This window comes from Apteryx mantelli, chromosome 4 (genome assembly GCF_036417845.1).
Source record: "Apteryx mantelli isolate bAptMan1 chromosome 4, bAptMan1.hap1, whole genome shotgun sequence".
NCBI classification, from domain to species: Eukaryota; Metazoa; Chordata; class Aves; order Apterygiformes; family Apterygidae; genus Apteryx; species Apteryx mantelli.
The window spans coordinates 85,723,122-85,841,927 of NC_089981.1; the positions used below are offsets into that span (position 1 = coordinate 85,723,122).

Sequence of the window (118,806 nt, forward strand, 5' to 3'; positions counted from 1 at the left end):
GAAAGAAAGAACTGGCTGCAAAATGTACTCGTGTGGATATAATCCTAGAAAGCCAGAGTTAATTAAGCCTCTCACTTAGCTAAGCTTTTAATTGCAGAGTGGCTCGCTCAGGCGCTAGCAGCTCGATGCAGAACAGTCACGGGTGGGAAATGCAGAGATTTCCCCAGCAACAACCTGCCGCCGTTCGGTCCTCGCTTCCCGGCTTGCCCACCGCAGCACGAGAGCAGCAGGCCTGGCCAGCAGCTGGGGGATTTGCACATTGCTCCAGAAAGATTTACCATAATCACACTGCCTAGACCCAAACCCCTCCTCACCAGCGAGCCCAAAGCAGCAAAGGCAGCAGTTTCCGTACAGTGGCCAAGTGGAGCTGGACCCAGAACCAGGGTTTTTGGCCCCATAGCCCAACGAAACCCTCTTTGCCAGCCCCCTGGTTCAGGTGAAACCCTGAAATTGGTTTGCAACTCTGACTTCTTGCAGTGGCTCCTGCTGGCCTCGCTCAGACATGGGAAATCAAGGTCATGGGCCCACCACCTCTCCTTCCCTTGGTCCTCCTTGGACAGCCCTTCCCCAACCAGGCCCAGAAGAGACCTACAGCAAAGGCGGTGGAGACACACCAAGGTCAGACCATGTTTATGGCACAGCTGCTAGTCATGCAACAGGTCGAGCTCGCAGGAGCAAGGAACAGCAGGACAGGGAAGCGGGCAGCCAGGACAGGTGCTGGGTTATGGGTGCATGGGAAGACACCAACCACAGACGGACAAAGCAGGAGAGAAGTCCTGGGTGCTCCCTTAGGGTGTGGAGAGGGTTGCTCTGCTGCGCCCTTCCTTGCGGGGCTAGATGCAAATCAAGGTGAGGGAGATGTCCCCTCCGCTATGTGGTTATGAAGACAACCACCTGCGGAAGGCCACCCCAGATCCCATCTCTGCCCGGGGCAAAGGGGAGCCCAGGGGCCCCGAGTGGGTGGTATCCAACCCATGCTCTTCCTTTCTTGGACATTTAGGGCCAGATCCACAGAAAGGTTTACGTCCACCAGAGACAGAAGTGCTGGGTGAGACCAAAGGTCTGTGTAGGCACAGATCCGACCTCTGCCAGTGCCCGAAAACTTGGCCCCAAAGGAAGAACGAGAAGCTGATGGCTATATTCCCCCAAATGCTTTCCCACCTGCACCATAAATCACTGCCCCACACTCTCTGCTGTGCCCAAATCCCCCGTTTTTGCCCCCAGGCTGAGCTCTGCGCTCCTCCCCTCCCCTGCAGGGATGCTGCACAGCAAGCAAGGGCACGCGCTCCTCGGGCTGCGTTACGCCAAACGGAGACGCTTGGGCCCCGTCCTTTCACCCTCTCGTTTCCAAGAGCTGGTTCATGCTCCAATGTGCCATTAAGCCACTCTAACCCCCGACCGGGCGACCTCCCCAGCTCCTTCACCCCACTGCCTTCTAACTGCTTCCCAGCACCTGGACTGGTTTTGCTCAGTCCCCGTGGTGGCAATTATCCACAGCTCTCCTGAATCCCTGCATAACCGCGAGGCCGGTGCCTGCCCCACGGGGGACACGAGCGGGGAGCAGAAAGCCACCCTGCTCTAAATGAAGAAGCAGCGACCGGCCACCGCTCTGCTGGAGGACCAGCTCGCGGCAGCGGGCTCCCAGGTCGACTCTGGCTGAAACACCTCTTGCAGAAAGGTTGTTTTGACCTTTTTCCCCCCCCCCCCAACTTCCTTCCATGCTTTCCATTCAGAAATAAAAACAACAGCAGTTCTCTTCAGGGGCAGAGAACTAAAGAGCTGAAAAATTACACAGCCTTGCCCAAAAAGCGGCCATCTGTGCCGTGGAGGAGCTCGGCGATGACCCTGCTTCCCTTCCAAAGTGTAAAACCCCATCGCTCCTCCACCAGAGACACAAAACAACTGTGCTCAGGCCCCTGCTGAAGGAATAGTACCTTTGCTGCCACGCAAGCACTTTGCCATTAACGCTTTCTTGCCTTTAAAGCACTTTACAGCCCCCCTTTCTCCTCCTTTTCTTCGTTTTGCAGCTTCGAGGCGCACACACAAAAATTTGAGAGTTTTCCGCAAATCTGCCTTTCCCCCCTCGGTCCTCCCAGCCAGGAGCAGCCGGGCTGGATCCGCTGCCGGAGGGCTGAGCCTTCATGCCGGTTTGGCAGGAAAGGAGCCCGCTCAGCCCTTCACAGGATGAGGTCTTCAAAAGATTAAAGCCAGCTCCTGGAGAAACCACTCCTCAGATCTGCAGAATTTCCCGGGTCGAATTCAGCCCTTCCGGCTGAAAAATCGCAGCATTTCCCCATTTTCTGAGAAGGGAATAAAATGCAAATACGCCTTGATTAGGCAATACCGCCAACCAAATAGACCACTGTGGTGGGCTAATGCCATCCCTGATGCTCCCTAAACACTGCGGAGAGGAGCAAGGTAGTTATTTCTGAAGGCAGAAGACATTAATCCTCTATCGCAATGCCGTAATTCCCATTATACCTTGTGACTGGTGGAGATGTAATCACTTCGGGTGATGGATGGAGGCGCACGAGGGTGCCAACTGCGTCATTGACCCCCCGAAGCGGGGCTGCGCCGCGGAGCGCAAGCAGCGCTTCCCTCGGCCGACGGGAGACGGGACCGTCTCACCCGCGGCAGCACGTTTTGACGGCACGCGGGGCTTCGCTCAACAAGCCCGTCTCTGCCCGGAGAAAGGTTTCTTGTTCACCGTAGCCGTGAACGGCGGCGGCGCAACGCGCGATCGCCGACGGGCCGCGGGGCAGGCAGGGAAATCGGGAACGAGCTGCTCGCCGCCCGCTCCCGCGCAACAAGACCGTCTCGGTGCGGAACAAGGGGGCATCGCACGCGCGGCCGGATGCTGCCCGCCCTCCGGCGGGGCCGCAGACCCCATCGCGCCCGAGGGGACGGACGGCGGCGGGCCGGGTTAGAGCCCGCGGGGATGTCACAGCCCACGGCGGAGCCAGGTTCAAAAGCCCCCTTAGATATCTCTGTCCAGGGGACGCAGCATGCGGGGCTGCTCTCCAAGCTCGCCAACGGGACAAAGTCAATGGCCAACTTCTCTCTTTTAGCTCTCTAAAGAGGGCCAGGGCTCGGCGCGGGGCGGCCGCGGTGCCGGCGCTGCACCCTTCGCCGGAGGGGCAGGAAAACGCAGAGCGCGGGAATTACCTGTCACAGAACGCTGTTAACGATCAAGTTTGGGCAACGGGGACCATCAAGCCCACTGAAAAGCCCACGAGAGTTTCAAAGCGTTTCCTGCGACCCATGTGACGCGACGGCACATTGTTCGGCATGGACCGCTCTTAATTCAGATGCCCGTTGCCGTGGCGACGGGATAACACCCCTCCTATTCCGGGAGGCCACACAAGCAGCCTCCTCTTCGCTGCGAGAGGCTGTTTAGCCCGAGCTACACTTTAGAAACAGGGGAAAAAAATCCAGGGAGTAATAGCGAAGCCGACCTTCCCTAACGCAACGGAGCCCGGGGGAGAGCCGTGCTGCACGGACAGACAGACGGACGGACGGCAGGAGGGAGGCAGCCGCCCTCGCTCCCTCCCCACGCATCGGGCTCAGCCGCGCCAGCGTAGGTGGGGAGCTGCTTTCTAATTTCGAGATGTCACCAGCGAGGTTGCCTCCCGCTCGCGCCGGAGCCGAACATCCGCTCGGAGGCCGGCAGGCGATGGCAGCCAGCGCGGGGAGGCAGCGCTCGGGCTGGTGCCGCCGGCTCCTCAGCCTGTGGAGCGGTGCTGGTTGGGGAAGACGGGGTTTTAGGCAGAATAAGGGCGCTTCCGCCTGTCCAGCCTATTGCACTCAGCAAAGCAGAGCGGGCCCTGCCGGCAAAGCCTCTTTCACGCCGGCGTCCACCTTGGGCAACCCTTTGGGTTTGCTCCGAGAAGGCCTGAGGCTGCTGAGAGCCTGCAAGGCGCAAGGAAGCAGCTCAGCAACGTAACTCCTCGTTGCAGAGATGGAGAGGGCTTGGGAAAGCGGTTTTGGCATGCCGATGGGAGCAGAGGCCCAAGGGTGGAAGAAGGCAGCTCCACAGCTTCTCCACGGCACGTTCCCTAAAGGAAGAGCTTCAGGGTAAAGGTGGGAGGCGCTGGCTCACGTCCTGTGAAAGTTTAGGACACCTACAAGGAGGGGCAAAATGGGAGAAAGGACGAGACAGAAGCAGCCGGAGGGCCCTGTTACAGCAGGCAGTGGGGACGTGATGCTGAGGACACGAGAGAGTTTTGGCTAAGCGCTGCACGGAAAAAGCAACACAGAGGAGAAACGTCACCCTCCTGTCACAGCTGGGGAAATTGCTAATGAACTTTCTCCGTAGGCAACCAGGGTTACACCAAAGAAACACCTGAGAAAACTCATCGGTTCCTCCTTGTATTCAGTACTACTTGTAGCACTGATCTGCTCATTCGTGTCAAAGGAAAAACAGCGACCAAGAGCATCAGCTATCATCCCCAAGCGAGGGAACAACTGGGCTCCCTGGAGCTGCGCGACTCATGTTTCTATCAAGCCACCAGTATTTCTCCTTGCAGAAGGCCCCTGCCCACGCATCGTGCTCTGAGACCAGCCCAGATCCCCTCCGCTGTGCCCACTGTGCCTCCTCCACCTCCTCCTTCTCTCATCCTCTCCCACACACACACGTTATAACCTTCAGTAGGTCAAGGCCAGGCACCAAATGCAAAGTGCTCCTTGGTTCCAGCTAGGACCCAGCAAAGCCACTGCGGGGTCACGGTGCAGACTGCTTCCCACGACCAGCTCACCGCAAAGGTGGTCGCTGGCATCTCACAAGCTCCCCAGATGCATGACTCCAGCAAAAGCTGCAATTCAGAGCACCTTGCAAGAAGGCAAACGTCCCTCCTCGTTTGCTTTTCCAGCATGCATGGACGGACAGATATCCACCTCGTTTCCCTTCCCCAAGTATACGCAGTATATTGCTACCTAAACCTGCCAACAGCCTCCCTTTCTAGCTCGTGCCCTGCTCCAAACTCCCCCATCCTCGGAGATTCTCTTCTTCTCCCCACAAAAACCTTGCATGAAAACCAGTTGTCCTGAAGACATGAGGGAAGCTCATCCTCTCCCAAAGCCAAGCGCCATCAAACCAGAGGCAACATCACACGCCACGGAGCAGCTCTTTCCCTACAAGTGGCTTTAGAGCACGCTTTAATAGCAATGAACACCAAGGCTGGTGACTTTTCATAAGCTTCACCCAACACCTGTAGTCTCTGGGACCTCTGATCAAAAGAGCACACACAAGCCAGGGGAAGATGCTGTATCTGATTTCTCAGTGGCTACGTTAACAACAAAACTGCAGCTGCTGTGAGCAACATGGGCACCTGGCTCAAACTAGCTTGTGCAAAACACAACTAGCAGGTTGAGGTGGTTCTTTGAAGCACGAGAGATGCTCGGTTTTGTCTAAGGAAGCCTCCGACGCTGAAGGAGGAAAGTAACCCCAGCCTTAGGGAGAAGTTCCTGCAACCGGGACCAGTGCTCGAACAGCCCCGGTGCTGCACCAGCTCAGCATCAGAGCAAGGAGCAGCACCGTCGCTCAGATCAAACGCTATCCCTGGAGGAAATGCAAACCTGAACGCTTTCAAGCGGGTGCCGCTCATTTGCTAAATCAGAGCTACAACCTCCCCGGCGTTGGGGCAAGCCTGGTATCACATCAACGGCTGCTCTGCGAGACTTTCGCTTGCTTCCTGCTTGGAAGGGCTGGGGAAACCGTTGCACTAAATGTGAAACAAGGCCACAGATTTGTGGAACAAATGTTTTAGAATTTGAGAGCTTTGTCAGGGTTGGACATTTGGGGGTATAAACGCAGGGCAGAAGGTTAGGTAGGATTTAATGATAAATCCTGACGAATGCATCTCAACAGCAGGGGTTTAACCTGCGGAGCTCCTCACCCCAGGACGCTGGAAGCTACGTGGGCTTGAGGGAAGGCTGGACGCGCTCATGGGAGGTCACTAAACACATGGAAACGAGGCGTCTCTGAAAGCAGTCGGTGCTTCGTGCCGCGGGAGGAGATAACGGGCTAAGACAGCTTCATCGTTTCCCCCAAGAAGCGAGGAGGAAAACCACCTCCTCGCGTGCGAGCAGCGCCCAAGGGGGAGGAAGGACCTGCGAGACGGATGACTCATTCCCATCGCCACCTCCTCCTCCGGTGCCCAGCGCCCCGGGAACGCCAGGAGAGGAGGCCACCCTTGCCGCTCAGGCTCCCGCTTCGCCAGCTGGAGGAGGAAAACAGGAGACGCGGCCAGGGCCGGCACGGGGACGGCAGCCGCAGCAGAGCGGCTGCTCCTGGTGCAGCTTTTCTCCGAAAAGCAATACGGGGAAGCCCAGAAGCCACTTAGACCGGACCTAAAAACACAGCCCGGGTCCGGGAGGCTCTAGCACAGGCAGCGTCTCGCTCGCTGCCTCCTCCGGTAGCTAAGCAACTTAAAGCCCGATATAAAGCAAAGCGAATCATGCAAACCCACTGAAACGGGCAGGACAGCCGCAACCGGCCCCACCATCGCTCCGTGCAACACGTGAATACTCCAGCCGCACGACGAAAATTAGCTAAGAGGCTCTTTGCTCAGCGCCCGCCCCGCGGCTCGAGGAGAGGGGTGTGCGCAGGGCAGGGGACGCAGGGCTGCCGCCGGGGCAGCGCGCCGCCGCCGTCGCGTTCTTATGGAGCTGCTGCGAGCCGCCGCCGCCGCCGAGGGGAAAAACTGCGCACGCTGAACGGGGAACGTTTTCTTCTCCCAAGTAACAAACAGTTTTTAAAGTCTTCCTACCTCCGGGATACCGCATCTTTGCTAGTCAGCAGCAACAAGAGCCAACTCGTGGGTTTCGCGTTAAAGGGCATTTTTTTGTTGTTGTTGTTGTAGCAGAAGAATGATGAAAGAAGGAGAAAAATCAATAAGTGGGAAACACCGAATAAAACCAGGATGCAGCAGCTCAAAGCCCTTGCGGTTGCCGACCTGTGTAAGCTCGGCTGCTTTAATCCGATCCATCCCCTCATTTTCACGACCTGCCCGTCGCTGCAGTCCTAACGCACGCCGTATGTTTGTCAGGCAACCGGCGACCAAGTGGCAACGGAACGTTTTAATCAGGTTTTAACAAAAATTATGGTCTATGCAACCAAGCGGGAGAGTAAACATCAGAAAGGAAGGTTTGACGTTCCCAACTCCAGATTTACGGCACGAATAAGCGGCGTTAACTCTGCTGCGGCTTACAAGGCGAGATGACACCAGGCTGATCTAACGCACCGGCTAGCTTGTAATGAGCGGATTAGCGCAGAATACACATGCGCCCCTCTAAAAGAGGGTATTTATTAAAAATACACCAATATATCCCTGTTGTTGGGCGCACGCAGCTTATGAACGAGACACCCCCTCCGGAGCCGGCTGCTGTCAGCAGCGAGCAGGCAGAGCCGCAGCGATAAAAAGCGGCTCCCGGAATTAAAAGCGGCTCCCGCATTAATAGCGGTTGCTGCAAACATTGCATGCTGCTGTCTGAGAGGCCAGGAGAGCCGAGACGATTGCAAACACCGATCCCAAAATATGGGTATCGGCAGCAAGAGATGAGCCCGTGACGCCCGTCTGCTTAAGCAAAGGGCGAGAAAAAATGCATACCGAGATTTACCCATCCTTGGGCAAACGTTAACCTCAAATCAGGAACCTGATGTTGCTAGCCTTATGAGTTAAATACATATATTTTTTTTTTCAAAATCAGATCACAGCTGCAGTCAGAACAACATGTGCTTAAAACACAGCAATGGGGGGACTCTGCTCTGGTTTCGGTCCTGTAGGACTCGTGCTTTTACCTCGCTGCAAGGCTTGACGCGACTTCAGCTTCCAAAAGCAGCTAAAGACACTAGTGACACAGCTCCAGAAAGGGAGACTTTCCAAAAAACGTCAAATACTGCAAGATTTACGATAAACTTGCCACGACCGGCAACAACAGGAATCCAAGAGCAAAAACTTGGGACTAGTTTTGCCTTCTCTTCCTGCCTTTACATCGCCTCCAGCTCTCCGAGTACCTGGCAGTAGCTAACAGATCTGTTTTTAAAATACACCTGCGTGCTACAAGGGTCTTCAAAGGACGCGTTTTCAGTCCTGCGGGCAGAAAGCCAGGCCGGGGAGCACAACCCCGCATGGCTCACCGCGGCGGCAAAGCCAAGCACCGGCCCCGCCGCCCCCAATTCCCCACCAAAATTACCCCAAAACCCAACTTCCCTCAGCCGCTGGGCGGTTTTGCCCCCATTTTACAGGCTGGGAAAGCTGAGGACGCCTCGTGCTGGGGAAAGGGACGCGTTTGCTGGATGTCCCCGTTCAATCACTGAACACGGTGGCAGCCAGTGGCTTGCCCGGGAGGCCACCAGGATGCTCAGGAGCCCGCGCGTGGCCTTAACGAAGCGATGCCGAGAGCCCCCGGCTGGGGGGAGCTTGCAACAACGATTGCATAAAACCAGGATAACAAACTGCTTCCAGCCCGGTCTAGCGATTCGCCGAGGGCTGGTGGTCCCCGCGGGGCTCGCTCTGCTTCGCGAGACCCAGCAGATCCACAGCTCTCTCCCAAATTCTCACTTTACGCAGAGAAAAGCACCTTTGGACCAAACAGCGTTTACAGAGCGCGGAAAGGAGAGGAAGAAACCCTGCAACAAAAATAGCAACGAGCGGGAGGACCGTGGCGTTTCTCCCCTTTGCAGCCAGGAAAGGGGCATCAACGGCCACCCCAGCGGGTGCCAGCGCTACTTACGGCGCCCCGGCTACAGAGGATGGCGACCAGCTTGTCACACCTGGAAACACATCCCTCAACGCCCGCTTCCCATCTCAAACTTGCGCCTTTTCTTTTTTACGCCCCGCATTTAAACCAGCTCTAAAAGCTGGGGAGCAGCGGAGTTCCCCGTCCCGCGCAGACGGGATCTGCCGCTCGGGCTGAGCGGCGCGAAAGCAAGCAAAAATCCTCCGCAAAACCTCCCCGAGGCAGGCTGCGGGCGAGCGGCGCTGCTAACCCCATCCGTGCCGCGTCCTCGGCCGATTCGCAGCCACGTTCATAGAATTAATAACACCGGGAGCCGGGGCCGGCGCCGCCAACACGCGCCCGCTCGCTCCGCTCTTCAAACGTTTATCCATTTTAAAGAAGAGCATGCAAACGCCCGGTGCGGCTCAGGTTGTTCTCGATACGGTTGGACGAGGACGAGCCTATTTGCTCAAGCGAGAGATCAGATCTCGGAGGACATCCCCGGCCGGCACTAATGCACAACAGAAGAATGCTGGCTCGAATACACACGCTCTGAAAGGGTCTCACGCTATCGCTTTCCCTGCCATGGCCACAGCACCACGGCCCCGTTCCCCAGGATTTAAATCGGCTCCCTCAAATGCCGCAGAGCCAGAGCTGGCTTCCCGGAAAGTCCCAAGATGTATTCTCCAAAAATAGAGGAAGTTGCAAAGAGCCACCGAGGAGCCCCGAGGCCCCCGTGCAGACGGCGCTGGTGGTGCGAGAGCCGAAAGCTCGACCGCCGTAGCCTTTCCGGGCGCAGGGATGGCGGTGGACGGCTCCGGTGGCGGTGGACGGCCCATTGCCGCCCACCAGGACCGCAATAAAACCGGCAGCTGCAGCCCCATGACGGCTATTAGCAGGGGGACATCCGTCATCTCAGCGAGTGACGGAGACGGAAAAGGAGAAATGAGAAAAACGCTCAGTGCTAATAGGTTTGGGTTGTTGGGCAAAACTGTTTCCAAGTCGTTACAAAGCATCATTCGGGATTTTTAGGAGGGGAGATATTTTAGTTTCTTTCTGAGAAAGAACATTAGATGGGAGGGAAATTTATATATATATTTTTTTCTTCTTTCTCCTGCACGTGTAAGTTTGAAGGGTTTGGGGGGTGGTTTAGGTTTTCTTGCAGGGTCATTTTTCATTTACAATTGCTTTTGTTTGACTTAAGTAAGCAAAGGAGTCTAACCCTGACATAAAAAACACAGGGGCAAGTCCTTCAGTCCTGGCTTTGGGAAGGATCCGGGCAGCCCAAGCCAAAAATCCACTTGGTTTAGTGCTATGGGCTTGAACCAGAGCCTCACAACCCTCGGCCAGCCATTTGCAAGCTCAGATGAATTATATCAACCCAAAAACCCAACAGCGTTGCAAGCAACATGCCCGAGACAACCTGAACGTCAGCTGGCAAATTTATACCTGGTCTCTCTCGGAGAGGTAGGAAACTCCTCGAGGCTTTCACTGACCCATTTGCTACGCTTGAGTTCGCAGAGGGCAACGTTCAGGTGAAGCTTTGACTGGCCAAGGTGATCTTCCAGGTCTCTAGTCCTGCCACCGCGACTGGCAGAGCTCTGACCAAAAATAGCATGACTGATGCCATCAGGAGGCAAGTCTGGGACAGAAAATGCCCTACCTGAATCTCTTTAAAGACATTTGGCAAAACCGACATTGCTGCAGGAGCACGACAGAAGAGGCCACCTCTTGCTACACCTCCAGGAAGAGGGACGAGGCAAGGAGATGTGCAGACACAGACCAGGGAGGAGAGGTGAGGAGCTACACCTCCAGGAAGAGGGACGAGGCAAGGAGATGTGCAGACACAGACCAGGGAGGAGAGGTGAGGAGCAACACGGTCTCGGCCCCTGCAACAACAGCAATGTCCAGCCCCGTCCTGGGCTGACTGTGAAGAACGAGGCCCTGGGGAAACCACGGCAGTGACAAATGGTCCATGACAGGGGAGCACGGACACCCCCGGGACTGCCTGATGGCAGAGGCACTAGGAGGACATAGCAATGGCACTCAGAGAAGTCCTCTCCACAAGCGAGTTTCCTATGCATCCATGAAAAATGCGCTGGATTTGAGCCATGAGATGGTGTTTTGAGTCTGCGGGTGGCAACAGGGCTGGGACGGAGGGAGGGTCATGCTCTGCTCCCCATCCCTGGGGAGTCACCTCACCACTCCAGCCTCACATGACCGTGTGGAGTAGCCCTTGCCCATTGCTCCCCACAGGGGTCACGGGTCACCCCAGGACACAACAGCAGGGCCGGGAGGGCACCAAGGGGAGCTGGAGTGGGAGCACGGCTGACTGCAAATGGCACTGCGAGTGCAGCCAAAAAGGGCCAAGGTCACTCACCGAGCAAGGAGGATGCAGGGACCCTCTGCAGCATTGACCACCAGCACCAGCACCACGGTACCCACAGCAGCAGAGACCACAGAAAGGAACCACCAGTGTCACTACAAGCAGTTTTACGGCAAAATTGTTTGAATCATTTGGGGTCAAATTAAAATTGCATGAAATAAGTAGTTATTACTGCAAGTAACATTAAAAGAGTGGGTCACTGGCTCAGAAAACCCAACAGCAGCCACCAAAAGATGAACAACTTTTGTAAACCTTACTGCTAACATCTGCTGGATACAGCTGAAAAAGGGTGGGGGGTGGGGGGAGGTCACAGTTAAGGATGAAGCAGCAGCAGCATGACTTCTGGAAGCCACAAGAGTAAACAGACAGCTCAAAAGCTTCCCATGCATTTCTCATCTCCATTTTTAAAGAGGCTGATTAAGAACGGTAAGAAAGGGATGTGATTCGTACGTGAATTAAGCTCAGAAACACTCGATAGCCAGCACCAGGTTGGAAAACGTTTAGCACCGCAATGCACGCAGCTTACGGTGCACAGCTTCTTCTAGGGCAAATCATTCTGGCGTTTCAATTAAAATCCATCGCCAGCATCCAAACATCCACATTTGGTTTTTTTCCAACAAAAGCTTCTCTGTATCCATTAGCTATTGTCTCCCTCTAGTGCAGGCACAGACTAAACGCCGCGCTTCGGGGCCTGCAGCGTTTGCAGCACAGCGAACCTCTGCTCTGTGGCTCCCCTCTCCGCTGCCAGCAGCTCCTGGGGCTGGATGGAGACAAACAGGCTGAAGCTCCAGCTGCAGAGAACCGGGGGCTTGCACCAGGCTGTGCGAGCGTGACAACTATCAGCACTACCTTTGCATTGCTCAGTTGGGGTTGGGATTTTTCTCTTTTTGGTCATTGCATTTTACCTTAGAAGATGCCCAGAGCAACACTGATTTCTTACTGATGAAATCACCAAGCTAAAGCTGTCCAAATTTGAGAGAAAATTACTATCAGCTGCATTTTAATCCAAGGCTGGAGAGGACACTGAGACCATACATGATCCATCAACCTTCCCACAGGTCCTGGGGAACCGTCCTAACCTCTCCTCGCCTTTCAGACATGGGATCAGAGTTTGCTCAGTTGGGGTTTTGAGGGATCTTCTTACAGCTGCCTTTAACACCTCTGGAAAGGCAGCCAAATGTTTGCATCTCCTAAAGCAAACAAACAAACAAAAACAACCCTACACTGCATTGAGATTTCACAATAAAGGTCTCACATCCTCTCCTGGGAGGACTTCTGCCAAGAGAGAAGTGAATGACTCTGCAGTTCTCAAACTTTTAAAATAGGCACTGCAGCAGTACCTTCACCTCTGCTCTGCAACTTTGCCCTAAAGATCAAGGGCCTGAAGAGACCACCAAATTTCCAACTCCACCCATACGCTGTCTTCGCTCCTCCAAATGCTGCCCCCACAAAGACTTTCAAGGCACCCCAGAAGCATTTCTTCCATGGACAAGGCACTGTCAGCACTTGCAAAACAATCCTTCTGAGGAAAAAGGGGCATTGCCTTACCTGGAGACCTCAGTTTTCATTTGGATTTGCCCACACCAAAATTAGCCAAGAAACAACCCCAGCTCTAGCCATGCTGCTGGAGGGAGGCAGCATCAACACAGCTGCTCCCCAACCTGCTCTGCCCTTGCAGCAGTGCATCTGGGAGGAGGAGGTCTCCAAATAAATGCAGGTGAATCAGCCCAGCTCCACTTAGCATCTGTGCAACTTCCCTGTTTCTCCATTACCACCATCTTTTCCATATCCAAAAAGGCTCCCGCAAAGCAGCTGTTCCAATCTGAACACAGGGAAGGAGGGATTGAGGGAATTTGCTTGTGCCCATCCACATGCTTTTTGACCAGCAACACACATGGCAAGACAGCATGCAGGAAAGCTCTAAGCACCCCTAGACCAGTTACCCAAGGATAATGGGAGAACTGGGATGTGGTGAGCCAAATCAGGATGAGAAACAGCTCCTTGTGACATTTCCCTGCTGTCCATTGCCCTTCTCCACATGGGGAAAGGAGAGGAGCAAAGAACAGAGCAGAGCTCCAGGAGGAGGCAAAAGAGAGCACAGACCTGGAGGGAGGTGAGCTTCCTGCCAGCTGCATACTAGAAAGCAACCATGACAGCCAGGACGACAACCAAGGCCAGGAACATACAGCTACACCGCAGAGGACCCCAATGCCTTCCTCAGGCTGGATGGATTTGGACTACAAGCCCCTAGCCAGCACTGTCCAAGAGCTGCAGGATGGATATAAGCAGGGTGTTCCTTACCCTGCTTCTCCATACCGGAGAAATTCAAGTCTGCTGTCCTACACAACCACCACCAGCAGCCTCTGCCTCAACCACCAAGTCTTTTACTAAGTGAAACAGCTTTGAAGAAGAGGAAGCTTCTAGCTGGGGCGGTCACAGGGACTCTCCGGACAGGCAGAACTGGAATCAGAGCAACACAACACCCAACCCACAATGCCCAAACTAAGCTCACCTACGCATATGGAACAAACAGCTTCAAAACAATCAAAACTGCATCTATTACGCAGTTACTCACCAAAAAATAGATTTTTGCAGGTGGCTGGACACCTGTCAGAGGATATGCATCCAACCATAACCTGGGCAAGTGTGGAGACCCTCCAGGGCTTGCATTTTCTTGAGACCTAGTTGTAGGGGGTGTCACTGGCGCTAGAAATGCCTACTATTTCAAAGTACCTATAAAACACAGGCTAAAGGCATTCGAGTTTTACTCAATGAAGTAACATCTCCAAGGAATACGATAGTTTACTGACTACAGTTGAAGTCTCAGTAAAGTGCAGCTGTTGTAGAGAACCACAAGTTTTCTGTCCCTGATCTGAGCTCACAGCGGGACTGTCATCATCCAGGAAATTACTGAGTCCATGTAAGGAAGAAACTTCTCCGACTTCTGTCTGGTCAAAGGGGCTGGGTGCTGAAAGGACAAAAAAATTAACAAAAAAATCCCACAAAGGCAGGAGTGTGAAAAGCTCAGGCTGAGCAGTTTGAACCATTTCTAACTTCTGCAATTAATTACCTGTGGCCCCCAACTGTTTTGTTGCCATCTCTCAGATAATCACATCCTCAAGCGTTATCAAAAACTCAGCAAGAACACCTCATTTTGCTTAGGATCCTCACGCAGAACTGGAGAACTCCTCCAAGATGCACACTTAAAAACCCAAAGCAGGGAAGGGCCAACACATCTCCCTACCTTGTCCCATCACAGGCACCCTGCCCAGGTTTGTTCCCAGAAAAGCACTCTGTACCAACAGAGCATCCAAAATCCCCACACACACCTTCCACTGAAGACTCCCATCCAGGAAGCAGGTCCAAGGGCAAGCAGAGATATCCCGCACGCTGACGACAGCCAGATGGGTTTAATCAGACACTTCCACAAGTGCTGGCTTAAAAACTTGGAGGACTGTATGGCAAACTGCTTTATACTCGCTGATTTTGCCAAAGAAAATACATGACGCAGAACCACCAAGAGTCTGCATGATGGTTTGCTGCCGTTTTGTTTTCTTTTTAAACCTTAGCACCCTTTCCTCTACAAACTTCAGAGCAAGACTTCCTTTGAAGCGCCCCAGTTTGCCTCTTTTCAAGCTCGTGCGTTCTCTGCCTCAGCCTCAGCCCAGAGACGCGTATGCTGAGCACGGCTTGACACCTGTCTCAGGGATGGGAAAGGTGGAAATCTCACCTGAGTCCTCACAAACTTCAATTAAAAGAACAGAGCGGAAACACTTTGAATAATAGCATCCCTTTATTTGCTGACACCATTACAAAAACTGATTACATTAGCAACCGAAAAAAAAAAAAAGGAGTGTTTACTTGAGGCTGAAGTCAGAGGCAGCTAATCCCAAAATGTATTTAAGTAAAACAGTGTACAACATCAGTATTAAAATGTTATATTCCATTGGTGACTTTACCGCATTGGAGTTTTCTGAACAAGTTTTATTGAGCAAAATAAAAGATTACGTGTTTACTGTCTCTCCAGGAATGTAAAGGTCTAATTATCCAAACAGTTTTTTTTCTTTTTTATTATAAAACTAAACTCTGGAGGTGCCTACAGAGTTGGTTTTTTCTTTAAATCAGTAGTCTAACAAGGATTAGAAAAGACAAAACTCTGTTCAGTGTTTCTGACGAAGTAGAAAGGGTGAAAACATAAATAAGGCTTTAATTTGGCAAAATATAATACAATGCCTTCTGCTATCCTCAAATTAACGATTCCCCCGTGACTTCATTCTGCAAGAGAAACACAAAACGCCACGTAAGCCGAGCGGTTTCTGAAGAGCAGCGTTCAAGCAAATCCATCTGCAGCCAGCGCGTCGGTTCGGCGGCTCATCCCAGCAGCTTCGTTAGCGTCGGCGCCGGGACGAAGCCCAGAGGGACGAGCGGGGAGGCGGAGGCCTATCCGACGGGAGGCTAAAACAGCCTCGCCGAGGCAGAGGCCAAGACGCCGGCGGCCCCGTCCTCCCACGTGCACGAAGAGCGGCACCAAGCCCTTCCCACGGGACTGGCATCCCCCCACGGTGAGCACCCCACTGCCAGCCCGCAAGAGGAGCTCTGCTGCCCACACTGTGCTACCGAGGCAGGAGCAGGAAAAACTCCTAAATTAGGGGGGGAAAAAAAAGCCAAGTATCCATCCCCACTACATAAGAGGGAGTTTTGGCACTTTTTGTAACAGCCCATTCGCTGCCAAGCCTTTGCCACCTCTCATACTGAGCAGTTCACAACTCGCCTTCAGACCCATCTTACGGCTCATCTAGGAGGGGCTCAGAGCGCACCAGCTTTGCGAGAAAGCTCTGGTGTCTCAAGTTTATCCAACCGCCGGTTAACTTTGGGTCATTTCAGAAGTTAACAGCATGATGTAGGGAACCACAAAAGCCCACGTTTCAAAGTTGGCCATATATTAAAGTAAAAGCCTTGCTCGTGCGCCTATAATTGGATCAAGAGTTCATGCCAGACTGATGCTTTAGATATTCATATCCCCGTGACCACAGCAAGCCGTCATGGCAAACTCAGCGAAGGCCCAGTGGATTACTTTATATTCTCCGTCCCAAAGCACTTGGAGCTCAGAAGCACAGACATTTTGCCCACGCAACTGGCAAGAGGGAAGCAAGGCACGGGCACTGTGTGAAGAAAACTTAGAAAACCTGCTGAGTGAAGAGGCGAGCAGCAAGAAGCAGGGATAAAAAGAATTTCGTGTCCAGACAGACAGGGACACAGGGAAGTGAGATTGGTCCCGGCTAACTGAAGTAGGTATCCAGAGAGAAACAATCTCCTAGAAGCTTTTGATCGATTCCACATAGAAAGTTTCAGATTTCGACACCTGATGTGTTAAATCTGGACAGGGTCCCCCCCCATCCCTCCTCACCCACCCACCCACCCACCCAGCTAGGCAGCCCACGGCCGTTCCTACCTACTAGCTGGTAGTGTTCTCGTCCCTTTGACAGCATTTGGCTTACTGACACAAGCAGCTTCTTGAGATGACCTACATCCTGGTTAAGATTCACCGCCACATTTAGTCTTTTATCAGTCAATTCCTGGAAGGAGGGAAGAAAAAGAAGTCATTAAAAACTCATTTACAATCTAATTATCAAGAAAGTCTAGAATTAGATTCTCCATATAAAATTACAGCTTCTTGCACAGATGGGAACAATTCTTGTAAATCAGAGGGTTATAGCCACATTTAAAGAGAACGCCGTTCAAAGTCAAGAAGCCGTTTCCTGCGCCAAGGAATTACCTGCACGTGCTGAACACCAGCAAGAGCATCACGGGCTCCCAGTCTCCCTGCCCAGGACTCCGCTTACCCACTGGTCCCTAAAAACCCACGCTGACCAGACAGCATGCTTAATTTAACAGGCCTGCAAAGCACGGCAATAGCACGTCCCGGAGAAAGGATGACTTCTGGCACCCCGCAGCTGTAACAACAAGGCTGCTGGACCACCAAAGACTTGGTCTGCACGAGGAGCTGTGCAGGACCCGACAGGCAGCTTGGAGGATAAGTGGATGTTATTTTTTTCGGCAGAATCCTGACAAAACCTTTCAAAACAGCCCGAGAGCAGCACCACTCGCCACCCACCCTGCAGCACCAGCGCGCCGGCCTGGGGCACCTGCGTGCAGGCTGCTGCCGCCTGCCAGCTCTCCCAAGGGTTCCTGCTCTAAGGCCCGGTAAAATCATTATTTCCCAAGCGTACAGTGACACGTGGGCTTGCGTAAAAGGACTTCAAAGTAGCTCAAGCACTAATTGACATGGAGAACTCGAGAAGAAAGCTAGCAAGAGCCAGAAAACTAGTTTCTTGCTCTGTGAAATCAAAACACTGAATTTATTTTTAATATACCATAGAAACAAGAAAAGTATTTTTTCAGGAGTTCAGCAGTTTTGTGTGAATAGGGAAGCGTTACAACCCCAAATGGCCTCTTCCCTCCCCTCCTCCCCCAAAGTCTGTCTTGCCAAGGTAACAGTGACATAATCCCCGTTTTACTACCTTTATCGATTGCTTCCTTTGCGGACATACAAAGGACTCCACATCCAAAACATGCGTTACTATTCCTTATTCAGTTCATAAGGCAGACGTGCAGGTATACCTAAGAGAACCTCCCTTGAAAGAATTCCCCAGCTAAAAATAAGCAAGTTGACCTTGGTGGCTGTGATACAGAACTACTCAGCTCTCCACATGAACACCGAGAGGTGTTCGCAAGCGCTCGGCAGCGGCCAACCCTGTCCAACCGAAAGCGTTTTTTACAACCAACTTCAGTGGCAACAGAATTGGACTGATGCATCATACTGTTGCAAAACTCTCCCTGGAGTTTAAGGAAAATTAGAGCAAGTTCAGAGAAGGCCACTTTCAGACCGCCCATCCGGCCAGCGTTGCGGCTAGAGCTGCCTGCAACGCAGCGAGGGCAGTAAATCAAACTCAGCCACCTGCACCATTACAGGCACGATTCTGGGCTCAGGCAAGAGAGCAAAGCAATACATGGCACAGCTCTTGCTTGAGTGCAACCGGTGAACATTTTTTCCACTGTAAAAATCATTGGGAATCTGTACGAGGGTGGCTTTAACCTATTTTACCCATATTAAAGTAGAAAATCAGATTCAACTCTGTCAAGACTGAGAATTCACTTACAGATCTCATGCGGACAAATGGAAGTAGAAAGGCAAATCCAAAGAGCATCGGAGCAAATGAATGAGTCACAGCACTGACCCATACTGCTGGCGATGGGAGTGCATGTGCATTAGGGTGGAAACCATCACGAGCAGAAGGAGCCTTTCAATTCGCTCAGCCCCCCTTTCCGGAAAGAGCTCTCCTCTCCCTTATTTAGCTCTCCGCTTCCCCCCCTGTATTTTATGGCTGACTAATATCAGTCAGCATTCACTCGTGAATTATAAACATATGCCCAGTCCTCCTGGGGCCAAATCCTGCCCAGCTAAGGATGGATTGGGGCTCAACACCACCCAACCCCAACCGCAGACAACCAGGGCTGTGGGTACGTCTGCAGTTCGGATCTCCCTCCCGACAGGCACTGAACCGACACGTCCATCTCCAGCAGGCTTTACGTGACGTAGGGCACTTGGTTTTCAGCGATGGAGTGTTTTACGTAGGGATTTGGGGAAAAAAAGCATTAGGCTGCATATAAGCCTCAAAATAAGTTTACTGCCTAGGAAAGCAGCTGAATATAAATGGCTTCCTTAAAGCATACTAAAAGGCACCTTCAGTATTATCTAGTTCCATAAGTGACAAGGAAGTTGATTAGAAAACCCAAATGATCCATTTTTAAGTAGAGAGAAAAGCAGTCTAAAGAAAACACACAGACTGTGTTTGAAGGTTTTCGCAAGCATCATTCCTCAGTTTTGTGGGTTGGTTCCCGTACCCAGAAGGAACAAATATGCTCATTTTCAAGCAAGCGTTCTCAGGTCCTTTTTAAAAACAGAAGAGACTGTTGCTAGGTAGAAGTGGCTGGAAGACTTTCTTTTTTAGTCCGAGAGCTATTTTAAGCTGGGTTTTTAGGCTTCTGGGGAGACAGCTCTTTTTAAAAAAAAAGAAAGCAAAAAGGGAAGACGACAAAGACAATGTTCTAATTTTAGTCTCTGGCGATGGCTACCTATTTAAAGCAGTGCTTAGACAATTAACATTTTCTACTAATGAAGATTTAATTACAGGTTTATTGGGACTTTATTTTTCCCCATTCCTCTTGAGAAAAGAGGATCTGACATTCTGCAGGAATCCTGCTTGGGGTTCCAACATGCCCATGCAGCTATAGCAGAGCAATGCATACGCCAGGGGGGTCGCGCAAGCTGTTACAGCTAAAGCAATTAAATCAGAGTAACATCCTTAGGCCACAGCAGGGCACATCTAAGGACACCTGGCTTAGGAGCACTCGCCAGGTGTTGCCAACCAGGAAGCGCCACGGCCAATGGCACAGGAACAACTTGGATAAGCAACTGCCGTCCAGCAGAAGCAAGCAGCTCATAGCACCACGCTCCTGCTATTTGCAACTACAGCAGTTGTGGGCCACCACCAAACTTCCTACCCTGCGCGTCTGCAGACTTGGCCAGCGTGTTAACATAAGCCTGCACCACTGCCATGTTTGCAGAGCTTATGAGAGGCATCCAGTGCGTGTTTGCAAATGACATTGATCCCAAGAGGCTGAGCAGAGCTCCAAGAGGAGGGCGAATGGGCAGGATGAGGGCTCTCTGCCTAGTCAGCTCGTATTATCAGCCCTGCCCCAGGTCCAGTCAAGGTGGGAGAGCATCTCAAAGCCTCCTTGAGCCTGCCTTTCCTGCTCCCTGTCAGTCCCTAGCATTAAGCCAAAATGGAGGTCATCACAAGGGCACAGCAGAGGGCAAGCAGGTTGGCTTTGGCTTTATGAGGGCTCTTCCTCTCCCATCTGCTGCAGGCAGGGACATGGAGCACCCACGTGTCACTCACCATCACCAGCCGGCCTCCCGCTGGCAGCACAAGGGAGGGCTTGGCAAATCGAACATCCTCTCCAGGAAACCCACTCACAGAGCTGAAACATGAGTGGTCTCAGAGGCCCAGCTGCATCTCCAGCTCTTGGCATGGTTAGCCCACAACGCAACAGCCAAACAGCATCCCTGACTGATCACTCTGCAGAAAAACCATTTCATTTCTGCTAATGCCTACAAAGGCAAAGGCTTTTCTACAGTGCTCCTTAGAGAACTCCAAGCCTCCTCTTGTAGCTGAAGCAGCTACTTATTTTCAGCAGCTAAAAGGAGTCGATATAAATTATTTGTCCTACAAGCAAGTGCTCCTCTACCCCTCAGACTACAGCATTTCCTTCTACTCTATCCATCAGAAGAAAATGGGTAATGAGTTCCATTGACACCACTTAGCTGTACCAAATGTGCTGGGAAGACATCTGTTTTAGCCTTCTACTTCTCAGCTGCCTTCTGGAAAGCTATTTTGAAGCCGATGGCAAAGCTCTTGTTTCCAGAGACAGGAAAGCCCAGTTTCTGAACCCAGGACTCAGCAGCTTGTACAGGTGGTGCCTTTTTAGGGCCAATACTAAAAGAACTGGCTACACAAGCAGTTCAGCAGTCACCCACATGCTTCACAGGTGAGTTACCTGCAGAGGTGAAAGCAGACCATGCCAGACGGAGTCCACCCAACTCCAGACCTCGCAAGTGCAACCCCATTACTGGAGGCTATAAAAAACACCTTTGGTCTGGAGAGTCAGCCACCCACAGCATGAGGCACTGCTCGCATTTGTTGCCTGCTAAAGCTCAGACTAGTAAGATTTTGCTGCTGGACCAGGTCAAGGTCAGCACAAATTCCTAGGAGCCAGGGTCAGCTGAAGTTGAATTCAGGCACCTACCTACGGCTAACAACAAGCTCTTGTCCACACTGCAGAGGACCAGAAGGTTCAGTGTTTTGACACTAGACCGCATGGCCTACAATACCGAGGCACTCCAAGACAGCCATCTTCCTCAGCAAGTGCCAGCCCAACACTTAATATTTTAAGCTCATTTAGTTATCAGCAGATTTATTTTTAGCCTCCTTTAATGAGCAAACAAGTTGGGGACTCTTCCCCATACTCTCCCCACTTTTGCCTAAACCAAACCAACAACCCTTTGGAAGCCCAGGTCTCATGTACAGAATCTCTTCCCTTCCTCCTTGCAAGCTTGGTACATGGGACAGAAGTCACTATCCAGATGACAGCAGAACTCCCAGAGCTTAGAAAAACATCTGCATCCCCAGGATACAGCTCCAAAACACCACAATGACAAGTTGTAAACTAGGAAACTTCATCAAGCCTTAATTTTCTGTCAGCAGCACATGTCCTGTTCCTTTGCTGGAGCTCACTTCCCAAAGTCCATAATTCGCATGAGATTGGCGGTGCCCCCGGGGATGGACTCAAAGGAAACACTCACCGACTCTGTGCAAACGTCGCTGTTCTCAATAACATTGGCATCCCCAGCAGCTTTTCCAATTTCTCTCTCAAGAGATGCCAAAGACTCCTGGGCCTGTGGGGGGAACACAGAGAAGGCAACTACTAGCAAAGGCTGAACAGCAAACCCCTGTCTCTCCACGAGCGCTAGAGGCACAGGAAATCATTCTTCTGGAGGAAATCTGTTTTATGCCAGACTCACTCAGGGGACCAACGCGTTTTCTGAGATTGACATGTCTCCTTATAATCAGCATGTTGCATGTCAGCCTGCCTGCATTTGAAAGCAATTCTAGGGGGATGCTTTAATAGTCTCACATCAAGTCATTAGGTAAAAATTGCACAGCAATTTTTTTTTTCCACGTTAGAGTGTAGCACAGGCAGGTCTCCAAAATCCTGATTGTAAATCTACATTTATACAGATCTGCACGAACCAGGGACATCAGCTCAGCTCACTTCAGAGCAGCTGGAGGTTATGTGTGAGCAAAGTGTTGTAAACACCTTATCTCAACAGGTCTCCTTTCATCTTTTCACCCTCTCACAGGGCTTCTGTGGCCATTTGTCCCTGTCCCAGGACAAGGGCTGCCTCCTACCCCAGCCACAGCTCTCTTTCAGCATCCACTCCTTCCAGTCCTGCAGGAACCCAACCTGACCTCCTTCCCTCCCTTCTTTCTGCCACCTTTCCTTCCTGAGCTACATAGCTGAATTTCTGGCTCAGCTTCTGCTTTTGATGAAAGCAGTTCAGCCTTGGGGATCACCTCTCAGAAAGCACTGTGGGGTAGAGCCCCTCCAGCTTGCCAGTTTGGCCAGATCAGCCCTTGCTTTGCCTCCCTCCTCTGCCTCCAGTCACAAGCCATGTGCTATTGCTTTCTAAGCCGTTTTCAGCTATTCTCACCTTCCTTAAGGCGAGACTCACCATCCGTCCCCCATCCTTTGCTTCATGCCCTCCGCCCACCCCCAAACAAGCTTTGGGCCGTCTTCGTTAAGCCTCCTTCAGCCTGCCTTCTGCCACGAGGGCCCAAACTTCACAAGCAGGCACACTGCCAGGGCACCAAGACCAGCGCTGATCCAGTCAATTAGCCCATTTGTCCACCACTGACAGGCCTTAGAGTAACCCAAGAGACAGGCTAGCTCTAGAAGGTATCTAAGAGTTGCTGTTAAAACCAAAGCACTAGCAACCCATCTTACTAAAATTAACCCAACTAAATCCACCCTTTGCATGTTGCTTCCAAGCTTTATATGCTACGCTCATGGCCAAAAAAACAGCATCACAGAAGGAACAAGGAGGCGTTATACGATCTGGAGCCAGGCCGCAGCTACTCTGCGGATTCTTGTCTGCGTTTATCAGTCCTCCCATGAGAGGTATTCACTGAGATCTGTCAAACTTGAAGATTTCCCTTTAAGCAGCCACTGAGGAACATCAGAGGTAACCCACCTGTCTGTCTCATCAAGATTGCATAGAGCTAACTGTGAAGACTTGCAGTGTCCTGGGTTATAGCCAATTTGTAACCACTTGCAAGTAGGCTGACAGCTTGTAACCCAACTTGCAACCACTGATTTGAGAATGGATTTAACTGCTCCAGTATGCAGTGGCACGGGGACTGCGGGATGCTTTTTTGTTCGGTTAGGTTTCTTTATTTAAAGAATGATCAGTCAACCCCAAATCATCACTTATTCCCATTGGCACAAAATTATCATGAACAAGAGATGCTTTCAAGAAGGAGAATTAAACAGAACTGTTTGTTGCATTTTATCATTTCAGCAGACACACAGGTATCTTGGATCAGCTCTTATATCCACAATCCCAGTCACCTGGGGAACCAGTAAGTAGAGCAAAAACCCCACAGGGCAGGCAGGCAGCTCAAACTGCTGGAACCACATTTTCCAGCACTGCTAAACTACAAATTGTGACAGCTTCTACAATATTTAAATCTGTGACTGTTAAAAAACCGTGCTTACCTTGGGCAAGTCACCAGCTACCTTCTGCCTCTCATTTTGATCAATTTTGAGTTTTGATAGTGTTTCATTTAACTGTGTTTTCAGCTGTAAAATAGTAAAAAAGAAAATCAGTTTCCCCCCCCCGCTTTAATCCATCTCCCTTGGGGATTAACCCAGTGCACACTGACTGCAGAGGGAGTACGATTACTAACAATTACACACACTGGATTAGTCAACAGGTATGATGAGGTTTACAAGGACAGTCAAGGAAGAGAGACTCCATCTGTAAAGATAAATGTAAAGAATGGAAACTACAGAAAAAAAGACAGGGTTATCAACTTGATTACAAGCGGTTTCAACTTTTAAACTATATTGCCAAAAAGAATATTAGCAATACGGAATATCCTTAAGCTTCTCTAGCATTCCTATCACAAGTCAGTCCAGATTTCAACTTAATTCACAACAAATATGCAAAAATGTAAGCTGTCATCTTCCTAATTCAGGCTAAATAGTCACTTTACTGCTGAATAAACTAAAAACTCTACTTGTCATCTTAATAAAGCACCACTTATTACAACAATGTTGACTTAACCAGTCTGTTAATGTCACATCAAGGAATGAATCACTGACAGGGGTATATTAAATTGTCGATTGTGCTTAGACTCAATCCAAAAAGTGAAACTATTTCAGTCAAGAGGGATGAATCCTTTATACTGGCTGTCCTTAAAATACAGCCTTCCAAAGAAAGGATATAAACATTTTTTAAGAATATTTCGATTGCTCTTCAACACAGCACACAGAACCAGCCACAGCACTTAAGGCTCGAGCCTCAAACAGGCACACTAACAAGGAGCTTGAGTGCCAATTTTGTTGGATTTGAGACTCTGAAGTGCGCTGTGCTAATGTTCACTATTCCTGCTGTCAATCTTCTTGGGAACCAGCAGGGGATTAAAGAAGTGAACAATAGGCTACTCAGAGCGCTGAATTCTCACTAATTCCAAACCCCTGCATTATATTTGTCTCGGACTCGGAAGGTTCCCCCCTTTGCAGCACCTGGACTAGCGCGTGCTGTTTTTCTGCAGTTCGGGGAAGCGCTGTTGGGCTCCTCTGCAGCTTCATCTTCTCTTCCCAGTTCACCTTATAAATTAGTGGGAAATTCTGAAATCCCATCATTTCTCCTCCTCAGCCTCCTGCCTCTTACAAAAACACTCATATAAACTGGACAGCATTCCCAAGCTGTTTGCATGGAACTTGTTTACCACTTCCTCACGCTTCAACCAGCACAGCATCATCAGACTGCGGAGTCAAGCTGCCCTGCTAGGGAGCTCAGCTTTTCAAGCTTTTGTTGTTACAGACATAATAGATTGTTACCTCTTATATTCAAGAGGTTGGCATTTGCTGATTAATTCTAAGATGTGTGTTCAGTTCCCATTTCCCTTGCTTTCAAAACAAGAGGCTTCAGTTGCTGAGGCAGGATGTTAATCAGTGCTATACTAGGCTTGCCAAGCATACTAAAAAACAGTCTACTTAAGTTTAAATTAACTATTTTAACGCAGTTACATTAGTGGTGGTACCCTGGCAAGACCAGCAGTTAGCCGGCAGTGACAGGTTGTCCCATCAGCTACTCTAAAATCCACCAGCAAAGACGTGGTGGCAGAAAGAACCTTCCCTGATTCTGGCTCAAAAGCACAAGGAAAGCTCGATTCAACACAAGCAGAGGAAGGATCAGACTGCTCCTGCAGACTCAAAAAAAGCATGTTACTCTGGAAACAAATGAGAATTGAAAGGACTCAGACTGTAAAATCATGCATCTTTGGGGCTGCAGGTCTGGCATCACTTAATTCAACCCCTTCTTGAGAAACTTGCTTTAGGAACATTAAATGCTAAAGAGCATATCCAGCCAAAACACAACCTACATGGTGGTGCATGCCACAACCCAGAACAGTTGTTCTGCCACATCAGGACGCCGACTGCTCAGTGGCTGGACACTCAGAACAAACCTAACATTGTTTTGGCCAATTTCTGCACATACAGAGGAGCACGGAAGAGGCACTCCACTGTCAGGCTTACATAGACATCACAGTTGTATCCTCAAAAGCTTTGAGGAGACAACCAGAGGATAATCCTCAAATTAAACTGATGAGAGCACAACTTCTGTTGCCCCAAAGACATTCTATTCGCAGCTACACGTGTCTACACTGTGTAAAACATTGATTCTCAAGAAGTTTCAGATATGAAAGTCCTAAAGACTTTGGAAAAAGTCTCAAGAACCAGACATGCTATTGTTAGGAGCAGAGAGAGACAAATTGTAAAAGTCAGACTACATAAATGATTGCAATGGACAAAAATATCAAGCTGAAGAGGTTAGCAGAACAGACAGGATTTGGAATAAGTCTCCGCTTCGTAAGTATGCTGGGAGCCTAGTTTGTGCCCAGCGGAGAACAAGCTTCTTACCAAATTTAACTCTTCATTCTGTCTTACTGCTTCAGAATATGAATCATCAAGTTTTTTCTGCAATTCAGTCAACAGATCTTTGAGCTGAAATGAAGTTTAGAGTTTTAGGATTTGTCTCCTTAGGATGCCCACTTTTCTTCTGCTCAGTTATTAGTGTGTCGCTCTACCCTAAGGTCACAAGCATACAAACTCCTCAGCCACAGAGGCTAAGCACTTGATTAGTTTGTCAGCTGACTGGTAACCAAACAAAAGAAAAAGGACAGTCTGGTCAAATATGTTTACCTCTCTGACTTCTGAAACATAAGTAGATCGTTCTATTTCTGCCTTTTCTAGTTCACTTTCCAAATGTTCTCTCTCTTTTTTAAGCTAGAAACAGAAAAACAGAGTTAAAATGGACATTTTCAGTCTTTGCTTTACAGTATCGTTTCTTAATTTATTATTAGCTGCAAGTTTCTATCAAATACTCCATGATATTTAGAGCGCCTTTCAAAGCTGGCGATTGCACAACACACAGATTTAAACTGTTACACTTCAAAAGTAACTTGATTTTTGAACATAAAAGAATCAAGCCCAAGATTATCGAAAAGCAGATACATCAAAGTAAACTGCTTGGCCTCCCAAACAAAAGGCCCCACTTCCCAGAGCCTCAGCATCCAGTGGACAAGTAGTGAAGTGTTAAAAAATAAAAACTAAAACTAAAAAAAAAGAGACAACATTTCCTAGGGCTCAACTTTATCCATCTGCTTCTCGAAAAACACTGGCCAAGAAGTTCCAATTAAACTACAACACAAACTGCACTACATGCAAGAGCGGTCCCAATATGTTCAAATTTAGAACACAAGCTTAAACCATGTTTTAAAGTTTCAAAGGGAAGAAACATCTGCACGTACAGTTTCAACTTCTTTGACTTCTTCCTTTAACCTCTCTACCTCGTGCTCCAAAGGAACGACCGAAGAGCGTAACTGCAGTTTAAGAAAGATAAATACATTATTTAATTGGATTGGTCTAAGGCAAACTCTCCATATGCACACAGACTTGCTTCTATGGTTTAAAAACATTAAGGATGATGAAATCGTGGTGACTGCAAATAAAACAAGACACTCAATTCAGTATATCAAGTCTCCATCATAACATACTCACACCTTTTCTGTCTTTCGCCCAAAATAAGGAGTGCTCTGACAGATATTTGGAGCTAGATGACAAATGTTGGGATACTAGGACTAAGCTAGCTGTCTGTTATTCGCAGTAAGGGAAGTATCCTTCAGTCACTTTACAACGAAGATAGTCTGCGTTCATGAACTATACATAGCTAAACCCAGCATATTTAGCCACATTAGAGACTGCATAAGTGTAGCAGATGGTAGCACATCTACAGTTCAAGAGCTGACAGCCTGTTACAAGCCCCTCAAAACAAAAGGTTTTGAATTCATCTACATGTTTGTTTCAGGCTCATATCCCGGCACTCAAATTTGCAAAGCAGAAGTAGTTAAGAAATTTCTTTCAAAAAAATCAGTTTGACCTACTTTAACTTTAGATTGGGAAAGAAACATAAAAGGCTTTTCTCCTGCCACCTTTGCTAACAACAGAGCCTTCCCAAAAAGAAAAGCTCTGCAAGCAATTTCAAGTGTAATTAGTTGACCGTAATGGATTTTAAGTGCTATTTTAACATCTTCAAAAAACCGCTTATGATTATAGGATATTTAAACCTTAGCGCAAGCAGTCTGTATCTCTTCACAAGTGGACTTTTTAAAAAGAGGTGGCTAACAAATACAGTTTGAGTTGCCAGGATCAGAAACATCCATACTCCTGGGCACATTAATGGATCATGTGTATTTTCCGAGTCTTGGGCTTCCTATCCCACCTGGCATTACTATTACTATGCACTATTTGGCTGCTTCCTGCATCACCTGCAAAGGAGTGTGCCAAGGACTTAATAGACCAGTTAAAGACCTCACACCCATGCTGTTTGTTCTCGCTGCTTTGAAGATGGCAACTGGAATTACTCACAAATCCAAAGATACCAACAATTCCCTCACTTCTTAGTGTTTTTTTTTCTTTTTTAATAGAAAGATGTCTCAAAAAATAAATAAATAAATCGCTGCCCAGCATGAAAATAAGTGTCACAGCACTGGAAGTCCTACTGTCACAAAAAGGGATATTATACCCCTTGCTGACTTCACCTTTTTCATCTGCTAGCCTTTGCGGCACTCAAACACCCTCTGACTTCAAAGGGAAATTGCCTGGCCATCCCAAAAGATAAATCTTCAGAAATACCTGCTTAAGTTCCTTTTGTGATTCTTCAACTTTTATTTTCCATTTACTCTCTTCCTCTTCCACGCTCCTCTGTAGCCTTTGTAAAATCCCCTCCTAAGAAGAGAGGGCAGTTTGAACACCTACAGCCGAGGAAAGGCGGCTTGCAACTTCACAAGGTACAAGCGACCACGCATGCTGCTTACCGTCTCTGCCAGAACCGACTTGTATTTCTCACAGTCCAGTTGCAACAGCGTGTTCATTCCCTCAGCCTCCTTCAACTTCTGCTCCATAGCCTGTCAAAGGAGAAGAGAGACCAGCAAAGTTATGCCTCTGCTGTCAGGCTTGAGCTCTATTATTGTCACAAGCAAGCTGTTATTATTTACATCGGCAGGTCCTTCTTTCCATCCTACACAAAGACACCAATATCAAGTGCAACTTTTCACTGCTCAGTTGCAGTCATCACGCAAGTTACTGTAGTAACTTGCTGAGTTGCCTGAAAACAAACCATTTCCTTGGAAAGGGACCAGGGATTTTTATTTCATTAACATTTTCACAACTCCACAAGGTCCTTTTAGGCGTTTTAAATACATTCCTTCCTTACAAGATGCAAATATTTATAAAACAGTTTTCTTATCACCGGTTAACTCATTTGAACCTCACAGTACAGAGCACGATTTGCAAGAATTGTAGCGTGGAATATGCCACGCACAAGGAAGCTCTCCACTGCTTGCGCTTACCTTGACCTCCTCGGATCCCAAGGCCCCTCGCAGATATTCTTTAGCCATCTTTTCAAACCCACATATCCATTCGCTATGACTCTGCTGGGAAATACACTCTGTTAGAGCTACAAGCAACCTCAATAAATTTATCTTCAGGACATTTGTCTCCCAACTGCACGATTGTGGAAGAGTGTTTCGGCACTGGAATTCCCACGAGCTAACGTACAGCCCGACAGGAGTTGTTCATCTAGTACCGCACACAGCCAAGCTGACAGTCCACAGGCAGCAATCCAGGAATACAAAGTACAGCTGAGACACAGCTCACAGGGGCTTGGAGCTACCGAAATATGACTGGGTCAAAGGTCTACCTGCAAGTCTCAGGGCTCTACAGCAAATATTTGAAGACTTAAAGAAGTGTTTTCCAAAATCCATGAATAGTTAAAGTGGACTCTTTCAATGGGATTCACTATCAAGACAGATTGATAAACAAAAGTCATTTTTTAGAGACCTCCTAGTTCATCGTGACACTAACTTCAGAACCCTGAGAATATTTTAAAGTATGAATATTCAAAAACTCTTTATGGTACACATTACGAGTCAACCACAGAGCTGGTTTTCTAGCCTCAGCTCACATCATTCACACAACCTAAACCAGGCAAACACAGGTTTCCTTTGCAAACCGCTGAAAGCCACCGAGAACACAAAACTGGAAGTCGGTGATTTTCAAAGAGGCTTTGGGAACAAAATAAACACTTTGGAGATATATTAACTGCCCTCGATGCAGCACAGCCCCTGTAGAAAGGGCATTCAGCAGTTATTGGCACAGCAGTCTGGGAAGCTGGATTCCCATTGCGCCTAGACAGTGAATAAACATGCAGTAGACTTTATCTGCTCTTCAAAATTTACTGTCTTGGAGACAAGATAACACAGGCAGATGAAACAGATGTTGGTGAGGTAAAAAACAAGATAACGATAACATGGTGGGGTGGGTTTCTTTGGTTTAACACTTTTCTTAAGGTAATTGTCTGTACTCAGAGTGAAGCTCTTTGCTGCCAGCAAGTACATACAGCACCAGCAGAAAACAGTCATTTCCCACTGTAAACGTCTTGGGGCGAAAGGGACCGCGGTTTAGCGCTCGGGATTGCCCAGCGCAACAGGAGCGGAGCTCCCCGGCAGCACGGACGGCTGCTTCTCTTACCACGTTAGAAGGAAGAGACACCTTAGGGAAGAGCTTCTGGAGAAGTTCTCGCGTCTCCATCTCGGCAGCTTCCAAATGCTGCTGCCTCTCCTAAACCAAGAGAACAGCTCACATGAAATTGGGAAACACACTCCCCAGACCTGGCAATACCCTCTTCTAGGCCTAAAGTTTAACCCAGAAAAATCATTTTTGAGTGAAAGAGGCTCCACAGCCTCTAAAATTGCCAGTAACTTGCTTCAAAAATTGACATTAAATTGCTTCGGAATTTGGCCTTCACATTTGTTCATGCTTTTAAGCTATTATCCATGAAGCTCTCCTCCAAGCTAGCCTGTTCCTACAGAATTTACACCATCATTCGATTGTTTACAACACAAACTAACCAGTGCTGAGTAACCGTATACACGGATCACACCAACCCTTCCACTCAAATAAGCTGAGCAACATCTCAAAAACAGTAAGTTTGATTAACATTTAAAGAATCCATACTTGTTCTAAACAACTTTATGGTAGAAAAAAAATTTTGCTATAAATTAACATCACTACATCAAAACAGAATTAAAGTTGAACGGAAAATTTGTGTCAATGCACATTTGAACCAGGCCAAGAAAGCAATACTGCATCTTCTAAATATTACTTTTAAGTACTTAACAGGGAGACCCTTACATCCTCCTTCCCCAAGCTTGGATGGAATGGGTAATAATTATTAGAGCTGTGTGACAATCTCCAGGTTTTCTTTGTCATCGCTCTGCAAACTAAAAAAAAGAAAATCCACAGAGCCAAGAGACCCCACAGATCTCTAGTTACTTTGAAATTTATTTAGCATTAGAAGACAACCAGCCGCGGGGTGTTTGTTTGCTGTGCTTGTGGCAGATAGGTTTATTTAGGGTTAGGCTATACAACACTCCTTACACTCAGGCTCCCAGTTAAGTTTAAATATAGAAAGCTGGGACCCCTCTGCATAAGGCAGCCTTCACGATCCATCCCTCACTAGTATTTGATTTTCTTTTTATTTAATGTCAGTGTTACTGAGCCTTGCTGCTCTGAGTTCCTCTACCGTAAGAGAGCGCGGTGGCATTAGTAGGTTGAAATTCAGAAACAGAAACAGACAGGAGACATCGGGCTGCAAAATTGTGCCAAGTGTGTTAGTTTTCGGCAATTCGGGAACCGCCAGCGAGCGGCCACTTAATCAAAACCTTTAGACTGCAAGAGAAAGCAGAGGAGCGTTTAAGACACAGCAAAAGCACTTGCACAAATTCTCCGAACGCTGGGCTGAGCCAAGAGCGGAGACGTCTCGGAAACACCGGCACACAATCCCAGAGCAGCGCTCGTCTGCTTCTGGCTACCTGACTTGTGTTTTAAAGTTATTTGGATGCTTTTTGAATTCTGCACGATGACAATTAACACCAGACCGGGCTCATAACAAATACAAGCGCTTTGCAGAACAATTCGCCCCCCCGTATCAGTTTAACCACCGGGTCTGACAGGTCCTGTCAAGCTTCAGATACTTCCAAGGAGGGAATTCACAGCTGTGGTGACACAGTTTTACTGAGAAGTTCCCAGGTTTTTAAATAACGAGCTCGTCCCCATTCTTCACGGGTCCACTAAATTCCTTCAAGCACAGAGAAAGCCCAGTAGATGAAAGCAGGCTGCTCACCAGCACAGCTCTTTTCCTAAAGCTCCCCACAAAGAAAAATGATTCACGACAGCTCTAACAATTATGCAAACAAAAATCAAATCAGCAGGCCCACAAATTAAGGGAAAATAAAAGAAACCTAAAGACGACAGGAAGAAGCAGAGGTGAGAGTATATGAATGATCACTCAGAACAGACTATACTTAAATTGCAGTAAAAGTTAAATGCCTCCATTTGATTTAAAAAACCAGCTGCAGATCTGCTTCTAGCTTAACGCATCATTTCTAGCGGTTAACATTACAACCTTGGCAGTCTTGTTCACTTTGTCCTGCAGCAATTTTTCAGTTGATGCCAATGCTTCCATTGCTTTCCAGTTTTTCTCCCGAAGGTCCTAATCATTTTTAGAAAGAATGATTTCAGTTCAGCCAATATTCAAACTGTTTCCGCTTTTACTTCAGAGATATATTTTGCATTACATCCCATCATTTGCATTTAAATGCTGGTTACTGCAAGATGATTTTGCTGGGTAAGATGACATACACTAGCAAAAATAAGTGTGATGCTCAAGAGTTTGAATGAAAACGGAAGAGTGCCAATTTCTGCCCAACCGTCCCCCCGATATCCAAAACCGATCCAAGTGTCACTGAGCTGCAGAGCGTATCGTCACAGCGCTAGCGACCCCACACTTTGACTGCACTTGTAAGAAGAGAGAGGGAAGTGTTCAAAAGTAGTGAGGAACACAGACACCAAACCACAGATTGCACAACAGAGTGTTAGGCATGTGGCATTGCAGAACCTAGAATGGACCCAAATACACACGGAAGTGTACACAGTTATGCCTCGATCCTGCAACCGGATCTAACGGGGTAGATCCTTATGCCTCAGCGCAGACCTGCTAAACCAGGGCTGACCGTGGAAATACAAAGTTCAGGGCCTCGGTTTGCAGCGTTTACCCCCCATTCACCGCGCCAGGATAAAACGCTGGCTCCCTCGGCGGCGCCCGCCCGGAAGGCTTTGGGATTTCACCAGCGACGAGCGCACGCGTGGGAACGACGGAGCACCGTGCTGTGCGCCTGTGTCTTTCTTGGCAAGGTCATCAAACGTGTACGCCACAAGAAGTCATCATGCAAGCTCACAGTTATTAGCCTGAGAGCCCTAAGGCTGAAAACTCTTTAAAAAGAAGGAAATGCCTCACGGCTGTTATCTAGAAAGGATGGGCGGCCTTGGAGGGAGGAGATAATGGTACTTGGGACTTTTTTTATTTATTTTTTTCCAACCCTCAGAGCAGTCAGCTTCAGCAAAGGACTACTTTTAAAAGGCTGCATCTTTTTATTCACCGCACAAAGCATCCAAATCCAAGCGTATGCCTCCACCAGTTTTGCTTCAGCACTTTTTTTACCTGCTTAACCTACGAGCTATTTCACTGAATAGGAAAAAAAAAATTGGATAAAAATCACCACGTGGAAAGCTGGGATTTACAGGCATGTTTTGTCTTTAGCAGGAACCAGATTTCTGCCTGCACGATGAAGGGCACTTAAACCTTGCAGTTCCCCAGGAAACGAGCCCACGGGAAGCACACATACGTTCTGCCTTCCCAGCTCATCAATCTTCTGAGACTACCCAGCCACATTCCCTCCACTTTACTTCAGCTCTTAAGCTACATTACTTGCTCAAAAGCCAAGAGCAACACACACTCAATATTTTCCTTCTGTGTTTCTTACACACTGGGCCATTTTTTTTAAATTGGCATGGCTTATTGTGTGGTATTTGCTGGGTTTTGTAAGCTATCAAGAAGAGAAAAATGAGCTAAAAAACCTATATTTTAACAACCTTCTTTTAAATGATTTAAGGATGCCATTCTCTCGCCCAGCACAGGTAATGTATTCTGGGGAGGTAATTTCACAGCTCTGCGTTGGAAGATACATATTTTGCTTCCAGCCACAAACAACCCATATTGCACCGTCAGTGGCTGCCATAAAAGGAACATTTACTGTCCTTGTCCTTTTCCTGAAAGTGCTTAATCCTGATTTTCTGTAATGGGATGAGCCAGCTCTGAGAGTCCTGAAGTAACACCTCCTCCCACGTACACTGCACACACCTCTGAGAACAGCCCCCTTTCACCCTCCCACCCTCCCCCAAATCCTCCCCTCTTCCCTAGGGAAAGGGCATGTTTCCAAGCAGGGCTAACAAGGTTGAATCGAAGTCGTGAGAATTTGCCGCGAGATGTGTCCTCCAGCAAGCCTCCTCCCTCTCACCAGTTCAGCAACCAGTGAAAAAGCTGGTAAAACTTGGAGCAGTAGGTAGGGGATGGTTATTTACTCCCAGGGTAGAAAGCAGAGTGTTCAGGGCACACAGTGTGGCAGGCAGTTGTCAGGTAAGTGTTTTCTTAGAAAAATGCCCTAGGCATCTAGTAGTGCTGTGCACACAGTTTTGTTTTTTTGGGGGGTTTGGGTTTTTTTTTTTTGGGGGGGGGGGGGGTGGTCTTACGTTGTTCTTTTTCCTCTGTTGCTCAAAAGCGTTTCTCTGAGAGGCAAGCTCGCTTTGGAGACTGGTGATTTCTTTCTCCTTCCCTGCAACGCTGAATTACCAAAAAGAATCACAAACAAATCAGGAGACATTTAGGACGTTGCAAGAGAAGCACCGATACCCTCCCTTCACGTAGGCTAACACGCTTTCTCCTCTAGCAATATATCCTGCTTGAAAACCTGCTCTCGCCGACCTGACAGCGCTGCTTGCTTCCCGCTGCTCTGAACTGTGGGCTGCCAGAACGAAGCCCGTTGTAAACCCGCTGTTTGCTTACAACGGGCATCTGCACATATTTATCAAGGCCATGGGAAGGCACCACATTTGATAAGTCAGCCAGTCCAAACTGGTATAAAGTCTCAAGACGAGCACTGCTCACTGGATAAGAGCATTCCTTTTCTAGCATCTAGTCCACAACTCATAAGTCGCTTTTAACTTAGAAGAAAAAGAATTCAGTCAGCCAAAACGCATGACAGAGGCAATTTGTGTAGCACAGTGTAAGCTGGCATGGCAGAAGCTTCCACGCAGTCCTTCAGCGCAGTTCAGCTCTGCGTTGTACCCCACTTCTACTCCCAAGGCTTTCCTTGGGAAGAGATTTCCACCAGGCGGTTTTGTGATATGAACCAAAATCCTCTGCTAGGCTGTGGTTCTAAGAAAAAAGCCTGTCAGTTTTGCTTGAAACCCTAACATCTTACTCCTCAGACAAACAGCCTAGCTGGCACGCGTTTAAAATTAAATCCATCGTGGCTTGCTTAAGCTGTGACTGCAACATACAGAGCAAGCACTGTTTGCAGAAGACCACAGCTGAGGGTTATCAGCATGAGCAGAACCTCTATATTCAGGTTTTATTAGGTATCAAAGTCTGTTGTTGTTTTTTTTAATTCATTTAAATTTTCCAAGCAATAAGTAAAATGAGGGGTTCATCTATCGCATTCAACTTCTGGCAGTACTTACACTTGCAGAAGCTCCTCCCTTTGGACAGCCAGAGATGCCTACAAACAGATCGGAAACTCGTTAGGAGCACATCAGCAAAGAGAGATGCAGAGGGCATGATCTGCCTGGGTAACCAGTCACGGCTCCAATGTTAAGTGCAGCACTCTTGCCCTTCAAGGGAATCCTGTCTAACCTCCCTTGGCCAGAAAACCCTGACTGTGATGCATCGACTCTAAAGATAGGGGTGGAAAGCCAGAGGGGAACACAACGAGCATAAGAAATAAGACAAGGCTGCAAACCCACACGCTAAAGGGAAGGGGGAACAGATATCCAACAGTCAGGAAAGCTGTCTTAATGCAATTCAACCCTGAGGTTGTTCCTGGATTCACACAGGCAATACAACCACTGGTCTTCCATGCATCCCTAAAAGCTACTGCCAACCCTTTAACCTCACTCAGCCACATTGCAATTGGAAGCTGTACCTGTTTGCAGTTCTCCTGTTTTAATTCTTGAATTTGAACTTTAAATGATGCGTTTTCCTTTTCCACGTCCTATTTAAAGAAAAGAGGCAATACATTTATATATATTAGTAAAATATTTTTATTAAAAAACACATAACAGGTACACTCCTACTTGCAACACAAGACAATTCTATCGAAACTTTACCTGCAACCGTTTTACTTGGCTTGCAATTTCTCTCTCCTTTTCTTCCAATACAGCTTTCAACTTCTTCATTTGTTCTTCTTCCCCTTTCAACCTGCAGAGTTAGTTTAGGAAAGAGAAAAAAATTAAAATAAGAATTGGTGCTAAAAAGAGGGACAGATGCTCTAGCTGGCACAGCATTTTCAGCAGCAGCAAGCAGCTAAACTTTGTATGCTATATACAATAATCAGCCACATGGAGAGCACACACATTGGAAAAGAAGCCATCACGCTATGGCTCTAAACCAAGAAAACTAACAAAAATACACGTCAGCTGCAGGAACCTGTATTGCAAACACTTACCTGCTAAGAACTGGCCTGAGGCAAGCTACTCATTTCACATCTCGGTTAGCAAATGCCTTTAGCCATGACTGAGCTCAGCAGCAGCCGGAGCAAAAGTGGGAGAGGAGCAAGCGATCTCCTGAGCAAATCCTCCAACCCAGCTTGCTCTGAAGCACGTGCCGGGGACACAACCTCCCAAAAGCGAGGCTACCTGAGGCAGCACGTACTGGCTATACAGGAGCCCTGCTGGGCAGGCAGCACGTTACGATGGCTACGTTGAAGACAGCGCTTTTTGGCACGGTCATATACACCTTTCTCTGATTTAGAGCAGCCAGACAGTCAGACAGAGCAGAATCAAACCCAGAGGAAAGCATGGCAACATTTCTTCACACAACAGGAGCTGGGGACCTGGCTATTGCGTCTCACAGACCGAAAATGGCAAGCTGTATCTGCTCATTGCTCTACCGACTCCACCATGCTGCATATGCCCTGGGCACTCAAACCCACTCTCTAAACAAGCTAAACACAAGGAGGAAACATCACTAAACACAAGCAGCAGCAGCAATTTCACTAGTTAGTGGAGCCCTGGGCGATTGTTTCCTCTTGCGAGGTGTACGAACACCACTACGCAGGCAAGCGCCAGACTGCGATTACACACAGCAGCAGACGCACTGGCTGGTATGCGTCCATCAGCACCAACAGTTTAATTTAGCAAAGCCCAAAAAATTCTTGAAACCAAGTCATACATTCCGATTTAAGAAAAACGCCAGCACTGAACACGTTATCAGCAGGCGCTTGAGAAACCGCAGCTAAGCATACTCACAGGCTCTCCAGGTCCTGGACTTGGGAGGCAGCAGGTACCTGACAAACAAAGAATTACCAGCCTCATTTGATGGCACAGTAAAGCCGTCAAAACAACAACTCTTTGCATGATCAAGGACATCACACAGGTTGAAAGATAACTTTTTAAGGAAAGACCAGAAGTCTTGCATCACAAAATTCTGCATTGCTCCAAGAATATCTAAACACATGACCTTTAATATGTGACTGACACTACGTATCTTAAACCTCACTCCAGCCAGTTTCTCTCCCTCCCACCTTTCCCCTGGGACAAACACCTCTCTAGACATCCACCTGAAGTAAGAATGCAACTCTGCTTCTCACCCCTTTCATTGAGAAAATTCTTAAGTGAGCTAAAATACCACTTGATAGGAAAAATTGCTCCACAAAGTAACAACCAACTGCAAGGATGTCCAGTCGCTTGTTTGCAAGTCCAGTGCAGAAAATCCAGAGCCAAAATATTCCAGGCAGTTGGAACTTCCTCAACAGGTCAAGGCAGGAAGGAATCATAGCAAGAGCCTGATCACGCACAGGGAAGCGGTTATATTCAAGACCAGCAGAAGGTCCTGTAGGGTCCATAGTCCTACAGGGACACAGCTGCAGTCTGGCATGGAGGTACCCAGGACACAGCTATGATTCAGTCTATGAGCTTCAAAGTTTGAGGCCACTGAAGCCACTCATCAACAGCAGCAGCATCCAAGTTAAAGAAAAACTCTCAGAACTTATTTGCGTAACATCTGTTTTGGATAAAGACAGTTGAACTAATGGGCTCTTTGCACTGTAGACTATCAGTCTAGTCAAGCAGGATTTAAAAATCGCTCTGTAAGTTGAAACCAATGCGAATCCTTTGAGAGAGCGGGGGCATAAACAAACAACATCTTCCAGTTCGACTAAGCAGCCCTGTTTCCGAATCGCATCTGCTCTGCAGGCCGTACCTGTTGGAGCTGTCGCAGGTTCTGTTGTTCTAGCTCCTGAACTTTACTGGTTAATTGTGCAATTGTATCTTGCTGACCCTTTGGATAAAAAAAGTGAGTTTAGAAGCGTAAATGTAACCTTTCTGCATTCAGCAATACTGCAACAGACCTTTTATTTCCCTTTAGAATAGCAAGGAAGTTTACCTGCAGCCATTCTCCTTTCTTGACAATCTCTTTCTCCTTCTCTTCCAATAAGGCCTCCATGGTTTTCACCTGCTTTTCCTTCCCCTTCAACCTGTACCATTATATAGACGTAGACACACAGAATAAGCCCCACTCATATCCATTTGGAAAAAAAAACAAAAACCACAAATCCTACGCTTTGGCACATGTAACAAACAAAAGCAGCCTATATGATCAAAGGCACAACCACAATTCACCTGCTAAAAAGCAATGTGTGAACACTCCCACCTCAATCTGGGTTAGCAGGAACCTGAAAGACACCCTTAATCAATGGTACTGCTCATTAAACAAAAGCAGACAAATTCTGCTCCAACACGTATTGCAGTGATTCCACACACGTGTGCTCTCCTTAGCTAAAAGATATTTCCTCCCCCTTCCCAAGCAGGGACGATGAGGCACTGACACGGTGACTCAATTCTCATTTATCTACCCAGCTACGTTACCAAGTGATCTCCCCATAGTGCCTTGCCTACATGCTTCCATCCCGACTTGGATTTAATCCCTTATAAGTTGATTGGGGCCCTTGAGGCCACACAGCACTTAACCTTGCTTGCTGTCTCCAAAGACAGGACCAGAGGGGTGATGGTGTTTGTAATAAGGATGTATGTCCACTAGGAAAGCTGTTAATAACCTGGCTCACTTCACACAAACTAGAGACATCAGACCCGAACACTTTAACCCAAAATAGACTGGAGCAGGGCAGTGAGGGCTCCGCAGGGCGGATCAGACATGTTAACAACCGTACTTACAGTGTCTGAAGTTCTTTGACTTGCGAAGTGATTGACACCTAAAGAAAACAAGCAGTACTTCAGTTCAACATCCACATCAATGCTAAAAACTGCTTTATGGAAAAACAGAAAAAGGTACTTGGAGATTATTACAACAGGCACTGTTTGCTACAGCAGCGTGAGCATAAACACACATTTTTTGAGGGAAAATAAATTATGAAGAAACATATCTCCACTCCCCATTTAAAACATTTCTTCCCCGGCAGGAAGGAGAACAAGGCAAATGGGCACACGGGCAGACCCACCGGAGCACCGCTCCAACGCAAGAGACGAAGAGAAAAGCGGAGACTAATGACAGCCACCTCGCTAGCCAACTGGAGCTCAAATCGGAGAGATCATCTCCAGCCCTTGCACAAGGAAAAGCTTTTTAGATGTCCTCTCTGCAATGGCAGTGCTCCCTTTTAAGAAGGGACATGAATGAGAGAAACAAGATTTAAAGAGGAACATTTCCTTTGAATTCTCTATAAAAGCCTCACAGAAGCCACAGACTAGCTAGCTGCGATTACAACAGATTTCAGCAGTGTGGATACTGGCTGTCCGAAACAGCTCAGTTAGTTTACTCTTGCTCCGCAGCATGGCAGGAACTTCACACATTCCCGATAACCTCTGTTTGGCTTGCAGAAGCATGCACACCATCTCTGGAGCAAGTGTCCCTCAAATGCAGCTTTTCAGAGACTGTGACTCCAAACTACATTTTGTTGTGAGCTCTGTATGAGCTCTGTATCAGTTCCAGGCAAGGAAAATTAAAAATAATTCCTCCAGTTCCTGGGAATCTGCTTTAGAGGAAAAGCCCAAGACAGAAACACATCCTCTGAAGCTTTGCCTAAAAAGGACAAAAGCTTTAACACTAAGGAGAGAAGAAAAATCGGTGGCATGTTAGAACGTAACTAGAAAGACACAAAAAAGTGCAGACAAAAAAAAAAAACCCACACAAACAAGCAAGCAAGCTTCCTGACAGCACAGGGGATTAAGCAGCTTGCACAACAGGCTCCCTAAGGAAACGTGGGTTCCCACCGTTTCAGACGCTAGACAGCAGGCATGCTGCAAAACCCAACACTCCTCCGCTTCTGCATTCCTGACAGCTAGGGTAAAACCTCGCTCTGCCAAGACAGGCTTTCTTTGGGCATGGGAAAGCGAATGGTCTTAGGTTTACCCGGAAACCAAATGCAGTTTGAGCCAGTAGCGTTGTTCTAGCGGAGAAACACCAACAAAAGGGGAAGCACCTTCAGCATTCAAGGGTTCGAAGGTGCCGGCCCCAAAGGACGTCCCAGGGTTTCCATGTCTACTACAGGGCACTACGCAACGTGCCCAGCCAGAGCCGATGCTGCAGCACTTTAAGCGATAGCAATTCTTGCCAAGTCTTTCAAACTAAGAGTCCCAAACTTGGGCATCCAGGGGAAGGGGGTTTCTGGAGGACAGCAATAATGATACTACATATTTACAGTTTTATATCCAAGCATAGTGTAGCTGTACCATTAAAAAGTTCCCTCATCCAAGGACATTCACCAGTGAAAGAAAACATACTAGAACAAACGAGTGAGCAGCGCATCCAAGGCAAGGCTGTTTCACACTTCTGGCACTAAGTAATTTTACCTGTTTCTCCATCTCAAGCTGGGAATTTCCTACTTCTTCTTTCAGAGCCTCTATTTCCTGTGTCAAAGCCTTTTCAATGACAAAAGGGACAGGATTGGACAATGGAAACACAAAAACACCACAAAAATGGATGCTACAAATTTGTTATTATAGAATGCAGTGCAGTAACAAATAAATGGTAGTCAATGGCATAGACACGGAAAGGAAACAAGGTATTGCTCAGAGGAGTACCTGAACAGTTTTCTCCTTGCTTGCAACTTTCAGGATTTCAGCTTGCAGGAGTTCTTCCACTGATTTTATTTTTCCATCCTTCTCATGGATTCTTAATAAGAGCAGAGGAACCTCGTTAGCTGGCTGAACAAATGTGCTACCTCAGAGTTAACATGCTAGCTTTGGTTCTGCTATCACCCGCAGGTTCCTCTGGGAACCACAGTGAGACTCCCATTACTGTGGGTACCATCACTCACTAATTCAAAGCCAGATGCAAAAAAACAAGAGGAACATGCTAAGTAGATAACTTAATTTGTATTTTAAGACAAAATATATATATATATATATATCAGTGATCCCTGGAATGATATGCACTTAACTTCAGCCTTCACTGGGCATTCCAGCAAAATATGTATTATTAACTTGAATTCTACATATACACACACAGAAATACAGTAAACAAGTTCACTTCTTTTACAGTGCCTACTGAAGAAAAACAATTATCTGACAGTCCAGTGCAATTCCTTGTCTAGTCAAATTTGGGCTTATAAAGTTAATAGCTTAGCAGAAAAACCACTGGATTTTCAGAAGGTATTGATCTGACTTGATGCATTTCCAGAGAGCTGACTCTTCCTGCCACACACACACACTTCATGCAGTTAAAAGCAAATCATAAGTCATTTCAGGGAAGCAAAACAGCTGTAGGCATGGAATAAAGACAGGCAGAAGCAACAGCAATTAGAAATTAAATCGGTGCAGTAGCTTACACTTTCTGGAGTTCTTCCACCAGTGATTGGAAAGAAACCTGTACAAAATAAATTTTTAACTTAAAATAACAGAAGAGAGCAATACAAACAATTTACAAGTGTTAAGGGGCAAGGAATAGAGCGCTCAGGCTCTTTAGCAGTGGGTAAAGTCTATGTAGCAGCCCCAAGATTTTACCTGACAGTTTATACAAAACTAGCTGGCGTCTCCATTTCCTGGCAAACCAATAGCGCCAAGTCTGCAGCAAGCTCCAGGAAAACAAACAAAAATCCATACCATCTTTATCAGGAGAGGCTGAGGTTCAAGGCCAGCATTCAACCAACTAGCTTTATCACACAACAGGCTTGGAAGAGTTAACATACAAGCGCTGTTATAAGTCACAAGCAGACCATTACAAACAAGTGCCAAATTACAATGCAAAGCTGCTGAGAGTGAATCCATTCTGCAGGTCACAGACCACGCTTACTTATTCAGGGGTAAACATACAGTCAAGTCATCACAAAGTTGGGGCTATTTGCTTAATCTCAGAGAAAAAAGTGAATCAAAGTTCTTGAACTACGAAGCAACTGGCCACTGCAGCTGGTTTTTCCCCCCCTCTTTGAAGGGGCTATAAAGACGTTGTGACAGGCACTGTACACTTCTCCACAGTCATTCTAAGAATATATATTTATACAGGTTCTCCTCTCCCATAAATGATTTTCTAGCAACTAAGTGCTCTCCTGAGCTGTCCAAGAAGAGCCGGGTGTCACAGAAGGCACTTTTTAATAGACACAGAGCGTATGTCCAACAATAATACTGTGACAGTGTCACTGCAAACAGAGACATAAATAAAAGGCGGCCAAATCACACCTGCATGGATATGAGTTAACTTCAGAAAGCTCAAGGATGCATAGAAAGCTGATGTTGTATCAGCTTAAGTACCAGCCATGCTTGTTACTTCTGCAAAAAGGCAAATCACAGCCATTTCATGTGGCAGACTAAAATCAACCCAGAATCTCAGCTGAACTGGGACCTTTAGATCCACTGCCTTTGACAGTTATGCTAAAGAAGTAGCTGACTGAAGTAGCAGCTTCTAGACCAATGCTGGAAGAGAACAGGATGCTTTGCCAACAGGCTTCAAAGACATCTTCACCTTTTTCCCTTCACTTTTGCAATGGCAGCAAAATTCTTTTAGATGTAGTTTAGGTGTAATAAAAGTTTTAGATGAAAAGTTTTACCTGCTCTGATTGCTGAATTTGCAGACTTTGAAGATCTTTTCTCAAGGATGAATTTTCTGTTCGCAATGCCTTTGAAAACAGACAGACAGATAATGAAAGACTCATTTACGGGTGCGGGGGAAGAAGTGTTAAGCTTGATGGAAAAAATCATTTCCCTTAGAACAAGTGTAAAAGTATTCGAAAGCCTGGAAATAAACACCCTTGGCAGCAGCTGAAGCCAAATTATTCAACAGAATCATTATTCTAATGGAAGAGCTCTGACTGTCCCTGTGGACACCTCAAAGTAGACTTGAATCTATAGGCAGCTGAAGTGCAGAGAAGCGTCAGGCTGATGCGCTCACATCTGCGGCTCTCTAGTATCCAGGCTGCTGCATTTCCTGGCATTCTGCTAGTGCACAGCTTCTCCCCACCTTGCACATAGGGACACTAGGTAAAGAGCACTCTGCCTTGGCGACGTCCAGTTAGATGGGACGCAGCGTTCTGGCAAAACTCAGATGAAAGTGCATAGGGATTTTTGTCACTAGTTTTCCAGATTTCTCATTACTGGCTTCAAACAGAGCAAGAGAAAAACATCTTCATCAGTCCAGAAGCATCATCAGTTTACAGTTCAGTTAACCCTTCAGATGACCAACCAAGCAGGAAGATGCAAAAGCCCCATACTGCCAAGTTATCACAAAAACCATCTTTTCTAAGGAGAGGTTTATTCCAAATTAGACCACACATATGGCTCTGGAGATGTATTAGCTTTATCTCAAGAGAAACCAGGTAAAGATCCTAATAATATCTTCTCTGGACTAAGCAGAGAGAAGCACTGACTGTTCACCATTAATGCTTATGCTTAGTCTATGTTACTGAAGTGTTTTTAACCTTGTGTCCAGGACATGACTTTTCCTATTCAAAGGGAATGATCTCAGATTGCACTACGAACACCCAAAGATACACTTCGCACAAGAGCACTTAATCTCTATTTCCCCATAAAAAATATAATGTGAGAGATTTTACCTTCAGCTCCTCCTCTTTATTAGCCACCTGTATGAGTCCTGCCTCAAGCAGCTCTTCAACTGTTTTGATTTTGTCATCCTTCTCTCTCATGCTGAGGAATCAAAGGCAAGTATAACAAAAGAGAGTTAACCTTTGAAGGCATTTCAGCTATTGACAGCATGGTTGCTGTCAGAGTCAGGTCTCTATTTTAGCCTCTGATTCAGAAGAAAAAAGTTTCTTACCTTCTTTCCATCTGCTCTAACACGTCTTTGTTTGCCTATTTAAAAAAAAAAAGCATATGTAAGTCGATCATTAATTGAATCAATGCTGGTTTGGGATTTTAGCGACAGGAAGGACCAGATAGCATCATCTTCCCCAGAAGCTTAGTTACTTAACTACACTAATCCAGAAGGGAAAACAGATTAGGGAGAAAATGTTCTCATATGCGTGTCTCTAATACGGATCTTGGAAAAACGCAAATTCCTCAGGGGAGGTACAGACCCAGCCCAAATGCCTTTACGATTTTGCACTGATGGACTACAGGAGTTGCTGTGGGACATAGGATCCCACAGCTCCTCGGCAGCAGTAAGAATGCCAAGCACCGTGCAGCACCGAATCCCTAGCAGCCAGCTCAAGAACTGAAAAAGTCTGCCTCCTTTGAGCATTTACTGTTTCAGACAGGATGCCAAACACACCAGGCCCAGGGGAATAAGGTTGCAAATCTGGTTATCCACCAGAAGAAAGGGAGCCGCTCCAGACAGGGAGCTGCTCACTGGCAGGTAGCAGCACAAGACTGAAAACAAAACAAATTTTCCTTGTCCTGCAAGTCTTCCCCCTCCCCGCCGCAGTGTTCCAGGAAGTTTTCTCACTCCACAGTAGCATGAAGTCAGGGGTGTTCAAAGTTGTCCCAGGCAACACTTGCAAGGGAGATGGGGCAGAACAGCACAGCACAGCTGTGAACCTGTAACATCCTGGGTGGGCACCGCTCAGACCTGCTGCAGCAAGTGTGCCACAGGGTAAAACATGGAAGAGGGAAAAAAGCACATTGTAAATAGTCTGCCTGTTTCACAGGTCTGTTCTCAGGCTCCCATCATTATTACCTACCTACTGGGTTTAAGAACTCATCCTGGGACGGATGAAAACCAGCAAAATAAAGCTCTTACTCTGGTCTCCCCACACCTCACTAAGAGCCCTCTCCACTGGGAGAGTAAGTTGTTCATGGAGTCTTTTATTCAAAAATCTTGCCATTAAAACTGGGAGAGGTTCCAGAAAGAAGTTCTTGCTCTTAATAACCCAGCATTCGTCCTTGGGGGGGAAAAAATTTCACGTTTTGTTTGAACAGTCCTGGCCAGGTCTAGAAGGCAGCCACGACTACCCGACTCAGACCTTCCCTCTTCCATGGAAGAGAAACTGTCCTAAAACGCAATGAGTTCTGCACACCAGCTTTTCAAGCAGCTCACCCTAGGGCCAGCTTAAGAAAAAATACTTACAAAAAAAAAGGGGGGGGGGAACCCACACACCACCATAAAATACTGTGTAGGACCTCAGCAACCAGTGGCTGTACCTGCTCAGACAGGAGAGACTGCAGCTTCTGAACTTCAGCTTGCAGAGTTCTGTTTTGATCCTTGAGAACCTGGAAGAGATTTAAACATAATATCAGTTCAGAACTGTACACCCCAATTACAGCATTTTCCATAATGGCAACTAGGTAATTAAACAGCAGAGAAATTGTTACAGGGAACAGAAGCTGCAGGACGTGAGTCCTTTCTCCTTCTTTTTTTCTTTTCAGTATTAATATTCTTGTCCTTATGTTGCCATGTGAAATTCAACTGTTACCATCTTCATGCCCTGGCAGAGGATCAGACAGTACCAAGGGGAAGATGCAAGTGAAACTGCATTTTCCTCCTAAAGCACCATCACCATCATTTCAAGATTTGATAGTTGCCTTTTACAGAACACCCGTCTGGTGAAGCAAACGTTCTCGCATCACCTCTCTACTCCTTTTCAGCTGCCTTAACAGGTTAGGTAGGTAATCGCTGCTCCTTGGAAAGGGGGCTTCCAGTGAACACAGCACTGCTTTTGCTGTTAACCCAGTTGACATACAACTACCACCGCTCCACGGCACCAGGTACGACTGCAGAAGGTGCTAGGGTGCCAGTGGGAAAAGCGACCTCCACTACACAAAATACCTGAAGAGGACATGCCATCTAATATTATCAGCTCAGCGCTCAGACCAGGAACATTCCTGCCGACTCTGGAGGAGCTGCTTGCGAAGGATGAATTTACCTTGGGGTAAAACCCTCTCTCGAGAAAGGGGACGCTCTGAACAGAGAGGTTGGATTGGCAATTGTTAGCTTCAAAACTTTTAGAACCCTTTAGACACACTTGATCACATCCTCATTTTGGAGAGGGGAGGAATTGGGGAAATTCCTCATGTTGCCTTTCTGGCAAATTAGGTTCCTCACATGTATTTTAAAACCTCTTCTATCATTGCTTTTTACTTTACAAAATCTTTTTGAAGAACTGCTAGATGGTTTATGAAAGTAAGAAGCAGAACATATGATCTATGCTGCAGCCCCAGTGCCTGACAACACAAGCAGGATGGGATAGCAAGGGAGAGGATTAAAGGAATCGATCCGTTTTGAATCGTTTTTTTCCCTTTCATATGTGTGGAAAGAAAGAAACGCTTGCTCAGGTGGAAGCATTCAGCACAGAGCTAGACTGGCTTATGTTTGGGTTCAGAGACAGGAGGAGGAAGAGACTAGAAGCGCTCGCAATATTCAAGCTGCGAGTACACACTGAATTTCCACAGCATCGCTACGATGATGATCTGTGTTCAGTTCCCTATTCACTTCCTACGAACTCGTAGCACTGCCTCCAGCTGATTTTTGGTCATTACTGAGCACTGAGTTGATTTCAGCATTTCACCATCCACAATAGCTCCGAGGTCTTTTTCCCAGGTAACAGCTACTACAGGGACCACCACCCTAAGGAAGTTCAGATTATTCCTCCTCATATTCATTTTTCAACTCTTCACCTGCCAGTTTAACACACTCCACCTTGAAAACCCTGCGATTCTTCAGTTGCTAGCTTATTCCGGGTACTGAAGTGTGCCACCAATAAACCTGGCACCTTTTCCCACTCCCCTTTCCAGATCATTTATGCACGTTACCCTGCACATGCCTCACTGACAGTTCAGCTGATAGCTTCTTTGTGAAAACCGACCATTGAAAGTCCTACGTTACTTCCTATTCTTTAACCAGCAGTTAACTGAGGAATCGATCTTCCTTCTCATTTTCTATGACAGCTTAGAGGAAACTAAAGGGCCTTGCAAGGGACCCTCATAAAAGCTTTCTGAAAGTGCAACTACAACACATGAACCAAGTTTCTCATCTGCTTGCTAACACCTTCAAAGAGCTCCAGGAAACTCATGAGGCATGATCTCCTCTACAAAAGCCATGTTGCCTCTGCCCTAGCAGCTACCTACCATCTACCTGGGCAGTTCCTCACTAGCAAACCTACCAGCTTGACACTAGGGGGTTCAGACGTGGTAACCTTTCATCAGAAACATCACAAAAGCAGCGCTACCCGACATGGGCTTTAAAGGAGTCAAGACAGAGGTAACACCTTTCTCAGGAAGTAGGTCTCCATTTCTAACTGTTAAAGCCTCGGGTGGCAGAGCGAAAGGAAGGGTTGTGCCGCTCTGAGCGTGCCATTTAGAAACAAGTACCAGCTCTGTCGCGCAGAACCCAAGTGTCAGAACTAAAAGCTTCAGCAATTTAGCTGCTGCCTTACGAGCAACAATTTGGAAGACAGCAGGAGAAAAATAAGCATTTCTACACCTATTCCGACAAACTAAAATAAAGAGTCTGAGACCTGACAGCATGATAAGCCAAGCAACAGCAGCTCATATCAAGGCCTTGGAAGTTACATTACAAGGAGGAACGCAGAAAAACTACAATAGCTTTTACTGAACAACCTCCTCTTCCAGATTTCAGAGACCTCAGTCTTCACAGCTGTAGACACTACATTTGACTTGTGTTATCACATTCAGCTGCACAGTCTGTTCATACTCCTGTGACATCCCACATTGCTCTTGCCTTGTAAACAAAATACTGAAATATAACCTAACATTTGAAAGCCAGTTCTATTTTACAAATCACCGTTCAACTGTATGAACTGTTCCACAACCTCAGAAGCCTACAAAGCTTACTGTAAATAAGCATGAGGATAGCCATTCCGTATCTTACCTTAAATTCTTCTTTTGTGTTTGAAATCTGAGCAAGTTCTTCTCGAAGCTGCTCTTCGAGAGTTCTTATTTTGTCATCTTTCATGTGAATGCTGAGACAGAGCAGAACAGTTAAACACACATTCTCCTCCAAGCCTTACAAAAAGCATCAAGGCAGAAGAACATTAGCAGACTGACAGAAGCCGTTTATGAAATGCCAAAGCTATTTATTTACCTTTTCTGCATCCTTTCTAGCTCATGTGCAGCAGCAGCCTAGATATAAAGAGGATTAACATAAACTTAGGATACATCACGTGATTCGATCAACCTTTCATTCCACAATATTAAAAAGCTAGAACAAGTCATCTGGTCTCTCAGCACGTGAGTCACCAGCAAGAGTGAAAGGGGTAAGCTTGTCTTTACACAATTTTAACACACCAGTATATACCAGCCAAGCAACTAAGAAGCAGGGAGGGGGCTTGCAGAGATGCATCTGACAACCACGAATTTCTCTAAATACAGCATTTCCATTTCTGTAACATGCAGGCCATAGAGCTGTAACAGAGGAACTGCATTTTGTTTTGTTATAAAAATATGTCCATGTCAGAGGGGTTTTTCTGAGGGATGGCTATGACCCCTGTATGCAACTGCCAGGACTGCATATTCAGTCACAGTTGTGTTTGCTCCTGTGAAGTGTCCTGCACTTTGCATGCCTGCAAATCTAAATGAATCTGCACCAAAAAAGGCCCACTAACAAGCAATTTGCTTCAGTAACTTGGCTAGCCAGTAAGAAACAGATTTAGCTGGTGGGGAAGGTAAGAAATAGGCCTCAAGCCAGCTGTAAACTCTGTGAAATCACATATTAGCCTGGTTCTGCAACCTCACACCTTTAATGGGCTTAAGCACAGCAGACTGAAACCAACGGACCTGCCCTTGTGTTTATGACAAGGGGAGGTGGGGGGGAAGAGAGTGCAATGAAATCTTTAATGAATCAAATACAAACTTTTTACCTGTTCATTTGTCAGAGCCTGTAACTTCTGTACTTCTGATTTCAGGGATAAGTTCATATTCTGTAAGACCTGAAGGAAGAAGAAACAAACACTTGCATTTTGCAGAGTCAGTATTTCAGGTAAGTGCATTCTTCAGCGTGAAGTATTTCAGGTCACCCTTTGCAAGGGTCTAGCATTAACAGCAAGGAAAAGCCTCAAGCTTTCTTATTACCAGCTTTCCAGCATCAAGCACGGGTCTTCCCTAGAAGGGCCAAGTCAACACACTTATAGCCAAAGGGGCTGGTTCTGGATGCAAAGACAGCAGCCTTTCAGGATTCATTTTACAAGGCCATCTGATGTGCCTGTCCCTGTATCAGCTGGCTTTGATTATACCTTGAGCTCCTCCTCCTTGCTGGTTAAACTGGCATGTTCATTGCTTAAGGAGTCCTCCATCTGCTTTATCTGTTTGTCCTTTTCGGCAATCCTGTACAAATGAAAAAGAGATGACTATCAACACTAAAAGGTCTTGGATGAAATTTATATGTGAAGCACCAGGCTAAACATGAAATACACACCAGCCCTCAAACCCAGCTCACTAATTGCACTCCTACTGACAGTGCTCTTTGGGTCCAAAAGACTTCCCATCCATTTTAAATGCTCTTTGCTTGCCAAGAATGTATGGGATGTTCTCTAGCTCTGAAACACAACTACCCCATCTCCCAAAGGGAGACGTCTCCTGGCACAGTGATACAGCCCAAAATACTAACATTCTCATGGTCAGGCACATTCCTGCACGCTGCACTGATCCCTGCATATACACAGGGGTGAACAAGAGAGGAGACAAGGCTTTCTGTGCAAGTAGAGCTGCACACAACGGACTCCAGACCCGAGGCCAGGCAAGGAAGGGAAATCCGCAGGAAGCGGTTTCGCAGCTCCTACAAGGATCTCATAATGGAGAGTTAAAAGCCAGGGCAATGGCATTTCCTTCGCAAGTCCCTCCCGTACGCACCACAGAGGCATTGGGGAAAGGTGGTATGCACCGAAAGCCAGTAACACCTTCCCAAATACAAGGGGAAACGAATGCTCACACTTTGTGTAGTTCTTCTGCCAGGACTGAAGCTGAGGTCTGCAGGAGGAAAAAAAATAAATAAATTGCTGAAAGTAAAGCAAGTCAAAGAATCCTCTTCTACAGTGAGCCAGGAATAACTTTAGACAAATCTTACAAATGCTATTTTAAACTGTCACAAGCAAATTCTAAGTATTTCCTGGCTAAGGAACATTGAAAGAATACAAGCACATACTGATGCCCCTTCCCCTTCAGGCTAAATCAACATGAAGAGAAAGATGAACCATCTTATTTGCCATTTGCTTTCCACCAGATTTGAACAAGCAACCGGGTTCACCAGCACTAGTGTCCTATCTTCATGAAGATACCGTAAATCCAAAGTGTCTCTTCCCTCACTATTCTCCTCACCCAAAGGGTTAAAGCACCAAGCTCTTCAAACAAAGCCAAAAGAAAAATTTTTACTAGTTGGAATAAATTCAGCGCCAGACTAAAGTACATCAAGCACGTCCATGATTAAAAGAATTCAGCACCCAACTGCATATGAATAGGGAGTTCTTGAATTGTCTCCACTTGTGCCCACGGAAGTTGCAGCTTTTCTGAGCCGGTTCCTGACATTTAGCTCTACACAGAAGCAACTTCAGATACTCAGAAGCCAAGAAGCATTCTGAAACTTTATGCATAGTATTTACAACAGAAATCGTTTCTCAAGGAAATTTAGTAAAACAAGCGTTTCAGAGATTAAAAGAAGAACTGAAAGAGGCATTGTGCAGAATTTTTACTTTTCACTGTAGTCAGCACCAGAATGAACAAACAGCTTTATAAGCAGCTACCATGAGACAGTGTTTCTCAACCCTGACATGTAAGAGAAAGGCATTATTGGGGGGTTCATAGGAGGACTACAAAAAGTCCAAAGAACCACATGAGACAGAATACCCACACGTGCAAGTGATGGGCAATAAACATTTAAGATGCTGTATTCTACCCTTTGGTTATAAATGAAAAATGAGTTAACACCACAGGAAAACATAGGTGGATTCGTTCGTTCGTCTGTCCCCCCCTCCCCCCAAAAAAATAATAGAAATTTAGGTTTTAAAGCAGGTTGAGAAACACTAGAAAAGATGCTAGCAAATCTTCACTTTCAATATTACACATCTCATATCGAGTTAAAAAAAAGCCTTTTAAAAGAAGTTCACTATTCAAGACTACAAAAGAAAGGGTAAAGTCTTAGAACATGCCGTACCTGGGCTGCCATTTGCGAATGAAACTTCTGAAGCTGAGCATTCAAAGCATCGTTCTGCTCTATCAGCTCCTTGTAAAAAGAGCACAAAGAAAAGCAGGCTGAAATCTGCAGCTGGTCAACGTTTGCTAGTACGAGCTCTTAGCTGTGATTAAGTTAATAAGGACAGCTTAGCACTTACATATCAGGTATTTTTTGAAGACATTGCTTTTCTCCCCACTAAGACAACCCAATATGAATGGAAGCGTAACAACACGCTCTGTATCAAAAGCAAACGTTCCCGGTCCTCAGGGAACTTCAGGTTTCCCTGAAGCCCTCATGAGCTATGGCAGCACTACCTGCAACCACTTGATGCCAGAAGGAGAGAGATCGCTCCAAAAGCGCTTCCACAAATACCGAAAGGGGCATGCCGGCTCTTCCAGGGCGCTCCCCAGACTAACGCATCGTTTCACAGCTTGGGTAATCGCCCGGCTCGGCACATTTTCCTGACTTGCCTAGAGTGTTTCAAGGGTCTGAGATGGCTCCAGACCTCCTCGCAGCACTGCACAGTATCTCATTTCATTAGTTGCCAGATGATAGACTGGCACGCAGTTTTCTTGCTCCTTCTTCAGCTGCAAAGCTTTGTTAAGAGTAGCATTTCAAGATATTATTGGGTTTCCATAGGCAGAAAGGGGAGGGAGGAAAAAAAACCCCAAAACTTAAGACACTTCAGCAATACCTGCACCTGCATTTGCATAGAGTCCTCTGCAGTCGCTCTCTTTTGCTCAGCCTCCATTAACTGCAATATCCTCTGCTCCAGCTGCTGTTTTGACACCATTGTATCAGTAAGTTTACTGTGCAAGCTCTGGATTTCATTGTCTTTGGCCACAAGCTTATTCTGCACATCTGTAGCAGAAACATGAGGATTTTAATTCAGAAGTAAGTATTTGAACTTTGGGGGAATAACTTTTACTGTAAAGAGGGAAGCTGATTAGAAGCCTCGTTCTAGCAAGCTGAGGCTCAGCTCTCATATCAGCATTCAAAATAATTTATATAACACCACACTGTTTCCTCAGGGTGCTGAAGCAGTACCGACTTCACCTGAGCTTGAAACCACTTACTCAATAACACATTTTTTACAAAAGGGAACAGCCAAATCACTGCAGTTGAGTTATTAGAGAATTTCACATTTCATACATGCCTTGTTGTGCTGCCTCCTGTTCTGCTGTTCTTTTCCTGAGATAAGCCTGGATTTCTTCCCATCTTCTCTCTGCTTCCTGCTGCTGGACCTTCATATTGAAGACAGTTCATGGAAAGAAGTCAAAACTTTAACTTATTTTTGAAACATTTAACAGAGTGCATCTCTTCAATGCTATTCCCAAAACATATGGCAACGAAGCAAAATTGTTCCTCGTTTCCATTAGGGCACATCAGAGACACCGAATGCCCTATAATCCTCCTCCCACAGCAGTTTAGCCTATTAATTTGGAAGGCAAATTGTGAATAGGATTCTTCACAGGCTTTTAGCAGGATAGTTTCTGTAATATGAAAATATAGCTTTTTTTGCCCTGCAAGTTCAAAATTAACACTAGAAGCCAGACTAGCCATGTATCACATAAACCTGCATTTATTAAAATGTGTCTCAGCCCTAGATAGCAACTCTTCATCTGCAATAGCTGGGGGCAGGGAGAACTGCTGGAAACCAGGATTTAGTTACAAACAAGGAGGGGAAAAAAAGAAAAGAAAAAAAAAAGTAATGAGCTCTGGATTGGCATTCTCACCTGAAAATGGAGTTTTTCTTTTGAAATGTATTTTAATACAGGAGACCTTTTCTTTCAGAGAAAGAAAGAGATGCATCCAGAAGCCACTTTAAATTTTAACTCTTAAAAAACGTACATTTTTTCTTTAATTCAAGTGTACACTGAAGCAAGAACATGTATTTTGAAGAAGGAGTCACACAAGGACAACACCATCTGGGTAAATTACTGTAAAATATCAAATCTAGCTGGAATTGCATGCTTACAGAAAACAAAGTTCAAATCATTGGTCAAGCTTTTGAAAAGGTATTTTCCTGGAACAGCAAGTTTTACCTCATAGGGCATTTGTAGTTACTGAAAACATGAAGTATTGAATCAGACATTAAATAAGCCCATAGGCTGGATCAGCAAATACCTGAAAATAGGTACTGGCACAAAGAGAAGAAACAGATTTAGTGGCCAGAGAAACAGCTAAAGGGATTCTCACATGTCTCACACCCAGTTCTGCCCGACGCAGAACTTGGCTCAGATAAAGCCTCAAGAGCAACTCAAGCGGCGGAGGAAACAGAAGTCACCTTTAGCTGAGCAACTGCCTGCTCCGCATTCTTCTTTTGGAGTTCCTCTTGCTGCAGTTTGCTGGTCTTTTCTCCCAGCTCGTTCATCAGCCTCGCATAATCCTGGCGCAGTTTGTTCAGCTCAGCCGACTGCCTAAAAATAAAAGTTTTCAGGGCTTCAGCTATGATTGCTTAAGTATAACAAGAAGAACAGGCAATAATAATAGCTACTCAATAGCAACACCAAGTCCTAAATTTGCAGCCAGAGGTCCATACTGGGTTTTAATCACACTGTCTTATCCTAGGAAAGGGATGAGGGCCAGGTGCTCTGGCCATCACCACCGCACAGCAGCTACAGTCCACCGAGTCGGAACCGATGCTCGTGGTTTATTGCTGGCCTGTGTTTCTATTTAAATGTTTGTAAGTTAATGGGCATATCCTGGACAAGTTTCACATAAAAATAAAGAGGTTCAGCACATGGAAAGGTTTCACATTGAAGTTCACATTCCATTCTTCTTCCCATTAAGGATTATCGATCCATCGTTTACTCAAGACTCAGTTCCTCCTGGACTACTAACTGCATGTGTCTCTCTGGACTCCATGTTACCACCTGGACTTGACTCACCTATTAACCTAGAGGTATATGACGCACTCTACCACTTAGGGAGAGAAGACACATTTGTATAGGAATATTGGAAGGCTCTGTGTTTAAAAAAAAAACAAAAACAGAAAAAACACGACTGCACACACACACAAAATAGTTTGTTATCTTAAATTTGCTTGAATTAAGGATTTTTTTCAAGATAACTGTTTAACATCAGGGCATTCCATTCCTACAAACAAGGAAGTCTTTAAAACCAAGGTATCAGCACCCTCTTGTACCGCTTGTTATGTCAGCGTGTTCCCGCAGGAGACACGCAGGTAGCAGAATGCACCTCCGCTGGGTTGCACTGGCCAGTTCAGGAGCTGTTAGCAGAAAGGTCCATGGAGAAGCAGCATCTTTTCATGAACAGCATAGCCAGAAGAGGAAGATACTGGTGCCCCTTCCAAGTCCTGAAGGAATTTTTGACACTCTAGTGTCCAACAGTAACAAAGCTGCCTAGCATCCAAGAGCATACAGTTAGATTTTTGCTTTCTGTAGACAGAAACCCACTGGCAGCAACACACCTGTCTGACTACACACCTTACTGGGGCCCTCGGCCGTTACCACAACACACAGTCCTCTTCCTTGGCTCAGGGACTTGCAAGAGATGAAACACTGAGATGCCTTTTTGTTCCTCTGAACATTTGCAAAGCCACCAGATAAATCCAAGCGCCGCCCCAGCGGTACCATTAACTGCAGGCTGTTGACATTTTCTGCAGCGCTGATTTATAAGTTTAGAGCTGTTGGCCTCCCAAGAGGCCAGCACCTGCACCCCTCCTGAAGCCACATGAGAAAGGGGACACAGCCTGTGAAAAAACACCAACTTTGGCTGAGCACTTCTACACTTTGTGACATCTGCAGCACCTGCTCTCGGGGGTGGATGGACCAAAACCAGCTTTCAGTTTGATAAGAGACACTGATCAGTTTTGAAAGCCTTGGCTCAATGCAAATGCAAACACGGACCTCCTGAGCCCCAGATAGCTGCACTCCTAGCGCAACCACAAACTCAGAGACAGCCAAAGGAGATGGAAACAGAAGGAACAGAAGCCAGAACAACTCTTCAGGGAAAGTTTAGCGCACACACACACAGTTCCAATTAGCTGCTAACATACTTGCTTTCCATTTGATTGGTAGAAGTACTGACAGCATCTCTCAGGATACCATTTTCCTGCTTCAGGTGGCTTATTTCAGCCTCCATCTGCTCACGGAGTTGCTGGAACTGATGGAAGAAAAAAAAAAAAAAGAAAGAAAGAAAATCCCAAAAGGATTAAACTAGCAAAAAGTAGAAGTCCCAGTAACTGATGATAACACAGTAGTTTAAATAAGGAAAACTGATCTGGATTTTTTGGGAGGGGGACAGCTTCACCTCCTTCCTCATACACCCACTTCCCAAATAAAGTGCATAACTCAGACCTTCTTGCTTGAATCAAAGCACTGGTTTCCTTTTGTACCAGTGTATCTACCTGTGTATGAAGGCAAAAGGTTTTTTTAAATTGTACACAAGTATTACTTAAGATACTGATTACTCTCAACTGTATAATTTTAGGTAGGTACCAATAACTGGATATCAATATACTACTTTTTCAACGGAAACTAAAATAAGTCCACCAGGAGTTACCATTAGAAATTTTAAAAGCCTTCAAACAAAGCAGAAAAGTTTAAAACTACCAGCAAAACACAGGTTACAGGCTGAGAACTGCCAAAGTTTAGTCCTCATCTAATAGGCTGCAGTTAAGACTATGAACTAGATCCTTTGTTTAAATGATAACACGTTGCTGTTGCACTTTGGACCCAGTTGGAAGCTCAGAGAGAAGCCCTGGCAGCCCAGGGCTGCTTCAGAAGTGCAAACAAGATCAGCAGACTGGATTCGAAGGAAAAACAGGACACTGCACATCCAGGTGACAGCGTAGCTGGCTCTTACAGTCCAGCCGCCTGCTCTGAACAGTCCAGAAGCACATGCAGCTTACAGTATTTCTTTCTTTCTCCACCAGCAGCAATTTGTGAATACAGCTGACACCATTTCGAAGACCTAGTTTCAAATGATTGACTCCATGAGAATTTTGTATACACAAAAAAAGTCCAAACAAATGCTTGCCTGATAACCACAGCAGAAGATAGCACTAGCTTCTAGGGCAACCACGTGCAGTTCAGCACCAACATATGTACCAAGCTGTTGTTTGGGTGGTTTTTTATGTTTTGGTTTTTTAAAAATTCCACACAGATATAAAAGTCCCGAGAGAAAAGGGGACACAAGCCCCAGGTAACTGGAAGTTTGAGTTAGGGTTTCAGCCCGTTTGCAATGCTACAGCACATCAGCAGGGGGAGCAGAACCAGAGCAGCAGTTCCTCACAAAAGTCACCCATTCCTGCCCAAATCTGCTTCAACCTCCCCAGCCAGCTGCAGGACCCCTTCCTTATGCAGTCCCTGCACAGGTTCAAATAGGGCGGTCTCTGCTCTGGAGAGTGTAGTTCTGCTCCAAACCACAGAAATGGTCCTCGCTGAAGTGCCAAGACATAATGCAAGATACAGCTTGAAAGTTCACATGCTAGGTTTGATGCCGTGATATCTATCTGGGAAAAGAGAGATTAGAACATCAAATCTAAGCACCGCTCAGTTGCTATAAGAGAAGCCATTTTTGGCAGAAAACTAGAAGTTAAACTTTTTAATCTGATTAAGCTAAAACTCTCCCGAGGTCACTCCAATATAATGCGACTTAGAGAGAACAACAAGGGTCTAAAAAGCCTCAAGTGTCTGCCCTTCAAATATTTCCAAAGTACTTCTCCATTCAATGATCTTTCTTGTATTGTAAGATAACTATATTGCCTAATCACTTTGTACTATAATTTTAAATGAGATTTAGCTGCTGGTAAATAATCATTAGCACTAATGTCTTTCTGAAGTTGAGTATTTCAATTAGATTTTACACTTTAATTGCATAACATTTCAGCAGAAGATCATGAAGAGGAAGTAACTAGATCAGAGGCAGGCTGCCTAACATTGGTCTTTCACAGACTCAGAAACAGTCCCCTGTGAAAAGACCTTGCCTTTCCTTTAAGCTAGGAAATTGCCATAGTTTTTCCTATTTTCATGCAGACGTGTCAAACGCACTGCCTACCTCAAGGTTTGGGGTAAAAGCCAATTACTACAGAAGCAAAAAATAAATGCTGCTCCCTTTGCTAAAGCAGATGTTGCCCAACATTGATCTGCTTGCTCACAAACTTCAGCTCAAATAGGTTTTGGTAAAGTGTTTTACCTTTATCTTCATCTGCTGAGATTCTTGGTAGCTAACATGTATTTTACTCTGAAAAGTGCCGTGCTCCTTTTCTAGTGCGTTGATACGTTCTCTCATTTTCGCTGTAAGCAAGCTGTTTCTCTCTTTTTCTGCAACCAGCTCCTTGGGAAATCAAATGAAAAACAGAAAAGTCATCTGCTGCTCCCTTTTACAGTCTAACGGTCACATTGCTTTAGGATTACTAAAAATTGGATTTGCCAAATCAAACAGCAATTTTTTATTGTCTCATTTTTATCGGGTTTGGCCAAATTACAGCAACTCCTAACAATTAAAGCCACAGATATTGCACAAGGAAGATTTTAGATTTTTCCTCCCAAATTTAGCAAAATGGAAGAACTCAGGTAAAGGACTGTGACAAGACTAAAGAGCATTTTAGAGCAAATATCATTTCATAGGGGGTTGTAAAGCCAAGGTCAAGAACAGTTTTGTAGTATCCAGCCAATAGCCAAACTGAGAGAAACCTTGAATCCCACTAGTATGACACCATACTATAGCTTTCAAATGAAAATACACATTTTTATTTGGATGAATCATTTATTAGCCAGTAACTCAACCCAGACATTTGAGAAGAGCACAGAGCTGCTCCTCTGCAATATAAATGCATTTGCTGCAGGAAGCAAAACTAAGTGCAGCTTTCAGCAAGCTCCTATCGCAGGATGAGATATTCGTACCAGCGGAGCTTCAGGTGCCTCTAGCTCCACAGCACCAGCTCCTTATATTGCCAGCGATTTCTCCAGAAGATATTCAAAAGCACCTACAGTAGGAATCAGCCTCTCTGACAGCACAAGGAGCCTTGACAGATAATTTAAGTGCTCTAAATTATTAGCCTGAATACCTTCCATCTCTTGGTAGTTAATTATAGCTTTTTTCACATTTTAATTTAAATAAAAGCTATTCTCTCTTTTTAGCTACAACTTATTACCTTCAGGAGGCTGTTCCCTCCAGAAAGAGATAAGTGACATGAGTTCCCAAGCCCATGCTCAAAGAGCCATTTAGGAACTTAAGTCACACTGAAAGTGTTAAGCTGCTTCTGAAAATAGAACGTAAATAGTTTGACACAAAACTTTCTCAAAGTTAATATCATTATATATGCACCTTAGCAGCTGCAACAAGAGCAAGGGCACTAGGACACCATTTTTTTAATCCTTCCACCAATTCTACCACAGTCCTCACTACCCCACCTAACCTCTGAAGGCAGTGCCAGAGCTCCAGGTAAGATTAACTTTCACTTTGCTTGTGTTTTGCTGAATATCTCAAAGGTCAGGCACTTCTTGCTCTCATTTATCCTCTCCAGTTATCAACATCCTTCCAGAAACACTTCTGCACCTTCCCCTCCCCTAAGGTTCCTCTATAGCTTTCAACAATATCTTCAGAGAAACACATTAGTTACAAAATAAAAGCTTTTTGTCAGTCCAGCTAAGCTTGCTTGCTTCATCCTGATGATTTAGTACTACAGTGACTTAGCTTTTCCTGTTTTCTCCCAGCTTTCAGGAACACTTATTTCTCCTTCTCTCTTCCCTTCCTCAACCCAAATTGCAAAAGCCTCAAGACGACCCTGCTACTCTGCAGGTCGTGTCTTGCCTCCGCAAGCAGGACTCTGCAGACAGTCTACTGCCACTGCATCGACTTCCCCCACACCCAGGCTCCTGCCAATGCTCCCTTTGCTTCTCCACCAGCAGACATTCTCCTTTCATTACACAACCCCCAGCCAGATTTTTCTTCCCCCTCTCCCCAAACGACTTCAAGTCTCTTCTCCATTCAACTACGTAATGACTACCCCAAATTGACTCCACCTGCAAGTATAACACCGACCTGCACCCTTCCAGTAGGTCACGCAATACCTACTTCCTTCTCATCTTCAAGGCTCCCAATTCCAGTGTCCTGTGCCCCATCTGCTCTCATCGCTAACCACCCAGCTTTCTGACCACAGCCCATTTGTCCCGCAACACAACCGTCCTGGCTCCTAATGCCGCTCTGCCTCTGGATTTCCCCAAAACATAAGAAAAACAATTTCTCATCTACTGCAATAACTGCATAATCGTGTCTTCTACAGAAACTGCTTTCCTCTGAAATCTTCACCAAAAGAAAAAAAAAAAAAGGAAGAAAAAGAAAAGTCAAGTTTCATAAATTAGTCTGGACAATGACACATCAGCATCCCTTTAAGTCCAAAGCTACCAGGGCTGCAGCTAGGGGTTGCAAGGGGCTAAGCGGGCAATCTAAGCTTTCTGCAGCTTTCTTCAAGAAGAAAACTGTTGATTATCATGCCTAGAAGCACACGAGCATGTGAATGCTAGAATATGTACCAAATTAGAACTGGGATGCAGAACAGGCATTTAATATTTGCATCCACAAAACTATGCTATACTCATGAAAGAGTTTGTTTTTAAACATGCTACGCTCTGGTAACCTATTAAAATGAAAAAAAAATAGTCTCAGCTTAAAAGCCTCAGTAAACGATCTGGAAAAACTACTGGGAAATAACTCGGCAAATATCACTAGCATCATAAAAAACAAACACATAGCGTCTTGCTAAACTTTCAATCTAAAAGATGCCCCTTTTAATTCATACCGGTCTCAGCAAACCATCATTTGCCAGCTGTTAGTTCTAAAGCCCTTGCCCCTGCCCCTCTTTACGTATAAACTTGTCTGTATTTACCTGGGTTAGCTGCTTGCACTGCTCCTTCGCAACGGTCGCCTCCTCCTTCATAGCAGCAAGCATTTTCTCTTTGTCTTGTAGCTGGTGTATAGCTGCAGCCGACTCTGCCTTGCTAGCCTGCAGCAAAAGTACATTAAAAGGATCATACTCCCTGGAAGTACTGGAATAGTACAGTAAGAGGCAGCAGAGCAAACTTGAAAAGAAGAAACACAGCCCCGCCTGCCCCCCAATCATTTGGCCACACGGCATAACATGGCACCATTTGTACCAAACCCTGCTAATGGATCTTCCAGGGCCGATTTCATTAGACCAGGAAATGCATTTTTAAGTGCTCTGAAACCAATTAAGAGAATAAATGAGCTCTTAAGGTGCTTCCGCCTTCCAAGAGAGTCAGTTTGGTGGCACTGGGGAAAAGAGAGAACTGCTATTAAGAGAAATAAAAGGAAAAGTTATGGATATGCTGAATCACTAAATAACTGAGGTTGGAAGGGACCTCCAAGATCACCTGGCCCAACCCATGCTCAAAGCAGGTCCAACTCGGATTACAAACTTAACCTCCTGAAATACCTCGCTACAAGAGAGACAAGGGGAATGCGGATCTGCTCCCTCCCTCCACCTGCCGCTGCTGACAGCGCTCGCCAGAAGAGCCTTCAGTTGACATCACTGCATTGCTGCTGGGGACAACTGACACACAAGTTTAAGAGATGCTACAGGAAACGGAACAAGAACAGGGCTAGAAGCGTTCCCCACGCTACTGCCACTTGTACACCTGTCCTCAAGTCAGGTAACTGCGGTAAGGGGCCAGTCCTCTAAATGTTTGCGCTCTGACTTCACTAAACGAAGTCCGATAGCAGAAGAAGCAAAGAGGACTGTCAGGCCCGTAAGCCCACTCCACAACCGTTTGGAAGTTGTCCTTTAATGGTATCATTTCTGCTGCGTGCTTGGGGCAAAGGGGAAATAAAACGTATCAGAAGGTTAAGTATATCCTAAGAAAATTATTTTACCCAAATCTAGTTCATGAGCAAAGGAAATCTCTTCCTCACTACACAGAACGAATTCTGATCTTCATTGCTCAGTTAACGTTTCTTTCACAAAGTGAGTGGTAAACTACTACTCTACATAGGAATTGCCTGGAACTGCATACAGCAAAAAGTCTGTGTTCTGCATACCTACACAAAACAGGCTGTCAGCATCACAAGATGTGCTACAGATAGGGCAATATTCACATTTACAGCTACAGAAAGTTATCTTACATTGGGTTTTATACAAAACCCAGGAACCCATTTTGGCCCTAAAGGTCTAGTTTTAACATCAAACCTTTTAAAAATACATATATTTATAGATATATAGATAGATATTTAATTACACATACACACACAGCAAGCAAACAGGCTGCTGTTCTGAAAAAAACAGGCAATAAAACTGCAAATGTAGCACTATAGGATTTTCAGATAAGCACTGAAACGGGGGTCCAGAGAGATTGTGAAGTCTCCATCCTTGCAGGTTTTCAAGACCCAGCTGAACAAACCCCTGAGAGCAACTTGGTCTGAATTCAGTGTTGACTCTGTTTTGAGCAGAAGACTGGGCTGCATTACCTCCTGAAGTCCCTGAATTATTACACAATATGCTATTATGTTGTATTAGCTGAATCGACATATATTTCATTCTGCATTTCTGTTCTGGTACCATATCCAGTGTAGCATATCTGGTCCCACAAAGTGCAAGATTTCAAGTGTGACCAAAAGGATGTTTTGAGCACAAAGGGGCAATCATAAGAAAAACTTATGGAAGGGAGAAGAGGGTATTTGTAAGAGATATTGGTGGTCACCATTCTCCTCTAAGTGCAAAATAAGAATAAAAAATAAATAAAATAAAAAAATAAAAAGAGTCAAGCATTGAGACAGGTTGCCCAGAAAGGCCATGCAGTCTCCATCCTTGAAGGTTTTTAAGGCCCTGAGCAACCTGGCCTGACCTCAGAGCTGACCACATTTTGAGCAGGAGGTTGGACAAGAGACTTCTTGAGGTCCCTTCCCACCCGAGTCACCCTGTGATCCTATGACAAATATCCAAAGAAGTCAGAAGACCAGACTGTACAGGCTTACAAGAGGGAAAGTCTTGCACAACACAGAATTAGCTGGGAGAGTGCACTGCCACGGAAGTTTTTTTTCCTCCATTCCTATAATACAGTTTGTCCTATTTACACATTTATGCAAGACCACTCCTGAAGAAGTCACCAGACAGACTGACTGACTGGTGTCTGCTGGCACAGGGGAAGGCTACGTTACATACCTTACACTCTGTGGTTACGCCTACTCCTTCCAAGCCAGTCAAAAGCCATCAGTCTGTCTAGCCAACCCGTGGGATGACAGATGGCAGTACACAGATATCTGACAACTGCTTTATGTTTGCAAAACCAGCACAGATCAGCTGGAAAGAGTCTTCCAAAGACATAATGCAGAAGTCACAACAACACATTGATAGAGCTAATTTGACAGTGTCTCTTGCAATTTCTGCTTATTTAATACTCTTCTCTCCCCGCTACCCACGGTCATTCACCTTTTGTAAGGCCTCTTGAATCGCAGTCGACTTCTCCTTTAAAACCTCCACTACACAACGGGCCTCATCATCGGTGAGGATCATATTCTTCATGGTCATTACAAAGTCTTTAAATTTTACTTCAGCATTTTCTGCAAAACAAAAGGGAGGATTTTTACATTGGAATGCAAACAGAATTATTTTGCCTCAAAATACCATGTGATAGCGTATCATTATGTATTACTTTTAATTTTAGTTTGAAGTGCCAAGAAGCAAAAGGTCATAAACATTCAGCAAAAACAACATATCTTAGATTTAAAGCCGATAACAATGTCAGCTGACAGTTTGGGGAAAAGAAATCCCACCACTTTGTTTTTACAGTTGGTAACATTTATAATGTCACTAGCAAGAAGACAAAGCATAACAGATTTTTTAGAAAAAAACAGCATGAATGTGAAAATACACTAGGAAAGAATTGTCAAGTTATGACAGTAATTTAAACTGAGCTCCCAATTTAAAGGAAAGCCTGGTTCCATAAGCAATATGCAAATGACTGGGTAAAGAATTTAAGAAGTGACACATTGAAGATGATGATATATGGAAATCAGGAAAAATACTCCAGTCTAAGGTTGGAAATTAATTGCCATAGAAGGAGTTTAGCAGTAGAAAAATAAATTAGTAAGATCCATCTTAATTGCAGTCTCCGTAAGTGTTTAAAAAGACAAACAGCTGAACACAGATCAGCTCAACTATCTGCTCTCAGAGGAGCAAAAACCCAGTTCAAAAAAAAAATAAAAACAAAAATAAAAGCGCAGCTGCACTTATGCAAGTCATTAGGTGGCCCCCTAACTTAAGCAAATGGAAGCACAAGACTCTTGAGGCTCCCATTACCTCTGCCAAATACTCACCAGCACACAAAAACATACTTAACTTTTTAAAAAATCCCATGATATAAGTGATGCTTGGTTCAGGTAAAAAAGGTATCCTGAAGATCATGGAGAAGGATCCAACTTTCTCACAACATGTACTAAGTGTGTCGCGGAAACCAAGTCACAAATCAAACCCAAACCTCTCCAGAGTTTGCAAAACAAATGAAGCACAGTTGGAAAAAACAAGAAAATGCTGGTGTTATTAAACCCCTAAGAGAGACTATCTAGCATGAGAACATGTCATTGAATAACAGAGTCCAGGGAGGCAGGGGGGAAGGAAGCATTGAGAAATTCCAGCACCATCTCCTAGTCCTAAATCCAATTGACTCTTGGCCACAGACTTCAGACCAAGTCATCATTGCACTGACATCGTCAACGATGCAGTTACCAGGAAAATGCCAAAATCCTGACAGACCAGATTCTGGTTAGCTGGAAGCCTACAGGACCTTGGCATGGAACAACCTGCGCTTTGTGCTCCCTGAACACAGGGAGAACCTTGCGCCCTTGCACCCAAGCAGCTTACAACTAGAATAGGGAAAGATTTCTATATCGGGAGGGCAAATCCCAGCTGATGCAGGAGAATTAGGAGCTCCCACAGAAGGTTACAGCTTGCAAAGGAAATGAGAAGGGACAGGTGCACGTGAGAGGCTTTGACACCGTAGGGCGGTAATATGCAGCCACCCGAATCAGAAGCACAAGAAGGGCCTCAGGCAGGTGGGAACCCAGTCTAGGTACCACACAGTGTTGCCAGGAAGCTTTCAAGTGCGCGTTTAAAAAAAAAAAAACCACAAGTCTAAGAACAGTGGTTCCAAACAGTGCAGTGAGCAGCCAGGCAGACATTTGAGAGCCAATGCTCTGCACTAGCCTGAACAAAAGAAAAAAAATTAAAAAAAAAAAAAATCACTGTTTCAGTCAGTCACTTGGTCTCCTCACTACAGCCTCCACATATTTGAGGGTCTCGCCTCACAGCTCAGTAAGCCTGGCACATTTGGAGCAAGTCAATGGATTATTTAAAATTTCAAAGCGAGACACAGTTCTCAGGAGTCACTCTAGGCCTCCATATGAGAGTATGAAGGAAGCTGCCATATCCCAACCAACTCCAACTGCATTAAAAGGAATGTCAGAAGTCTTGGAGACTGCCAGAGTCCACGTCCACAGGCAACTGGCCTCGGGTATCTCTGTGCTGCATTCAGGGATATATGCCAGTTGGTCTGCCAAGAGCTGCAAGAGCACTAGAGCATACCAGCTGCACTCCCACTCTCCAGCAGACTCGCACAGCCCATGCCAAAAGCCCCTGCTTTGGAGCCCATCGCTGTTACTGATACCTGAATTATCTACAATAAACTAGCCCGGGTGCATCTGCGTGATCTGCGATCACCCATTTGCTTGCTGTGAGGACACGAAAGCCTACGGTCAGTATTAAACGGATTCAGAGGGAGCAAAGCCCTTTTAACAGTGTCCATGACAAGGGAGAAGTGAATCTGAGCACAGATGAGCAAGAACAGTGTCCTGCAGCCACAAGTGTTTTCCCCAAATCACTTATTCCTAGCCAACAAGAAAGAGAACCCCCTCCCCACGTGCACAGTATGCTTTTGCTGCTCAGATTTCCAGGCACTCTGTGCCCGAGATAGGTTACATCATCCATCCGTTACCTTTATCAGTTTCATTCTTCAGTTTCTTGCTGCTGCCCTTCTGGATCCCCTCATTTATACTTTGTTTTGCTACTTCAACTGCTTCTCTCTTTTCCAAAGCACTGGCATCAGAATTATCCATCAAAGGAATATAAGTAGTTGCTTGAATAAGAGGTTCATCCACCAAAGCTGTAACAGAAAGTCCATGGGATGGGTTAGAGCTATTTAATAATTAACCTCAGCATTTCAAAATGATGCATAATACATTAGAGTTGGATTAAAACATTCTAACCTCAATAGTTACTTATTTATACTCTCCATTTCTATTATACTTCACAGCTTAATTCATTAAAGCTCTTCAGGTAAGTTCATTAAATAAAGGTCTCTAATGCATAGTAATTTAATAGCTTCAATTAAACTTACATTTTCAAAGCTGCCTTTTAGCATTTTAAAAAGTAACAGAGAAGAACCTTTACATTTTGACTTTCATTTCACTTTAATGAAAAAGTTGCACGTAGCATCCACAAGACTGGTTTACTTATGGCTGCATATGAAATACCTCCAGCATCCCTGAAGAATAAATACAGTAAAGTCTCTTTCCACTCTTCTGTTAAATGCTGGTATCCTGCTACCCGGCATCCTCACCCAGGTTACATCACTAGTGAACTAAAGCATTTAGGCAGAACATGTGGTAGAGACAGCAGTCAAGCCTACTTCACATGCAGACTCAGCTGCACTTAATGAAGATCTCTCATCTGTCAGAGGCAGCTTTAGGCATCATTAACATTCAGAGACACCCCCCAGGGGTACGGACTGATCCTGGGTCTCCATTCATGTAGCACTGTATAAACACTTAGCGAGAAACATCCCCTGCCCAAAGAGCTTTTCAGCCTGCACGGTTGAGACAAAAGCACGGGAGGGAAGAGGAAGAGCGCCAGACCAGGGATGACAGATAGGGCCAGCAACAGAGCTGAGAAAGCCAGAGTTGCTGTCTGCTCGGTGCCTGAGATGCTGGTCCACACTGCCTGGCATATAAGGGACATTCTGCACAGAGCCTCCCCACTGAGCCACTCAGCCCAGTCTGAAAAACTCGATGGAGAAAAGACGCCACGTCACAGACGCAGGGGGAGGAAATGGGTGGGATACGAGGTTTCAGGGATGCACATTCATATCGCACCAGTGCCTGGCTGCAAAAGAGCAGATTAGAAACCACTTTTGTATTCCGGTTGCTTTTAAAGAGTAAAATAGGCCAGATGGGCCTTTGATGTCACCTGCTAGACACTCTCTTAGGTAGCCAGCAAATAGCTGCTGTCACATGGCAAGTGCCGAAGTGCAGAGAATTCTCCTCTAGCAGAAGTTTCCTCCACCTCCTCCAGTTACCATCCCCACCTTTTTCCTTCCTCTCCTTATTACCTTCCCCTCCCTATTTTAACTTCCTCCAGTTTTTCCAAAACACATGTAATAACACTGAGAGCCTTCAGTGGTATCAGTAACATGTGGAACACCCACAGCACTGCCTTGGCTGATCCGGATGCCCACTACAGCTAGTCTTTGCTCTGTCATTTCAGACAAGTGGCTTTAGAGCAAAACAGATTTCATTCAAATAAACTATGAGCTGTTCCTGTGCAGCACTGACAGTATAGCTTTAACGCTATACGGACACTTGAGTTATCCACATACAGACAAGCCTGTGGTCCACAAAACAGTCCCTCAGGAAGGGGCACAGGAATGTGTCATTGTCAAAGGCCAGCAACAGATGCACCAGGGAAAGTATAAGAACACCCACGAAAGACAGTTACATACTAGTTTCCCCATTACTAGGTTTCTGTCTTGAACAATTTGGAAGCAAGGATTTTTTCAGTTGTTACAGCATACAGGAACTTTACACATGACTTGGAACCCCACTCTGGTCTGACCAGGGCCCAAAGCTGATCCAGGCCCCGATGGCCTGACTATCACAAGCGTAAAGGAAACACAGCGACTGACACTGTGTACACTAGGAGCAGTCCAGCGACTGCCAATGTCCTCATAGCTGTCCCAGCAAAGAAGAGTTTTGAGAAGCTAACAAGGTAGCCTCACAGAGCTTCATGGCGATGCTCTTCCCAAATGCCACAGGCACAACAGCGGTCATTGTGACAGGCAGAAACACAGAGGCGAACTGAGCCAAGAGGAGACAAGAAACAACGTCTTGGCAGAGAACGAGGGATGACGAACAGCAAAGGCCCTGACAGCAAAGATGAGCAGTGTATGTTGGGGCAACAGACAGCTAACAAAAGGACAATAAGAGAGGAACGTGGTCAAAGCAACTGGCTAGGAAAGTGCAGCCTTGTTCCGAGCAGATTACTGCTACGGTTACAGACATGCCTCGCTCGGAGCATAAGCCGAACAGGCTCTAAATTGCTCCAAGTCATAACAATGTATTATTCCTTGATTCAAGTGTGGATGTGTGGATCCAAAGGCTCAGAAAGGTTCACAAGGTCATCCCATGTTCATAGGTATGAGAGTTTCATAAAATGAAGAACAGCATCTCAGGTTGATTAGTCTTTTAGAGAGAAATTAAGACACCCCTCCTACCTGAAATTCCTGTATTTTCAAATTAAAAAGTTATTCTGATATGACTTTCTTCCACAGAAAGAGGAAGTAAGGTACAGACGGCACAAAACTTTAATAGTGAGGTTTGTTTGAATTAATAAATCACCCTCAGTATTCTCACCGTTATCAATTTTCTGTTTCTTCGCTGAGACTTTCTTCTTTCCCGATATATTTTCTTGCTTTATCTCTTGGTGGAGCAGCACCGGGTCTTGCTTTTTGGCAGGAGATGGAACAGAATCAGTCTTAGCATCTTGATCATCTGTAACAGAAAATTAAGACAACATGCTCTGCTGTATATTCTCATCATCACTTAAGTCAGTGAATTTGTAAATCGGTGAAATCCACTCCCAGAGGGGAAAAAAAAAATCTCATGTATTTTAATCAGAACATGAAATTTTACATATGTACAAACATGTACAAACATACACACACAAACACATACACTTTCCATACCAGATGACAGCCCAAAGCAATAGAAAAGTTTAGCAGAGTCAAGCAGACCAAGGGCCGTTACAGCTGATGTTTTGACAGATGAGGAATTTTATGTGCAAGCAGAACATATGGCAGTGAAACTAAAGATTTGACAAATCCAATCCAGGTTTTACTGCAGAGTGGATAGCATGTGTCACACACATTAGTTCCTCGTTTGCAGGAAGTATTTCCCCCCCCCCCGCCCCCATGAACACACTTAAACAATTTACACACACCCCCAATAAATACTGGGACTGTGAGAAGCAGAAAATACGTGTTCCACATTAGGGAACTGTTCTTTTAAAAAGTTATCGTTACTAGCCAGAGATTTTTTTGACTTTTTTGGAGAGCGTATGCTATGTAATATTCTTGTCAGAGCTGACCACACACAATACAGGGTTATGGTATCGGCTCCTGTAATCCAAGGATAAAAGTTAGTTGTGGCTGCCCTCAGAACAGTGTCTGCAGACCACATTTTAACCATGCCACAGAGATTTTTAAGAGAACACCCACAACCATGATTTGACACTTTTTTTTGTTATCGGTGGGTGGGTCTTTCTCTCTTTTTTTTTAATGAAAAAAAAAAATCCACCACATCAGGCAGCAATGTGTGTCTTTTTCCTCACTCCCTCTAGCAACTCTGCTATGCCTGCACCTAAAAGGGGGCAATCTGTAAATATCCTGATTTTCACTTATTTCAGAAACTGTATTTTTTAAAATCTTATATCTCTGTTCTTGTCCAATTGTGAATAGAGTACATTCGCTTCTGCAGAGGATATGATCAAGAGAGTCAAACAGACACTCCAACCACGATTCGCCGTCTCTTCTAGGCTGGATCCACTAGTTACAGGGGCTGCATCAGTTCTATTCAATTTTAAAGGTGTAATAGGTGGGAAGCAACCATAAGTGCTTCTTTCCACCGACTCTGTCACCAAACACCTCTTTGTACATTAAGCCTGCACTTAAACAGTAATTTATTTTGCACACTCTGGTACGGGGTTTTCTAGAAGTCTTTCCTTATCAGAGCAACCACTCTCTTGTGAGCTCCACTTTTTCATGGCTTGACATCAGAACGCACACAGCAAACGTTTAATGACTTCTTTGAGGTAATCAAAGTTTTGACCGCTTGAGAGCAAAGTAGACAAACCACAGAGCAAAGCAGAGATAAGAGCTACCCGCTTTCCCTCAACAGTCTCTGGTAGAAGAAAGCAAGCACGGGAGGAGGAAAAACAGAACAGTGCTGCCAGATGAAGACAGGAGAAAAAGCAAAAGCTCTTAAAAAGAAAAAAGTTAGAAGTGAGCTTTGCCCCATACAGCTCAGGTAGGACAGTTCTGAGAAAGAGACACTCTGTGGCCTTGCCAAAAGCAGAACACAGTTTTGGCGTTCTGTGCAAAAAGCGTATGCAACAGGAGATACCCATTCCATTTTTCTGCTTCTTCTGCCCAGGTTTCTTCTTAGATGCTGCTGATTCAGCTGGTGGAGTGGGCTGTTTTGTAACAGGGACTGGTTCTACTTTCTTGCCTGAAGACTTGGATCCTTCCGACTCCTTCGTTACATGATCATCTTGAACCGCCTTATGCTTCTTCTCCTTCTTCTTCCGCTCTCTAACACCGCTAGATGCTTCAGCCACGCTCAAGGGAACAGGAACTATGTGCTCTTCATCCGTACTCAGGGCGTCAGAGAGTTTGAAGTCCCGAGGAGTACTTTCAGAATCAGATTCATGGATGTTCCCATTCTGAGCTTCTTTCTTCTTGTTCTTCTTCTTCTCTGTTTTCTTTTTATCAGTCTTGGCAGGTGGAAACTTTTGGTCCCTTTTCTGTTTCGCAAGGACTTCATCATATAACGTTTCTTTCATGAAAAGCCAGAAGAACAGGAAGATGACTGTAATCACCACCGAAGGAATGAGGATGATAAAGTAGGTAGACTCGTAGAACTCCATTGTGCTTTTTCTTAACTATGTTTAAAAAAAAAAAATCTATAGGAGGGAAAAGAAAAAACAAGAATTAGTCTTCTGACCAGGTTTTCTTCAAGATTTCCTACACACGCACGCTTATAACAATAAACAAAGCTTTGACATTACTGCTTTAGAGAAGCCTTAAAACAGCTTTAACAAAATTACGAACTATATCAATCGGGCAACAACTTCTGGAGCCATTATCATTTGCTTCGAAATTGTTAGCCTGCATAGGAAAGAACTGCAGTTTGTAAGACTGACAGTCCTGGAGGAGGGCAGTTTTCCTCTCTTTCCTTACTTTCCCTAGCCTCCTCATTCTTCCCTTCCCAGGGGAATTTCATAAAGTTACAGCTTTTGATATCGCAAATACAGAAGACAGCACTTCCAGAAGCTGTGAAATAGGGACCAGTACATGCAGAGCAATACAGTACCACCTTTGCAAACATATCTTTTGCCATAAATTAAACACTATGAACTCAGATTTTTATCTTGGCAAAGGGGAAAGTCAAATTTCAGCTTCCTTTTGCTCCCGGATTTTTGACAGCTTCAGAAGTGACATGAAGGGAAGAAGGGAGAGAGCCCTAAATTTTATCAGCCATAAAGATTCAGTCATTTTCAAAAATGTTTTTTGAAGTCCAGTACCCAGCTTTAAACTCATGAAGATTCCATATATTTATAGGAAAACAGGAAGATATGTTACTTATTTTGTGCATGTAACAGCATACAACTTTCAGGGCACCAAGAGACCACGACTCCAGGATAATTTGCTGAAACACTATGCTTAGAGCATTGGATAATAATAATAATAAATAATTAAAAAAAGCAGTGACCACAGAGGTAAAGAAAAATAGTCAGAATGGAGCTACAAACCTGACTTTGGGGCCAAGACTCGACAAACTTCCCCATTTCACAACTGACCACTATGAACAGCCTTATTAGAAAAAACAAACAGACCTGGATTTCTGCAGAAAGAATTCAGATTCCCTCCAGACTGTTTGTTCCAAGGAAAAATACATCATCATTGAAAAACATGACCAAAATTCCAATTAAATAAGTGCAATTCAAGATTCTTGGAAGCAGAGTCTTCCACTGCCCAACCACGGCATCCCCCCAAACTGTCAACATGCAGAAAGGTCTCCAAAGACAAGTTCCCTCACAACTTGTACTGTCAGTGACTCCAGGCAGCTGCACACCAGTCTGCCCTTCTGCTTCTCCTCGAACAACTTCGAGACAAGAGCTTGGCACAGGCTTAACATAAGGTGGATGACTCCAAAGAGAGTAGGGAGAACTGCCTCACAACTCAAAACAGCATTGCTTGGAGTATTCCCACCACTGTTTAACAGAAGAAACACAGCACTTTAGAGGTCCCTCTTCATATCCTTGTGCCAGCAAGCCCACCAATTCTTTTCCGGCTGCACTTGAAGCAGGATAAAACAAAATCATCATATCTGCAGTAGCCCCAACACAAGAAAATCTGCTCCCAGGCCTCCACAAAAAGCAAAGTTCAGACCTCCTAAACCAAACATGGCTATGGAGGGTCCAGGGACAGAAAGCCCATGCGGCCCAGGAGAAGTTCAGGCTTCCCGTACCTCCAAGCAGACAGAGGATTGCTCTCAAATACCTGCTGGCATTACACCTGTGTGATTTCTACATCGCCTCCAGGATGTGCTGGAACCTGCTATCGGAAACCGGCTTGCCATCCTGCCACAGCAATGGGAGCACGGCTTGGAGCCCGGCTCTACTAGCTCAAGAGGGAAAAGCTGTTACAGGCAATAGCTTCTGGACAGAGAAGAGTTACTGAGATAATATATTTGTACAGTGCATTGAGCAGGACCAAAGAGCTAAATTAGAGTTCTCACTTCTTGCTTTAAGTTATCAAAATAAGGACCAACTTTTCAATACACTAATTATTCAGTTGTCTTAACACTAAGTCCCCTCCCAGTTTGCATTTATTTTCTGCATGTACACCGCTCACCAGAAAGGTTTGTGTTGAGAACTAGATGCAGCACAGAAAGTTTTAGGGGGGCTGAAAGGAGGGAGAGCTTGTCTGTCTGGGAGAAAAGCTTAAGCATTTTAAAAAGTTGGAGCTTTCCAAATGATTAATGACAACTACTTGATAAAACCAACTTCCTGTATTAGTAAATGATCTAATATTAGTTATCACTTGAAGGAAGCAGATCTTGAAAACTTTATCTCAGCCAAAGTCAATATTGAATGCTTAGGGGAGAAGCTAATCCCCAAAGTAAATATGTAATTAAGCAGATTTTTCACAAGTGTAATTAAGTTGACCATTACAGTACATTACTGCAACAATTACGATACCTAACCCACTAAGAGAGCTCCACCAGAACATGCCCAACCTCCATCTCGCCAACACACGCGCACGCAGCTGGCCATAAACTCATCTCGCCGTTTCGCTCCAGCCCTGGCAATCATGCCCTGCGGCCGGCCCCAGCACCAGGCACCGAGCGCTCAGGTTGAACCCAAGTCAGCATGTTAGGGAAAAAAACAGAACTAGAAAACCCTACAACATGCACCGTAAAGGCCCGAGACGTCAAGCATCAGGAGACGCAACAGTCACAGCTTCGCAGAGCCATGGCTTGCACCAACCGGAACGACACCGGGTGCAAAGGGAGCAGGGTCGCGGCGTGACGGAGATAACTAACCCTGCAGCAGCGAAGCTGGTCAACAAGGCAGGACCAAGCGTAAGCAGAAAGTGGCTGTCATTTTAAAACCAGGGAAGCAGGAGCCACACGTACTTAAAAGCTTCAGATGCTTTCAGGAGGAGCCATAAATACGTAATTAGAGCAGTCAGTCCGAGGGGGGAACACGTACGGGACTAGACGAGCTCTTATCTCGGAGCTGGCAGAGCAACACAAGTCCCTGCCGAGCGTCTCCATCCACCCCCTGGCTCTGCCTCCCGTTTTCCCTTCCCTGCAGGGCCTCCCCTCCCTGCACTTTCCTCCGCTTGTGCAACGACTCATTTGCAATTCCCTGGCGCTGGGAAAATAAAGTGTCACAAGTGATTACAGCCCAATAGCTTGGCAAATTTGGGTTCCCAGTTGCATAAGCCCAGAAAAATCTCCCTCCACCATCACCCCTTTAAGAAAAGGGAGACAACAGTGTTTAATTGTCTTTGCATGTTTTAACCAGACCTCAAGAATTCCTTGGAAGTTAGAATTAAAACATCTGTTCCCAGAGAGCTTGCATTTTATTTGCCAAAGGGGCATACATGAAAAAGATGGGGACACCTCAGAGATTTCTGAATATAAGCATAGAGGAAAATATATATATATTTAGAGTTATGGATTCATCTCCCAAAGGGAGCACTGGTTATCTCAGGTGCAAGAGACAACAGATTCGTGACCTCCTGGTACGAAGCAGTGTAGGCAGCATCCAGAGCCCAGTGCTGCAGCTTTTAGCTTCAAAACCTTACTAGACTGTTACTGCTCCTGTTCTTCACTCGCTCAGAGCGAAGCAGAGCACGAGCAAAAGCAATGCATCCACCATGAGCACTGTCATCAGAGGGGCGCAGAATGGATCCCCGAAGTCCAAAAGGGAACTTCGCATATACAAAGCCAGTCAGCCTTTTTCACGTGGAAACAAGGCTCAGAAAAATTAAGTAAAAGCCTTAAGATGCCACCAGAATTGAGCAAGCGCACTCTGCAAATGCCAAAGAACGCCGATCTGATGACAATACTCTAACTCCCCATCTCAGCCCTGCATAAGAGCAAAGGCACTTAGAAATCCCTGCTGGAGGAACGGTACCGTAGCTGGCTCGTAAGCAGGGCGACGAGCTGACAGCCTTCACCATCAAGCCCTTGTCGAGCGGTCTTTATCAAAAGCGACATCCTCGCCACGGGGTAAATAGGCAGCGTTTTGCCTCGCACAAAGCCCATGGTTGTCCTCTGCCAATTTACAATTACTAAACAAATTTCGCAGTTCCCGTTTCTACTTCTCTATCGAGTTGACAAGGCATCTGGGAAAAAAAGGAAGCATCCATAAGCTTCTCTTATTAAGCCAGTAAAAAGTGAACATTTAATTAAAAACCTTCACATGCCAACCGAAGTTCTCCTTAGCTTTTAGCTTCGCTGATCCTCCCACTTGTACTAGCTACAGCAAGGCGAGATGCCCTCGCAGAGATAACGCTGCTGGTTCCCCAGGAGCGCTTGCAACGGGGAGCTTCGCCGGTCGCAGGGGGACGCGGCGGCCCTCACCCGGACATCGCTCCGGCGCGGCCGACGCGTGCCATCCACCCACGGAAAGCCCTGCAGCCTCCGGGGCGGGCGCACCTTGCCGAAACCGCCTCCGTGCTTGCCCCCGCAACTGCTGCAAAGATCCGCTGCGAATTTAACAGCGTGCTTTTAAAAGGAGTTAACGTCTCGCCTGCCACCCGTATCAAAGCATTAACCTGGAAGAAGCAACAGGCACAGCACCTTATGGACCCGGAGGATGGTGAAAACAAGCCAGCTTATTCGCCCAATTCCTACGTCATGGTCCCCACTCGGAGACTTACTCATAGCCAGTTTCTAAATTCAAGAACCCGAAACATCCTTTTCGTCACTCTGGAGAAAGGGGAACAAACCGCGTCTGTCCCGGTCCGTGCACAGACTCGGTTACTGTTCTCATTCCGCGTTTAACAACAGAATTGCACTTTTGTTCCCCGAAACAGAGGCTGCGCCACAGAAAACAACCATTTCTGAATTCAAACACTGAATTATTGCTTGCACCCGACTTCCTCTGCTAGTTACCCCTGGATTTCACACCACACCCTTGGCTGTTTGCATTTGAAACTCAAGTTTCACTCTGCAGAGATACCACCTTTCGCTGGATATTCATTCAGTTTTTAGGCACATGGGATTAACTGCCTTGAAGCCAGAAATAAATTATAGCTCCATCTGGCTAATGAGTCACACTTAGCTTAGCCCCAGCACGTTAGCAGCACAGCTTCTATAAATGCCTAGATCGAGATGCATGTAATCTCCACAGATTTGTGCCTCTCTAAAAATTAACGTTAAAGCGGGAAAAATATATATATATAGCAAGGTGATTTTTTTTGTTGGTTTTTTGGGGGTGTTTTTTGCACCCTAGGCAATTTAGGAGAGGTGATTTAGCTAAGGCAGCAGCTCCTTTAATGAGGGTATTTTCCCTGGGATTTTGGCACGGCTGTTTGCAAGCCCTCTTACCCAGCAGCTTGGTGCCGAGCAGCGCAGCGAGTCCCACGGCAGCGATTTAACACGCGGAGAGGCCGGGCAGCCCCCACACGCGGGGCTTCGGCGGCAGGCAGGGGCCTCTCGCCGCGCAACCGCGACGCGGGTCGCTTGACCGGCAAAGCGACCAAAAAGCCCTCGCGGGCAACGGTCACTGGGAACATAGCAAAACATCTCAGAGGAGTATCTGTATTGAATAAATTCCTCAAGCAGATAACGCTATTTATTTTTTTAAATCTGCACGCAATTAGCAACACACTTCGTGTTAGCCAGCTGCAAAGACGACAACCTTGAAAACGGCTTCGCTCCCAAACTTATCTTCCCGGAGCTCTTCAGGGAGGGGGCGTCCAGCGATCTGGGCTCTGGAAGAGGGAACTAAACCCACAACTGCCACAGGTGAAGTCTAAATTCAGCCAAAGGCACAGCCGTGCCGGCTCGTCGTCCACGCAGCAGGAACCACCAGCTCGCCAACGACAGCTCGACCGCGAGCGTTAACCGCCCGGCCACTGCAGGGCTCAAGGCGTAGGAAGGACAGCTGCAGTAAAACCTAAGGACAGTTCCTTTAAAGTCAGTACTGCTGCATTATTAGGAAAAACCTGCAAAATTAGAATAACTTAGGCTTTTTTTTTTTTTTCCCTAATTAATGCATCCTTCTGTCATTGCCAAGAGCAGGAGGTGTTCTTCAAGCCCTAAGACAAGACACTGAAGCCCGTGGCGCTCCGGCGAGGCAGCATCATAAGAGGCAGAGAGCGAAAGCAGAGCTGTCGGAGCAGGAAGGGATTTTAGCCGGGGTCAAACCTGCCCCGAGTTCGCTACCACCCGGCTGACGTCGGCGGGGGATTAACGCTGGGGACGAAGGAAGCCCTCGCAACTATTCAGCGCCCTCGGCCTTGCCATTAAAGCGGGACACGCTCCCGATAAACTCGCTGCCCCGCAAACACCAGGGAGCAACAGACTACGCCCGAACACTGGTTTTACGACAGAGAGGAAAAGACAAGATGCTGCACATACCTCTCGCCTTCCGCTGATGCAAGGAAAAGAGCCACTGCTGCCAGTAAGATCACACACGGCCTGCTTGCAGGTTACTTTTAAAACTGCAGAATGACTGAGGCACCCGCAACCCAGAAAACCTGCATCTACAGCCCTATCCACAGCCAAGAAAACCCACGGATCTAAGCCGCCCTGCTAGTCTCGGCTCTGAAGGCAAAGTTTAACCTACTTTTTTCGTACGCTCTTTAAACTCAGCTTTTAAAGCTAAATTTACATGCCCTGTTTAAACAAGCCCTCTCAAAACTACGTCTTAAAGGGAAGCATAATAAACAGCAGCTCAAATTCTGAGTTTTTCATTTAAATACTTGCCCCAACAGCACGATTTATCCAGTAATAGAAGACAGCTTTAAACACTTAAATTACAGACTGAACCATTCATATATTAAAGTTACTCTTCTCTGCAAAGGAGGCATGTTCAAGTAAAGCTTAACAGTGCTGAAAGCCCCCTACAAACTGGATAGCAGGAGGAGAACGAGGCCCGTCCGTAAATCTTCGCGCTCCTCGCTTGATCACGCTGCTGCGGCGGAGCCGCTTGCCGAGCACCATCCCGGGGCTTCCCATGCCCCTAGGTAAATATTTCCCATTCCAAACGTGCCGCTGTTCCTGCCATCTGTCGGGCTCCGTCTCCTCTCGGTCGCTTTACGTTAGTTAACACAGACGAGCTATTTATTAAATTCCAGAAAGCGAGTAGCTCGGCTCCTGCAGGAGCCTTTACCCGCTTTAATGCATATTTTTGGAGTCGCCACCCAGATAAGGTGGGCAGGGATCCACCACGCGGCAGCTGCCGCCCCGAAACTCCCCGGATTGAGGGAGAAAGCCCGGAGTCGGGATTAACCCGCGCTTCGGCAAAAGCAGAACAAGCAAACCCTTGTTTATCGGGGGGTAAAAGCGCACGAACCGACGCGCCAGGAAGCCAGCCGCCGTCCCACTTCCCAGCACCCTGCCGCTGCGCGAGCGCCCCGAAACCACGCCGCGTTCCAGCACGGCGCGAGGCCCCTCGAACGACGCGTCTTCGCGCTCAAGAAACCCAAAGGCTTCTCGCAGCAGTCACTAGGGGAGGTTATTTGGGATAAGCACACGCACCCCAAAAGGCAGGGCCGGCTTCGGGTTTCATACACAGAGGGCAAAGCCACCGGGCCAGAGGAAAACGCGAGCCCCGTGGGGCTGACGACAGCAGCTGCAGCCTGGTGTTCCTCGGCGAGTCTGCGTCCATCCGCCTCTCTCCCCTCCACGCTTCCCAGTTCCCTGAAACTGCCCCAGCTCCCGCCTTCGTGCTGGGGTGTGGATGTGCTCTGCCCACCCCAGCATTAGCTGTTTGAGGGATATTTAAACATGCAAGCACGCAGTCGTTTTGGTAACTCTCTCCCCTTTCCTGTTCTCTTTGCAAGCAAAGACTAAGTCCATCGTTTGCTCTTCAGTCAGCGCTATTTCTGTACAGGCGGTACTGGAAAATGATACTTCTCAAAATACAGAAAAAAATATACACTGAAACTTCTTACAGATTTTCATAAAGTGTCATAAAGGAACGACCAGCAGCAAAATTTAAAAGAGATTCACTATAGATGCTGACATTCCCAGCCCGAGGTTTTGCTCACATCCCAAACCGGACAGCGATTTATAGAAACCAAGGTCACTAACACGGATATTCAAAAAGGTCAAAATATCCCCGGTCACATCTAAAGGCACGATTTGCCAACAAGAGGCTGCACAGCTAACTATACAAATGCAACAGCATTAGCAATTCTGCTGACATTAGGCAAAAGCGACTTCAGTACATTCACTCCAAGCTGCACGGCCTCTGCAAGGCAGCAGGCAAGAAAGTCCAACTTCAGAGCTGCCAGATCAAACAGACAAATCTAGCAAGTACGGCACCTTCCAGCCACAGTTTAGAAGAGAATTAAGTTTACGTTTCCAATAGTCTCAACATGCCAATCTGATTCAAAATAAACCACGCTGTTCTCACCACGGCACTGCCCAAGCGCTTCACAAAAGATGCTTTTTGCACTTGCGTTCAGAATACGGCAATAAGTTGCAATAAACCAAACATCAGGTTAGTCATTAGTTTGGCTTTGTAGCTCATACTGAAACTTGCTTTCACTTCTCTCTCTCTCAGGTCAGCACATCACGTAAGGGCACGTTAGAGTCTGCACAGCAGTTTTGGTGTTTTCCAGGTATCAAGGGGTCTCCTCCCGCACTAAACTGCACGACAGCATGAGCCAGATACAAATTTAGTCAGGGCTCTTGGGTCAGAAAGCCAGAAGCATTAAACATGCACAACTGCACCTGAAATCTGTTTGTGCCGGGCCCAGGGCCAGGAGGGAAGAGTCAGGCCATCGACGCTTTGTTATTCTGATTAGCTGTCTGGGAAGTTAATAGAGGTTTGTATAAGCCGAGCTGATGCGACAGTCCATAGCAGCTTGGGTTTAGTACACACAAAAGCCATTTACACAAGTTTAAAGTCATTATTCACCGCAACAAAGGCTGTTCCGCATCTGTTGTGGTCTATTGTATAAATACATATTCACGGTATAATCTTCACCTCAGACGCACAGAACGCCTCTATCTCGCCCCTGGGTTGCGGGCAGATACGATAGCCAAGGCGTTGAGCGCTGCGCAGCCAGGGCTTGGTCTGCCCAAGGCTTCGAAAGGTTTCTTTTACCTAGCAGAGGACCCTTCCTTGGGGACGCAGTTTTTAGCCATACCAGCCCAACCGCAGCAGGGGTCACAGAGCAGCTCATCGCCCATCTTATCGCCTCCTCGATCTGCTGACATAACTCTGCACGCCATCACTCTCTCAACTCGGTTCTGCCAAAAGGAGCCAGCTCAGCGGGCGCAGCTATAAGGATATCAGGCTATCTTACTCCAGTGCAGCTTAATCCTTTTCTGACACAGGAATAAGTTGTATTAGCATAAGCCTGTTTATTCTGGGACATCACTAGCCTAGCTGGGCTCTGTTCCTTTAACTCGATTAAAGCAAGCTCTGCAACACCCATCGCAATTACGCCGTTGACTATCCTCTGCTCGCAAACCAGGCAGAGCCTCAAATTCCGAGCAAAAGATATTAGCTCATCTCTTGAGAAATTCCGAGGCTGCTACACCCCTTTCATCTCCTTGCAGTCAATTCAGCCCCTGCAAGCCGGAGAGGAGAGAGCCGAGCAGGTAGGAGCAGCCTAGGAGCTTCTCAGCACTCGGATTCCACTCGTGCTTTCACAGCAATCTGCAGAGGGAAAAAGCTGGAATGAAACCCCTTTTCCAGTGTATACAGTAAACAAATATTATATCTGTGCCTATATACATGTTCCGGTATTATATATTCTTGTTTGCATTTTAAAAATAAAGTAAGAGACAAATAGAAGAAAAGGACTGCAGTCCAGGGTTTGGGGTTGGGGTTTTTTTGCCTTTGCAGATTGCTGTGAAAGCACGAATGGAATCTGAGCACAGAGAAGCTAATGCTCATTTTAAAAGAAAGAACAAAAAAAAGTCAGCCCAGGTTTTTATGTACAAGAGATGCAAAGAGTCAAGGAAAAGACCTGAATGTATTATCTGCCTGTATATCCCAGAGAATTACCTCCATAGCCCCTTCTGCGCCCCCGCAACAGCAGTTTCCCACACGGCCTCACCAGGAGCTGCTCCTCGCTCGGAGAGCGAGCGGCGGAGCAGCACAGAGCGCTCCCCACACCCGGTCTCCCCAAAGCATCACGCTCCAGGTGGCCATGAGCCACCCGGCAGCGCGAATCGAGCACAAAGCCGATGCGTGCAGGGAAGAAGCTACAGGAAAAGCCAGACGATTGCTAACGAGGACACTGAGGATTTGTCCCCAGGCCTATTTCTGAAGTTCCTGCAGACCTATGCAAAGAAGTACCGTCTTTTAATTTACTGCTTGATTCTCAACATTTCTATTCAAGTTGGCCCTTAACCATCCTGGTCAGATGATGTTCTTAGCCTACTTGCTACAGTTCCTCCAGCCAGACAAGAAATACGGTTTTAGACCCAGCACTTAGCGCTGAGGGTCTCCAGGCTGCCAGCACTGAAGATTTTTGCCAAATTCCTCATCAGCGTCGCAGTGAGAAACGTCTGCAATAAGCGGCCGCGGCAACGGAGAAGCCAAGAGCACGCGACCTTGCAGGGTCGGCGAGTCACTCGAGCAACGCCGAAGCGGGTTCGCCTGCCCGAATTTGCTAACCTTTGTACCTACACACCCTGAAGGCGTGCACGCCGCTAAAACCGTCCCACCGGCAAGGCGCACGCAGCTCACCAGCGTCACACGGCGACTTTCACAAAGGTCCTGCCTACGTGGAACAAGGTCTCGCGGGAACCCAGGCGAAGGAGGCGCAGAGGTGACAGGACAGAAGGCAGACGATAAACCTCGAAATAAGGCAGCAAATTTGGAAATTGCCCTGCAACTATTTATTGCAGAAATTCTCCTGCAAGAATGAATATATTAAAGTCATAATAGGAGTATTAACCATGTTCACATCAGAATTTCTTTCAAAAAAAAAAAGATATTCTTAGTATGAATACCATAAAAGTGACTTTATCCAGATTTATTTTTAAATGCATATTTAACGATGAGAAAAGTAGTCTCCTGCCAATAAAAGACAAGTATTAATTGAAGAGAATCTCTCTGTATAGTTAAGAAGTCTAATGCCAAAGGTTTCACTTAAGTGCGTGCCTGCAGCCCTTTACCCTGTTGCAAAAGGAACAAAGGAAAAGGAAATGACTAATCAAAGCAACGGCACATTAATATATTTTGGGATGTGGAAAGGGAAAATTGTAGAGGGTATTTTTAACATTCCCAACAGGAGAACGCACTTCCATACGTATGCCAACCAGCATGCAGTCTCGCTTCTACGGAGGGGAGTGGGAAAAGGAGAGGGGAAAAAAAGAGGGGGGGGACTTGTAGTCGGAGAAGGGAAAGGTTTTTTTGGAAGCGCCGCTGTCGGCAGGAGCTGCCGCGAGCAGGAGTTTCCGCGGTCCCGAGCTTGGGACGCCCTCACCAGAGGGCTGATGACAGATATGGGAGGAGAAGGATCTTCCCAGGAGAGAAGGATCCAGCAAGTCACAGCTCACCTATATGCCACATCCCACACCTTTCCCAGTTTAATTTCCCCCCCCAATTTGTCAAAAGGCATCACCCTACATCCGTCTTCCTCCCAACGCCCTTTCCATGTGAAAAGGGGCAGGGCAGCTGGCAACACACCGCTCCTTCAAACCTCTCAACGCTACTACTTGGCCACAGCACCTGCACAAGCCAGACAGATACAGCCTCCGGCGTCCCGGTGCAATCGGATTTAGCAGTTCCTCATCATCCAGCGCTCCCCCGGCCAGCTGCCTACGCCGCGAGCTCTTTGGGGCGAGCAGGTCACAGATCCGCTCAGCCCAACAGGGCAGAAACCTATTGTGAGAAAGCCAAAATCAGAGCTTCCAAACCTGTTCTTAAAAAGAGGTCAAAGCCAATCAATCCAGCAGCAGCCTGCGACGGCCGCTTGCGCGCGGGGACGGCGGAGCGCGAGAACGTTGCTCGCTCGGCCGGGAGGAGCTGGCCTGCTGCCCGGCTGCCCGACTGCAATTGTTCCTCCGCTTCGTAATTAAGGACAACAATTCTGCCTTTTTCTGACGGCCAAACCCTCAAAGACCTGCTACAGTTAAACCATTTTTTAAATGCTAAACCAGAAACTGCTCCTGAACCTACAACTGTAATCGTTCAGATCCCTACAGCTCCAACGCTGTTAAACACAGAGACACTAACGCTTGGTGTTCTTGCAAGGGGACCTGAAATCGGCCACCCAACTGCGGCTGAAGCAGGTCTTTGGCGACAGCCCTGGCCATTCCAGCAACAAGATTTCCCTATTATTTCTGTTCAGTCTGCTGTTCTGTTCGACTATACAAAGGGCTCGGACCACCGACAAAAGCAGCGCTTCATTAGCCTTTCAGCGACTCAACGGTCCTGTTGTCGGAGCAGTGGACAAAAGGGCAGGCTGACAGCAGACGGACGCTCTCATCTGTTTGAGTTCCTAGAGGAAAATCTGACCTACCCACCTAGGAAAGGGGCAGCGATTTAAAGGAGAGTTGTTAACCACTCACACAGGGAAATCACAACTCTTACGTGACTGTGCACCTATCAGAAGATCTTTTCCTGCGGTTTTCTCTACCCACCTGAAGTTTCAAGATACCATTTACTGCACAGATTATATCTGAACAGCTGAGTGATTTCAGTTGTCTTTAAAGGGAAAGAAAAGGTGATTGTGGCATCAAAATTACCGTAAATGCGGCAGAGCCTAGCTAAATTAGAGCATCAGAAAGGAGCGTTTGAATCAGGGCTGCTATATGCCGTTATCAGACTGTACTTTCCATAATTCTTCAGCTCAAAAGGCAAACGAAATCAACAGGCAAGATCCCCCCCTCACTACACACAGTGGGGGGGGGGGGGGTCACCGTATAAACAATCCAATTTCGCACGGTGGTAATAAATTTTAGAACACACCAAGAGTTTAAAACTCACCAGGGATATAGGGCCGTTTCTCAAACCCAGGTTTTTAAAAGGACAGCTTCAGTTCAGGCTAGGCGACGGAGGACTGCAGACTTGACATACAGTAGACAAAGCTCCTTTAAGTTGACAGAGGCATCATAAATAGATATAACATCAACACGCATTGCACGGCTACCAAACTAGGAACTCGTGAGCTATGAGCACTGCGAGCTTCCCCCCGCCTGGAATTGCCTCCCCTCCTCCATGCAGCTCCAGATGCACAGCTGGGCAGGCACCGCATCCACACGGCTATTTTGGCTTTTTTAGACCCAGTGTTTAGAAAGGTCTCCAGATGTTAACACCCCTGGCCACGCAGCAGCAGAAGACTCCTGTTCACAGCTCCTGCTGTTTAGCTACAGGGGTGAACCAGAGCCCCACAGGTGCAGGGAAGGTGGTTTCATTGATACCAGAAGCCTCTACCAGGCTTATGTTAGTAGCAGCTGGTGGGTTTTAATCCCCATTCACATTATCAAGATAGCTACCTGCAAAAGAGGCTTGGTTTTATTACAACTGCGCATTAAATTTAAAATGAATCACCAGATTAAAACACTGCTCATGCTGTACTTACAAAACCCTTTGTATACAGGGGATTTGTAGAGGTATCATTCAGGACAGAATTTGGGCTGCAGAAGTTTCTGCTGATGACGGTGCATTGCCTACAATGCTGATGTTTTGACCTTCTGATCCAGCATGAATTTGCAGCAGCTGAAGGCTGAGCAGATTCCCATCTCTAAGACATCCACAGCAGATACAAGTTAGAGCTTGACTGCTCAGTAGCAAAGCCGTTCTTTAAAATTTATCCTAAAGCTTGTATTATGCACATACAAGATTGTACTTCCATATCCAAGCTAGGTGCCCTTTGCTATAGAACATGGTAGAGTTGATGCTCTTCAAAATATTAGTTAAGTTTCAGAAAGGTTGGGGAAAATAAAATTTCTTTAAAGTAGTCCCTACACACACAAAGTTAGCAGCATACAAGGTACCCCAGCATATTTCAAAGTGTAAAACGCATTATAAGCTGGAACGTTTAACTCTTAATTTAGAAGCACAACACAAAGTTCAAGGAATTGCTGAACTTTGGCAGTCGTTTCCCTGCTGAAACAGGTTAAGTGTTAAGGCGGCTCTCCATCCCCCTGCAAGACATGGCTTGTAGCCCATTTATCAAGGACAGCATTAAGGGCTCACGTCATCTTCTATCCAAAGCGCCAAGAGCACTACTGCAGGGACCTCGCTGCCTACAGCTCCACCAAGACACTGCCCTTTGGATTTTCACACAGGCGATGCCTGCTCCAAAGCAGGAGCATCTCACACTCCTGTCCATGAAGTTTCTCTTCACCGAGTTAACCTCTGTGCTTCGCTTTCCAACCTGCTCAAGGCTCTTGTACGTAAGAGTGATGCACAGACTCCATGCCGTCAGCGCGGGGACCCTTCAGGGTTTGGACAGGCACTTGAAGGAGGTCTTGTGCACTCAGCCATCAGCAAGGTATTTCTGCCAGCCCCAAGGAGAGACTCGCATCTTAACTTAAACACCGAGAGCAGCAGGCTCAGCTCCCCTCCAGCAGCAGGGAAGAGACTCCAGCTCCTCCAGAGTTACTTAATGCACTTGAGTTGCACCTGAGCCACGCTGTGAAGGAGCTTTCTCTGACCACTTTCCTCCTGTGGCTGCTAGTTCCCGGGTGAATGATGCTGAGGTTTGCTGACATTTCTTCAAGCAGCAGCCCAGCAGGCCCTGCAACAGCCCTTGCCCAGACTGGGCTCAGTTCGCTGCATAACCCCAAATACAGCACAACGCAGGAAGGCGAAGGAAGGAGGAGGCCCACGACACCCTCGCGCACAAAGAACCTCCAAACAGTGCATCTCTAAGGATTTCCTGGATTTCTCCACCTGTGACCATAAGGACCAACCTTCTAGGAGTTTCTTAAAGGATTGCAAACATACAGTTCACTGTTACCAGAATTTTCACTTTAATTCAAATCAATATCCCGACATCCTAGAGTTCCTCCTCGCCCCTCAAAAAATGGTCTGATACAGCAAACACACACATCCCCAGAATAAGTCAGCTCTACTGATCAGCACCCTCAAATTTGAGCTTCTGCTTGCTTTAAGATCTGAACTTGAGAACATGCCAGGTTATTAAAAAACAAAAAAAGAAAAGCCAAAAAATGCTCGGCAATAAAAATTCAAAGTAATTTAGGTCATTTCTTTCATGCTTCCTTGGGTTCTCACTCCACTTGCTTTACTGTCCCACAATCTGCTTCTCCTTCAGCATGCGAAAGTTTAACAAATATTTTGTTACAACTACACAGATCCAAACTTACTTGCCTCCGACTCTGGTTATACATTTAACTATTTCTCCAGCAGTCTGTGGTGGGGATGGGGGTGGTTAAGAAATAACCCTAGAAATACGCACATCATACCTGAAACCAGGAAAATTCTTCTGTTGGCATGGAAGCCAAAAGCTTTAAAAGCATGGAAGAAATGAAGAAACCGGGGCAGGGAGTATGGAAAGGCAGGCTTGTAATGGAAACATCTTACCCGGAATTTTTGCAAGTTTAAGTCCTTTGTAACACAACCCGTTAGCCAACACTTTTCATACGGCTGAAACTGCAGACCACATTATATAAGTTGTAATTGTACCTCGGCAACCCTCCCACTTGCAGCGTTCTGCATCTTACTGAATCCACACAGTGAAGTACATCAAGGTGGAAAAAAAATAAATAAATGTACCTATTCAGCCCATAATTGGTCTGGTTTACTACCAGCTGTACACGGAAAGTCTAGCTTTGTTATGCTTTTTGCACTAGGCTCTAACCCATTAAAAGCTACTTTTAAAAATCTGTTTTCACATACACACATGCACGCTAAGCTGTAAAGAGGTTTACTAAATTTAGCACGCAACCCAATCCTCGCAGTGGTGTATCACAGGCTATAGATATGGAAGTGACCTTAGGCGAAGTAGTGGGTGAGGACTGTAGGTACTTCCCCAGTCAGCCCACGGCACCCAGTAAAATCCTATCGCACCCTCCAGAAATTCTCTCCGAGACTTGGTAGTTTCAAAGATTTGGAGATGTTACCTCTGCCTCTCTCCTTGACAATGTTCTTCACTGTTCACACGAGGGTGGACCCAGCAAGGATATTTGCTGAGGAAGTATTGGGGCTAATGACAACTCCCCGGTCACACTTCAAACTTGGAGAAGCAAAGCTCTGTTGAACCTCCACGACCACCATCACCACTGTTACAAATGCAAAATGAGGCAGCAGAGGCCAAGGGAAAAGGCAGCCCAGGTCTTCATCAGTCCTTCACAGCTGAAGCCACACGTTCCCAACAGGCATTTACACAAGCAAAGGTTAGTAGATGTGCCATGGGATACAGCGTTCACCCACAAATCCCATTTCTGGGGAGCTTCCCAAGAGCACAGCTCGGCCAGAAGAGGTGCGCCAAGTCTCCCCAGGGCAAGGGGAGTTTAACGGGGCAGGAAAGTCCCCTTCTAGCCCCCGTGGAAAGGGCCCCCTCCTGCCACAGCATCGCTAAACTCGGTTTCTCAGATTTGAAAGTGCCCTTTCAAAGAAGGGAAGAAGAAACATCACTTTCTGGGACCAGGCCTAGCCTCCTACCCACAACATAGCAGGGACCCTGAAAGCGAGATAGGCACAAGAATAGCTACAGTCACTGGAGAAGAAGCTTCCCATCCGCCCACCTAGCGAGCGCGAGGCAGCATTCCCCAGCGGTAGGTCACGAACGGGACCCAGGGAACAGCACCGGCCACCGGTCTGCTGGTGACCTTCTGCATCTCACGTCACAGGCACTTGCCTCGACTTTTCCTCCTATTAAATGGGGAGATAAGCGTCTCCGTCCTTCACACATGCTTGGGCACGCGAAGAGCGTTGGGCAAGAACCAGGTAGGGGTGTGGAGGCAGGTCCCTATTAAAAGAAACACGGAGGCTCTGGAAAGCCATGAAAGTGGTTTAGGGAATTCAGCGCAAGTGCAGCTGAGTCAGTGGCTTTAAATACTTCTGCCACCGAGTACTCAGCACAAGGGGCATGGGAACCGTACGCTTCCTCTGACGAGCTGGGTTTCTTTTTTTTTGTTTGTTTTTTCTTATTGGATACAGATTTTTCAACTTAAGACTCTACAACAAATGGGCTAAGAAAAAAGCAGCTGCAGCCAGTGGTCAGAGATTAATCCAGTAATAATAAAAGTATCAGCTGACTGACATTACAGGCTCTATCAGTCACTCGTAAGGCGGTCCAGCCCTGGCGCTCTCCCCAAAGACCTGCACCTTGTGCAATAGCTTAGTCATCATCTTCCTTGACAGCTACGCACTCGCAAATAGATTACGAGTCCACTCAGATTTTCCTGTGAGCAGCACGATCCCTCCGATATACTACAGGGATGAATGCAAGCAGAACCACACTGCGCTGAGGAGGAGAAAGCTATCTCCTATTGACTGAACGGAGTTGGACGAGGTATTGCTTTCATCTCTTGGACTCAACAACTTCCTTTATGTTTGCAGACACCCCAAAGACACCTTTCCACATCAAACACAGGAACAAGATGCCCTAAAACGTCACACTCCTAAAATAAAACACCCTACTTACCATTTTAAGACCACACGGGCAAACGTAAATACTAGCAATGCAGAATTAAGCTAGCGCTCCCTGCGCAGAAAATGCTAGGGAGGGTGGGGAGGAGGGGAGGGGGGGAAAGAGTTTGGGGAGCAGAAGAATAAGGAGCCCAAAATAACACTCTGTGCAGAGGCTCCATTTATATTGCTCTAGTGGGTGACACAGCTGAGCAAGAAGTTATGAATGCAGCCGCTCACTGGAGCGACTGAGGCACTTCCCCTCCGCGGGGTATGAGAACTGAATTGTTTTTGGAAGCGTCATGAATCACAGGCATAAATATACTGGGCCTTAAAAGCCTCCAACAGCCATGTAATTCTGAAGTCAAGCTTTATTCTCCCTGGGTCATTCAACAAGCACTCCATGAGCTGGACACCAGTCAGACGGGTTGACAAGGTTGACTATTCAATTAAAATACGTATAATCCCAAAACCAAAAGAACTCATATTTTGCAGCACAACATTAAAACACCTCCCCTGACACCACGGGGGGAAATAAAAACTACCCAGCACTCAATTCGTCATTAAACTATGACCTAGAGGAAATCAGAGCTTTTGCTCTATTTCCTCACTTTTTTACAGCATAAGAGGATGTCAGAGACCGTTTTCTACAAACGGGGAGCAGTTGGCAGCGTGCGAGCTGTTCTTAAGCAGAGCCGATGATTTGCAGGACTGTCTGGCTCGGAGCGGATGCAGACAACGCAGCGCAGACAGCCGGATCAGCAGTCTTGCAGGGGAGGGTGCCAGCCCCGACCTTTCCTACAGAGCTTAAGGTGTGCAAATAACTCCAGCAGGAGAAAGGAGACCTTGCCTCGCCGAGCGATAAGATCGCCGCAAACCAGTGAACTTTGTAGCTGCGCCTCGCCTCCGCGTGAGCGATAGGCTCCACTTCCCACCCAGTGGGAACGCGCTGGCTTCCAGGCACCGGGAAATCACTGCATTGCACTCGCCTGGATCTTTCTCAGAAGAATGATTCCCAAATCCACTACATATTTTTCAATTCCCCCCCCCCCATAGGAGACAGACTCTTGGTTTACATCAGCAAACACTCTTCTGAAGATCCTAACTGTAAGTATTCCCCACAAGAAAAAAAAAATCTACGGAAACCAGGTCTAGACAAAGTTTAAGACCCCTAGCTACTCCCAGCAAGATCCAACGGGAAACAGTCAAAACCTGTGAGCGGAAGCACAGCTTTGCACAATTTACTATCTTGTTTACCAAACCCTAACAAAGGACCACTGAAAATCCTGTCAACCTGACAGTGACAACAGGACTTAGCCATTAATGCTAACGGAGGACGACACCGTTTATAACAGGGATTATTACCGCAAGAAAACGAGGGGCTTGCCAGCATTACTAATTTACAGATCCTTTCTCTGGGTTGTAGTGCACCTCAGTGACCCGCAAACAGAGATGAGATTTAGACTGAAAAAAACTAGAACTTCTGTAGAACTACAGAAAAGAAGGAATAGATCTGTATTCACGCTTAATAATTTTACTTCTGGTTAGCACAGAAACCTCACAGTTCTGTCCCTCCTCTCCTTCCCATCCCCCACAGCGTGCACAGCAAAACCAAAGGCTGAAGCTCCTAATCCACTTCTCCACACCCTACAGTTGCAAGAACAGGAGACCACGTTCTTCATGCGTGTGCTAGAAATAAATCAAAGCAGCAACTTGCCGGAGTTTTCATGTATGTACATACAACTGAAACCATCTCTTTCTCTCCGTTTGCTGGAATATCGAAGAGACTTATTAAAATTCACCTTTAGTTAAATGGGAGGCATTAAAAAGGATCATGAGATCTGCATACTTTAGCACTTCAGATTATTACAGTTTCCATACACATTATTTCCCCTTCCAACATCCCACTGAGTTTCAATTAAAGAACGCCCATATTAGAGATGGATTTGGGCGTTTCTTGCACGAACGAGATGCTGGAGCATCCAGGCTGACAACACAGCAAGGCAGCAGAATTCAGGCGTTCCCAGGAGATCTCCCTTTAACTTAGTTGTACTGACAGACACTGCACCAAGCCTGCACTGTGCCTAATACCTATATTTAGGGCCTACGTTGACCTGAGAGTGCCCCCATAAGCTCATTTATTAAGATTCACTTATTCATTCTCATATAATCTAATTAGACTGCAGCACTCCAGCACGCAGGCAGTAAGAGCGACCGCGAGAGCACGAGTTCAAACCCAAGGAGCCTGGCACAGACGCGACTTTGGCTCCCTTGCAGGAAAGCTCAGAGGAATCGCACAAGCTGCAGATGCCTGCAGGCTGTCTAGCTGTTTGATGCAATACCTGCAGCCGCTCTGCCGCTACCCCTTACTAGCTAAGGGCCGATTCTTAAATTTGCACGTCAACCAACGTATTGCACAGATATTTGGGGATAAAAAAGCCCCAGCTAAGTGCCACGGTGGGGGAAGAGCCCCCAGACGAGGCCCAGACGCATTCCCAAATCAGAGACCACAAGCATCGACCTGGAAGAGCAGCATCAACAAGCCCCATTTTACAGGGGCACTTAAAAAGGTTTCATCCTGGCAAAGAATAGGAAGTTTTCAAAACTCAGAGGTACCCTCCTCTCCTCCATCCAGCTTTATTTCAGACATGCTAACAGGAAGAAGCTTGCAAGATCTTAAATATAAATAAATACTGGGGGTTTTTTAAAGGCATTACATGTTTATTTCTTTTGGACATCTTGTATAACAATGGGAGAAGAAACGGATTCCTAAGGCTCATGGGCTGGTAATTCTCCAATCCATCATCCCCATAGTTTATGCACAGTCATTAACAAAAAGTGATACATCTGCTCCAGATGATATTTAGCCCAGCAACTCGCAGTCTCGCTAGTCTAAAACGATCACCCGATAAACGTCAAAGGTTGAGAGTTTAGAGGTAGCAAAAGAGCAAGAGCAGCAAAGCGGGTGAGACCTGGGAGGCCCTCAAAATTATTCACTTTTTTAAAAATAGTCCAATCCTGCTATTTTGCCAACACAACTAAGCAGGGAGCTCAAGAGGTAAATGCAGATGCATAAAATGCCCTTTATATTACAACGCTTTGGACAGATAGATGTAACAGGGTTTCCCCCAAGAAGCAAACAATGAGAATATTGAGAAGAGAGCAAGAGGAGAAGACTTAAAGACTTTGACTTGTTTAACCTATCAAAGAAGACATAAGAGGGGTCTGCCTGCCCCCTCTAACCACATTGGAGAGGGGAAACAACTGCTTAAATGAAACGGCAATGCCAGGACAAAAACAAGTCGTAGGAACCGGCCACGAACAACTCGAGGGCGGAAATCCGGGGACCGTTCTGCGAGCCGGAGGCCCCGAGGTTCTAGAGCAGCTTTCCCGCAGGGACGGCAGCGAGGAGAAAGCGATCGAGTTTCACCGTAGAAGCAGTCATGCTATGAAAGGCATTCACAACATGGATGTTTGCTATAAACAGGGAAACCGAACTCCGTCAGGGGCTCCCTTCCGGTCTCAGGTTCTCCTAAAACAGCAGCATAGGAGGGTAGTTTTTCATTCCTACCATCTGCCCCAAAATTGAGACCACAAGCGGTCTGCTATTTCTTCCTAACCCCTCCAGGGCACCACTGGGGGTGGTATTCACACTATTTATTAATGGCATATAATTCGGGTATGATCAGGGAACCAAATTTGGGAGCTGAAGCTCTCAAACAGTCAATGGAGAGAGGTGGGTGTCCTGGCAGCAGAGGAGGCAGGATTAGGAGCAATGAAGCTGGATGCTTAAAATAAAGCAAATGTCCTCTCCCCCCATGTCCTTACGCTTAATAGTCTTGGCCAAAAACTTACTTAATCTATACCCACAGCCTCTAAAATTCAATAGAGTTCTAGTTCCCGAGGAATTTTGCTAACCTGGTTTTATGGCACTGATGCTCAAGCAATGATTAGACAGTTTTGAGCCATAATCATCTAATCTCAAGCGGAAAGAGCAGATGATGCAGATGAAAGCTATTACACGGTTAACCAAATAATAACACAGTTCCATACAGGCTTGAACAAGCCTTTCCCTTTCCTTTAAGGGGTTTCAAACACAGAGTAGCTGGCAGGCTAAGCTATCTGAAACAGTTCTTAATTCAGCCCTCCGCCATCATAAAAACCCTAATTGCACGTTTCATATCCAACTACAACCGCCCGTTCTGAGAGCTGAAAGCATCTTCTCGACATTTGACCAGACAACTAACTTACTTCACTTATCTGTGGGATAACTAACAGAACATTTGCATTTCTATCCGAGCGCAACCTTTCCCTGCTGTAGTTACATGCACAAGTTATTTTAATCACAGTGTGCGGAAAGCAGCATCAGCATATGAGGCAAGAGAAAGGAAAAAAAAAAAATGTGGTAAAGCAAGTTGCCTGGCCTGTTCACAGACAGAAGTTACAGTGCAGTTACAGGAAAGGGGTCCACAAGGCCGAGATTCGCTTCCAGCCCAGAGCAAACACCAGGATGTCAGAGATCCACGTGGGATCTCTTAGGAGGACTACAATGGGCAAGAAAAATATTTGACGGAAAGAGTTTTGCCTGAACTGGATCCCTTTTTATCTTGCACAGCAGTCAATCCAGACTTTCTTAGCAAGAGATTTCTGCCTTGTCAAAATACATTTAACATTTCTTCATGTCTACTAAATACCAGTGGTTTAGCTTACATGCGCATTGTTTGACAGAGGCAGCAATAAAAAAATTCTATTTAAAGAAAAAAAATCTTAAACAGAAAACTACCACATCAGTTCGGGTATCAGCCCACAGTCATTTTCCACAAAGCAAGAAGTACTTTTATTGAAGTTTTTCTATTAGCGAGCTCAAAATAAACTGCACAGCTTTTGCAGAAAAAGAGAGCTATAAACCGACACGCCTAAAACACAAATGTAGGTGCCCACTACTAGAAAGTGGCACCTGGCATTGCTTAACATAAAGATACTATGCTGCACTATTCTTAATAGCTACCTACTTCATTAAAATAGGTGTCAGTCATTGTTAGTTGACAGTTCCCACATAACAACACGCATGGAGCATTCAGAGAGTTATTCTATAACTTGACTACAATGGACGGGATGGATTTAAGTTTATCAAACCACAACAACATAACTATCATTTAAGCAGCTCAGACCAAGCGCTTGCTTATGCGAAGTTACAAAGATGCAGCTTCACAACCTTAATTTTTTCCTATTATCCAGGGCTGCTCTTGTCACCGCTACCATCCCATAAGATAACGGGAAACGAAGGCAAGGTGGGCCAGGAAGACCTTGAGAGGGGCCAGCGCCTCCCAGAACCGACGGTCAAGAATCGCCACGTTTCCTTGCAGAAAACCCACGCAGACACCGTTTTGCAGCGAGCGCTGGTCCTTGGAGGTACCCGCTCGCGTGACCTGGCGGCAGAGGGAGGCAGGAGCCTGGCAGGGGAGCCGGCTGGGAGCCGAGGAGGAGAGGGAGGACCAGAGGCAGGGGGTTATCGACAGCTATAACGTAGCTGCATGTAACCCGCACAGGGGCTACGTCAGCAGGCATGGACAGCTTTAAAAATTAAAAAAAAAAAAGATACACAAAAGATAAAGCTAACCCATAACCACGTGAGAATTCAGCACTTTTTACCATACGCAGTTAACATCTCGCCAAGTGTATAAGACGGGCTGGTCCATTTTACCTGGCCAAATATATCACTGCGTTACAGTTTTCGAGTCCACGGCAGCGCCGGAGCACTCTGTTCAGAGCAGCTCAACAGCAGCGGGTGGACAGCGTCAAAAAGGAGGTTCAGAGCTACGGAAGCTTCTTTCAAGCAGATTCCGAGGGCAAGGTCTGCCTTAGGAGCCCTCCAGCGCTCGCACCTCTCAGGCGGGCAGCGCAGCGGCGCGGATTTTCCGCGGACAACCCGCAACTCACCGGCTCGCCTCCGAGCGGCGCGGCAGCGGGGCGCTCCGGCGGGTCTCTCCCCCCAGGAAGGCCGAGGCGCCGCTCGGGGACGCGGCTCCCCCCCGCGCGGGCCGGCGGCGGCGCGGGGCCCTGCGAGCAGCCCACGGCGAGGCGCGAGGGCCGCGGCCGTCACCGCGAGTCCGGGCGCAGCGCTCCCATGCGGGAGCGGGTTTCTCCCTCCCCCCAGAACCCCCGAATTATGGATTTCCTCAGGAATCCTGAAAGAGGGGCTGCAAAGCCCCCGGGATGGGCTTGTTTTGAAGCCTCCCCCCTCCCCGCGCTGACCCCGGGCCCGAGGGAGCCGCGATGGAGGGTGAAGCCCCTCGCAGAGGGGGGCGGCACCGAGGGCGCTCGCCAGGCCCCGGCGGCAGCAGGCCCCGGGCCGCCACGGGACCCGGCCCGACCCGGCCCGGCCCGGCCCAGCCCAGCGCGCACCTGCGGGCGCCGCCCGGCCCCGGCCCCGCCGCGGCCTAGGCCCCGCCGCCGCCGCCGCCCCCGCCCGCAGCCCGGCCCGGCCCGGCCGCGCACAGGCCGCGCGGCGCCGCCAGCCGCCGCCCGCCCCCGCCCGCCGGGCCCGGCGCCCCGCGGGCTGCACTCACCGGGCGGCGCGGGGCCGGGCGGAGGCAGCGCGGCGCGGGGAGCCGGTGGCTGCGCGGCGCCGCCTGGCAGGAAGGGAAAGAGGGAAGGAGGGAAGGGAGGGGAGGGGAGGGGAGGGAGCGGGCGGGGCGGGGGGAGGCGGCACCGGCGCGTCCGCCGCGTCTCCCTGCCCCCGGCCGCCGCCGCCGCCGTTAAAGGCGCGACGGGCCCTGAGCGGGGGAGGGGGTCGCCCCGCGCGTGGGTCCCCGCCCGGGGGGTCCCGACCCCCGCCCAAGTGTGGGGTCCTACTCAGGGACCTCCCCCGCCTGGGCCTCCCCACACGCAGGGAAGCGCCACCCAGAGGCCACCCACGCGTGGGATCACGCCACCCAGAGCCCACCTGCACGTGGCATCGCCCCAGACCTCCCACACCTGGGGATCCCCCACCCAGAGCTCCCACTCATGGACCTCTGCTGTGGGTGATGCCCCCACCCAGACCCCACCCAAATATGAAGACCCACCACCCAGACCCCAGCCACACCTGGGGATCTCTCACCCACACCTCCCACATGCATGAGATCCCCCCACCCAGACCCCCCACACCTGAGGATCACCTACCCCAACCACCCACTCATGGACCTCCTATGTGTGAGACCCCCCCACCCAGACCTCCCACACCTGAGGATCACCTACCCCAACCACCCACTCATGGACCTCCTGTGCGTGAGATCCCCCCACCCGGACCTCCCACACACATGGAGACCCCCCACCCAAGCGTGGGGACACCCACCTGGACCCCAACCACACGCAGGGACCCCCCACCCTGACCTCCCCGCGCGCATTGCGCCCAGACAACACTTTCTAGTGCCTTCCCTCACCCCGGAGACTTAACCAGGTTGTCGCCCCCCCAAAAAAACGGGGAGGAAAAGGAGGCGCCGGAGGACGGACCCAGCCGCCCCGCGGGCCCCTGCTTTGGCTGCGCCTCCTGGTGCAGACGGGCCCAGGCACCCGGGAGCCCCGGCGGTGGGAACAGGCTCCCTAATTTCCCTGAATTGCCGTAAAGCCGGGGGGGAACCACAGCACTCAACCCCCCCCCCCACCACCACCCCGAGGCAGCCCCGCTTTCACGCCCGGAGCACAGGGACCTCATTGAACGGCACCCGCCGGTCGGGAATGGCAAGCGGGATGGGGAGATTTGCACCGACCTTTCAGGTGGGAGCTTCTAGGTCTTGTTTTCCCCTTTCCTCTCCCGCGGGTAATTCCCGCGGCGTCCCCGGGATGGATTTCTTGGGGTCTCAGCAAAGCCACGCTGCAGGAGGCGTCCATCCACCACCGCCTCGCACGAGGGGGCTCGGGCCCAGCAGCACGGAGCCCATTCCCAAGGCGGCAGCTGGGGAAAACCTGGTCCACACGGGAAAACCCGCTGCCAGCGCGGGCCAGGCCGCGTCCGCTACAATTCCCTGTGGCCCCGAGCCGACAGCTCGTTTATTTGTCCCCACCAGCGTCGCACCCAGGGCTCGGTATTAGCCCGTTCCCCAGCCACATGCATCCGCCAGCTCCAGGGCCGCTGCCGGATTTCGCGGGAGCCACTCCTTGCCCACGAGGAGAAGCCATCCTGGATGGGGACGGGGGCACGTCCCCAAGGCAGCGCCTCCGAGTCCAAGACTCGCGGCAAGGCGGTGTCTGGCTGCTTCCCTGCCCGGGCGTCCCCAGGTCCCTCCGCTCTTCCCAGAGCATCGCGGTGCGGGCCGAGCCCCCGGCTGGAAGAGCCCATCGGGGAGCTCCCGCTCCGCAGAGGCTAACGACGCCGAATATCCCCAACTGCAGGGGGGAAATAACTCCAGCGGTCCCCGAAAGCCCGGTCACATTAGCCAGCCCCTCCTGGGGAAGGAGGAAAGGGTTTAAAATGCTGCAGGAGCCCTAAATCGTTGGTTTAGTCTGGATTTTGCATTCTCGGATCACAGGGAAAAAGTCTTCAGACCTGCGGATCCGGAGGAGGCCTGAGAGAAAGAGAAGCTATAGCCAGGCTAAATGCATAAGTCGGGGAAGCTGATCATTAATTTAGCAGTTTATATCTGAACACGAGATCCTTATGAACGCCAGAAACAACAGCCCTGCAAGTCTCAACACCTCCCTGACTCAGCCTCTTCACAGCTAGGAGAAAAGGGGAAAAAAAAAAAAAAGGAAGAAGAACAAATGCTGGGTTTTCTCCTTTGCCTCCTTCTATTTGCATCCAATTTTTTACACTGTCTACAAGCAGGAATTGCTACAGCTGGTAGGAAGTGAATATTAATTAATAGATCATGCACGCATGCACAAAAAAATTCAACTCCTGCTAAGGAAGGTCACAAAAGTTACTACAATTTGTTCTCAGAGCGGTAAAGCAGGAATAAGTCCAGTGAAGAAGCTTGAATTACATGGGAAAAGACATTTGATTCAAACCAACTGTAAGGGAACAAAAATACATCTGTCCTAAGCAGCATTTGTCAGAAGAAATGACTTTTGGAAACTCTCATAAGAGGAATAAAAGCTCGTAATAAAAAACAACTGAACTAAAAACAAGACATTGTGTGGGACCCATAAAGAAATCCAGCAGGCTAATACAAGCATCCACATAATCCACATACTACCGCAGCGTATATATTTTTTTAATTAAGCTGAACCGATCAAGGCCACGTTTTGTACTACAGAAAATCCAGCTAATGGAGGGAATTTTTAGAGGCTTTTCAGAGCTCCCTGAAAAAAGTGATTCTGTATGTTTATGAACCACGTTCATTTTCCGTCTCTAGACGCCCCCGTTTGAGTACCGAAAAGCGGTGACCTGCCTCACTGCCCAAAGAGTGCGGTTTTGACCCAAATGCAGCAGCTTTAGCTGGAAGAGCTCGCCGTAAGGGAAAGCACGTTTCCTAGGACTCTAGCGGCTCGTCAGGTCCAGGCCACAGAGGTGGAGTCTTACCTGGGGATTTCAAGCCTTCGGTATCGGATACCGATCTGGGGATCCCAGGGAAGGTGGATGGAAAAGCAGCTGTCCCAGCAACGCCGCTTTAACCATGCTTCGCACCACAGCGGCATCAGGAGCACCCTTTTAAAGCAAGTTTAAAGTTGCCCTCCTCTTCCCGCCTCTCCCGTAGCAGCATCGCAGCAGAAGAGGAATTGGTAAGAGCTGGGTGTCATTAAGTAAAGCAAATGAAGAAATAACACAGAAAATAGTCTCCCATAAAACCCTTCTCATGTTTTGCAGGATACACATCACTGTATCACAGTGACAGTTCAAGTCTTTCCTCCCATTCATCGTTTGTAATACCAAATTGTTACTTATGCCGTTCTAAAGTGATCTACGGCAGCTTTTAAATTAATACTTTCCTTCATCAATACCCGAGGAATGAAGATATCTTCCTTCGCAAAAGACATGTTTCGACCACAAAATCCAGGAGGCCTTTCAGGTCTGCAGGGCCGGCTCAGCAGCGGAAACGGGCGGCAGGCGCCCTCGTAGCCTCCCCGTATAAACCAAAGAGCACGGGAGCCGTCCTCGCCGCTGCGGAGCAGGTCAACATTCGAGCGCTTTGTCCCCAGCTACGTACAGGATGCGGCTGCCTGCCGGGTGCCATGGGTCTCATGCCACGAGGAGCCCTCGCTCTCTGGTCCTCACGTCACCATGTGTCACCGTGGTGGGGACGTGCACCTGCGTCCCGAGGGCGGTCGGAGACTTGGGAACATTTGCAAAGGCTCCAGTCCAAGATGTCCTGCAAATGGCACCAGGATCTCCGGCGACCCGGGAGATCTAGCAGCCGTTCCCCGTGGTGTCACAAGCTCACTGTACATCCCTCGAGTTGCTATTTCAGTTCCTCCTGTATAAAATGAGCTAATATATCTTCTCTTCGCCTATATACCTTATCTATTTAGATGGCAAGAGACAAGTCTCTCCCTCGTGATCTTACCAGCTGCCCATGCTGCATCTAGACTCGTTAGACCTCTAAGCATTCCCAGCGTACAATTAGCAAGTCCTAGAGGAAAGAAAGGGCTAAGAATCAACTCGGATTCCCTAGGGAAAACAGAAAGGCACGAGAAAAGCAGCCAATTCAACTGATTTTACCCAAAGGGACAAAAGAAGGTTTAGGAGGTCCTTTGTAAAACGTCGTCGCAGAGGAAAGCATTACCGTCCTCCAGGGAAAAACATACCCATTAACAAATTAGGTGAGAGCGGAGCGAGTCCGGAATAGCTGCATTCCTGAATGCCTCGGAACGGTCTGTCTTCACCCACTTCATTTATTTCGGATGGCAGCATTGCCCACACCGATCTGGGAGTAATGGAGACTTGTACAAACACCTGGGGATAAACGTGAGTACTTTTTAACGCCAATACGCAAAAGCTAGTGGATCTGAGTGACGTGATTTTGGTTTAAAAAATAGCCAGCTTAAGAGCCTCCCCAATACACACCCATCTGGGTTCCTAATTTTCTTAAAAGCACTGCTGAATATACCGTAGCAGCTTTACCTGAGCCCTGTCGAATGTACTGAGTGGGAAGAGATCTCCGTGGAGCTCCTCTTGTATTAATGAGCTGGGTGAACGCCCATGGAAGGGAGGCCAAAGTAACCAGACCGCTCAATTATTTCTGACAAGTCACAGATAACCGGGCTCCAGGAAAAAAAAGGCAAAACCCAACACCTTCATAATGAAGGGTGCAGTGGCAAGTCAGCTACTTTGACAGCATGCAACCACCTTCCTCCCAAAAATATGTTAAAATATTACGGGTTCCCGTAATTATGCTTATGTTGGTTTATACGGGGAAAAATTAACTCATACTCCACTTCTGTACACCAAACATAACAGCTAAGGTCTAACAGAGCGTGAAGTCGGCAGCCTTAATGCCGTAACCTGATCAATATTACACTTACGAACATCAGAAACTGCAGAGACAGCAAGAAATGCAAGTAGGGGTCTGCAGGATCCAAAGGAGAAACGAGGCTGAAGCAAAAGTGATTTCAGGCTGGATTCATGCTTGCGTGGAGCATGCACGGAAATGCAATGAGCTGCAGGAGCACGTGACCACAGAACTGGGCACGTACTCCTTCGTTACTGCTAAGCTAACGACATTTATAGGCAGACTATGTGCAAGGGCTAGAGTGACAGAAATACAACCACATTAAAAGTTAATTATGTGCATTAAAGGTACAAAAAGACCAAGGCAGGGGGAGAACCAGAACATCTACCGATGTCTGCCAGCATTTTGGGGAGGTCTAGTTTCTCCTGAGGTCCTCATTGACTTAACTGCTCTGATTTGCTTACAGTTAATTAGAGGAAGTGGTAACGAGAGCTGACTAATCACCTAGCTGTGTGCCCTGAGGACTCATTCCAGTCACTCGTTATATCCCACTGATCATTCGGACAAAACTAAGTTTTATTGGGATTTCAGAGGCAGGTTGGCACCCTTCCTTTGCTCAGAGTATTTGCATAATATTCATCTCCCTTTGCCTATACCATAAACTAGTAAAACCATCTGTGCTGATGTAACTCAGCTGACATGCAACAACAGCTCAGTAAAGACAGTAAAGAAAGCACAATATAGGCTCTGTTTCCCGGAGAGCTTGCCTTGAAGGTCCGAGAGCGTACCAACATCATTGCTCATGTCTTTAACACTGCTGTGATCCCTGCAAACTAAATTAATAGAGGTCTGTTAGCACGTGCCACATGCACACCTCTCTGCTTTTCTGTGCAAACACGCATGAGTGCTATTACTATATTGTTTCTTCCAGATAAGACTTAAAGGATCAGGATTTAATTGCAGATGTAAGTTCAAAGTATGAGGGACGGTGTTTGTATTAGAGCAATTTGTCACAAAACTTGGAGGGAACCATTGGCGGTCAGATGATCCATTGGACACTCACCTCATTTAAATGCAATTCAATTTAGACGGACCATTTGGCACAGAAATTAGAAAGATGACTTAACAAAAAGCATGGAAGGATTCTTCTGAAACCAGATGTCGAGGACATTTGTGTGCGACATTCACGGAGGAGCTGTCCAAGAAAGCCTGTAGCCATTAATTGCGAGGTAGCAATGAAGGTGTCAGCCAGTGTTTAAAGGTCTTTTTTTATGGCCCTGTTTTAAAGGCAACACGTAACAAAAAATAAAAATAGACTGAGGTGCTCCCCCACATAACCTAGTCCAACGCTGAACTTTTAAGAGCGTGACCGGGCCAGGACAAGTAGGGTGCTATGTAAACCACATACAGAAGGCCTTCATTCAATCAGTTTGTTGCTTTTTGCAAGCAGGAAAATTAAATGAAGTTAACTGCATAAGTCAAAGTCACCATTCAGCCTTGCAGTAGAGACAGATGGCTTTCACTTATATTGCTTCATCTGGTATTCAGTGGAGCATGTGGCAATGCTTTCTGGGCCTGGTCCTCAGCAGTCCTCTGACATTGGGGCAGTTAGTATCCTTCCTTCCTTCCACGTAATACTTCTGTAAGAGCCAGAAAATATGGCTCTTTTCTAGGCAGTTCACCACTTTTTCATTCAACAGAAATAGCCATCTTTATTGTTCTAGGAGACAACGCATGGTAAGCGTTGATCTCGCGTTGGGAGCTACCAGCAAACGTGGAAAACGCATGCATTCGCTAACAAGAGCCGAGAGTAAATTAATGTTTGCAGAGAGTCCCAAGATCCCCCATTACTGACGTTTTCAGGGAGTGAGAGAGCCCCTGTTTAACTGGGACAAAGAAGAGGCAGCCTGGCACGGACACACGGCACGAGGTGGGAAACAGGGAGCTGCTGCCCTCCTCCCCATCGCCCAATAAGCCTGTGTTACGAGGCCAGGAATATTAAACCGGATTCTGACCTTCGTCCAACTTCAAATCATGGCAACCTCACTGACATAGGAGGATCACTCCCCATTTACGCAGAGGCAAGTTAGAACCAAATATCAAATTTCATAGACCCAATTCTGTTCTTATTTACACCAGCATAACTTAATGATGATAATTACTTATAGTTAATAGTTAAATTACTCACTATTACTCAGTTAATAGTCATGGTGGTTTATTTCCTTCCCTGGCAATAAATCCAAAAGCTGCTGACAAGCATTGATCAGGCGTAGGATGGAGCGTTATGGAACGGATAGGTATAAGAGGGCGAGATGTCCACGGTGACACTTGGTGGGGACTGAAGACACTCTGCCATCCACCTCCTGGTGGAGCTGCTCTGGCTGTATGTGCCGTTGATACAAAACCTAGAGCAATGGGGTAATTGGAAGATGCTGCATTTGGAGGTAACTTGGGCACACTATAGTGCTCTTTTCTTGGAGCGCAATCCAGCTCTCAGTTGCTCTTCTGTCTCCTCCAGAGGCATGGCTTTAATGCCATCAGGGCACCAGGAGACACAAGCGCCACCTGAGACAAGCTACGCTCTTCGGAGACAATTACAGCTATAAAAACTTCGCATAAAGCTCAGGAGAGCAGAAAGCAGAGCGCTGTCATTCACAGGCTCTTAATTCCCAAACTGGCTCCTGAAAAAGATAAGATAAAGCCAAACAAGATTAAGCAACTTCAAAGCAAGCAGCAAGGCATTCATTGAGTGCTAGAATTAGAAGGCGGCTGTTGAGAGTATTAATGAGTAAAGCCGGCGAAGCTTCCTTAGGGATTTGCTCCTTGTCCCTTCCAGGTTTTGGGAAGTCCCCTGTGATTAGTACCATCCCAGAACTAGATTACAGCAGATACTAGATAATGCAGGAATGTGTACTACCGGCATAGCTAAGAGGATGAAACAGGAATGTTAGGAGAAGCTCTGTGGAATAGTCTTCTGCAATTAGCTATCCGAGGAAGAAGAACGATATTGAATGCCTCTTAAAAGAATGCACAAAGCTCCTGTGGTCGTTCTACTCATCAACTTTCCCAGGTAAAATTAACCAGTCTGCTAATTAAGAACTCCTGACAATTCATCAGTACAGTAACTATGCAGGTCGGATGATTCATCAGCCCTGTAACTGGCTCACGCCGTTTGGGGCTGTGCGTAACGGCGAGCTCCTCCGCGCTCCGAGCAGACCGTCGCTGCTCGTGAGTCACCTTGGCCTGCTCGCCAGGCTGCTGAGGCTTCCCAAAGACAAGAGAAAGGCGGCAGTTTGAGACGGAAAGTATATTTTTTAAGCTAAGGCAGGGAAAATAGTTGCCCCTTCTAATATTATTTGACCTGGACGATCAGAAATGGAGTAGATAACAAGTCTCGCGAGTCCCGAGCTATACATTTTAAATTAACATCTGTCCAATTCATGACAGAGGTCAGAGCCTCCTGCTGAAGGCAGCAGCATGCTATCTCGTAGCAGAGAGAAGATGATGCCTCTGATGATTTCGGCTGAGAGAAGCAGGCAGAGAGGAGTAGACAAGCCCTAACAACACACTGATACATGCCGTCTCTCAAGCAGCATCCAGAAGACCTGTCCACTAAATCAAATTAAGCCTGAAGTGTTTAATTACCTAGACAATGCAATCTTAAATTCCTCTGAGAATCATACAGTCTTTCATGTATTTTCCTTTCAGCTCACCCTTGAAATACATAAATGATATTAAACCCATTTGACAGAGAAGGCACCAACAAACTACACAACTTACCAAGATCGCGCAGGGTCTGCAACAGGTCTTACTGCCTGCGGCGAGTGCGACAGAGCAGCGCTCTCCGCTTCGGACTGGCCTCCTCCTGCGGATCAGTGACGTACAGCTTGCAACGTCGCCAGCGGGGCGGCATGGCAGGTACCAGCCCTGCTCACCACCGTCCTGCAAGCCACCGCTCAATCCTCGGCACTGTTAGGTGGACGGGACGAGCGACGTTCGGCAGATGAAACCTGCCCCAGATGAGAGTTGAGAAGCATTCATGCTTGTAACAGTTCCGTTTTTTCACTTCTGCTGTAGACCACACTGCTCATGCCCCGGACAGTAACGCTTCCCAAGCTTTCCTCAGCTGCACCTACTGGCAATTAGCTTCTGAAGGAAAAGACGCCAGAGCCTCAACGTTGGCAAACATGACTGAGCAAGTAGGGCAGTTCTGAGACACGTTTGATGCTGAGCTCCCTGGAAGCCCCAGGATGAGTTCTGCCCATCAGTGCTGCGAATCACGTACGAATCAATGCTCAAAGCATTTCTAGGCGTGATTTTAGTTTACTCCTATTGTAGGCAGTGCTATGAGAGGGACTGATCCAGCAATCCTTTCCTGTGCAGTCTTTCCATCCTCTCGGCACGAAGTGCCCACGCCAGATTTGCAGGCTGCCCTTATCCAGGGTAAGAAACAATAGCAATATCAAGAGACTTGTATTTCGTGTTCACCTCTACGTGGCCTCTCTGTCACTTTAAATGTCGTGTTTCACTTCTCTATCTCAGTTTCACAAAACGCAGACGGCGGACCAGGGCCCAGGAGCTTCAGGGTGAACGTATCTCATCTCCAGAGGGTCCTGCAGGCTGCTTATACGTGGCTGGTGTTAGCCTTGCATTAAAGGATTAGTTAGATCGAGGAAACTTATACTACTATAGCTGCAATTGTATAGGTAGGGCCGCACAAGGGGAACAAAAGCCCTAGAAATACCACAAAACCAGCCCAGCAGCCCGTGCTCCGGGGGATGGATGCTCGTAAGCCACGTACGCTCTGCCTCACGTCTAACGGATGCAGATCTGACCCCTCCCGCCTCTGGGACTCGCTGCAGGGGGCTGGAAGGAGCCAGGAGAGCCTGGCAGCACCTCTCAAACACTTGCTGCATGCATGGACTCTGACACCTTCTTCCAAAGGGTTTCTTCAGCTCCGCCAGCTGTTTGCAAGCAGATCTCACACCAAAAAGCAAAGACCTCCCTAGCAGAGCATCAGGTTTATTTAACGTAGCAGCCAGCGCACGCACCAGCCAAGACAGGGATAAGGACGTCTCCCCAGCTGAGCTTTCACAGAATCCCATCACTTGCCGTGCAGCGACAGGCCAAGGGGAGAAGGAACGAGTCAGACAGCAAACGCTGGCGCCGAGTCAAGAAGCGCCCGAGCCTCATAGGCAGCACAGCACTCCTGGAGCATCAATTAGCGCTCCCAGACACAACACGGAAATCCATCCCGGGAACGCGGCGGAGGGTTTGCATTGATCTGCCTCACACCTGCTGAGCTGCTCACAGCACAGGAGCCTTTTTGAAAAGGGAATGGGGTGCAGCACACCGAGAGCCAGCCTTAACACGGGGGGTAGAAACGGATAGATACCAACGGGGAAAACAACTCCAAGGCAAGGACGGCAGCGATTACAAGGAATACTTGCTTCCTCCCCCCTCGGCAGTGTTAGCAGCACCAGCCCAGCTGAGAATAGGTCATTTCGTTGCAATGCCCTGAGTTTGGGGGGTTTAGTCTTGCCCTGAGCTTGTTAAAGGGAAACAGTCTCTTTTCATGGGGCCAGGTGTGAGTTATTGCACTTAATGAAGCAGGTGGGAGAAATTCAGGGCATGTTACACTTGCTCTCTGAAAAGCACCAGCTAGATGTAAAGCTTTATCTTTACCAGGTCTAAGTTGCAGCCCTGACTCCTCTTTTATCTTCAGCCCTGCAGAGGGGAGAGGGGTCAGCAGAAGGAAGGGGAGCTCGCGAGCAGGCGGTGTTCGTAGGCTCTTGCACAGCGCGAGAGTCAGCCCTGCCATCCCTAGTGCTGCCCCGAGATCAAGCAAGCCCCCGTGGGCAACCCGACCAAAAGCAGGTTAAAGGTGTCCAGCTCAAAGGCAGATCCGGGCTGTTTGAGAGGGGTAAAAATCACAGCAGTGAGGGACCGTGCTGGCCCCGATGCAGCTCCATCCCCCAGCACACCAATGCCTTTCTGTGCATCTTAAATCGACTGGGAATTCAGCTCTGCTTCAGATTTAAAGTGGAGTATTCGGGCTGGATTCTGCTCAGATAACCAGGCACCAGAAGAGCATTTCTGGGAGAAACATCCTGTACGGGCTTCCTAGAGAGCCACCTCCGACCCGCTCCCAAAACCTCCCCCACTGCCCACCTGTGTCAGGTCCGGGCCTTACCTCTGGCACCCAGCCCAGGGGCTGCGACGGGCTGGGGCTAGCGGGGGGGTGTTTGCCCACGATGTGGGCCCTGCATACCACATGCACCCACGTACCCCGTGCCCCGCAGGACAGAGTGGGCGGGACCGCCCCGCTCCCACGGCCCTGGACAAGCTGCACCTGCCCCAGCCCCGGGGGGGCGCAGGTGGTGCGGAGCCGCCCCCCGCTTAAAGGCGGCAGCGGCGGGCAGCGAGGCAGCCCCTGCGCGGGCGGCTGCGCCCATGGACGGTGCATCGCCGCTGGAGCGGTACCTGGAGGGCTGCGCCGGGCAGGTAGGGATGGGGAAGGAAAGGGAAAAAAAAAGGGGGGGGAAAGAAGGGGAAAAAAAACGTAGCTTGCGTTGGCCGGGAATCGAACCCGGGTCAACTGCTTGGAAGGCAGCTATGCTCACCACTATACCACCAACGCCGCGCTGTGCAGCGATTCCCGCCCGCGTCCCAAGTGCAGCGCGCCGGGCCCCGCTCCGCGGCTGCGGGAACGGGCGCCCTAGGGCCCCGCGCAGGGCATCGCCGCGCCGCGAAGCGTGAATTCCCGCTGCGGAGCGCTGCTTGCCCCGGCTGACCTGTGTGCCAGGGTGCCCTGGCACCGAGGGGGCAGTTCTTTCTAAAAATCTCCTTTTTCTCTGTTCAAAATGGCCCATCTAGTCTCAGGCGGCTCCCTGGTGCAGGGACTGCCGCCGAGCCTTGCGCCCATGCTGCAGCCCAGCATTTTCCTTGCATGCCCTTCTGCTTTTCACTGATGAGGTGCATCCTGTTTTAAGCTATTTTTCAGCTCGGGGAAAGGGTTTAGCCAGTCTCTTTAAATCCACAAACCTCCTAGTAGCAGGGGGTAAAGCCCTCTGAATACAACCCTGTAAGGTGTCTAATGCAGTCAGTTATAACCCAGCTTTTGCAAAAGCTACTGAAGTTTGCATTTCAGGCTTGTTGGGTTACTACTTGCAGCAAATGTGTGGGGTGTCAGTTTGGAGAGGGGGGAGGGGGAAAAAAAAAAGAGAGAGAAACTCAGTCTGTTGCTTAAAACAGCTGGCTTTGATTTATGTCTACCTGGGTTGCCTGGACTCCTGCAATGGGAGTGAAAATGGCTGTTTCCCCCAAACTGCCCCAACTTAGTGATCTCAGACAGGTGCTATGTCTGACACCTCCTTTAGGGAGCCGCTGGGAGGTCTCCAAAGCTGTGCAGCTGATGGGGCTGTCAGTAAAAGTTAATTAACCTAGAGTCTGTAGTAATAACCCTTGGCAGGCAGCCCAATATAAACATGGTCTTGTGCCCCCCTTTTCACAGCCTCTGAGCATCTGCCTAACAAGAAGCCATCTTCCACAGTGCTTAACCCTGGAAGGCTTTTTTCTAAAGCCATTCTCTGGAAACCTGATGCAAAAGGAAGACTTGCTTTCTCTCTCTCTCTCTCTCCTTTATGTAGTTTACTTTCTGCTTCTTTTTTGTTTTGCTTTTGTTTTTCAGCTGTTTAATGCTTGTGGCTTCATATGCTGCTGTTTTCTCCATCAGCTTCTTCAAGTTATGTCACAAACTGTTTGCTTTACATCCTGTTTCTTGACTCTTATATTCTCTGATGCCCCTGAGTATGATGTGTGAATAGTCCTGCAGCCTCAGTGATGAGGTTGGTTTGGTTTTTTGTTTTTGTTATTGTGCTGTCCTCTGTGTGTCACTTGGTTTGTGGAAAACTTTCCTAGTCAGCTCCTCTACAGCTAAATCTTTGTGTATTGGAGGACTTGCAGAGACTGTGCTTTCCTTCCCCTGTTGCTAACACCGAAAATATTTAAATAAAAACATTGTTTAAAAACATTTTTAAACAAGATGTATTTTAGCTATTCCATAGCATATTGTCTCTTTGTAAGTATCTGTTTATTCCTTTAAAATACACTTGTATCTGACTTACTGATCTGGAGTGCTCTTGGGCCCTGTTTTCCAGAGAGCAAAGGGGTTAAGGAGTGTCTAGATTTATTCAGGATCAGTCCACCCCAAATGATCTGATATGGGGCTCTGTACCTAGAAGAAGCAGTTTTGAATCTAGGTATTCATGAAGCTTTTTGTAATGAGACCTGGCTGCATCTGTATTCAAGCTAGTAAAGGCTCTCTGAGCAGGTTTTGTCACTTAAGAATTTTCCAAGTGTCTGCAGAAAAATATGCTGCCCAGCAGCTAGGAGCAGAGCTCTCCCTGTGTGCAGAGCATACACGACTGCACTGCGAAGTGAGCTGACGAGCACAGAACGCACAGCGATACCCGCTGCGGGCTGCGACGCGCTGATCCAGAAACTCTGCTCCCTCCGGAGATCGGGCAGGCACTGCTGGCTCAAGGGCCTCTGTCTTGTGCTCCATTCCCAGCTCCAACACACGCTTGGATTTCCGAGTCCTTTTGGCTTTCAAGCCTAAAAATACCTAAATGAACACAAGACTGCTTGTATGGGTCATCTAGTCCAGGTGGTTGCCCACTGTGGGTAGCTGCTGAGATGACCTTCCCAGAAGAAGCTTTCCACTAATGAGAGGACTGTACCCAGATGAATAAGGGAATATATCCTTTCTTAAGCACTTGCCTCCTCAGTATTCCAGTGCCTTTTAAATGTTTAAAAAAAAATTAAACAGCTGTTATCGATAGAGGAGGACATCAGCATGCAAGAATTTGCTTGCAGATGTGTTGCATGCCTTAATCGCTTGATCTGGGAAAGGACACTGGCTTTGCAAGTGGTGTCTTGCTTAAATTAGTCTGGTACTGCCAGCAGCTGAATGCCTAAGTTGCTCGTGATTCTGTGAACTGCTGCCCTCTGTTGCACAAATCTAACACAACACTGATGCTGTCCCCCTGTGAGCAGGGAGAGGAAATCATAAAATACCGAATGAGGGTTAGAGCCAGCCAGAAAATGCCGGCTGTCTTCCACAGAAAAAGTCATGAGCAATTATGTTGCTTATAACTGAGGCACAGCAAAGGCTGTGAAGGGCAAAATGCCAACATTGTTCCTCCAATCACCGACGAAGGTCTACAATATTTCTCAATTTGTGGCGTGGTGTGGTCCAGACTGCCTGTAAAATGCAGTGGGAGCATGCACATCTTTGCTATAGAAAGGCCACCGTTTCTTGCATCTTTTCATATCTTCCATCTTTGACTCTTCAGTAGAGTTGGAGCTGGTGGGTTTGGGCCATCACCTGCAACTTGTGGGCTGCTGTTCTGTTTGCTAGTTTGACCCTTGAGCCATAAAAATAAAAATGTGCTGGGGACAAATCATCTTGATTTTTTTATATGCCAAGACAGTCAGGCAACACCTCTGAAAGCTTAAAAGTATTCTTTGCTATAATGTGTATGTGCAGGGAGGAGAAATATTGAAACTTCCTCACTGAACAGAAGATGCATCTTAATTCAGGCTCCCAGTTGAAGTAATTGTTCTAATACAAAAACCTTAATGACACTTTTTTTCTTAATTCAAGGATGACCTCTCAACTAGTCCTCAGCTGTTTACTCCCATGAGCCCGTATGATGTAGACCTTCCAATTCCGACAACTCTAGATGCATTGTTCACTTCTCAGTTTAATCAGCCCAAAGAGCTTCCTCCAGACTTCTCTTCTGTGGATCTCAGCTTTCTTCCAGATATTAGCCAAGATGACAGAGAACAAAATCCATCTGAAGATGGTCATGAAATGCAAAAAGAGCTTGATGGGTCAGTATCAAGAAATGAGGACAGCGGTATCTTCATGGATGAAAGCAGTCTGTCATATCCAGATGCAACCCAGCCATCCTCCGATGCATCCGGTGTCTGTCCTCCTCTGACACCAATGACACCTATGACCCCTGTGACACCTGCATCAGAAAGCTCTGGCATAGTTCCTCAGTTACAGTAAGTAAATCCGTGTAACATAGGTAATAGTTTTGGGGATGGTACCATGTTTGCTGAAGCCTAATCTCCTTGAGGACTAGGTGTGTTTTGCTTGAAGTGCCCTGACTTTTTACTTATCAGAGAACGTAGGAAGTATGGGTTGGTCTTGAACAAGCCCACCCAAAACACTGTGTGAGGGTTTTCTATTATTATTATTTTTATTTGAGAGGTGGAACAAATGAATAGACAATACAGGAAGGCAACTGGATACTATGCCAATGAATTTAATACAAAAATGGACATGGCATAGAACCATACACAGCTTAGAAAAATGAGGGAGAGTGGACTTGATAAACATGCTGTTTGAGCGAGTATCTGCAATGCTCTGGCTTCCTAAGGGAAATATATTCTTCTGGGAAACAGGAGATGAAGAATTTCCATGGGAGAACTGTTTGGTAGAAGTGATTTACTATATAGTATATATTGCTAGTTACTGCAACCGGCAGAACAAAAAGACCAAAAAGAAAACCCCACTTGAAAAGGAGGCCTTCTTCCAGCAAGGAGGATCTTGGAGTGACCCCAGAGGTCTAAAGATGTAAATCTGCTCTTCTCTGAGAGCAGAAAGGCAGCCTTAACTGAGCAAGGGAAAGGGCCTTGTTACAGGATCCTGTCTTGTCTACACTAGAGCAACTATGGAGTAGTTTATACTTGTAGAGAATAAGATACCCTTATCTACCTTAAGAGTGCTGCAGTAACTTTAAATTGCACTATTACTAAGAGTTTACAAAGCTCTAAAAGACTTTGCTGATGTATTTATTGGGAAGACACGCAGGCTTAGTATGCAGGGACTAATAATTTGGAACTTTGTTATATCTTCTGCTGTGAGAAACCTTAATTTTGATATTAAATTACTTAAGTTTTGCCAAAAGTAGCTTAGTGTTGGAGTGGGAAAGAGGCAGGCAGGAAATTAGTTGATGGCAATTAATTGGACTGTGACTTCACACTAAGCTAATAATGTTGGGTTTTGGCTGTGTAATGGTTTGCTTTTGCAATAAGAAAATTCCTCTCTCGTTCCTCAGGAACATAGTGTCGACTGTAAACTTGGCTTGTAAACTAGATCTGAAGAACATAGCTCTGCATGCCAGAAATGCGGAGTATAACCCAAAGGTAAATCTTAAGGACTTTAAGCTTTATCCCCACTTCCCTTTTTTAGGGCTGCTGAATTAAAAAATACAGATTTCCCATGAGCTTTTTCCCTTTTCTAATAGCGCTGTCTTGATCCATAGGGGAAAGTCACAAAAGTTTTGCAACTTGGAGGTGTTAAGTTTAAAAAAAAAAAAAAAAAAATTATTATGGTCCCATGGAATTTTTTTTCCTTTGAATAAAGTGCACAGGGTGATCCTGCAGTGAGATGTTTCCAAGCATTTTAAGAAAGGAGGTGGCCTCTCCCACTTGTGGTCTGCTACCTCCAGCTGAAATGGCTCATCTGGGGGAAGAAAGACCTAACCCAAAACTCCTGGGTGAAGGAAAGGGAATTACGGGAGTCAGACTGGCTTTTGAGGAAGCTGTGGTACGATGTGATGCTTCTAGCAAGTGGCCTAGACTGTAGAAACTTCCTGAGAATGGATGGGGTGACTGTAAGTGATTCCAGGCTGTTAAACAAAATGTAAGGAAACGGGCAGTGGTCTTGTGCCTGTGTTCTTAAATCCGCATGTCTTTGAAGAAGACTCTTGTTTGAAGGTAGTAAATAAACACTTTTACAAAGCAAGTTCATGCTGTGTTGAACTTCTTGAAGGTGATAATTCCTGAAAGAATGAACTGAAATATGGTACCAACTAAATCCCCCAGCTTCATTGTGAGGTATTACTTTGAATTTCTAGAGGTTTGCTGCTGTGATCATGAGAATCAGGGAACCACGAACAACAGCCCTTATTTTCAGTTCAGGAAAAATGGTCTGCACAGGAGCAAAAAGGTAGGTATACCCCCCGGGCCTGCGTCTTGCAGCTATAACAATATTCTGATGGAAAACCTTGATTAAATTATTTACCAAAGAGCTTGCCGTAATTGTGAGGAAAAGATGAAGCGCTGATCTTGAAAATGTTTAGCTTCATGGTGGGAGTTTAGCAATTACTGAACTGCATGCTTCTGCTCCCAATTATAGCTTGAGCTGAGCAGACATTAGCAGAAAAGCTGCTAAAATGCCTAGGAATTGTTAAGGGGTTATTTGCATTTCTCACTGACTTTAAAGTGAGTCAGGACATAACCTGTGTCTGTCAAGTCTCTCTTCAGTGTGCGTTCACTAGTCCAACAGATCTGCCTCCAGAGAAAATAGGAATTGGAGAAAAGCAAAGATTATTTCTGTACTTTGAAGCTCTTGTCCTCAAATTCAGCAGCTTCATTGATTTATGGCCCTAAATGTCAATGGGATAATACATTAACTTACGGTTTAAGAGACCTCTTCTCCTTAAGCTCATTCTTGTCAGTCTAAACTTCCACGCTGAAGGTTGGGCTTTACCTCAAAGCTACCATAGTTGTTTGCATGTTCCTGCTAGCACCTGGCTGCTTGGTGCAATATGGTTACTCCAGAACAAGCATGCGGCAGACAAAATTACCTAAATAGAGAAGTTGGGGCTTGTAGGAAGAGAGAGTACTTTCTTGGCAGATTGACTCCCATAATGGGCAGACCATACAAGACTAAGTATGAAAGTGTGAAAGAAGCAGAAATCTTCAGGCTAGGGTTTGGAACTTGGACCAGTTAGGCCAACTGAGAGTTGACTAAATTGGATAATTTGAAAGACAGAGGTGGTCTCCCTTGTGTGAGACGTGGAAGTTAGGAGGAAGGAAAGTAATTGCCTCTGGAGCACTGAGACTTTAACTTGAGTAGGGGTATGAAGAGAATTTTCATGTGCCATACCTTTGTCTTGGTGATGCTTAGTATCAAACAATCGATATACTTAGTCCCCAGCTTGTCTTTGAAGGTGCATTTTGGATCTTTCTTGATCTGGACAGAGTCTCATGGTGCTTTTAAAAAGAAACAGCCAAAAACTCCAGGTGTTTAACATGAACAGCAACCTCAAGGTCAAAGTCATCTCTATTTTCTGAAGAAACCCAACTTTTCCTATCCCAAGCTTGGGTGTTGATTTACAGCAAAAAGGTGTTAATACCATCCCATGCAAACTGAAGTTCAGGTTCAAAACCAGAAGAAACCAGTAATCAAAGCTTATTTCCCCCTCTGCTCTTCCTTCAGTGAAGAGCAATCACGGCTTGCAGCGAGGAAGTATGCACGTGTGGTGCAGAAGCTTGGGTTCCCTGCCAAGTTTCTGGACTTCAAGATACAGAATATGGTTGGGAGCTGTGACGTGAGGTTCCCCATCCGGTTGGAAGGGTTGGTTCTCACCCACCAGCAGTTCAGTAGGTAAGTGGCAGTGAGAGTTGCAACGCCATGCAGCTTGAGGCAGTGTCTTTGTAAACTGTAAACAGACTCAAATTTGAGGCTGTACAAACCTGGCAAAAGAGTAATTAATTGGATATTGAATACATAGTGTGTCTTCTGCTCACCAGAACTGGTTCAGCAAGCATGAAGTGGCTATGGGTGCCGTGTGTTGCAATAAGGATAATAAGGTTTCTCTCTTGCAGTAACTCCTGTTCCTAGCAAGGCATAGGCCAAAATGACCCTGTGATAAGTTGCCATGATGATGTGCAGCAATTCACGGTAAAGCTCTCAGCTCATGGAACAGTGACTGGCACAACGCAGCAGCAAAGGGCCCTTCTAAATTGTTCTCCTGGGTGTTTTCACTGCTTTCTCCTTGCAGGGACACTAGAAGCACCAGCTTTAGAATCCTTGTAACTGGGAGTGTATTACGTAACTGTTGAATCACTTCTGGGGTAAACTGGATGCACGTTAGATGAGACTGGAGACTTGCAAGAAGCTCATACTTACTCTGCTCAATTGGTTAAAAAAGAGACTTTTTTTGGCCGCCTTTGATTGTGTATAGCTGTCTGCAGCAGCACTGAGGATTGTGTCAAACATTCACAAAGAAATGTGTACCAGAGGTTTTTGTTAATCTGAGCAGTGTTAGTAATTAGAATTTTACTAGACTAGCTATGTGTAATGTCTACCCTTAGTGGGTGCTTTTTTTTTTCATTGCAGACCATGTCAACAGGAAAATAACAAGTCTTGATTAAACAATTCAGGTTTAATTAAAGCAGCTCTTAAGCTACTTGGAGGAGGGGCAGAGGCCAGGTGCTCACTGTAAATCTTTAGCTAAGCTGGCCTCTGACATAACTCCCATCAAACTAGATGTCTGTCTGCAAAGATCAAGTTTTTAAATTTCAGGGGTGAAGCCAGACTCCAGTTGCAAAATACAAAACAGAGTACGGTGTGTTTCTGGGATATCGCTTTGGTTCTTACTTGATTGTATGTTCATTACCCATTAATTTAAAGTAAACCTGTGTTTGGGTGATGGACATGCTGTGCCTTCTTCAGGATGGGTTTATTCAAAGCTAGTTACTGCCATTACCAAGGAAAGGATGAAGATTTCAATACCAGAGGGGGGAAAAAATCCCACATGGGTGTTTTAGCACTACACGTAATATTTTGCATGTAATTTTAGGCTGCTTTGGCTGAAAGACTAAATATATATTAAAGATGCACTTGGCTGTCTTCCTGTCTTAGTTGCACAAAGCACTTCAGAATAAGGGCTCTTTGCAGTCTAAGAAGGGTTTGAGGGCTGTTTGAAGGTTACATTAATAGTTTCAGCACTATAGAAAAGCAGACTCGGAAGTCTTTTAAAAGTAAGCACGGAGAACTCCTACTAGCTTTGGCAGGGTTTGCCAGGTTTCCCTTCAAGATGCCTAAAACCCAGCCTACATTTCTATAGTAGCTAGCTTAAGATCTGTAATTACATTATTGTTAATGTAATTTAAGAGCACTTCATGCAGACAACACTGAAGCATGCTTATATTTTACTAATCTTTCTTGTTTGCTTTAAACAGCTATGAACCTGAACTCTTTCCTGGACTTATTTATAGGATGGTCAAACCTAGGATAGTGCTGCTCATCTTTGTGTCTGGAAAAGTTGTACTGACTGGTAAGTGGTCTCCCTCTGCACAGCTGTAACTAAGTGCTACCATATGTTCTAAGGAAGTGTTTAAGTTGAACATTAGCTAAACTAATATCCTGCCATAGTAAAGCCACTTAGCAAGCTTATTTATGCCTACTGATGCCTTTATATACTTATTTGTGTTTTCTGCAGGTTATAATCAGCATTGTGGCACTAGAATCTCATATTGCTTTGTATAGTGTCTCAGATTTCCATGTCATTAAGCTGGAGTATCTTTATTTGACACATATGGCATTATGCTCTGCATAAATGTACCAAATCCCAGCAGGATACTGACATGCTAGTAACTATTCAGTTGCTTAAATACGGATACCATAATAACAGCAGTTTAAAATTGTTTGGACAGGAAGCAAACTTCTTAAAAACACTTCACTGACAACATTTACTAGAAATTATTAGAGGAAAGGGTGGAGATGTAGGAACCCATTCCAGACTGTTTGGCAAAGCACTCATAAGTGAAAGCCTTACTGAATAAGTGTGCTCAGCAGATATCTGTACTTCGGATCCCTTGTGAACAAGTTAAATTCCTGAGTGCATGTCCCTAAACATTCTTTTGTAAAACACAGGAAAACGCTTTTATTCGGATGTACTGAAAGGTAAATAGTACTGCTTCTTCCCAGAAGAACTGAATGCTGCATGTATATTGACACCAGAGCTTTGTGGTATGTGAAAGACAAATGAGAAAGGGCCTGCCTGAGCCAGAGATTCTCACAGTCATAAATCATGAATGAGCTCAACTAATTGAACTATGGGGCACTCAGGACAAAGCTTAAATGCTGCCTCCTCAATTTCCCCCCACCTTTTTAGGTCCAGTGAAATCATATTGGTCAGCTCCACTCGGCTGATATTTGCAGAATACATTTTGGGTATGCTAATTGCAACACCCTCTGGAATGTGTAGCAGGCCCAGAAGGACTAAGGGAAGGGAAGGACTAAGTCCTTCTCTCTGAACGCTGGGCCCAACTGTAATGAAAAAACTGAATTTGTTGAGCTGCGATTTTTTTTTTTTCCCCTCCTGATTAAGAAAGGTTCTTGTGGTAACTCAAATGAATTAGTCATGACCAAGTATGTTCTGGCATATCCTTGTGGAAAGGAGAAGGCTTAGAAGTTCATCCTGAGTGCTACTTAGTCCAGCTATTTAGCTCATTTAAATGCAGTTTGCTTGTAGCTAATGTTTTTTACACTAGTATGGTAAAGTACTGTCACTGGCCAGGAATGTTCTTGTCTACTGCAGTACAGTTAATGCACAATGCTTTGTATTAAAGATTTGCTTGTGGTAACATGGATAAGGCTGGCTTAGAAATTGCAGATGACTTAACAAAGCTTTAAAACAAACAAACAAAACCCCACAGTTCCTCAGAACTCCTCCCCTCCAGTTCTGAAATCAGCTGTGGATCAACTTCCAGTATTGGAAAAAATGCCCTTCATTTCTTATCTCCAGCTTTTCACTTATCAATAGGCAAAGCTGTTATTGTTGAACAGATAATGCTGTGGTTCTTCTGAGCTGCCTCTTTTTATTTTTTTTTTGCCAACGTTTTGCACCTGCCAGGAGTAGCCAACTGCTGTTTTTGTGCTACAGACTAAACAAATCTAGTCTCATCTTAAAGGAAAGCAAAATAGAAATTCTGTTCTTTGTGAGGTGGCAGAAGTATCACAATACAAATTCTGCTTTTAAAAAAGAATCTCTGACAATGCTTCTTAAAGTGACTTTTAAACTCCTGTATTTTGTAATCTCATCGTTAGTTTTGAGTTGCATTCAGTTATTCTCAACACTTAATTCTTCATCTCTTTTTCCTACATGTCTTTACAGGAGCAAAAGAGCGTTCTGAAATCTATGAGGCATTTGAGAACATCTATCCCATTCTAAAAGGTTTCAAGAAAGCATCATAACATGGCCCACAAAGCAACTAAGAATAATACATGGGTTTGTATTGCTGTGCATGGTATTCCTGTACCCAGCTGTAAACCTGTGGATTATTAAGCAAATTATGCTATTCTGAACACCAAAAATGCTGATGTCTTTCTATAGTTTGTGAAAGGGTTTTTTGCTTGGAGACTTGCTGTCTGTAATCCACTTGAATTCAAACAACTTGTATCAAGCTGAAAATTTAGCCAAATTAATGCACTTTTAATAGAAATGCATGTTAAGGTTGCACTTAAGTATTTTGTAATAGAAGCATATGTTTCCTTCTTGTTGGACAGGCGAATCAACACTGCTCTCAGAACTAGCTTTGCTAATATCCTCGGAGCAGTTCTAGTTCCTACAATGCTGTATTTTCATGTTTAAACTCAAACTGTATTTTTGTCTACAATATAGCTTAAAAAAAATCCAACATGACTTGATTTCAATGTTTTGGAGACGGTGATTGTAGAGGACGTCTACCAAGTCCCTCCTCTGACCCCACTGGTTGGATAAACTGTTGCGTAATGGTTTTGGTACTCTCTTTACAGCCAAGACATTCAAGGTCACTGGTAGTGCTGGAACATACCCAGAAGGGGGGGGGGGGGAGTAAGCAAACTATCTGGAATGTCATGACACAAGGTTTTTTTGTTTGTTTGTTTGTTTGTTTTAAACAAAATGCTACCCACTTGTATTACTGAAGTTCTCAGATAATGGGAGCTGGATGTTGTTCAGCCCAAAGAAGCATGCGCATTAGGAAATGACTTTTCAATTCTCCTAAAGTCTATTTTAAAGTCTTAACGTTCAAGGTTTAACCATCTGGGTTACATAGCCAGAATCCAGACAATGGCACTATGTCCAGGCATTTGATAACTTCACAGCTAAAACACAGCGGGGTTCTTGTGCTTTCCCTTTTGCGTTTTACCTCCAAGTGAATTCAAGGCTTTTTTTTTTTTTTGCAAAAGGTGTCATGCTCAGACTGGTGAAGTGACTATTAACGGTATAAAGACTATTTCTTGGCTGTGGTAGTACCTCCTATGAGTCTCTGGAAACAAGATTGCCCCCTGCCTCTCCTCCCCAAAACAGGGCTTTAGTGTCTCTGGGATTTGTCTTGTGTTTTCCCCTTGTTTCCTGCTGAAGCTGGATCTAACAGGGAATGAGCTCTTCCTGAGCCACTAGAGGTTGCTGTTAGATGACTTTAATGTAACCCAGGCTAAAACCTGCCTCTCTCCTTTTTGCAATACAAATATACAATATGGGCAATGGCTCAGTACAGAACAGGGTGTCATAGTCTTACTGGGCTTAGTTTTGCTGTTGTGAGTTTACTTCCAATCAGCAAGGATGCGAGTTCAACTTCTGTTTCTGCAGTATGTCTCAAGAGTGTTTTGTGTAACTTTCTACACTCTTCTGGGAAAAAAACTTGAAAAATTTCATGCGCTTCCTTGTGATAAGCGGGTCTTAACTATGTTATCAGTTGCTTTGTCATAGTCAAACTGTGGATTTCCACATTCAAATCTATTCTAAACAGAGGCTTACTTTTCTGTTTGTTTTTAATGCTGTAGACTTTCCACAGCTATGGGCTGAACTTTTATTTGCACTATAGCTGTAAAAGGTGATAAGCTCGAGTTACAAGGATCCCTGTAAGGGAAAATCAATAACCTTTTTTTTTTTTTCGGGGGGGGGTGTGTTTGGAAAAGGTTTATCTAAGATGAGCCTTCTTTCAGAAATAGAACTGTATTTTCATTAAGAGCTTGTCATGTAATTTTAACAGTAAAGTTAATGCTCTTTGAAAATGTGGATAATGCCTTAAAGATAAGAACTGGCCTCTGTATGTTTTCATTAAGCTACTGAAAAATGTTTGCTATGGTAACTCTTGCCTAAGAAAATGAATATCTTGGTTCTACCCATGTAGTGATGTTTAAGTGCTACAAAACATTAGTATAAACACAGTAGAAAGGGGAAACTATGGTATGGGGGGTTGTGGTTTTTTCTCTTTCTTTATTCCTTCTTTTGGTTTGTGTGGACTCTGTCTTTAATATCCTATTTTATTCCGACAGAGAACTGGCTCTGTTTTTGGATGCTGATTGATCATACCTGTTTAACCCCTGACTCCAATCTTGCGACTGGATGAGGAAACATACTGGCCTGTCACATCCAAGGATGTGTGTCAATAGTTGCACCTTTAAATGAATCTTGTGTTCTTAATGTTATTGTAAGTACTTGCCAAAGGGGGTTATTTTCACTGGTATACGTAGTCCATGTGGTAGTGGCTGGCTATGGTGCAAGTGGCCCCTTGGGCCTGTAATGATGATGACTGCAGATGGAGCCACAACACTGCACTGCTGCTGTTCAGTTGTGTGCTGCCCTGGAGAGAGATGATACAGTCGCTGTAGGTGTGTGACACAGGAGAAGCGCGGTGTACACCCAAACACCCATCAGCCGACGAAGCAAAACACAAAACCGATTAACGATGACCGCACACTGCACCAAGCAAGATGACAAACCTGCAGGCGGATGCTGCAGCCTGGGCTACACTTCTTTCTTTGGCTTGTTTAAAATGTTATTTCCTCGTGAGGCTCAGCGATGCAGGGGCAAGCAAGGCTGGCGGGGGGCAGGTATAACAAAGTGTGCCCCGGGGGTGGGGGGGGCAGAAACAGGTGTTGTTTAACGCAGGGAGCCGTTAGTGAGATGGGGACAAGCCCTGTCAGAAAGGGGGCAGAGCCCTGGGCTGCTCGTGGAGCTATAAA

At 46.7% G+C, this 118,806-nt stretch overlaps 2 protein-coding genes and 1 non-coding gene across 9 annotated transcripts; 1 reads left to right on the plus strand and 2 right to left on the minus strand.

The window, feature by feature from the left end:
- Window positions 1-14,878: 14,878 nt before the first annotated feature.
- On the minus strand, window positions 14,879-70,256 carry KTN1 (kinectin 1). 7 transcript variants are annotated; one of them, XM_067295132.1, is made up of 43 exons: window positions 69,705-70,256; window positions 67,938-68,075; window positions 65,246-65,413; window positions 62,686-62,816; window positions 60,130-60,246; window positions 57,435-57,575; window positions 55,294-55,400; window positions 53,560-53,692; window positions 52,429-52,516; window positions 51,967-52,133; window positions 51,252-51,320; window positions 50,034-50,071; window positions 49,339-49,429; window positions 48,967-49,035; window positions 48,192-48,229; window positions 47,979-48,069; window positions 45,293-45,361; window positions 43,971-44,005; window positions 43,750-43,840; window positions 42,748-42,816; window positions 41,533-41,570; window positions 40,787-40,877; window positions 40,556-40,624; window positions 38,924-38,961; window positions 38,136-38,226; window positions 37,953-38,030; window positions 37,001-37,038; window positions 35,861-35,951; window positions 35,677-35,745; window positions 35,216-35,253; window positions 34,226-34,316; window positions 32,043-32,129; window positions 30,107-30,196; window positions 28,927-29,007; window positions 28,393-28,482; window positions 28,211-28,303; window positions 26,827-26,898; window positions 26,219-26,302; window positions 25,937-26,020; window positions 23,504-23,587; window positions 21,531-21,623; window positions 16,557-16,680; window positions 14,879-15,379 (listed from the first exon to the last, which is right to left on the minus strand). In XM_067295132.1, the coding sequence occupies exons 1-43, from the start codon at window positions 70,225-70,227 to the stop codon at window positions 15,375-15,377; spliced, it is 4,092 nt and encodes a 1,363-aa protein (XP_067151233.1). In that variant the 5' UTR covers window positions 70,228-70,256; the 3' UTR covers window positions 14,879-15,374. The 7 variants fall into 7 exon arrangements, with proteins under 7 accessions (XP_067151233.1, XP_067151232.1, XP_067151237.1 ...); XM_067295131.1 differs by having other exon boundaries at window positions 28,927-29,010; XM_067295136.1 differs by lacking the exon at window positions 32,043-32,129.
- Window positions 70,257-105,437: 35,181 nt separating this feature from the next.
- Window positions 105,438-116,049, plus strand: TBPL2 (TATA-box binding protein like 2). The gene is made up of 7 exons (XM_067295657.1): window positions 105,438-105,488; window positions 108,652-109,058; window positions 110,117-110,204; window positions 110,918-111,009; window positions 112,285-112,452; window positions 114,033-114,127; window positions 115,970-116,049. Exons 1-7 carry the CDS (start codon window positions 105,438-105,440, stop codon window positions 116,047-116,049), a joined length of 981 nt encoding a protein of 326 aa, XP_067151758.1.
- TRNAG-UCC (transfer RNA glycine (anticodon UCC)) lies at window positions 105,553-105,624 on the minus strand. Its single transcript has one exon. It is a non-coding gene; the product is annotated as a tRNA-Gly (tRNA).
- Window positions 116,050-118,806: the final 2,757 nt, after the last annotated feature.

Bases quoted from the DNA above. Each gene is read 5' to 3' on its own strand.
- KTN1 (XM_067295131.1), bottom strand. From the start codon at position 70,227: ATGGAGTTCTACGAGTCTACCTACTTTATCATCCTCATTCCTTCGGTG. The intron at 43,841-43,970 runs GTAAGAAACTTT...TTGATTCCTCAG, and splicing joins TTAGAGCAGATGGAAAGAAG to CATGAGAGAGAAGGATGACA. The intron at 29,011-30,106 runs GTAAGAGAAGCA...TGTATTTCCCAG, and splicing joins TGTCTCTTCCTTCTAACGTG to CAGAGTCATAGCGAATGGAT.
- TBPL2 (XM_067295657.1), top strand. From the start codon at position 105,438: ATGGACGGTGCATCGCCGCTGGAGCGGTACCTGGAGGGCTGCGCCGGG. The intron at 105,489-108,651 runs GTAGGGATGGGG...TCTTAATTCAAG, and splicing joins TGGAGGGCTGCGCCGGGCAG to GATGACCTCTCAACTAGTCC. The intron at 110,205-110,917 runs GTAAATCTTAAG...TTGAATTTCTAG, and splicing joins ATGCGGAGTATAACCCAAAG to AGGTTTGCTGCTGTGATCAT.